The sequence below is a fragment of the Patiria miniata genome, unplaced genomic scaffold (genome assembly GCF_015706575.1).
Source record: "Patiria miniata isolate m_02_andy unplaced genomic scaffold, ASM1570657v1 HiC_scaffold_9, whole genome shotgun sequence".
Classification (NCBI taxonomy): domain Eukaryota; kingdom Metazoa; phylum Echinodermata; class Asteroidea; order Valvatida; family Asterinidae; genus Patiria; species Patiria miniata.
Genome location: NW_024037076.1, coordinates 25,833,697 through 25,977,875, shown reverse-complemented (window position 1 = coordinate 25,977,875; position 144,179 = coordinate 25,833,697). Strand labels below are relative to the sequence as shown.

At 41.0% G+C, this 144,179-nt stretch overlaps 5 protein-coding genes, 1 long non-coding RNA gene and 1 other non-coding gene across 10 annotated transcripts in view; 2 read left to right on the top strand and 5 right to left on the bottom strand.

Annotated features, from left to right (window-relative positions):
• LOC119719897 overlaps positions 1-5,876 on the bottom strand; it is a 6,825-nt gene extending 949 nt beyond the window's left edge. Inside the window, exons 1-2 of the long non-coding RNA XR_005270015.1 lie at positions 5,849-5,876; positions 4,437-4,496 (exon numbers count right to left, since the gene is read on the bottom strand). This is a non-coding gene — a long non-coding RNA (uncharacterized LOC119719897). The remainder of the gene's footprint in view (positions 1-4,436; positions 4,497-5,848) is intronic.
• Positions 5,877-37,836: 31,960 nt separating this feature from the next.
• On the bottom strand, positions 37,837-46,660 carry LOC119720526 (nuclear transcription factor Y subunit beta-like). 2 transcript variants are annotated; one of them, XM_038190226.1, is made up of 8 exons: positions 46,316-46,660; positions 43,560-43,863; positions 42,545-42,763; positions 41,869-42,065; positions 40,675-40,840; positions 39,942-40,106; positions 39,597-39,738; positions 37,837-39,361 (listed from the first exon to the last, which is right to left on the bottom strand). In XM_038190226.1, the coding sequence occupies exons 1-8, from the start codon at positions 46,552-46,554 to the stop codon at positions 39,132-39,134; spliced, it is 1,662 nt and encodes a 553-aa protein (XP_038046154.1). In that variant the 5' UTR covers positions 46,555-46,660; the 3' UTR covers positions 37,837-39,131. The 2 variants fall into 2 exon arrangements, with proteins under 2 accessions (XP_038046154.1, XP_038046153.1); XM_038190225.1 differs by having other exon boundaries at positions 41,869-42,068; positions 46,316-46,659.
• Positions 40,996-41,068, top strand: Trnai-gau. Its single transcript has one exon. It is a non-coding gene; the product is annotated as a tRNA-Ile (tRNA).
• Positions 46,661-48,882: 2,222 nt separating the features above from the next.
• Positions 48,883-58,525, bottom strand: LOC119721105 (UDP-glucuronosyltransferase 2B31-like). The gene is made up of 6 exons (XM_038191002.1): positions 58,158-58,525; positions 54,412-55,138; positions 53,418-53,730; positions 50,730-50,961; positions 49,793-50,012; positions 48,883-49,342 (listed from the first exon to the last, which is right to left on the bottom strand). Exons 2-6 carry the CDS (start codon positions 55,011-55,013, stop codon positions 49,060-49,062), a joined length of 1,650 nt encoding a protein of 549 aa, XP_038046930.1. The 5' UTR covers positions 55,014-55,138; positions 58,158-58,525; the 3' UTR covers positions 48,883-49,059.
• A 323-nt stretch (positions 58,526-58,848) lies between these two features.
• LOC119720426 (protein Skeletor, isoforms B/C-like) lies at positions 58,849-72,559 on the bottom strand. Its single transcript, XM_038190091.1, has 16 exons — positions 72,390-72,559; positions 72,081-72,217; positions 68,375-68,518; positions 68,181-68,256; positions 67,572-67,680; positions 67,182-67,347; positions 66,387-66,456; positions 65,736-65,931; positions 65,068-65,313; positions 64,285-64,420; positions 63,337-63,447; positions 62,799-62,972; positions 61,998-62,191; positions 60,845-60,872; positions 60,415-60,587; positions 58,849-59,750 (listed from the first exon to the last, which is right to left on the bottom strand). The coding sequence occupies exons 2-16, from the start codon at positions 72,127-72,129 to the stop codon at positions 59,484-59,486; spliced, it is 2,139 nt and encodes a 712-aa protein (XP_038046019.1). The 5' UTR covers positions 72,130-72,217; positions 72,390-72,559; the 3' UTR covers positions 58,849-59,483.
• Positions 72,560-76,857: 4,298 nt separating this feature from the next.
• Positions 76,858-102,312, bottom strand: LOC119720568 (protein Skeletor, isoforms B/C-like). Of its 2 annotated transcripts, none has more exons than XM_038190283.1 (21): positions 102,176-102,312; positions 100,581-100,722; positions 99,334-99,471; positions 98,382-98,451; positions 94,342-94,450; positions 93,103-93,268; positions 91,347-91,416; positions 90,287-90,597; positions 89,774-89,843; positions 88,182-88,290; positions 87,044-87,209; positions 86,878-86,947; positions 85,894-86,086; positions 84,690-84,929; positions 83,435-83,570; positions 82,359-82,469; positions 81,528-81,701; positions 80,436-80,629; positions 79,548-79,575; positions 79,251-79,423; positions 76,858-78,063 (listed from the first exon to the last, which is right to left on the bottom strand). In XM_038190283.1, the coding sequence occupies exons 1-21, from the start codon at positions 102,239-102,241 to the stop codon at positions 77,869-77,871; spliced, it is 2,931 nt and encodes a 976-aa protein (XP_038046211.1). In that variant the 5' UTR covers positions 102,242-102,312; the 3' UTR covers positions 76,858-77,868. The 2 variants fall into 2 exon arrangements, with proteins under 2 accessions (XP_038046211.1, XP_038046212.1); XM_038190284.1 differs by lacking the exon at positions 102,176-102,312 and adding an exon at positions 102,085-102,117.
• Positions 102,313-105,813: 3,501 nt separating this feature from the next.
• Positions 105,814-128,142, top strand: LOC119720676 (pentatricopeptide repeat domain-containing protein 3, mitochondrial-like). 2 transcript variants are annotated; one of them, XM_038190469.1, is made up of 24 exons: positions 105,814-105,970; positions 106,999-107,088; positions 107,417-107,462; positions 107,855-107,923; positions 108,628-108,735; positions 109,642-109,765; positions 110,472-110,587; positions 110,774-110,871; positions 111,004-111,091; positions 111,812-111,955; positions 113,430-113,574; positions 114,128-114,178; positions 115,401-115,481; positions 115,722-115,750; positions 116,341-116,447; positions 117,071-117,149; positions 118,021-118,111; positions 118,546-118,634; positions 119,761-119,840; positions 120,339-120,407; positions 121,572-121,613; positions 122,349-122,412; positions 125,247-125,341; positions 127,055-128,142. In XM_038190469.1, the coding sequence occupies exons 1-24, from the start codon at positions 105,897-105,899 to the stop codon at positions 127,110-127,112; spliced, it is 2,037 nt and encodes a 678-aa protein (XP_038046397.1). In that variant the 5' UTR covers positions 105,814-105,896; the 3' UTR covers positions 127,113-128,142. The 2 variants fall into 2 exon arrangements, with proteins under 2 accessions (XP_038046397.1, XP_038046398.1); XM_038190470.1 differs by having other exon boundaries at positions 125,247-125,345; positions 127,059-128,142.
• The last annotated feature ends 16,037 nt before the right edge of the window (positions 128,143-144,179 follow it).

Sequence of the window (144,179 nt, the reverse complement as noted above, 5' to 3'; positions counted from 1 at the left end):
CCTTCAAGGTTCACCTTAGAACAAAAGAATTCACCACCCCTTCGAAAACAGCAATTTCCAACTTTATGCTGAAATTTCTGGCGACCTACTATAGGTACATTCGGGAATTTTGAACGACATGCACATTTGTCAGATCTCTTTCTTTGCTAGGCCAATTACGATCATGTGTATTTGCGCTCAGCGCTTCTCGACGAAAATGGCCAGTGGGCCCAATTTCATGCTGATGCCCAGCGGTCAGTTTGACCACACAATTCCAAGTCCTTGATGAGATTGCTTTTTTGGATGGAGTAGAAAAAAAGGAGGGAGTAAAAAAAAAAGGATGGAGTAGAAAAAAAAAAGGAGAAAGAAAAACACGATGAAAAATGACAACAAAAGTGAAGCTTTCATTTGGAAATGGGTTGGCAATTCTGTTGGAATGGCACCGGTCGGAGACACATGGATAAACGCTATTCCATTGTGAAAATTTGATGGTGCAAAAGTAATTTGATATGAAATGAAAAAAAATACTGCTGTTTTGAAAGGATGCATTTGCTTACAATTCATCACTTTTTTTTGGCTTTTATAGTTGGCTTATTTCCAGGAGGGGTCTTTCATATGAAAATTCGCTGGAAACATTAAAAACGAAGTCTGTTGCAGCCACATCATTGCAATTTTTCAAATGAAAGCATTCCAAATTTGCCATCACTGCATTCTTCATTTTGTTTCTTTGTGGCTTTTTTTTGGAGGGGAGGGGGGGTCGGAAAGGTAGCTTCTTATTAAAGAAATGATCTAATACTTCAGATATTTTCTGAAATTATCTAAAACAAGATTTTACAATTTTAAGTAAAATCCATATAATAATATTGGTGGTGGGATTCACAAAATATTGCTGCAGGGAAAAAGAAAACTCTAGAATTTGCGATTCTGTGTACTTTTCTGCTTAACAAAGCAACATGACAGTCAACAGCTAGAACCACGTCGAGGCCTAGATACTCAACCTATTCAACAGAGGCAACGTTTAACTTCTCTTTCGAAAACACCCACTGACCACTCCACATTTCAGCCTGATTAAAACGGATCCAGCAGAATTATCAGAGCTTGGCCGCAAGCCAATGTACATTAAGGCATAGTGCCTCTAACAAAGAAGGTCCAAAGGTGTCGCAATCGCTTTATTAACATGCTGACATGCTGCCTGAAGAACTCAGCCTGATGAACAGTGAGCCAGCACACTATGCATAATGTGCGAAGAAAAAGAAAAAAGGAAAAGAAAAAAAAAAAAAATCCAAACAAATTTGAAGGCAATTCGGTTTTAGGTCAAGGCTGTGGTTCACCGTTGATAGAAGTCACGAGCACAGAACTGAAAGACGCTCTCATTCTGCGTAGATGGGCATTCTTTTTTTCTCATTCCATATTCACTCCCTTCCTTTTTTCTTCTCATAATTCGGGGTTGCACATACAATGGAAACAGACGCTTCCTATACTAATTCAGCGGTCTCTCTGTGATTGATCAACGGTGGAAGTGGAGCGAAGGCGAAAGGCCAGTGAGTGTGAATGGTCAGTGGCGGTTCGTTATTAAGCCAACCAATTACAGGGACGGCTTTATGTACGGGATGCGACCCGTGAAGGAACATGCGAATGTTCCTTTGTCCGGCCGGAGAAAAGGTTCCTTTTCTTCCTGTCAGATTTTCAATTATTTTCTTCCTTTTTTAAATCAAGTGAACTGGGGACTGCACAAAAGGACGGAACGAAGAAAGCATAAAGATTACTATTTCATATTTTTTTTTATAAATGTAACACTATAAAAATTAAAGAATCTGTGAACAATGGAAACCACTTTTTTTTTATGAGGAGGAACTGTAGAGGAAGGACTTTTTATGAAGACTTTAAAAATGTTCTATCAAATAGAACTGAGGAGAAAAAATAAGTGAACGTGCATGACTTTTTAACATGTAACTCAAAAATATAACTCCTTGACTTTATCAAAATAGCGTCCACATTTTACAAAATGTTCACAGTCCACCCCCCTTCACAAAATATCACATACCCTCTTCGTTCTAATTACACAAACAATGTCAACTTGATATGTCATTTCTAACTTGCCCGACATTTAATTGGCACGCTTGCCCAAGAATATGCCAAAATTTTATTTGTTTCCACTGATCGTTGACATGTTGCATAATATCTATCAAACAAGTGCAGCTATAACTCAAACAAATACATTGTACAGGGTGCGTAATTAAAAAAAACGAAACCCAAATGTCGAGACTACTGTTTTACTGAAGTTCTGCATGTAGCACTTTCAAAATCTAGGATATGAAAGCCCATTCATAAGCTTTCTTTTAGTACAAAAATCATTCAAATCACTCAAGTACTTTTCAAGTTACGGAATTTTAAACACAACCACCGCTTTAAGGTTCTGTCCATGGATCACAAAAAAAGGTGTGCGTTCTTTCAGCAAAACAAAAACAGTTCACACACATCCCTATGTGATTTCTTTTCCTTGTGTTAAAAGAACACTGATCTTTTTTGTGATCCGTGGACAGAACCTTAAAACGGTGGTTGTGTTTAAAATACTGTAACTTGAAAAGTACATAAGTGATTTGAATGATTCTTGTACTAAAAGAAAGCTTAAGAATTGGGCTTTCATATCCTACATTTTGACAATGCTACATGCAGAAGTTCCCTAAAACAATGTCCCAACAGTTGGGTTTCGGTTTTTTTTTTATTCACCCTGTATACATTGTATATATTTCAGCTTCTTCAAGCCCCCACCAATCTTTCCCGCACACCCCTGACTTCAGTTTGAAAGTGTATTTTTATCGGAGTGGGTAGTTTAATCAAGACAGATATCTCTAGTTTTCTGGATTATTTTCATAGCTGAAAAAAAAAATGGTTGTTGGAATTCATTCCAGTGCAACCTGAACACCATTGCTGCCTCAACAGTCTAACAAATTGGACATGTCGTTGGTCACTTCCCGTCCGCAGCCCAACATGACCTGAGCACTGGAATAGCAATCAAAAAAGCTCCATCATGCCATCAATTTGTTTCCTTCTCCCTTCTGTTTCTTTTTGCATTTTTCGTTTGTGGATTGGCCCGGGCAATAATGAGCGGCCAAGCAACCTGACCATGGCAAAACATTCAAGTAAATGACTGTTCAGGGCCAAGGTTAGCTAATGGTTGCAAGGACTGTCAAGTAAGTTGTTGAAGGAATGCAGTCAAGCACATGCAGTATTAAAAATACCTGCATCGACTGTTGTTGGGTGTTTTTTCTTTCCCCTGAAGAACAAGGCATGAGATTTTTTTCAGCCTATTAAATCTGAGAGAAGACATTACATCAGAACAGGGTGACCCAAAACATGTAACCTTAAAACATTTGCTTTTGAAAACAAAAGGGGTCGGTGGATTTTTATGTTTTGGATATCAGATTAAAGCTGAGAGCTTTTTCTTTCAAATACTGAACAAAATCGTGAAAATACCACTTTGGGTTGCTGAGAAAATGTCAATTATGTAAAAGTAGTCATTTTTCATCCTGTACACAAGTCACTTTAAACAATGAAACATTTTTTCACTTGTTTGATGGCTTGAATTTTTTTTGGGGGGGGGGGGGGGGGTGGGGGGGGTGGGGGGGGGGGTGGGGGGGGGGGGGTGGGGGGGGGGGGGGGGGGGGGGGGGGGCTGACAGGAGGAGTAGACAAGTACCCCAAAAAAGCCACAATATTTTATGTGTAAACTTTTGGCAATCACATTTTCCCTCCTATTTCATTTTTTTTTTTTTTCATGCAATGTACGGATTTTAACATTATTCATATTCAGGACTTCCTTCATCGCAGCGGATTTTGGCCCAACAATTTAAAACATCATCATTTGAATTGACGGCAAACGATACGCGTGGAAAAAACATCTGCCCAGCAGGGGAACGACCAAATTTCACTGCTAAAACGGAATGAACGTCTGTGAAACTTGAGATGACTAAAAATTATGGATAATAACACATGATCCGATACAAGCTATACATGTATGATATATCCGGTCATCTTGATCATATTTCTGTTTTTAGAAAGTATTGTTATTAAAGCAATGCATATTTGGCCAACCATTCAGATTTTATTACATCTTTTCAAACATCATTTTGTGGAAAGAAAACATTGTCTTTATACCGACTATTGATTATCCAATTTCTACATCTAAAAGGTTTTATGAAAAAAAATGGCAAAAATATTTTTTTCAGATATCCTTTTTTCAAGTAAAGCTTTAGTTACAAGTCCGGGAATTTTTATGAGTTATGAATACATGTAGTTGTTTCTTGCGTCTAACTCTCTACAATCTTTGAAAAGGGTATGAAAACATTTTTCCTTTTCTGAAAATGCCAGATGAATTATGCTGCGTTGTGCAGTACCAAAACATTGTTATGCTTTGTCCTTTCTGGGATTTCAAGTAATTTAATCGATTAAACTTACATTATGGTGCCGACTAAAGTAACACGATTATTTAAGATGAATAATCCTGAATGGAGGTTGCTGTAGATGAAAATAAAAAAGATAAAATGAAAAGAAAATCATGCGTCTTAATTCATCTTTCTTATTAAACTTATCTGTCAGTTGATATCACAATTCGTTGGAATGGGAATGAATGCCTCCTTGAAGCGAATCACACTGAATTGAATTGAATATCAAATATTCCACTTCATCTGAAACTAAGGAGAAAAAAAAGTGGCCAAACTTCATGTATTAAAAAAAACCCTGGCCTCTGCTTAAAATAACAAACTGAAGCGGGTCCACACTGTTATTGACTTAAGGCTCTTTTCAAAAGCCTGCAGGCCGCATTCGCAGCGAATGATATAAAGGGGTTTGGCAATGTGACCTGGGACATATTTCAAAGTCCGAGTGTCCAGTGCTTCGTGGGCCGCGGCCGGTCAAAAAACAAAAATTTGAGCGTTGGCCATTTATCACTGTGTCACAAAGGATAGAAAGGTCGGGCGATAAAAAGGAAGAAAAAAACAAGTGACCTCAGTGTAGGGTTGTGTGTTAAATGAGTTCCATGTGGGGCAACTGGTCAGAGCTGCACGATCATTTCCTATAGATGACATTTTGCATTTTCCCAGACGGGTCTGACCGGAGTAGCCTAGCAGATAGGGACCGACCCTTGGGATGGGGGGGGGGGGGGGAGGGAGGCTGGGGGAGGGGATTGTACAATTTATAGGGCCACGACCTTTGAACTTATGCCATCATTCTTTGGGGTCCCACTGGCCAAGTGCATGACAGGCACATCCTATATTGGAATGACTGTTCACTGTTGTTCAATGTCCATACTCCGGTTTTGTTTTTTTTGTTTTTTTTTAAAGGGGCTCGATCAGCAGCGTTTGTCAAAACCTCGATTCTAGAACTTCACCAGAAATTGGTCTCAGTCTTTTCCGGAGTGAGACTTGCTCCACAGATACGCAGACAAAGTTGCAGAAGTTGTTTTTACGCAAAAGGACATGTACGGGATTTTGAGATATGGGACTGACCGTTGGGGTTTTTGAGATTTTCTGAATCAGAAACTATAAATTTGCAATTTCCCAAAATATAATTCTAAATCCATCAAGCAGAAGTGTTCTTTGGTCATTTCAGTGAAACCAAAATGTACAGAAATTTATAAAAAAAAAAAATTAATTGTGTGTTTAGCTCATAATTGGGTCGTCATGTGTCTGTCACTTAATTCCTTAAGGGTTGATAGGGTCGCGGTACCTATGAAAGTCATATATCATTTTGAAGCTGGAAACCTCAGGAATTTGAAAATGCCGAAACCTGAACAACAACATTTGTCAACTTTGTCCAGGTTTGGTAGTGATTTTATCTACCAGGGTCACATCCAAAATGGTAAACAATACTGTTATCTTGGCAAAACCCCGTCTACATATGTTGTTCTTCAATAGCAATTCATCCTTACTGTACAAACACAGAAAGCGAAAAGAAACAACATCAATCTCCTGCCAAATCTCTTTGATATTGTCATGCCTATGGCCAAAAAAAAAAGTCTCCGGTTTCTGTTATGCGCGCGCGTCGCCGTAGCCATGCGCGTCGGCAAAATGAAAAAGTTTTTTTTCAATGAAAGATGATGTCTCAAAACCGCCAAACTCACTGGTTTGACTGGAATCCTGCTGCTGCACAATTTTAACGTGTTTTTAGATGGGGTTATGATCGAGAATAAGCTTTATGTGGCCTCTCTGGTCTCCCATAATATTTGCACTAAGTTTAGTCGGGCACCATTTGCAGTCATCAGCCGACATTTGAAGCCAAAAAAAACAGGTAAAAAAAAAAAATGCCGCGTCGCCGCACCACTTTTTGGGCAAGCTCCATATACCAGAAACCGGAGACTTTTTTTTTTTGCCTATACATTTAGAACACTAATTTTGTGTAATACCCAGATACATGTATAGTTCATCGGCATATGATTTGACTCATCACCATATTACGTTTGGGTGACTCCTCCTCAAATCAAACAAAATCAAAATCAGATTGGATTTGGAATCATTAAGTCACTTGGGGGGATCAACATCCTGTAGGAACTGGGAGAATAAATTAAAAACATTTTGAAAGACATGTCTTAAATGATCACGTTTCAGAGAGGGATATTACATCTGACCTTGTACAGGGCAAGTCAATAAAAGCGGAACCCAAACCCCAAAAATTATATTTCATATTTAAAAAAATATGTAGCACCAAAAATAATGATGACTGGAAAGCCAATTTCATAAGCTACTTTTGGATGAAAATATTACTAAAATTGGTCAATCCGTTCAAAAAATATCACCATTTAAACACAATGACCCTAAAACCTGTCTCGTCCAAAAAATGCGATTTCAAGAATCGTCGTCACAATTGTCTTCAAACATCACCAGCGATGAAATCTTGCTTTAAATGTTAACAATATGCAACAAAGTCCTTTTGAAGGCCTGCCTTTTAAAAAAGTAGATTTTATAAATCATATCGTTTGCCTAACCAGGGTTGTTAATCAAAATATTGTGTGCTACAGTTGGTGACAGTTGTTGAAACAAGTATTTTCTGTGTCATTTTCTTTGTTGTTCCAAACAGTCAAAACACACAATATATTGATTTTTTTGGACGAGACAGGTTTTACGCGGGGATACGGTCATTGCATTTAAATGGTGATATTCTTTTAACGGATAAAGCAATTTCAGTAATTTTTTCATCTAAAAGTAGCTTTTGAAATTGGCTTTCCAGTCATTATTATTTTTGGTGCTCCATATTTTTAAAAAATGAAATACATTTTTTGGGGTTTGGGTTCCGCTTTTTTTGACTCACCCTGTATATAAGTGATTCACTTCAAAATACTGAAATTATGGAAATGTTTCCTTTTTATTCGGCAGTGGATAGATTTGAAAGTCTTGGGGAAGAATTAATTTCAAAAAATGCTGGAGTTGCCCAAGCCGTGTTAGATTTGTCAAGGTTTTCTTTAACTTGAGAAAAAAGTATTGAATTGTACATAGTCATATGTACCACCCTTCCCTGGCACGGCTAATTACCAGAAGCTACATGTATGTTGCAGACCAGTAAACAGACTGCCATACTAGAACCTCCGTGATAATTGCACGCACTTCCGAAACTTATTTAAAATACTCACAACTCTCCAAGGTGTTTGAAACACACATCAAATTAAAGCTTAATATTTCATCATCTTTCATTTTCCGTTCAATTTTTGCGAGTTTAACCAATGACTTTTGGGAGAAATTCCATCCAAAGATGATCACCCCTAAAAGCAGGCCTGAAGCCCATCGCCATTTTGAAAAACGGATGCCTACGCTCCATTGCAAAATGCAGCCATTTTAGGGCCTAATTTCATCCAAATTTCACACTAATGGGAGCTCACAGTCCTCTGCATGGCTTCCATCCTTCTTTTTTTTTTACAAATCCTCCAGTTCGCGGCCCTCAAAATGCTCTAATACCGGAGAATTTGAGGGCATGCAAATCGTGATTTGGTCGGCGTAGGCAATTTCAGGCCTACTTACTGGTCTGCACCCAGAAAAGACAATTGGTATTATTGGTTGTTGACTCCGTGCACAAGCACCCCCTCAAGAGTTTACAAAGGGAGAGTTGGGGGAGACCACCGGGGCGGGGCACTCCAATGACGACACCTGATGCCCACGCGAAGCGACGAGTTTGCGCATCTTCAGAATAAAGCAGGAGTGAGATTTGGAGAAAAAAAGAGGAAGAATCCACAAATAATCAGCAGATTATTGTCCAAGCACAGCGTCTGTTTTCATAAAATTTGGCGGGAAATCTTTTTGCTAAGCACTGTCGATAGCAGAATTTTCAATAATCGATTTATCGGAAATCTAATATCGAGAACATTCGATATATCGATTATCCCATGTAAAAGTTAAAGACCATAAAGATGACACTTTGATAACAAAAAAATTCAATTTTTTTTTTTTAATTTTAAGTCCCAGTTTTCCACGGCTTTCTCTGGAGCATATTGCTCAAACTTTAAAACAAATCTCAGCACTGACATTTTGTCCACAATGAGCGTTTTTTGTATAGTTTTAAATTGGGGGAGACCGCGAATTCCAGCGAACGCAGAGCACAAAGCGACGCCGCTTGGCCTTTCGCAATGTTTTTATTTTGAGTCACAAGCACAAGTTGCCGCCAACTTTTATTTCATTATACAGCAAACGTTAAACACAAAGTAAAAGCACAACGGGAGATTTATTGTGACAATAATCTGACGCATTTTCAATATTTTCGAGATATAATTCCTCCATATCGTTACGATTAAAAAATTGCTATTGGCGATATCAATATCAAAATATTATTGAATGATCGAGTAATATCGACATATCGACGGTGCTTATCCTTTAGCCTCTAGCAACAAGTTCGAGAGTTGATTCAGGACACACACTGGGAAGAGATTCAGCCGCACCAACTTGTGAACTAGAAAAAACCTGGCTTTTCCCTCCTTTGTTTACTTTGTATCCCACGCTGAAATGTTTCCCCTGGGAATAAAGTGACTTGTCATCCACTCATATGTCACAAAGAATTACTATTCTTACTTTTTTTAAGCCTTGATTTCTTAGAATGTAATGCATATATATTAGCGTGTATCAATATCTTGCTGCAAGCAGTGAATAGGGATAATGACAACATTTCCAAACGAGTTTTTAAAAAAAATGGAAAATACTCGCTGCAAGCACTGAAACTCAAATGTCACTTCACAAATAACAAAAAAAAAAGGTTCGAGTGTATTGCTCGAATAATCATCTACATTTGCAAGAACAACTTCAAGAACAAGAGTGTTCTTTAAATAACTCAATTTAAATGTAAATTTGGCCTTTTCATCAAACCCTTTTAAAAAAAAATGCACAATGAACCTTTGAAGCCAGGCATCTATTACAATGCTCCCGAGTGAAGCGGATTAAATGCTAAATGGCCGTCTTACATGGAAATGGAACAAAGTATCGGGAATTTTAGACCAGATAATGTCTAGTTGAATAGCGAAGAGGCCCCTGAAAAAATTTTTGTTGGGGGGGGGGGGGGCGGGCTTAGTACCGGTACTTAACCCTCCTGCTATTTAAACAGTCACAGACAGTCAAAATTTAGTTCCACTTCCCCTGCTATACTTTTAACACAGGCTAGTCACCAGCAGTCAGATCATGTGTCAAGCAAGCACCGTGATTAGTCAAACTCAGTCAACAGACCATGAACAGACAAAGCAGGCAAGTTGTAGGCACAGCTGTTTTACCACTCACCCTGAGTCAAAGCATCTAGCTGTGTCAAATACTCAAACAGTCCCAGCCACTCAATCCGCCCCCAATAACTTTGGATCATCTTTGGATCAATACACAGTGGCTGGACGGGGAACCAGTCTAGGTCTCCCCCAATTTTCTGGCCGTTGTGCACGGAGCCCGTACAGTACAGGGGCATATATAAAAAATAATCATCTGTACATAATAGGTTGGCATGTGAAATTAATGAACTTGTAAACTGTCAAATTGGTTTCACTTTCTCTTGAAATTCATGGTGCCTGCATGGTCATCTGTAACCGCAGAGATGCAAATATGGTAGGAATGGAAAGCTGATGAACCACCTATTACATGTAAGATGTAATCACTTTTGACAGTGCTCATTCATATACTTTCACAAATGAACCAATTAGGCCTATAGTCTGATGCACCCTGTAAAATGCCATGCAACTGAACACAGTGTAATTTGTACCTTAAAGAGGTTGTGGAATGCTGGAAGACATTTCCGTCATTTTTCGGGTATATGTAGCCTAAGGTGTGATGAAATAAAAACGACTATTGTTTCTGTCATGAAATGACTACAAAAGGTACTTTTGAGAGCTGCTTTTCAGGTCCTGTTTCGACCCGAATGTGCAATTTGTGTAAAAGTCGTCATTGGGGGCAGCAAACAAAACATAGTAAATCGTGACGTAATAAACAGGACTCCCGATGCAGCGCAGTATACACGAGTCCTGTTTATTACGTCACGATTTACTATGTTTTGTTTGCTGCCCCCAACGACGACTTTTACACAAATTGCACGTTCGGGTCGAAACAGGACCTGAAAAACAGCTCTCAAAAGAACCTTTTGTACTCATTTCATGACAGACACAACAGTCGTTTTTATTTCATCACACCGTAGGCTACATATACCCGAAAAAATGACGGAAATGTCTTCGAGCATTCCACCTCCTCTTTAATTGGCTGTGCATCTCTGGGAATATGACAAGATTGGCCAGAGCGCATACCTATGTTCCCCAATACCTATGTTCCCCAACTGTAACCCTAATCCTAACCGGGAGTAACACAATGTTAGGTGTGGGTTGTTGTCACATAGGGGTGTCGGAACATAAGTGTAATCATTTCTGATGGCCATTATCATCCCCACTCCTCTATCCAACTAACTGTATGTTAAAACATTGTTTCCTTATTTTTTGGGCGCATTTTAAAAGGGGTTTATTTATTTATTTATTTATTATTTTAACTGGTAGCCCATTCAGTGGAATCCACTGATCTCCCATGGGGCCCAATAAGAGAATACAATGTGAAGAAATTACAGTTTTAGAGGTGGGAGAAAAAACCCAGAAGAGTATTCTGAGGGAAACCCATGGAATCAGGCAGGGACTGAAAACCCAATCCACATATTGGCCCAGGCGGGATTCGAACCCGGGTCACAGCGGTGGAAGGCGAGGAAAGTACCGCTACGCCAACCTGACTCCCCGGACTCAAACGTGAGGTTCACTGCACAAAAAATTGAAAATTGCCCCACTAAAAAAATTGTCTCTGCTGAAGTTTGTAACGGGCGGGTGAACTCAGAGTTTACAAACGGGAATATAATAAATTTTCAATTACTGTAAAATTTGAGGCAAACGTTTGCTCTAGCAAGGCACTAGAGGCAAAAAATCAAAGTGCGCGCCACGCTAGGGGGACGCGCCATGTTAGGGGGCATCAACATACTTTTCCAAAGGGGTAATGCAGATGCTGAACAACTGGTGGCTGAACACATGATAGTTTTTTATTAAAAAAAAAAAAAAGTCTCTCTTTCAAATAATTTAACGTGTCTCAAATTTGAAATGGACGAACTCGTTTTAAGTCAGGCATTCAAACTGTAAGTGCATGCCTCCTTTTTTCACGGCTCCTCAAATGACAATGGAATGAAATCTTCCCCAATTCGGTTCAAGGACCTTTATGTTCTGTACAATATTGTCGTACGAATGCTAACCGGGTGAAGGACCTATATTTCCATGTTATCAAATACAGGGTATGCGGATGTCAAATCTCGAATACAATCATTTCCCCCGAGCCAAAGATACAGCATGTCATTTGATCGGACGATATTGAAATGCCTCATGCATTAAAGATGTGCATGTACACTGTCCAATTTTCTTCGACAAATTCGATTCCCCCCCCCCCCCCCCCCCCCCCCCCCCCCCCCGGTGAGATTTCCCGCCTGTATGTTTTATTTTAATGAAACAGCTGGTTGATTCTATTTCGGGTAACCGCAACCCTCAGAAAAAGATTTTTTATTTTGGATTGCCATTAATTGCGCACTAACTGATCTGCCTTCCGAGTAGACTGGTTCCCGGTCCCTACATTTTCGATGATGATAGGGGGTGGGAACCAGTCTACCCTGCACGAACTGACATATGGTTGGGCCGCAATAAATTTTTAAATCTGTAGAGTAAAAAGTCCCGAAATAAACGTGGGCAGATTTTGTTTATGTTGATGTCTCATTCGGACTCGAAGCGAATAACTTATCCTGAGCAAAATACAGGGTGATGCATAAAGAAGGAAACCGACTTTTGACAGCAATTTTCAAAAACTTGTTGAGCATTTTTCACAAATTCAATTTGATGGTATTAAAATATTGATCTTTATACATAAGTGACGAAAAAATGGTTGCAAATGCATATATATTTCGTCTCTGAGATATGTTGAAATATTTCATGTGTCAAACCTGTTTGTCCACAGACGGCTTTATTATTCCATCCGTTTGACTGAGCTCCGAAGCTTGATTTGACTACAAAAAAAACACTACACTAGACTTACACGTGGACAACAGTGATTTTGCTGACTTGTATTCAAATTTGCATAATAACACTATTCTTGCGATTTTGTTAAAGATGTTTTCACCACGTATGGTTGAAGGGCTATACATCAATACATTATAAAAAAAAAATAGTTCAAATAAGTTAAGTAAGTAGGTTAAAATTCCTGTCAAAAGTGGGTGTCCTTCTTTTTGTAAGTAATTTCAAAATAAAACTATTTCTTTCAGGGTAAAACCCCCAAAAGCAAAGACGGTGCAACTTTAACATTGTCAACGAGACATGCATCATCTTTGACGGGATCTGAACTCATCAGGTTACTTCTCCAGGAACATAAACTAACACAACTAGAGCACGCGTCAGAGACGAGAGAGAGATGGAAAGTCAAAGCCCTTTCGATGGTCAAGACCCGTGAGGAAGGATCAGCGAGGGATTTCCACAATCGCCTGAACTGGGCCCGGGCAAAGAAAAACAATTATGTTGAATGTGTGCATGCATAAAGACCGGCACCGGAAATGCGGAAACTCGGAAATGCGGGTTGAGATATTCAAATCGCGGGGGTTTGCGAAGAGAGAATCGTAGATGCTTGGGAAATTGGAAGATCACTAAAGCTCTCCGCATTTTACAGGACGGTGAGGGATCAGAATAAAAAAAAATTGTCCTGGTTTTCTCAACAAAAAGGGAGGACATTACAAATTGGTTGTTATATTACTGGAAGAAGTAGTACGGCAGATAGGTGATGGGATTGTGCCTTTTTATGATACAAGCATGGCATTTGGCACACAGCTATAGTCGGCGTATGTCATGAGAAAGATATTTGGCTATAGGGCCATTGCAGATTTGTCCTTTGAAAAAATATAGGTAGAATACCAATGAGCAATGGCAGCCATTTTGAAAATTTTGAAAATTGCTTGTTATTCTACCTATGTTTTTTTTCAAAGGACAAATCTGTGATGTCCCTATAGCCAAATATCTTTCTTAATTAAGACATGCTCTGACTGTGTGCCAAATGCCATGCTTGTATCTTCAAAGGCACAATTCCCCCAAATACTTCCCCTGTCTGCCCCAGCAGTTTATGACTTCAATTCTTGACACAAACACTGAAAACAGTCTTTTAAAAAACAACCGTTTAAAGTCACATTCACCAGTCATATTTTGGCTGAATGGCTCGTGACTTTACTTGGGGCTGGATGGACTTGTGATGGCCTTGTGATGGATTAACGGACTTTTGGGAATTGTGATTAACTCAACTTTAAAACTGCCACATTACATTACTAAATTGTGTCATCTTTAAAAAAAAAAAAAAAGCTTCTTTTCCCCCGTTGATGATTATTTTTTATTTTTTTCATATTTGAAAGGGCCTTGAACTCCTTTTTTTTTTTTTTAAGCTTCTAGCTTCTATCCGTAGGGATCAACAGATACAAGAAAAGTCCTCAACTTGGATTGGATGACTTGTGACCGACTTACGATGGACTCGTCTACAAAACTGTCAAATTACAGCACGTCCCAAAACACCTCCAACATTATTTTTGCGAGGCTCTAGCATCGCCGCTGACACACGTACCGCTGTTATTTTAATTTTTTTTTTTTTCATTTTAAAGCTTGGAATCTTAACTTCATCCCCGGCAAGTATTGGTTTGATTTTCAAAATGGTTTTTGAAACGATTTGTGTTCAAATAAAGGCCGCATGTCAAAAACTCCACGGATTTCGAGCTAAAATCAATCATGCGCATTTTTGTCCTAATGTGGAAATGCTTCATCATGTTCATGATGTGACGATCTCTTTGCCTTTTACTTTCTGTGTTTCCTTTTCTTTTCGATCATACGTATACCTAAGATTTTGAGGAATTTTGTTGCTTCAAACGGCGAAAAAAAAAACCACAAAAAAACTGCTTCTGAATAACTTCAGTAAAACACTCAATCTATAAACAGTGGAATCAGAGCTCTGTTTCCATAGTGCATGTGTTATTGCCAGTCATAGCTGAGTAATTCCAACGAGGCTTTATTTTTTGGAGACAAAATCCCAGGATTCCAATGCAATCACCATGCAATAGCGAGAAGATCAAGGCGATTGCGGAATTTTTTTTTTTTACTTTTCAAAGATGAAGCTCCGCATGAGACTTTTTAAGCAACATTTAAATCTTCAATCCTAATTCGTCACACGTTGGTAATCTCCTGCATAAATGGGGAGAATTTTTTTTACATTAAAAAAAGAATCAAGAATGTTTGTAAAGATCTCAATGCTAACAACATATGTGCGGAGCACAGCGCTCTGTAATGATTGTCGTTAATCACTTACACTACATGTACAGTCTACCGATGAAGCCACTTTTGCCAAGTTATTTTCAAATCTTTTTCAAGGTATGAATTTACATCCCCTGAACCACGTTTGAAACTTTGACATTTCATTTTTCAAGAAATTACTTTGGCAGGTTTTTTGGGTTTTTTTTTCCCCGTTTTAATATCAGTAGTAACAATGATTGTAGCAAGTCGTCATGGCCCTTTTTTTTTCTTTTCTTTTTTCCCACTGACAACTTTTGAAAACCTGCAAACAATACAAACTTTACAACTCCACCCAGGGGAGTCAATTGCTTCTCAAAAGTGGGGGGGGGGGGGGGGGATACCTTGATCAGAACTAGTGCAGAGCGTATGGTTCGGGGCCCGTTTAAGGGCCCAAAGAAAAATTTGATTCTAGACACTCTCTGTAGTGCGATCTGAGGCAATTTCTGATCACTTTAACCAATATTTTCTTAGCAAAAGATAACAATTTAAACATCACTTTCAAGGTTGAAGTCATTGAATCAGCTATGAATTCTGAGCTAAAGGTGTGGGGTTCTTGAAAATGTTTGATTCTAGATGCTCTGTGGTGCGATCTGAGGCAATTTCCGATCACTTTAACCAATATTTTCTTAGCAAAAGATAACAATTTAAACATCACTTTCAAGGTTGAAGTCATCGAATCAGCTATGAATTCTGAGCTAAAGGCGTGGGGTTCTTGAAAAATTGTGATTCTAAATGCTCTGTGGTGCGCTCTGAGACAATTTCTGACCACTTTTAACCAATATTTGTTTAGCAAAAGATACCTTGTACATAATAGGGCCCTGTAAATGAGACACACGAGTTCAAAAATCTTGGGGGGGGGGGGGGACATTTGATGTTGTGTCCCCCATCCTTCAAAAAGTGGGGGGGGGGGGGGGGGGGGAACATGTCCCCCTGTCCCCACCAGGATTGACGCCCATGACTCCACCCAGCTAGTGGGTGCCGTGCGAACCGCCGCATCCCACTAGTAAGTAATACAAAGACTGTAAAATAACTGGTATACATGGGTCGATCATTCTAAGCATTTGGGTTCCACTTTTTTCCTGTCCCTGTTTAGCATCTGACATCTATGATTGAGTGATTCTGATGCATTCCTTAAACCCAGTCGTCCTCCAAGAGTGATTATGATATAAATCATTTAAAGTAGTCCTTCCTAATTGTTATAGATCTGTCTTGAATACTGTATTTTCATTAGCCTAGAACGATCAAGTGTTAAGTTTAATTAAAAGTCATGGCACACTCCCCTGTGGGATATCACGTACGTGATACCCCGGGAGTGTGCTATGACTTTGTATGTACGGTACGTACGGTGTGAAACGCTTGTATCGGTTGTACCCACGCTATTTTCACTACGCTTTTACGCATGAGTGGGAACAGCAAACTAGCAGACAATCAGCTGTTTCACTCAAGCACGCATGCATGTGAGTTGACGTCCGATTGGCATGATTGTTGTGTTTACTGCTGTTTGTTTTTTGTGATTTTTACATCAAAATCCAAAGAATCCAAGACAGGGATAGATAACAAACAATTGTTGACTGCTGTAATGTGGGATATGTTTTGAACACCCGAGGGGCACATAGCACCCTCGGCTTCACCTTGGGTGTTCTGCGCCCCTCGGGTGTTCAAAACATCATATCCCACATCACAGCAGTCAACAATTGTCAATTACACTTTAATGGCAAAGTACAAAGTCCAGGTGTAACTGGGACAGGGGAAAAATGTCACACTTTGAAAACCACATTCATACAGAAAAAAATTGTGTTTATGAGTACCTTTCCAGGAAAATCTCTGCTACTGATTATAAGTACATTTATTGGTTGAAGGGTGGGGGGGGGGGGAACAATCAGAATGAAGTGACCTGTGGGATCAGTATTATCATCACAGCTTTACGCTCTGCTACTTTTCCATGGATTCCTGACAAAGGAAAACTTGTACATTTGCTTTGTTGATTATAATGCAAAATATAGCGTACATGGTTTGAGGGTATAGATTCCACAGGTCTCTGTCCCTTGGGGTTTAGCGGTCTAACTTCCCCAGGCCAACTCACGGCGAGGAGAATTAAATCGACGCTCGTCTTTCGGAGTCTGAGAGAAAACTTACTGAAACTGCTACTGAAAAGAAAACCTGATATATTTTGTTTTGTCTTTTTAGCATCGGGGGGGGGGGGGGGGGGGGGGGGGGGGGGGGATGGGGGGGGGGGATGGGGGGGGGGAGGAAGGAATACAAAACATGCACAAAGTCTCCACTCTGCGGACGGGTCTTTCTAGTGGTGTGCATTTATGGATAGTTCGAGAACCAGATTGGCCTACCCTATTCAAGTAAAACACGGGTACCATGGATACAAAACATGCACAGAGCTAGACCCCCCTATGTTGACAGGTCTTGCTGTGTCCATTTAAAAAGGTAGTTCGGGAACCGGCCTACCCTATTGGAGTAAGACACGGGTACCAAGATACAAAAACATGCACGGAGACCCCTTCTGTTGACGACTCATTCTAGTGGTGTGCATTTACGGGTAGTTTGGGAACCGGGGACCCTATTGAAATGAAACCTGGATACCCGTAAAATGGTTGAATGGTGCAATTTCAATTCTTTAGAAAAGTATTTTTATGGTTGCTGGTCGGGTTGCAAGTTTCTCTGCCAAAAGAAACTCAAAATGTTTCGCCCCGATGACTAACAAAGCGCAGGGCGTGACTTTTCATTACTCTGGCTTGTTTTTTTGGGTTTTTTTATTACTACCAGACTAAACACATTAAATAAATTTCAATGACCATTATTATTGCTTGAAATCAATAAAAAATGAAAAAAATACAAGATATCAATCCCATCTGTTAGCTGAATTTAGAAATTGTTTACATGTACCGGCACTGGCACAGCCCCAAAATAGCCGACTATAAAAAAAATTACAACACATGGGGCAAGCTGTAGGCTTTGATAAACTTGTAAAAAAAATTAATTGCCCTTGGAAATCCATACTTTTAGAAATTCAGTCATGTACATCCCATCGTCTGTTGCTCTGTTTAAATTTTGAAACATCTGGTAACAAAAGTTTCCAATATTGTTTTGTAGCAACAACAACAAAAAGCGGCGTAATCAATGCGCGGAGCATGATGTTTGCTTTGGGAGGCACAGTGGGATTGTAGTGTCTTCAGTAATTTGTTAAACTAAACCAAAACTTAGGAAAACTACCAAGGTGCATAAAATCATTATAAAAATGAACAAAGACATTGACTGGCACCGGGTTTGAACCTGCGCCCTCCGGGTTACCGTTCCGGTGCTCTACCAACCAAGCTATCCAGCCCTATGTTGGCGGATCCCCATTTTGACCAAAGACAGGTAAATGAAGTATATGAACATATGAGACCCATTATGTAGCACCTTTTTGCTAGGTGCTGCGGCGCATAATTGCTGCCACTGCCAGAAACACCGGGGCAAACCCCCTCCTCTTAGCGACAAGTGTTACTGGGTTCTTTAACGTGCATTACACAACACACGGGACCTAAGGCTTTAATGGCAATAATGGTAAAGTGCCTTGCTTAAGAGCACAAGCACCATGTTCCCACGGTCAGGATTCGAACCCATGTACCACGGCACACGAGTCGAACACCGTAACCATTGGACCACAGCGCCCCACAATACTTTTAGAAAAGTATTTTTATGCTTGCTGGTGAGGTTGAATTTCTCTGCCAAAAGAAACTCAAAATGTTTCCCCCCGATGAGAAAAAAAGTGCAGGGCATGACTTTTCATTGATCTGGCTTGTTTTTTCGGTTTTTGTATTACTACCAGACTAGACACAATTGCTTGAAATCAATAAAAAATGAAAAAAATACAAGATATCTATCCCATCTGTTTGCTGAATTTAGAAATTGTTAACATGTACCGGCACTGGCACAGCCCCAAAATAGTCGACTATAAAAAAATTACAACACATGGGGCAGGCTCTAGGCTTTGATAAACTTGCAAAGAAATTAATTGCCCTTGGAAATCCATACTTTAGAAATTCAGTCATGTACATCCCATCGTCTGTTGCGCAGTTTAAATTTTGAAACATCTGGTAACAAAAGTTTCAAATATTGTTTTGTAGCAACAACAACAAAAAGTTGTGTAACTAATGCACGGAGCATGATGTTTGCTTTGGGAGGCACGGTGGGATTGTAGTGTCTTCAGTAATTGTTAACTAAACCAAAACTTAGGAAAACTGACAAGGTGCATAAAATCATTATAAAAGTGAACAAAGACATTGACTGGCACCGGGTTTGAACCTGTGCCCTCCGGGTTACCGTTCCGGTGCTCTACCAACCAAGCTATCCAGCCCTATGTTGGCGGATCCCCATTTTGACAATGGCTTTGTTCAAGGCATGGGCGTCAATCAGTGGGGGACGGGGGGAGCAAGTCCCCCCACTTTAAGAAGTGGGGGGGGGGGGGGGGAAATTATCATATCGTTTGTCCCCTCCCCCACTTTTTTGTCCCCATATATATGATTCTATAGCTCAGAATAGCTGATTCAATTACTGGTGCAATTTCAATTCTTTAGAAAAGTATTTTTATGCTTGCTGGTGAGGTTGAAAGTTTCTCTGCCAAAAGAAACTCAAAATGCTTCCCCCGATGAGAAAAAAAGTGCAGGGCGTGACTTTTCATTAATCTGGCTTGTTTTTTGGTTTTTCATTACTACCAGACTAGACACATGTGAAAATTTTAATGATCATTATTATTGCTTGAAATCAATGAAAAAAAAGAAAAAGATATCTATCCCATCTGTTTGCTGAATTTAGAAACGTTTAACATGTACTGGCATTGGCACAGCCCCAAAATAGTCGACTATGAAAAAAATTACAACACATGGGGCAAGCTGTAGGCTTTGATAAACTTGCAAAGAAATTAATTGCCCTTGGAAATCCATGCTCTTGGAAATTCAGTCACGTACATCCCATCATCTGTTGCTCAGTTTAAATTGTGAAACATCTGGTAACAAAAGTTTCAAATATTGTTTTGTAGCAACAACAAAAGAAAGGGGCGTATTCAATGCACGGAGCATGATGTTTGCTTTGGAGGCACGGTGGGATTGTAGTGTCTTCAGTAATTTGGTAAACTAAACCAGTACTTAGGAAAACTGACAAGGTGCATAAAATCATTATAAAAATGAACAAAGACATTGACTGGCACCGGGTTTGAACCTGCGCCCTCCGGGTTACCGTTCTGGTGCTCTACCAACCAAGCTATCCAGCCCTATGTTGGCGGATCCCCATTTTAACAATAGCTTTGTTCAAGGCATGGGCGTCAATCAGTGGGGGACTGGGGAGCAAGTCCCCCACTTTAAGAAGTGGGGGGGGGGGGGGAATTATCATATCGTTTGTCCCCTCCCCCACTTTTTTGTCCCCATATATATGATTCTATAGCTCAGAATAGCTGATTCAATTACTGGTGCAATTTCAATTCTTTAGAAAAGTATTTTTATGCTTGCTTGTGAGGATGAAAGTTTCTCTGCCAAAAGAAACTCAAAATGTTTCCCCCCGATGAGAAAAAAAGTGCAGGGCATGACTTTTCATTGATCTGGCTTGTTTTGTTTTTTTACTACCAGACTAGACACATGTGTAAGTTTTAATGATCATTATTATTGCTTGAAATCAATAATAAAAAAAAAATACAAGCTATCTATCCCATCTGTTTGCTGAATTTAGAAACGTTTAATATGTACTGGCATTGGCACAGCCCCAAAATAGTCGACTATAAAAAAAAATTACAACACATGGGGCAAGCTGTAGGCTTTGATCAACTTGTAAAAAAAATTAATTTGTCTGTTAAGCAAACATCTGGGCCATTAATGCCAGACTCCATGCCCTTGGAAAATCAGTCATGTACATCCCATCATCTGTTGCGCAGTTTAAATTTTGAAACATCTATTAACGGAAGTTTCAAATATCGTTTTGCAGCAACAACAACAAAAGCGGCGTCATCAATGCGAGGAGCATGATGTTTGCTTTGGGAGGCACGGTGGGATTGTACTGTCTTCCGTAATTTGTTAATTAAACCAAAACTTAGGAAAACTGACAAGGTGCATAAAATCATTATAAAAATGAACAAGGACACTGACTGGCACCGGGTTTGAACCTGCGCCCTCCGGGTTACCGTTCCGGTGCTCTACCAAGCAAGCTATCCAGCCCTATGTTGGCGGATCCCCGTTTTGACAATGGCTTTGTTCAAGGCATGGGCTTCAATCAGTGGGGGACGGGGGGAGCAAGTCCCCCACTTTTTAAAGGTGGGGAGATTATCATATCGTTTGTCCCCCCTCCCACACACTTTTTTGTCTCCCTCCAAAAAAATGTAGCCTACATATGATTCTGTAGCTCAGAATAGCTGATTCAATTACTCTGAACTCAAAATGATGTTTAAAATGTAAGATCTCTTGCTCAAAAAAATTGGTTAAAGTGGTCAGAAATTGGGTTTGACGTTTGTGATACTTTGTGTGAAACTTCTGAAATGAAATGAAGTATTTTAGGAGCAATTGATCATTTGATGTGCAAAAGGATTTTCAGTGTTCCACAAGCGGCAGTGGGTGACAAATTTGTCTTGAAGCAAACTTGAAGCACAGTAAAGATTATGAATAACAGCAATAATAATATTATGGTGGTGCTCATTATTATAGCGCTTTATAACTAAAGCGCTTCACAATTATTATCCCTGTTCATTTTTCTGCAGCAGCTCAAGATCCTGGGTGGAGAGAGGCAATCGTAGTAAAGTGTCTTGCCCAAGAACACAAGCACCATTTTCCCCTTCAGGGTTCGAACCCACGTACCATGGCACGTGAGTCGAAAGTGATGCATTGGACCACAGCGCCTCACATGGAACACGCATCCTGTAACTAACTTTCCAGCAGTTATCCTATATGCATGCAGCAAGAATAGAGTGCACATCTCAGAATAGTATGATCCCTGGCCAATTGCTTTTCAAAAGTGTGGGGGGGGGGGAGGGAATATTCGTTGATTGGAACTATTGCGAGTGCGAAGCGCGAAACCCTAACGGCGTGGGGTTCGGAAAATTTTGGAAAATGTTGGATTCTAGATGCTCTAATGGTGCGATCAGAGGCAATTTCTGACCACTTTAACAAATTTTTTTGCACAAGAGATCATAATTTAAACATCATTTTGAGTTCAGAGTAATTGAATCAGCTATTCTGAGGTATAGAATCATATATACATATGGGGACAAAAAAAGTGGGGGAGGGAGAAACGATATGATAATTCCCCCCCCCCCCCCCTCCACTTTAAAAAGTGGGGGGACTTGCTCCCCCCGTCCCCCACTGATTGACGCCCATGCCTTGAACAAAGCCATTGTCAAATGGGGATCCGCCAACATAGAGCTGGATAGCTTGGTTGGTAGAGCACCGGAACGGTAACCCGGAGGGCACAGGTTCAAACCCGGTGCCAGTCAATGTCTTTGTTCATTTTTAGAATGATTTTATGCACCTTGTCAGTTTTCCTAAGTTTTTCCTAAGTTTTGGTTTAATTAACAAATTACTGAAGACACTATAATCCCACCATGCCTCCCAAAGCGAACATCATGCTCGACGCATTGATTATGCCGCTTTTTTGTTGTTGTTGCAACAAAACGATATTTGAAACTTCCGTTACCAGATGTTTCAAAATTTGAACTGCGCAACAGACGATGGGATGTACATGACTGATTTTCCAAGGGCATGGATTTTTCAAGGGCAATTAATTTTTTTACAATTTATCAAAGCCTTCCGCTTGCCCCATGTGTTGTAAATTTTTTTGTAGTCGACTATTTTGGGGCTGTGCCAGTGCCAGTACATGTTAACAGTTTCTGAATTCAGCAAACAGATGTGATAGATATCTTGTATTTTTTTCATTTTTTATTGATTTCAAGCAATGATAATGATCATTAAAATTTACACATGTGTCTAGTCTGGTAGTAATAGAAAAAAAAACCCCCAAAAACAAGCCAGATTAATGAAAAGTCATGCCCTGCACTTTGTTAGTCATCGGAGCGAAACATTTTGAGTTTCTTTTGGCAGAGAAACTTGCAACCTCACCAGCAATTAAGCATAAATACTTTTCTAAAGAAATGAAATTGCACCATTCAACCATTTTACGGGTATCCAGGTTTCATTTCAATAGGGTCCCCGGTTCCCAAACTACCCGTAAATGCACACCACTAGAATGAGTCGTCAACACAGGGGGTCTCCGTGCATGTTTTCTATCCAGGTACCAGGCCCGTTGCCAAGGGGAGCCTGGTGGGGCCGGGCCGCCATTGGCGAGCAATTGGCCCAACGGCAAAAGCCATGCATGTGTCTTTGTGTATTTTTATGGTAGTGGGCCCCCCTAGTTGGTACTATGGCCCCCTGATGGTCAGGGCTGGCAACGGGACTGCCAGGTACCCGTGTCTTACTTCAATAGGGTAGGCAGAACCGGTTCCCGACCTACCCTTAAATGGACACCACAGCAAGACCCGTCAGCATAGGGGGTCTAGCTCTGTGCTTGTTTTGTTCCCAGGTACCGGTGTTTTACTTGAATAGGGTAGGCCAACCTGGTTCTCGAACTATCCCTAAATGCACACCACTAGAGAAGACCCGTTCGCAGAGCGGGGACTCTGTGCATGTTTTGTATTCCTTCCTCCCCCCACCCCATCCCCCCCTCCCCCACCCCCTCCTCCCCCCCCCCCCCAAAAAAGACATTTTGGGGGATTTCAGGACCTACCGTGTAGTGCCCCTTTAATACTGTCGTCCTCCAAGAGTGATCAATTGTGAATAGCAAACTCCTACCCAACAAACAGAACATCGTTTGAAGTCATTCTTAATGGTCAGTTTTTATTGAAAGAGACATAACTTGGGAACAGAATATGCAAATGACGTGAAATGTTCACAGTTACAAGTCAATGATGTACTTCATCTATGTTTTGTCTTATGAAATGGAAAAAGCCAAATATTTTAAGATTATTTTTCAAATTGTCACTTTCTTTTTGACTCACACTGTAGCTGTTTTCTGAAATGTACTAGTGCATATGGTCGTTCTATAAGGATTCAAATTATAACATTTTAACTGACCATTCAAGTATCAATAAGAATGACTTCAAATAATTTTTTATTTGTTGGCTAGGTAGCTGCTATTCATGACAATCACTCTTGGAGGACGACAGTATTGGAGGACGACTGTATTAAAGTTGCACCTGGTATAGGTCCTGAAATCCCCAAAATGTTATGTTTTGGATTGTTTACTTAGCCTATTTCAAACATCTGGTTGAAAGGAAACCAACCTAATGTCGTACCGTTCTCGATAAAAGACGAAAGAAAAAACCTGGTGTGTACATCGGACCAACAGAGATGAATATGTTTTTCCTGTCGTTCTCAGTCAATGTACGATATCACGTTGTGTTGTCTATACAGCAAGCACCGTGCTTGCGAACAGTGGTGACCAACCACCAATGCACAAAATGTGGGTTCTTACACGTCCGCAAAAGGCGAACACTTTACGGATGAAATCAAACCTATCACCAAAACAGCTTGACTTTCTGGGGTCGCAAAAGAGGACCCCGAAATTCGTTCTCGCACGCATAATACAGGAATAACACAAAAACGCCCAGTTTTGAAAGGATAGTTGTGTGGATGTTTATATCCAACTTTTAAATGTTCCTCTCGATTAACATCATTTCGTTCAAAGCCTGTTTTGTAGCCCAATTGGGCTGTTCCAGGACGCAGTGTCCTTTTAAGGCGTGCATCAGAATTATAGAAAAATAGATGTCAGATGTAACAGGGACAGAAGAAAAAAAAATGTGGACCCCAAACTTATAGAATGACCCATCAACGTGCACATCAATGTACTCTCCCAAAACATCACTTTTCATTCTATGACAATTGAGTGTTTTCAGCAAATGACCTCGACAAGCTTCATCCAGGACTCAAACCCAGACAGTCACCTTGGAACTATGGGACATTTAAACGGCCGCTAAAGAAACCAATTAACTTTCTCCTAAAAAGGGCAGCAATTATGATAATAATTATTTTACTGGATGTGTTACATTTCGGAGGCTACAATGCACTGAAAACTCTCACAGATGTCTGGTGGAAGCCGGTACAGCTTTTTTTAAGCATAAAGGACATGGCATGTGCGCTTTCTTTGAAAGCTAATTACAGCGACGAGGCCAGATGCAAATAAAGCTTGGGGTTTCGTTTGTTGTCTGTAAACAAGGTTAAGCGGGTCGTTATTTATGTGGTCAATCTATCCAATTTTTTTTTATGCACATGTGCATTCAGGCACACATGAAAAAAAAATGAAAGATGGTTTTTGTCCTGATCTTTGCGGCCTGGACACATACATATATTACGTGAATTAAAATTGTCACTCCGAGTGACCTTGCGTTCGGCGCCCGAATGGCTGAGGTGGTATAATGAGAAAGTCATTCAAATTTATCCAATTGAAAATTAATGATCTCTCTGTCGGCTTTGCTCTGCTGACACCCCCCTACCCCCCCCCTTTCCATTCCCAATGTTGGTTAGACTTGTTAAGGGGGATTTTATAAATGATTTATGATATGTAATGTATAAGGTTTTGAACAACGCAGCATGCACCGACAAAGAGCAGTTGTTGTTGGATAGGCATGAGTGCATTTGCAGACAGCATTACATAAAGCCAAAAAAAAAAAGTCTCCGGTTTCTGGTATGGAGCTTGCCCCAAAAGTGGTGCGGCGACGCGGCTTTTTTTTTTTTTTTTTACCTGTTTTTTTTTGGGGGGGGGGGCTTCAAATGTCGGCTGATGACTGCAAATGGTGCCCGACTAAACTTAGTGCAAATATATGGGAGTCCAGAGAGGCCACATAAATCTTATTCTCGATCATAACCCCTTCTAAAAACACGTTAAAATTGTGCAGCAGCAGAATTCCAGTCAAACCAGTGAGTTTGGCGGTTTTGAAACATCATCTTGTATTTTCATTTTGCCGACGCGCATGGCTACGGCGACGCGCGCGCATACCAGAAACCGGAGACTTTTTTTTTTTGGCCGAAGCACCAGAGTGGCCTTTATTAGACCATTTGAATGCTGGGAATGGATTCAAACAGACGCTCGTAAATTATTTGCATGATACACACAAAAATGATTTGCATGCCAGATTAATTGGAGACAGACAATAATGGCTGTTGCGGAGACGCTCCATCATAATTTTCATTTTTTTGTTTTGTTTTTTGTGTTGATTTGAGGTGGTCATGCAATTAACGATTCGGTGATAAAAAATGACCATATGAACAATCAATGCCTGCGGTACTTGTAAGTAATTTACAATTATGCAACTTGCAAATTATCTTAATCTACCTAGTTATATATACGCTGTAAAATATGAATCACTTTTTCCTCAATAAAAAAAACCCAATGAATACAAATGGATGAATAGTCATTTTTATCAATTGGAAACAGCTCTTACAACGGTCACAGCTTTTGGGGCAAAATACAGTGCGAGTCAAAAACGCGGAACCCAAACCCCCAAAAATATATTTCATTTAAAAAAAAATATGCACCAAGTACAATAATGACTGAAAAGCCAATTTCATAAACTACTTTTAGATGAAAAAGTTACTGAAATTGCTCAATCCGTTCAAAGAATATCACCATTTAAACACAATGACACTAAAACCTCTTTCGTCCAAAAATGCGATTTCAAGAATTATCACCACAATTGTCTTCAAACATCACCAGCGATAAAACCTTGGTTTTAAAAGTTCAACATATTCCACAAAGTCCTTTTGAAGGCCCATCTTTAAAAAAAAAAAGGTGATTTTATAAATCATATTGTTTGCCTGAGCAGGGTTGTTAATAAAGATATAAATATACTACAGTTGTTGAAACAAGTCTTCTGTGTCATTTTCTTTTTTGTTCCAAAACTCAGAACACACAACAAATTGCTTTTTTTTTTTTTTGACGAAACAGGTTTTAGGGCCATTGCATTTAATTAGTGATATTCTTTGAACCGATTGAGCAATTTCAGTATTTTTTAATCTAGAAGTAGTTTATAAAATAAGCTTTCCAGTCATTATTTTTGGTGCTACATAAGTTTTTAAATATGACATATATTTTTGGGGGTTTTAAGTTGGGTTCCGCTTTTTTTGGACTCACCCTGTAGGTACTTTCTTGACTTTAGTCCGGTTCCCAGACCAACTAAGTTTTCTTAGGTTATAGGTAGGCACCACGGCACGTGACCAAAAGCGGGCAGGATCCTGCCCGTTTCTGAAAATGGCTGAAGTTTACTCAATATATACCTTCCTTAGGCCAAAAAAAAAAGTCTCCGGTTTCTGGTATGGAGCTTGCCCAAAAAGTGGTGCGGCGACGCGGCTTCTTTTTTTTTTTCCCTGATTTTTTTGCTTCAAATGTCGGCTGATGACTGCAAATGGTGCCCGACTAAACTTAGTGCAAATATATGGGAGTCCAGAGAGGCCACATAAAGCTTATTCGCAACCATAACCCAATCTAAAAACACGTTAAAATTGTGCAGCAGCAGGATTCCAGTCAAACCAGTGAGTTTGGCGGTTTTGAGACATCATCTTTCATTGAAATTTTTTTTTTTTCATTTTGCCGACGCGCATGGCTACGGCGACGCGCGCGCATACCAGAAACAGGAGACTTTTTTTTTTGGCCTTAGACACTTGGATGTATGTTTGCAATAGCTCAGGGATTAGCAGGTGTAAAACGAGTTTCATTTTCATTTACCAACAAAACACCTGCCTTGCTTGTTTTGAACATGTTGAGTTTATACAAGGCTTCCATTAGGAATTTTAATGCAAAGAGTATACAGGGTGAGTCAAAAAAAGCGGAACCCAAACCCCAAAAAATGTATTTCATATTTAAAAAAATATGTAGCACCAAAAATAATAATGACTGGAAAGCCAATTTCAAAAGCTACTTTTAGATGAAAAAATTACTGAAATTGCTCAACCAGTTCAAAGAATACCACCATTTAAACGCAATGACCCTAAAACCTGTCTCGTCCAAAAAATCAATTTAGTGTGTGTTTTGACTGTTTGGAACAACAAAGAAAATGACACAGAATACTTGTTTCGACAACTGTCACCAACTGTAGCACACAATATTTTGATTAACAACCCTGGTTAGGCAAACAATATGATTTCTAAAATCTACTACTTTAAAAGACGGGCCTTCAAAAGGACTTTGTTGCATATTGTTAACGTTTAAACTAAGATTTCATCGCTGGCGATGTTTGAAGAGAATTGTGCGACGATTGTTGAAATCGCATTTTTTGGACGAGACGGGTTTTAGGGTCATTGTGTTTAAATGGTGATTATTTTTTGAACGGATTGATCAATTGCAGTAATTTTTTCAACCAAAAGAAGCTTATGAAATTGGCTTTCCAGTCATTATTATTTTTGGTGCTACATATTTTTTTAAATATGAAATATAATTTTTGGGGTTTGGGTTCCGCTTTGTTTTACTCACCCTGTATTTACCAAGTACCTATTTTAAACGTCTAATGCAGATGTTGTTCACAGAGGCAGCAAAATGAGAGAGAAAAAAAACTGAATTTGTTTTATTATTAAAATTTATTTCTGGTAACGAAACCAAGGCGCCCGAGGCACTGAACCGGTAAGCTCGCATGTCTTAAGAAACCTTTAGAGGGGAAGACAATGAGAAGAAATTACAGTTTTAGAGGTGGGAGGAAAACCCCAGAAGAATATTCTGGGGAAACCCACGGAATCAGGTTGGGACTGAAAACCCCACAGACATGTGAACCAGGACAGGAATCGAAACCCGTACCACAGCGGTGGAAGGCAAGGACAGTAACCACTGCGCCAACCTGACTCCCCATTTTGTGAAATCACAGCTTTACATGCATGGAAATTACAAGATATATTCCAATTTGTTTACACAAAACGTTGAGATAGCTTAACATTAATTGAAAAAGTTTTTTTCTTTATTTCTCTGTCCTTTTTTTTTTTTTGGTAGGAAACCTTGCAGTCATATCATGGCGAGGAGTAAATTTAGAAAACAAAGATATATTTCTTCTTTTTCCCGTGGACGGCTTCGGCTGAACAAACCTGGGGGGGGGGGGCCCTAAGTTATCTTCGCTCTTTCCAATCAACATGTACCTCTACACGGTGCATCCATCACATTGGAAACAACTTGTCCTTCGAATGGAAATTGATGCTGGCTGCGCTGTTGTGCCAAATGGCAAGACCAGCCGACCAAAACTGACCATTCGACCATGAGAGCGTTGGACCGTAACTTGAAGCAATCGGACACCGGTCAAACGCCGCTGGAAATGCGTTACAATGAGAAGAGAAAAAAACAAAGGTTTGAACAGTTCCCCACGCAACCCCCCCCCCCCCCCTTTCTATCTTCTAAAAACTAAGTAATGTAATTTCAAGATGCGTTGATGACTCAGTGGTCAGTTGGTCGGTTGCCACGGCAAAGTGACGGCCATTTTGATGTTTGATTGGCAGGCTGGACTTTCGTTGCGGGTATCTGTTGCACCAGGAATCAGGATGGATTATGTTGAGACGACAATTGTGGCTCCGACCTTGTGCGTGAATTAATTTCATTTTTCAGATGGAGTGTATTCTGTGAATATTATAATTGGATATTTAAATGGTTTGTTCGCAGCCAAAAAAAAAAATTCAGGTACTTTTTGAGGGATCTCGTATGATATTCATGAATTCATAATGGGAATTTAATGGACTTGAGATACGAAATTTTAATGCTATAAAGCAAAATTCGCATTGGAAAATTTGGAATAAGAATTTGCATTTAGTTCCTTTATTCTTGTTGTTTTGTACATAACTACAAAGTAAATTCGATTGGAATACTTTACATCTTATGTTTGAGTGAAATTTTGAAATCTTTTTGAAAAAAATAGTTTATTTAAAAAGTGTTTATTTGTTCAATTGCAGTATGATTAAAGACATTTAAATCATTTTTTTACATCACGATAGCTTTAGGTTTAAACTTTACATTAATTTTGAAGCACAAGTACATCTGCTTAAGCATTTAACAGTCAAAAGCAAGTTGTTCTACCGGTACCAGAGGTCATGTCACATCTGCAATTAAGGCTGTTAATTTGAATGCTAATTGCATTTATCCAGCTAAGTTCTCAGGTGCGTGTAGGGTCAAACATACGGGTAGTACATGTACATTAAAGGGAATGTACAACATTTGCTTTTGCTGCAATTTTCAGAAATAAATAGATTTGGAGGATTAGTATGTTATAGCAAATATTGTTTCACTGACTTGCTTCACGTTTTGGGCTTGTAGACGCTGGAAAAAAACCAGTTGTCCTTATAGTCTGGTTCCCTGACCACACTTAAGGTGAAACGGAACAATTTATAGACTTCGGGGAATTCTAAGGTCAGAGAATCAGTCTAGCAGGCTTGTACCCCTTCACAAGTGTGTAGTCAATTGCAAAGAAATTGCGGAATAACTAAATATGAAAAATTAGGGGGCAGTTTTTGAAGAAAAAAAACAGTTTTCTCCAACGCTGGTCGGCCGACCAGCGTTGGAAAAATACAACTTTTTTTGAAAATGTCAGCATACCAGGAGCCACGATTTTACAGGATGCTTTAGACTGTCATTCCCTAACAATCCAGTAAGGTATTTCGTGGTAATTTGATCGTTTCATTTTTTGATGTTTGCAAATTATGTTGAATAGATCTTCCCTTTAAACCCAAACACTCCTGAATTCTGCAATTTGAGATTTAGGCCGCGTGTTTGGATTCCATGATCAACATAATTACAGAATGGTATACTATTAATGCCACATAATTCATTCATTTATTACTTAGTTATTTTAACTATGGGGACTCCTGTTTTCCATTTGTAATTTGTTTTCATTTACATATCTCATTGGATTGTTTTTTTTGTGAATTAAGGAGATCGATATTAAATCCCACAGATAGGATTTAAATTTGTGCCGAAAGCAATCTCAAACCTACAGAATTCACTTGACTGCACGAGAAATAATTTACCAACGGAACAAACAATACAAATGAAAACTTAACATGTCTGGAAAGCCGTTTCCGTTTGTTTTTTTTTAGTGTAATTTTTCTTGGGTCTATTGGGAATGGAACCAAAACTATTTTGTACTGATAAAAAGAAAGACATCAATCGCTTCTCAAAAGTGGGGAGGGTGGGACATAGGTACCAGTGGCGCACCCCCCCCCCCCCCCAAGAGGTTGTCAATTTTTTTTTGGTAATTTTTTTTTAGTCCCACGATTTTACCTTGGTGATATGTACGGTATGTGGCCTATTTTCAAGTAGTTTAATAGGGGTGTAAGTGGCACAAACGTCAAAATAGTCCGCCCCCCCCCCAAAAAAAATCTGCGGCCAAAAATTTTGGGCAAGATTTTTGAAAACAAAATTGAGCTGCCCCCCCCCCCCCCAAACCAAATTATGGGTGCGCCACTGCGACATACCTTGATCAGCACTTATACAAGCCAAGCACGAAGCCGTAATGGCATGGGGTTCGGGGCCCGCTTAAGGGCCTGAAAATTTTGGAATCTAGACGCTCTGTGGTGCGATCTGAGGCAATTTCTGACCACTAAACAAATTTGTTTGAGCAAAAGATCATCTTTTAAACATCATTTTCGAGTTTGGAGTCATTGAATAAGTTTTTCTGAGCTACTCTTGGCTACAATTTTCATTTGGGGACGAAAAAAGTGGGGGAGGGGAGACAATTATATATCCCCCCCACTTTAAAGGGGGGGGGGGGGGTTCCCCAACCGTCCCCCACAGATTGACACCCCTGGATACAAAAAAGAATAACAATTCAAAGGCTTTTATTTTGAAGAATGAAAAACATATTTTCCCCAAAGGCATACATGTACACTACCGGTATGTACATACCAACAACCATGACCATTTACACATTTTCAACAACATGTTGGGGAAAAAAAACCTAATATTTTTGTGCAACTGGCGATGTGGCCAACGAACTGTGACAAACAACAAACGAAAGATTCTATTGGAAGAATAACACGGAAAGTTCAGAGGAATAAAATGCTTTAGGCGGAAAAAAGTGCGCATCAACTTTTGACTGTATTCAGAGATATAAAAGTTCGCAAAAGACAACAACAAAAAATCCTGACCAATCCGAGCGAAAGATTTTTTATTAACTTTAGAATGAGACATCGAACACACAATCCGCCCACATTTAGTTATGGAATATTTACCCTATAAATTTAGATTTGCAAGCTGACCATGGGCGCGAGGGGGGGGGGTACTTGCCTCCCCCAGGAACCCCCACCCCCCAAAAAAGAGGGGGGAAAAAGGAAAAAGAGGTGCAAAGCCACATTGCTGTTTATTTGATGGGGGGGGGGGGGGTAGGGCAAATGCTCCCCTGCTCAAGGGATTTTGGGGGAAAATTTGCTTTGCCCCCCCCCCCTCCTGAAAAAAATCCTGGCAACGCCCATGAAGCTGACAATGATTTAGGGTATCTTTGGTGTGTTATTGGAACAAGAGCAACCTAGCATAATAGAAGGTTTTCCGGGGTTGAGCCATGGCCGTCAATCTTGGGGGAGGGGGGCAGGGGGACATGTCCCCCCCCCAACTTTTTGAAGGATGGGAGACACCATATCAAATGTCCCCCCCCCCCATTTTTGAACCTGTGTGTCTCATTTACAGGGCCCTATTACTACAATGTATCTTTTGCAAACACAATATTGGTTAAATTAAGTGGTCCGAACCGTACATAGCTGATTCAATGACTCCAACCTCGAAAATGATGTTCAAATTATTATCTTTTGCTAAGAAAATATTGGTTAAAGAGCAGAAGTTGCCTCAGATCGCATGACAGAGAGGGTCTAGAATCAATTTTTTTTTGGGGGGGGGGGTCTTTTTGAGAAGGGATTGACGCCCCTGGGTTGGGCACTTGCAAATTGGGAAAAAAAGTAGGTTTTTGTTCTGTTTTAATAAAACATATGTACAAAAAGAAAATTGGATATGTTGTAGAGCACAGGTAGAGTACAGAGTGAGTAAAAAAAAACGAAACCCAAATGTCGGGACCATTGTTTTAGAGAAGTTCTGCATGTAGCACTTTCAAAATCTAGGATATGAAAGCCCAATTCATAAGCTTTCTTTCAGTACAAGAAGCATTCAAATCACTCATGTACTTTTCAAGTTACGGAATTTTAAACACAACCACCATTTTAAGGTTCTGTCCACGGATCAACAAAAAGGTAAGCGTTCTTTCAGCAAAATGAAAACAATTCACACACATCCCTATGTGATTTGTTTTAGTTTGGCTGAAAGATCACTGAACTATTTTTGCGATCCGTGGACAGAACCTTAAAGCGGTGGTTGTGTTTAAAATTCCGTAACTTGAAAAGTACATGAGTGATTTGAATGATTCTTGTACTAAAAGAAAGCTCATGAATTGGGCTTTCATATCCTAGATTTTGAAAATGCAACATGTAGAACTTCCCTAAAACAATGGTCCCAACATTTGTTTTTTTGTTGGTTTTTTATACTCACCCTGTATACATGTAGGTAGGGACAATGAGATAAATTTTACTTGGGAACATATTTGATTCAACTTTCTACTCCTCTTAAATGTAGGGAAACTATTTGACATCCCCTTTTGGTTAATTTTATTCAAAACTGGCTTTCTTTAAACATAAAAAATTGTCCATGCTTTTCTAGACAACTGAGAGCGCTGTTTTACTGTGATGTCATTTCAGGCAGACACTGTTCAGTTCAGGGGTTTCCTGTTCGAATTGTGAACCCAAAATGTGCTCACTTGAAAACTTTTGTGAGAAAAAGTTTCTTATTGGCTACACTGCCATGAACTGAAAAAACAACACATCACCAAAGAAAAGCAAATTTATGACGGCAAAATATCCAAAATTCTGGCAACTTCTGGTGCTGAAATAGCTGTTAATATCCAGGTTTCTACCTGGAGTGACATCACACTTTTGCTCATGAACATGGAAATTTTTCTTAGCATTAAAAAAACACAAAGGCACCAAAATGCCCTTGAAATTGGCAAAACGAAAATTGAAGATAAGGTTAAATGGGACACAAAGGTGTTTTTTTAAAGATTGCATCGAAACAATTACATTACATGGCCCTTTTAGGGGGCTGAACATGTCTAAAAATAATCAAAAAAGTACCCTTTTCCGTTTGAATAAAACACACTTGTAAAAAAGGAAATTTGAATACGCTGAAGAGAACAAACTTACAGCAACTTTAAACCACTGAAATATCACAGCCGTTGTATTTTTACTAATCTCGAAGGGATACAAGTAATCAATGCAATTCAAAAACGCCCACAAATTATGACTGCAAAACAGGCATCGCTGTTAGAATTCTCATTCAGATTTTAATCCCTCATTTGTACTGGCTACTTCTTCAATCATGCAGTAAACTAAACAACAACAAACAAACGTTTAACCAAACGTTAATAAATTTCTGAGCACATGTTTGCGTCGACGCTGTCTAATTGCAGTGACCTTTTGTTTGTTAAACGCACCAGAACTAGGCAGTGTAAATGTACAGACAGAGCGACAAACGCAATGTTTTGCTTCATTTGATGCAAAAATGACTTTGACCTTATAGTCACGCTGTAGCCAAGGTATCGGGCATAGGATTCGACTTCACATCACGGCTCAAGAGAGGGCGCTCAACAGTCTTTCTGTTCGCATTCTTTTCAATGTCAATAAACCATGGGCCAGCTGGCAAAAAGATCTTGTTACGCACCAAACGCGACTACCAGGTACATTCCATATACAGTTTCCAATTAAATGGGGTTTCTTTAAAACATTTTTTTTTTAAGTTTTAATTAAAGTTGCTCATTTGGCAGACTTTTGATCGTAAATATGTTTTAAAAAATGACTGCTGATAATTTTGTAGTCTGGTGCTGATGGGAATACTGACGGGGAGGTGGAGCACGGTAAAGCACTATAAAGCGCTAGTAAAGCATAGTCCAAAAATTTGGGACTCTCAATACTGTGTATGAGAGTGCCAAAACTTAAGGTACTGAAAACATGCAATACAAGAAAATAGACTGGCATCTGAAACAACCAGTCCAACAACTCTTCAGTCCTGCATCCATCAACTGTCAGCTGACTGTGCCAAAAGAAATATCGAGGATGTCGGGTACTAGGTCACTATTTCTACACATTTCTCCATAGTCAGGTACCAGACTAATGACAATGAAAGAAGAAGTCAGTCTTGTCAAACAGTTGGACCATGGATGGACATGTACAAGTCTAGCTTTAGCCTCATTTTAAAAATCACTTGACTTCCCTCTCATATGCAAGCCACTGCCAAATATTGAAGAAAAGTTTCCTTTAAAAATTGAATTGAGTCTTCAAACTTGGTTGGTGAAATACTGAGGCCCTTTTCTTTGCCCCTTGAAAGTTTTGAAGAAATTTGCTGGCTAAAGGGTGAGTAAAGTTGGCCTGATCTTCTTTTGCATCATTATGAGCACTTAAGGTCCCAGTCTATATAAAGCGGTATAAAGCACTATATAAGCACATTAGTACTCATTTATTTGTGTGTAGCCTTGGGGTAACTTCCAGGAACCAATCGCAGTCTCCACGCAACGAATTTGTTTACATTAATTCAGGGGTTTGAGAATACGAGCGTACACAAAATGTTCACTTTGAGGCCAACACAACCCGGTGATTAGGCCAAGTAAACAAATAAACCAGTTTCTCATCCCCACCTGCTTCCTTTTCTTCCGCCCGCATCTTTTTTTTTATTCTTTTTTTTTAGATTCATACATTTGCAACATATTTAGCAAATACATGTAAATCGCCCATATATTGTCTTTTTATTTGTTTCCAACAAAATTGACGCTATAAATAAAGGGCTACAGGTCCTTTGGTCACCATTTTGTATCAGAAAAGTGTCGAGAAAATGGAAGAAGCAATCTGCCGTCTTGAGTAAAAAAAAAAAGGAGAAAAAAGTGCCCGCCTCCATCGTTCTTTCAAAAAGCCCCGACGAGAAACTATTTTTTTTTTTTACTCAGCCTTATAATGGCTGTGGGTTTTCAGGGCGTTATACTATTTCTTAGTGCCCGACTGTAGCTCAAGTTAAAAAAAATGGCAAAATAAAAACTGAAGGTACTCACTGTCGACTCCGTCACCTTCTGTTGTCAGTTTAAAAGGATGCCTTATGCCACAACGCGTCCTCATTGCAAAGGTCCTGTCATCATCAAACCCTGGAGATAAACAATAAAAAAGGGGGGGGGTTGTTAGAAAGACTCAAAGTTGAACTTGTAGTTCAGTCCCTGACAATTGACAAGTCAAAATCATACAAAATATGCTGTCCAAGTCATGATGCACTCAGAGGTCAACAACAGCCAGGCGCATTATCACGTAACATGATACAGAGCGCGTGACACAGGTTTTTTTTATCCATTGTCTATGACGCACAACGGGTGAATGACCGAAGACCTGATATAAAAAGCACCCACTGATTGGTCAAAATCTAGAGGTCAAGAGGTGGTTGTCTTGCCTAATTAATCATCGAATCTGCTCACATTACATAGACTACTATTCACCATGGAAGCTATACTTTCCTAGGTATGTATGGTTAATTACCAGAGAAAATCAAAAGGTCATGCTTGTCCATGACCTCAAGGAAAAATCCTGAAGTTATTTTGGAATATTTTGTCAAAATTTTCTCTGAAAATGGCAGGATAGGCCTATAACTGAATGCTGAGAGATGTGGAATTAATTTTTTCCTGGCTATTTACCAAGCAAGATGCTTCCATAGCAATAGCAGTCTATATTTCAAATTAAAATAAGGCAGTGGATATTTAGCCGAACTTTTTGTACATAGACATTTTCCGGTGACAAATTTTAGTCTGGTTCCATGCCAACATTATCGTTGCAACTTCGTATTCACAAGATGGGGATCAGACCATTTTACAATTTCGGACTTTATTTCCCTATAGAAAAAAATCCTCCAGAGCCACAAATCTGAAAAAGAAAATATAATACTCTGCAATAAAATGTTTGAGACATGTTAAAGTAATAAAGAAGAATATTCTTATTTTTTGGGGATGGGGAAAAAAACCTTAGAGTTAGAATTGTCACCAGCGGGGATCGGGATCGAACCCGGGTCTTCCCGCTCATGAGATCCGTTGCTTATCCACTAGACCAAGTGTGCTACACAACCATTGGTGGGAATTTAATACTTCTTATAATTCAGCCCTATCTTTAAGAGTACAGCACCCTCTGTTGATAGGGATTGTTGCCGGCAATATATCCACTATCAATAATAATAATATATAGTCCAAGAAGAACCCTTCGGTTGATGGTCTGGTTCCCGAGGCCAAAAGATCCGGACATCGAATATTGTCAGGTCAACGAACCAGACGGTCGACTGCCATAACTATAGCCACAGCGTTTTATGTAGCCTACAGAAATATTAATAATAAATTTTTTCTCCAAAAAAAACACCGGGAGTTACTATAAAATACTGCATTCTACCACACTGAAATAAACACCGGCAACCAAAAGTTCTTTGTTTTCTTTATTTAAAACCAACCTCGCTAACTTGTTAGTCTGTGCTTTCTTCCAGACACGTGCACCTGTCAAAGTAGTTGCAGTTGACGCGCGCTGTTTATGAAAGAGCGCCCTCTATTGGCAACTGCAACATGTGTCTTGCGAGAGGGCGCTATGTAGATTTCTTGGGGGAAAGAGTGTGCGAGAAAACTTGTGTCGACGCCCCTTTCTCGCGTGCCCCTCCCACCCATTTTCTTAAAATGTAACATCATGATGTAAATCCAAAATTATATTGAATCATTATTTTTTAAGCTAAACAATCCATTTACTTTTTAGTTTATTTTCTTATTTTAATAGCCTTCATGATTTTTGGAAAAATAATTTAATTATTTTCAAGCCTTGGTGATTTCCTCAATTTGTCTTACGCCGTAAAAGCTGCTCGACCCCCCCCCCCCACCCCAATTTCTCTTTCTAATTCATCATAAATGCACAACCTCCAACTCTGTACAAATTTATCAAACAAGCAACACGAACATTATATTCAATATTGCAAAAGTTTTATTGATAAAAAACTACATGTATCAAACTTCAGAATATTCTACAGTATTAAAGTAAATGCTCTTCAGTGTAACTTTTCTTTACAACATAAATTACAGTATTGCAATGGTAATATAACTATCTTTGTTAAGCGCATTGAAATGTTAATGTTATGTGCTCTATAAGTGTAAATTGTTATTATTATGATTATGGGTAAAACAAACAATCTTCGGTTAAATACACAATGCATACATTTTTGCAACTTTAAAGCCCATGAAAGCATTGTTGAGTTATTCTGTACAATTCATCGCATGCTTTCAATTAAGTGAAATTTGAATAAAAACCGACAACTTAATTTTGTAATCTTTGTTTTAGTCTGCCGTTGAATTTCACAGTGGGTCCTGCAAGCGAGCGTCTTACAACAGCTTTCTGAAAAGTCTGAAACAAGTTAATAATGTGGCTATAAGGCTGCCTGTAACACACGTGTCTATGTGAAGTGGATTCAGCCGCTTACATAGACGTATGTGTAATGAAAGCCGCAGCCAAGTAGTCCGAGGACCGGGAAAATTCTGAGCCTACTTCATGTACATGCATTAAGCTTGAATACAGCACGTCTGAATTAACCTATCGCCGGAAAATCTCGTCAACGCAGCTTGTGAAATACTGTCTAATTACATGATATGCAAATGGACGCGGAACGTGCAAAATCTGAGACAAAACTTAATGTACAAAAATTCCATAGGGTTGTCTAAGGGGCGTGGCTAACTCGCAAAAGGCGATAGGTCAATTCAACAAGGTCAGAGCGCAACAGTTCTCAAGAATGGCTTTGATTTTTTCATCTTGATGTGTGGAGTGACGTGGCCTCATGGTCTGGAGTGTTGAATTTGTGGTCTGCGGGTAATTCTGCAGGTTGTTGGTTTGAGTCCAGCCTGGGGTCATGGTGCGTGTGCCCTTGGGCAAGGCACTTTGTCACTCATTGCTTCTCTCCACCCGGGAGTAAATGGGTACCTGTAAGGGTAGAGATGGCCATGGTTCTAGCTGCTCTGTGCCAAAAATGACTGCATCAAGCTGGATACTTCCCAGGGAGCTGAGATTGTATTTGGAATGTTTCATTGGCCAAATAAGCAAGATAATAATGATGCAGCGCCTTAATTGAGCACAAATATTGGTGGATATCTGCACTTTATAAATTCACATTATTAAGTGGCATCTGTACCCCAGCAGCTTGCTAGGGATTAGGACCCGCTGCAATGGGGGAACATAATCCATATCCAGACTAGGGTTAATCCCTTCTTAATCCCTCTGGCATCTGTAGGCCCGGATGACGTCGCGGATCGGGGCCCGGCACATCGGACAGTGGGAACCCATTCCTTTCAGTCGCAGACCGCAGGACAGGCAGCAGCACATGTGGCCGCACTGGTACAACACCGCGTCCACGGACTTCTCCAAACAGATGACGCACTGGCCCTCACTGGCCGGCTGGCTGGGCGGGATTGGAGCAGCGACGGCTTGACTGTTGGAATCTGAAGAAAGACACGATCACAAGTGAAATTAACAACTTGCAGCGCAAACGATAAAACTATGAACAAAGCAGAACCACTTTTAAAATTTTGGCTTCAGTTTTGGCTTTGCCTTTGCTATGTTGAGTTTCTACCATTCCTGCAAAAAGTCTGGAAACGTTTCAAATAATTCTTTAATGAAAAAGCTTTTACAAACAAACCAAAATTGGTCACTGGTTAAGCTACGTAATTTGCTCACCTGGCCGATGCTGGCCATTGAGGGCAGCAGCCACCTCCTGTCTGATGGATCTCTGCATGTCAAGCTGGAGTTCAAAGGTCAGCCGCATCATGGTCTGCATCTCCTCCATCTGCCGACGCATGGTGTCCAGCTCGGAACCAGCCTAAAACAAAACAATACAATTTAAACCTATAGAGAACGTGCAGTTGATGTCCTTAGACTGTTGGAACAATTATGTGTTGAATGGCAATGCGCATGTACAGTGTTTGTCGTCCTATATCCATTATTAGCAACATTGACTTGGTCTCAAAACAAATGAGCAATGTGATGATCGTTGCAAAGATTGAACCGCGCCATGCAACTTACCCATGTTGCGGGGCCACCAGCAGAAACCGGTGCAGATTGCTGTCTGGCTGGAGCATGGATACCGAGGTGGCTGAAGTCGTTGCGCTGGTGACGGTGGCTCTGCTGCAGTGACTGGACAAAGTTCTGCACACTCAGGCCGTCAGCCTCGGTCTGCTGTAGACGACCCTGTTGTTCAAATCATGAATTTTATTTTCAGAAAAAAAATACTACCAAGGAATAAAAGTTAGAATCAATGGCCGATCAAACCAGATCTCTTAAAAAATCTGAAGTGTACTGCAAAAATATGCACTAAGATTTGATAATTTCACATTTTTTAAAAATTTATATCTTTAATTTTTTAAGGCTTGTGACTGATGGTCCTTGCTGCTTTTTGCTTAGTACGAATTTTTTGCTTACCAGCTTGGAACTGTAGTCGAGTCCATACAATACAAATCAAGTCAATGTACTTGTGAGGACTTTTGTTGACCTGTAAGGTTTTGTGTGGACTTGTGAGGACTTATGAGGGCTAAAATACCTGTAAGGACTTGTGAGGACTTACAAAAAAGGGCTTTTGAGGACTTGTGTTGACCTGTAAGGTCCTGTATTGAATATGAGGACTTGTGAGGACTAAAAAGTCCTTGATGATAAGGATGTGTATTGACCTCTGAGGTCTTGTATTGACTTATGAGGACTTGTGAGAACTGATGAGAACTTGCGAGGACTAGTGAGGACTGTTTTAAAAAAGTAAGCATACCATCATGGTGTTTTCTAGGGTCCCCCTGAAGTTGCTGTTGAGCATCGATGAAACCACCTGGCGTTGGACCAGGTCGCTGATTTCAAAGACCGTCTCCTCCCTCTGTACATGTTGCAGGAGGGCTACCATGTTTATGCCGCCGTTGTTATTTGGCCGCGGTGCAGGGCTGCAAGATGTTACATTGTGTAATACAACATAATTTATTTTTAAGAAATTGAGACTTTGGGCGTGATCCCTGCTACATGGTATTTATGGGTTTATGGTTTCTGACTAGCACCCCTTGAACAAAGACAGTGACAAAATGGGGTACCACCAACATAGGGCTGGATAGCTCAGTTGGTAGAGCACTGGAATGATGATCTGGAAGTCGCAGGTTCAAACCCTGCTCCAGTCAATTTCTTTTTTCAAATTTTAAAAACTTTTTTTTCATAGAGAAATTTTTTCAACAGAAATTTTGTGGGTATGGTTACTGTTTGAGAACAAATCCCCCAAAATTGTGGATCCTTGCATAATACAGCGCGTCCCAAGCAACCTGCAACATTTTTTTGCGAGGCTCTAGCGTCGCCGCGGAAACACGTACCGCCACTATTTTTATATCATTTTAAAGCTTGGAATCTTAACTTTATCCCTGGGAAGTATTGGTATGATTTTTAAAAGGGTTTTGAAATGATTTGTGCTTAAATAAAGACATGTCAAAAACAAACTCAACCGATTTCAAGGAAAATCAATCATGCACATTTTTTTCTAATGTGGAAATGGTTCATCATGTTCATGATGTGACGATATGTTGCCTTTTAAGTTATGTGTTTCCCATTCTTTCCGATCCACGTTGACAACACCTAAAATCCATTCACAATATTGTTCTTCCTTTCAAGTTCAATTTTGAAATTCACGTGCAAGTATATACCTATTCAAAAAGTGCGCTCAAAGTGTGACTCGAGTTTGCATCTGATGTACCACATCATCGATTTACCTTGAAATCGGTTGAGTTTGTTTCCTTTATTTGAACAGAAATAATGTTAACTCTTTTTTAAATATCAAACCAATACTCTCCAGGGATGAAGTTCAGATTCCAAGCTTTAAAATGGTATAAAAATAATAGCGGTACGTGTTTCCGCGCCGACGCCAGAGCCTCGCAAATAAAAAAGTTGCGGGTATTTTGGGACGCGCTGTACACTTGCATATCTACAGTACCTATTCTGCATAAGCCAAGGTTGTTGCGGTTGGACTGGGGGCTGCCACTGCTGTTGTTGTTGTTGCCACTGTTGCTGCTGCTGTTGTTGCTGCTGCCACTGTGCGTATTGCTGCTGCTGCCAGGGTTGTTGGTGGTACATGTTGGGCTGCCATTGCGGCTGCTGCGGTCGCCACTGCATGCCAGGTTGCTGCTGAAACTGCTGCGTTTAACAAAACAACAGAAAGCTAGAATCAGACAACAATGTCCAAATAAACAAGCCACACAACATGTACAAATATCTGTTAATATCTTTTGGAAAAAAGTCACAAGATGTGCCTTTGAACGATATTTTTGGAGCATACACATATTGCACACTGAGAACAGATTTTTGGCAATGGAAAAAATTAAAAACAACAACGTTCAAGGTTGAATCAAAGAAAGGGTGGATAGGATGGCTAGTCCCCCCCCCCCCCAGCCAGACTAACGTTTAGTGTGTCTTTAAGTTCCCTGACTTACATCAATATCTCAAATCTTGAATCACTGCTTAAGTTTTTTAGTCTTTCAATGCATTGACTGCAACATGCCTCACCACCTCCTCCCCCCCCCCCTCAAAATCTTAGACTTCAACTCCCCCCCCCCCAGAAATCCCAGCATTTGGCAAGTCCCAGATCCGCCACTAACAATTAAACTAACTACCTGCAGTTGTGGCTGTTGAGGCATCATGGGTTGCACCGGTGGGGGTGGCGGGGGTGGAAAGACCGACATATCGCCCAGGCCCGATGGGTGTGAACTTGAAGACGAATGGCTGAGCTGGCTCAAGTTCTCCATGTGCTGCTGGAGCGTGTCCGCGTTCGACCCGGTGGACGGGGCTCTAGAATTCCCCACATCAAAGCCGGCTGCCCGCAGACGTATGGCCTATTGTATCGATAAGGATGTAATGTTCGCGAGTTATTACGTTCCAATGAAAAAAAATTGAAATCCATTCACATAGTTTTCCAAATTTTTCAACGGAACCCAAATGTGAAAATGCCACCTGATATTTATGCTACAGGTCAAAGATGTGTTTTTTTCCAAAGAAGTAAGGATCCTTTCAATCGAGGTAGTATCGAAAGCAAAGACCCCTAAAACGAAGACTGAAGACCCACTCAAAACAAAGACTCACTCGAAAACGAAGACCCACTTGAAAACAGGGCCCAATTTCATAGAGCTGCTTAAGCAGAAAATTTGCTTAAGCACGAAAAAACATTGCTTAGTAAAATTAGGTTACCGGCCAAAACTCCATGTGATGTACATTGCTTGTGACTGGTATTTAGCTGTTGTTTACTTAGCATAACAATCGCATGGAGTTTTGGCCGGTAACCTGATTTTATTAAGCAAGTTTTTTGTGCTTAAGCAAATTTTGTGCTTAAGCAGCTCTATGAAATTGGCCCCTGGTCTTCGTTTTCGGGGTCTTCGTTTTTGAAACTACCTTCAACGGATTTACTTTGCAAAGAATTACAATCACCTTATTCCTTCATCATATCTTAGTTAGTTTAACAGAATGTCCCTTTATGGTGATTATCTATTAGGTGAACCAGATTTGGTGTAAACAATTTACTGGGACAGGCAACAGCTTTTTTTAAGCTGTTGGCAGAATGTTTAAATATTTAAACGGCGAGTGAAAGTTTCGCTGAACGTTTACTTAAAGTTAAACTTGGATGCCCATCCGTACCTGTTGAAGTTCTCGATCTTGTCGGACCAGAGTCCCGCGGATGACATCCTCAAGGTTACGGCGGAACGACTCGCTGCCGAGCACGGATGATACGGGGCGGCGCTCAGACAGTCCCTGGACTTCAGACACAACGCTCTCTGGCCGGCTGGCTTGCCGTCTCGCTGGGACACCACCCTCCGGTTGACCTGGGGTTGACGACTGACCGAGGGCATCGGAGAAGAACTCCTCCAGTGTTTCGCGTCTGTCTGTGTTTGTCACCGGTCGTTGGCCGTGCTGGAGTTTCCTCAGCTCAAACAGCAAATCACTGTCATAGAAGTACAAAAAGATGAAATGAAAGGATTTTTATCACCTGTTTGGGGACAGCCAAGGCCCCTACATAAGTCCGAAAATTTGGGACTCACAATACTGAACATGAGAGTCATAAAATTTAAGATGTGAAAACTTGCATGTGAAAACTTGCAATACTAGAAAATAGACTGGAAAATGAAACAATTATGTGCCTATCAAAGTACAAAAAGACATTGACCCTTCAGTATTTTGTCACTTCAAAAGTGACAATCCCCACGTCTTGGGTGGGGCAGCCCGGGGGGAGGGGGGGGGGGGCATTACCAGTCCCACACCCCTTTAGAGCTGCATCACTCAACTGTGTCAGAAGAAACCTCTGGTTCCTAGTCTTTATTTCCACACATTCTCCATAGTCACGCCACCAGACTACTGAAGTGTCAATCTTTTCAAAAAGTTGGACATGTACCAGTCTAGTTTTAAGGCCGGTTCGTTGTTCATGCGAGTGTGATACGAATTTGACGTACGAAGCATAAGCTGCGAAATTCGCCGCATTTGAATTGTGTTCAACTTTTGCGAGTTTGCAGCGCGAAAACTTGTCTGCGATGTCACAAATTTGCGTTCACTTTCGCGCTGAGTATATGAACCGGTCTTTGGCTTCAAATTAAAATCACTTGACGTCACTCTGAAAATGTTGAAGAAAATCTCCTTTAAAAATTTAACAATTTGGTACCTCAAAATTGGCTGGTGAAATACTCAGGATCTTGTCGTTACCTCATGAAAATTTTGGTAAATTTTGTTTAGCTAAACATCGCGAGTAAAGTTGGCCTATTTTGTTTTGCATGTTTTTCTGCACTCATGGTCCCGGTCTTCACCACACTTAATTACTGCAAGAAAAACGTGACAAACACATGGAAGTGCAAACCCTTAAAACTGCCGCAAACGAGGTCACAGGAATATGTACACAGGAAATGGGTAACCCAACGACAACCTACGCAAACCTGTCGGTACGGTTTCTGACATTTCAAAACAATTCAAAACACTGCTATGTAGCCTAATACAGGCCAAAACACTTCCTTTTTCCTTAATGCATCAATTGGCCACATCCTTTAAAGCTATAGTCCATCATTTGCAGCCATCCGAAAAAGTAACTGGCGTATTATTGTTGAAAAACATACTTGGTTGAAAGATAGTAAGTGGACTAAACTCCCTGTGAAATTAATCTTTCTGGCAAGCTATTATTTTGAAGTAATCAACAAAAGAAGGCATTTCCAACGGTGCGTCTTAAGACGCACCGTAGGAAAATTTAAATTAGTAGTTTGTTTTGTTATTCAGCGCAGCGCGCGCAAGCATTGTCACGATGCACAGGCGCGCGCGGTTGCTATAATTCGTCGGATCAGTGCGCGACATCGCGTATAGCTGCAATTCAAAACAATTCAAAACATGATTCAGCAACTTTTGATTTGAAATTGAGATCCTAGAATGCCGTTTTTTCTCGGAATATACAGCTGAAGCTGAGCTGAGTGAAACTTCATCAGGTTAGTTGTTCAGTATCCTTCATTAGATTTTGATCACTTTTGTTGCTTCAAACGAACAAAATGCACAAATTACAAATGATGGACTATATCTTTAAGAGTTTAATCGAACCGGACCGCCGCAGGTTTATGTTCCGACATGAATATTAGGCCAAAAAAAAAAGTCTCCGGTTTCTGGTATACGCGCGTGTCGCCGTAGCCATGCGCGTCGGCAAAATTAAAAAGGTTTTTTTCAATGTAAGATGATGTCTCAAAACCGCCAAACTCACTGGTTTGACTGGAATCCTGCTGTTGCACAATTTTAACGTGTTGTTACATGGGGTTACGATCGAGTATAAGCTTTAGGTGGCATCTCTGGGCTCCAATACATTTTGCACTAAATTTAGTCGGGCACCCTTTGCAGTCATCAGCCGACATTTGAAGGGAAAAAAAGTTTAAAAAAAGAAAAGAAAAGCCGCCCCACTTTTGGGGCAAGCTCCCTACCAGAAACGGGAGACTTTTTTTTGGCCTAAGTATGTAAAGTTTCAACAGGTGGTAAAAAAAATGTGTAGTTGATTGTTTATATGGGTGAATTTATAATGGCTCTGAAGGTAAACTTTTATATTTTAAAATTTCAACAGTCATCCCAAGTTTCATTTATATGGCTAATTACGTTAATCAATTTAATTAAATATGCCATTCGCAAATTACTATAAATGAAGTATTCTGACGCCATGTCTGACCAGGCAAAATCACAAAAAAAATTTGCTTGTAAATATCAGAATGTATACTTGCATTTGAACAATGAAAAGTTGTGGCGGTAGAATACCATGGTAAAGTGTATAGGAATGTCCTGGCCCGTTTCTTTTAAGGGAGAAAGCCGGATCCGGCAATATATCCACTATTTTTATGTTATGCTTGTAAATTGGTAAAAACACCGAACTTGTCAAGATAATATACCTGCGTTGTTTCTGCAGCAGCTTGTCCAGACCCTCCGCTAGACCGAGGGAATTTGCCGTGTTTCCGGACGGCGACCCACCCGGCGAAACGCCGCCAGCAGCCCCATCGGCTTGTGTCTTCGAGTCCGCCACCTTGCATGCCGGAGTTTCTCCGTCCAGTTTCAGCGCGGACAGCACGCACGATTCTTCTGAATCAGACGAGTTAGAGCTATCGCTCCGGGTGGAATTTTCGTTAGACATGTTACTCAAGTGTGACCCAACTAGGTTGTGAAGTTGATGTTAGGAAAACACGGCAATTTTATGGTGTTTTTCGTGTGCAAGTGTTATCGCGCGAGCTAGATGAGTCATCGATGTCATGTCAGATTAGCAGCGCAAAATTGATTGTCAACACAATAAACGATTACGTAATCCCGCCAGCTCGTCACCTAACCGCGATGCCATTGGTCAAAATGTTGAAAGCGCGTGTGAGTCATGGGTTGAAAATAGAAAATGACAAAAGAATACTTCAGTTAGACTCCATGTCCACAGGTGAGTCAAAGGTACAGCAGTTCAAACCCTGATTAAAACCAAGGTGGCGCTCCGGACCTAGCTCGAATAAAAAAATTATTAATTAGCCTGATCGTGTAAAAAGTCCGATTTTTAAAAATTATTTTTGGTACATTGATTTCTGAAGAAAATTAACCTCGGAAAAGGCCTCTGTAAATTTTTCACTAGCATCTCAATATTTATGGAAAATGAAAAATCGCATGACATTAAAGAGAAATATCGTGCCAAAAAACTGACCTCTCACTTCCGAAAATACATGTGGACTGGTGGAACTCGCACGTGCAAAGATGAAAAACTATGAAATTATTTTTTGGTGGTCATTGGGTAAAAACTGAAACTTAAATAGGAGACTAAAATGTCTTTCGGGACACACTATTTATAAACTTGAAGGATTAATTCTCATTTAGACAAACAAAAATTCTAAAATGGCTGTTGATAAGAACTCATGTATTCAAGCAATAGAATCCATCGGGATATATAGATAGGTAAAGCTTGGCGTCGTAATCATTTTCGTTCTCACAGAAGTACGCGATGTCAAAACAAACGTGATCGAACGACTTAGTTAGGTACGAAACTGATGTCAAAAGAAATAAAATTCGTTTTTACCCATCTCCAACTGATTTTCTCATCATTTTTTCTTGTGAAGTACCAAGATTATGGTTATAGAGATCATTCTGACAAAACTTATAGCAAGAGAAAATTCAGCGCAGAGCTAGCTGCACGCTTTGTTCACTACGCCAGACAGAGTATATGTTATCGTCTCTTGGGATGGGAGAAGTTAATAACTGACAGAAGGGAAACCCACCAGATGATTAAACTCTACAAGATCATCACTCACACCGTTGACATCAATGCTTCAGACTATCTTCAACCAAAAATACAGAGATCCAGGAGGGGGAACAACAACCAATTCAACATTAGTGCAAACATCCTCAACTGCATTTTTTTCCAAGGACAATTAAATTATAGAATGACCTGCCTCGTCAACACATCACTGACTCTTTGACGCACGAGACCTTTAGGGACAACTATTATAGCCACATCGTGACCGAGACCTAGGTGCCGACACCTCCCCGTGACCTCCTAGTCAAGATCCCTAGAGGATGTTTCAGGAGGAAACTAGTACCAAGTACCAAGTAGAAGGGCAACCACGCGTGCAAAATGCCAGGGTCGCGGAGGGATCCGGAAGTTTAAAGACAAAATTGCTTACTTTCAGTCTCGATTCCAGAATTTCAATGTTGGTGTGGGCAGTCAGCCGTCTCGCGGGAATCATCGGAGAGGTATGTGATGGGCGGGGAAGGGGAGCAGACGGGATGCCCAGCATTAGAGAGTTTGGATTTTACCCTTGGGGCAATATAATTAAGCCTCTGTACTAATGACGTCACACTTTGTTTACATGTGCACTTTTCTATGGAGCCAGTGGGGGTCCACGGTCCACTGAGCAACATAGGAAAGCACACACGTAAACAAAGTGTGACGTCATAAGTACAGAGGCTTTTTGTCGGTACTATCATCACCCCCGAAAAGAACAGGAACACGTTTTTAAATTTTCCCCCGAATTGTTTCCCTTCATGTATTTTATTCCCTTTGACTTTCAGAAAATCGCATTTAACTTCTATTCACTGTTTACGAATATTAACTGATAATATAATTATTGTCCGTATATTAAAAATGGCAGTTTTAATTCAATAACTAAAATTGAGGTAAATTTGACAAAATGTAAACCGAAAAGATATGCTTTAAGCTGGATTGTGGACATCGTAAAGTTATCTATTGAAAAACTAAAGGTAACAATAACGATCATCCATGAACCCAGGTATTGGGAAATTAACTTGAAAATTGCAGCGGAAAAACCAGACATTAATATTTGTAAGCTTTAATGTTGCATTATATTAATATCATAGTTTGTTACATACCAAAATTACAAAAGTTATCGCCATTGTTGTCATGATAATCCTCATAATTTTTAAGACTGGAGATTTTGTAATTCATTGGAGTGACCGTAGAAGACTAATTGTCTCCAAAGCTTCTCAATTACAACCTTCATCTTAAAATAAATCCAAAATTGGTCAACTGAAACTTACAGATGCATTGCAATTGCCCCTTTTGTTTCATTAAATAATTGACTGAGTTCAATAATGAACAACATTTTGAAAATTTTCAATTTTCATAACGCCCAACTATCCCTACAACACAACTTTACTCCATTTTAGGGTGGCTTTTCTTTGCAAACAAATATTTGCAACAACAGAAGCAGAGGTAAGCGTTTGCTCCCAAAATAACGGCCAATATCGCAAAAAGGAACACGTAGACGTCCAGAAGATTCCTTTGGATGTAATTCAGGTCTTGGACGGCCGGTCGCAGGTGTTCACCGCCGAACTTGGTGACGTGAAGGATCCAGTGAGCTGCCGTCTCCAACGGGGGAGAGGAGGTCTGAAGGTCCCGTAGAATCAGAGAGACGCGCCGGGCATTGCTCTGGAATCTAAACAAGTCGATAACAGACACAAAACAAGATTATTCATTCCCTTACCTTGCCCCTGGATGTCCACAAGATCGCATAGGCCAGCTCTAAGGTAACACCATAGGTGTCAATCGGTGGGGGACAGTTGGAAGAAGTCCCCCCCCCCCCCACACTTTTTAAAGTGGGGGATATCTATCGTTTGCCCACCCCCCAACTTTTTTCGTCCCCGAATAAATATTGTAGCCTACATTTTGATTCTATAGCTCAGAATAGCTGATTCAATTACTCTTATTTCCAAAACGATGTTTAAATGTTGATCTTTTGCTAAAAAAAAAATTGGTTTGAGTGGTCAGAAATTGCCTCGGATCGCACCACGGAGCGTCAGGAATTCAAAATTTTTACAACCCATTGAAGGCAGCCTTCCTGGTTGTAATATCGACAGTGTGCCCGAATTGGTCCTTAAGAACTCACTTAGGACCCGTAATAACTTTGCTGACGGTTTCAGCGAGGATGTCTGATGTCAGCGAAGCGAAGTCAAGCGACAACCCTGCACCTCGGTCCACCACGCGGAGTATGTTATCGGCCTGGTCTTCAAAGAATGGTATCCCTACTATGGGGAGTCCAGCCCACATGGCCTCATAGGTAGAGGGCGCCCCGCCCTGGCTGACGTAAACCATGACGTTAGGATGTTCTGTAAGTAGAAAAAAGGGCATCACAGCTTTACGGGTTCAGGACCAGCAGCGTATCCAGCTTTTGATGTCAGGGGGCAACCGCACATCCACGCCGAAATGTTTTTTCTCCTGCCCCCCCCCCCCCCCCCCCCTCTGGATACGCCACTGTTCAGGATGAGATTCACTGTAGTCGTTATATCAAAGACTGTTTCCGATGGTGTTAATAGGGTAACAGCATCGGCTTCCAAGACGTTTTTATCGAAAGCTGCAAGCTTCGCCCTGGAGGAAACGAAGTATCTTCAAAGCATTCGCTCATTTCACACTCCGCCATTGGGCATGCAGAGCCTCGATCTGGCAACCTTACACAATAAAAATAGCCGGTTCAGTGATCTGAACCCCGACACGGGAATCACTGAACCGGCTATATTTATTGTGTAAAGTTGCCAGATCGCGGCTCTGCATGCCCATGGCGGAAGTGAGAAAAGAGCGAATTCTGGTAAGGGTATAGCTCACCTTCAAGTTTAATGCATGTACTGTTTGTACATTCTATATGCGCACATATTGTGCGCACGCGGAAGTACTGACCCCGGTCACTGGTTGAACAAAAACTGTCCAATGAAAGTTCAAGGAAAACAGAGATTACCCTCTCTAAGCCAACTAAGGCTTGGTATAGCCTCGTTCCCATCGTTGTGTACTGCAATGTCTGATGAAAAAAGGCGCGGGGATGGTTGACTCACCCATGATTGTTGGTAGCGGTAACCACTTGACGATTTTAATGTTCTTGCTGAGCTCGACCCCCGAGGGCAGATCCCTTTTCGCCTGCCAGAGCACTCGGTGCGGTAGCTTAGCGAAACCATCCACGAACAGTTGGGCCCGTTCACGCTCCCGAAAGTAGACATAGGTGCCCAACGAGAAGAGGACCACACCATTCGGGGCTGTGTCTAGGAAGTCGGCAACGTCGGCTTCGATCTTATTTGAGAATGGATCAAAGTATACTTCATTAAATTCGCTCTTACGTAATGTAGGCATATGGTATGAAACGCAGCTGGTTGAACTGGCCCTTCTCATAGCGACACCAAGGCGGACCTAGGTTTACTGGTTTGGATGAATGAACTGGCTTTTACCATAGAGAAAGGACACACCTTTCTCTGTGCTTTCACGGCTTTGCGCACGAAATTTGAAGTGTATGATATAAGGTAGGCCTATGTGTAACCTTGTTACCTACCTTTTGGTTTGAACCTAGCCCAACTGAATGCAGAACATAGACTGTGTTGGGCTGCATGGGCCGGGCGAACTCCAAGCCAAAGCTTCCGAGGAACAGAAAGAGACTGGCTTGTTTTTTGGACTCGTAGGTGCTGAGCTCCGGCCTGATGTTGTGCTTGATCTTCAACTTGTCATAATCGTGAAACGATAGAGAGTGTATGAAATCGTTGTAACGGTACGCCATGTAATTTTGGACTCGCTGAAAGAACGTCATTCTGTCAGTGAAGCCGAGGAGACGCTCCGGCACGTACGACGGATCGATTGGAATCCCAGAGCTACCATCAGGAGACAGAAGAGAGAATTTCCAAGTTGGGCCGCGTCAGATTTACTTGACTATGGCTTGCAATGATCCGACTATGGCTTGCAATGATCCGTTTATATTATATGTAGTTAGCCTTTCAAACGGGGCTGTCAATGGCTCTGTTAATTAACATGGGTCTTATTACTGTCGCCAGATTACAAAAGAAAACATGTTAAAAGAGAGCCATACACAGCCCTGGTTGTAGGGCTAATGCAAACTTAGACGTGTTCCTGGAAATGATATATTTTTTTCCCTGCGCGCGAAAAAGCACACACCTGTTTGCGTTATTATCAGGATAAAACTCTCTGGGGCGTACTGCAATATTGAGTTCCACCATGGAGAAGGAAAGCTTTAATTTGCGTAACCATGATGATCCGATGTGCATTCTAATTTTTTTACAAGTTTAATGTTCGTCCAGTCGACGAACGTAGAGAGCCTCCCTCCGACAAACTTAAAAGGGCGCATATATACGTACACGTATCCATCTTGGGAAGGCCCGCCAAAGAAAGTTGAAATTAAGATGAAAGGAACGTCCAAGGCCTGAGATATGAGCGGGCAGCAGTGATCAAAGGCATCCCCGACAACCATGTCGAATCTCTCCGCACGAAGTCGCTTCATGGTCACGGAATCTCCCAACAGGTAGTCGCACTCGTAGGCGAACGATCCAAACAGGCTGAACTTGCTGGTCAAATTTCCATCGAGTCCCGCCACCAAAGGGTCGAAGAAGTGCACCATGGGTCTTTTCATGACGGCGTTGGTCAGGTCCCGGTACATATCGATTCGGTTCTGTCTCGAGTAGGACGAGTTGAAGACCACGAACGAGAAGAATTCACTGTCTGTGGTTTCACCTGTTGAGCCTGACTCGCTCATCAGATACACCACCTTGTGGCCCCGTTGTACCAGCACCTTGGCAGATTTGCACATGGTATTGTAATGACTACCATTCACCGTGGGACTGTAGTATAAAAACTTGTACTGCCTTTCGATTTTGGCGCCAACTGCCGGCACTAGCAGGCAGCCTATCATGAATAGGCGAACTGTAGTGAGTAATGAACACATCGTGCGATCACAAACTAATAAAGTGTTTGCGAATATTATCTAGAGCTAATGCCCAAGTTATCGACTATTACAACCATGCATGCATGGCGGCTCTGTCATGACCAAAGGGTGTAACTTGAATTTTGGACTTTTGGAGATAAAGTCACTTTGGGGGTTTTGAGGGCGTTGTTTCCATTTAACATCCGGGCTTCCGTTTCAAAGTATAGCAGAGCGTTTGTTGTACAAAATACGTGTCAGTATTCAGTTTGTTTGTCAAAAGTGCGTGTAAATTTAGAGATCATTCTGTTTTATGTGACGAGGCAAAAGGGCGCATATAGAAAGTATCACTTCGCCATCTTAAATGTTTGTGTTCAACATCAAGGTGTCATAATATGGCATGTGGAGGCGTTATACATCCTTTTATCGAAACTATCTTTTTTATTATGTTTTTGACATTTTATGGTAAAATGATGAAAGTGGTTAAGAAGTCATTTTCTCAATTTAAACATTCATAGATGAAGTAATAAGCGGTAAATCAGAGTGACTAAAATAAGTGTTTTTTTTATAGCATAGTCACATTTACGTTTAAGGATCATGGATTTTGTAATTCAGTGCACCAACCGTAGATCACTTTTTTTTCGAAGATTGTCCCTTTTAAACGATAGTCCTAAAGCTATGGCCATAATTTTCCAAAGTCGGTCAACTGAAATATACAGATGCATTGCCGTTCACTTTTATTTGGTTTATAAAATTAGCTAACTTCAAATCTGATGCACGAAATATGCAGTGTATGATGTCAGGTATGTGTAACCTTGTTACCTACCGTTTGGTTTGAACCTAGCCCAGCTGAATGCAGAACATAGACTGTGTTGGGTTGCATGGGCCGGGCGAACTCCAAGCCAAAGCTTCCGAGGAACAGAAAGAGACTGGCTTGTTTTTTGGACTCGTAGGTGCTGAGCTCCGGCCTGATATTGTGTTTGATCTTCAACTTGTCATAATCGTGAAACGATAGAGAGAATATGAAGTCGTCGTAATGGTACGCCAGGTAATTTTGGACTCGCTGAAGGAACGTCATTCTGTCAGTGAAGCCGAGGAGACGCTCCGGCATGTACGACGGATCGATTGGAAGCCCGGAGCTACCAGGAGACAAAGAGAGAGATTCCAAGTTGGGCGGCGTCCAATTTGCTCGGCTATGGCTTGCAATTATACATGGTATACAGGCTATCGGATGAAGCTACCATAAATACGCCTGTTAACTATATCGTAGCCAAGCAATTTGGATGCAAATGTATAGCCCTACAGATAGGGCTGTATAATGGCTCTCTTTTAAACTGCAAACATACCCATGTTAAAAAGAGAGCCCATTTACAGTCCTGTTATAGTAGCGCTCATGCAAAATTGCACGTGTTCTTGGAAATACTTTTTGCCCTGTGCGAAATTGCCTGTTTGCGTTATTATCAGGATAAACTTGGCCTCCCCGTTGGCACGCTGCAATATTTATATTGATGTTTACGTCTGTTGGGGAAGGAAAGCTTTTAAATGTCCGAGTAACAATGTTGATCCGATGTGCACTCTAATTGTGTGCAAGTTTAAATGTTTGTTTTAGTTTACGAACGTAGAGAGGACCCTCTAGCCTATACCCCCACACTTTGTACTTAAACTTTTTAACAACAGCTCTCATTGGTTTTGTACACGAAGTTCAATCGTGGACTGTCGGTCAATCGTGGACATATCGTTTGTGCCCTAACCCTTTTGTATAGGTCCACGATTGCCGGTGTTTTACATACTCACTAGCACCCAGACTGCGGCATACGTACATGTGTCCATGTTTTGTAGGAACGGCAAAGAAAGATGAAAATGAGACGAACGGAACGTCCAAGGCCTGGGATATGAGCGGGGTACAGTGATCAAAGGCATCCCCGACAACCATGTCGAATCTCTCCGCACGGAGTCGCTTCATGGTCACGGAATCTCCCAACAGGTAGTCGCACTCGTAGGCGTACGATCCAAACAGGCTGAACTCGCCGGTCAAGTTCCCCTCGATCCCGACGATGAGAGGGTCGAAGAAGTGGACCATGGGTCTTTTCATGACGGCGTTGGTCAGGTCCCGGTACATATCGATTCGGTTCTGTCTCGAGTAGGACGAGTTGAAGACCACGAACGAGAAGAATTCACTGTCTGTGGTTTCACCTGTTGAGCCCGACTCGCTCATCAGATACACTACTTTGTGGCCCCGTTGTACCAGCACCTTGGCAGACGCTCGCATGTTACTGTAGTGACTACCGTTCACCATGGGGCCGTAGTACAAAAACTTGTACCGTCTCGAGGTGGACTCGTCACCTTCGATTTTGGCGCCAACTGCTGGCACTAGCAGGCAGCCTATCAGGACTAGGCGAACTGTAGCGATCGTGGAAGACATCTTGCGATCACAAATTAATAAGGTGTGTGCGAATATTGACTGGAGCTTTTATAGCTGTTCGACTTTACTATACATGGGATCGGGAACATTCCGACTCTAGACGTAGACGTAGCCGCACACACAGCCTAAAAAAGAGAAAGGGAAAATAACGTACAGGAGTTGTGAACGCTTGGTGGCAGCAACAATGGCGACAGGCAATTAGCACAAAGACTATCGTTAACAATAATTTATACAGTTCGACTACTTCGCTCGAACGCAGTATGGTTGGACTGTTATAATTTAGTCGACTACGGGACCAAATGGCACGGTTGCATCCCCATAGCCGTGCGCATCATTATGCACAGCAGGGAGCAAGGATCATGCAAGGAGTTTTGTGATGACGTTTTGACCAGTGACTCGACTAAAGGGGTGCGTTCGAGCGTGTTACTCTTGCTACTCCCGAGTAAAGGAAAATGTTGCATGTGCATTACTCTCGGTGCAAGAGTATGCTTCCATTCTGACCGAGAGTATACTCTTGCTAACCCGCGGGTCGTACTCCTGCCGTCCGTGCGCTCAGGAGTCACTCGTGTTAAAACGAGTAGCACGCTCGAACGCACCCAACGCGTTCGCACGTTGCCATTAGTGCGCAGGCGTAAGTTTACAGATTAACCACTAGTCGACTAATGGTCCTCGCCCGAACTTGCTTCTCGATGCAGTTCATGCGTTGCCTATTAATATTGTTGAGTTTTTCTATTTAATAAAGGCCTTTAAAGGGAAAATACAACATTTGCAAACATCAAAAAATAAAACTACCAAATCGTTTTGAAATACCTTGCTGGACTGTTAGTGAATGACAGTGTAAAGCATCCTGTAAAATCATGGCACCTGGTATACTGTCATTTTCAAGAAAAGTGGTATTTTTGTGTCAATTTCCAACGCTGATCGGCCGATCAGCGTTGGAAAAAAACTGGCTTTTTTTCTCAAATACTGGCCCCAGTTGACCATCGCACTTGTTTGCAATCGATTACACACCTATGAACGGGTACAAGCCAGCTAGACTGGTTCCCTGATCTTAAAATTCCCCAATATATGTAAACTGCTCTGTTTCTTCTTAAATGGAGTCAGGGAACCAGACTACAGGAAAATGACTGTTTTTCTTGGTTTTATAGCATTTTCGAACCCAAAACCTCAAAAAAGTCAGTGTAACTATATTTGCTATAATTATATTTCCAACCCCCCAATTCCATCCATTTCTGAAAATTACAGCAAAAGCAAATGATGTATATTCCCTTTAATCTATCAATTTACACAAATCAATGTACACAATCATAATCTCCATCTATTAGATTTAAAACAATTCCCGAGGGCCTACTTTCAATTATTTTAACTGAAAAACTTAAGGAGGGTGATGTTTTCAGTTGTATATAAATCAAAGTCAATCACTGTCAATGCATTGCGTCGTCTGACTGCATCCAAACGATTTCGCTTACTTTTATAATGAACCGATATGTTAAACTGACCTGCAATGATATCAAGGCCCTTTCATTTAGGGTTTGTAGTGACCTTTAGTAATTCAAAAATTACAAATTACACCCTTGTTTGAACAGTACCATCAGTACAGAGGTCACATCTAACCGCCTAAGTTTGTCAATATTCCGCCATTTGCAAATACTTTGGTGGCACTAAACGTGTGCTCGAAGCGGCATACCATAAAATGCCCACGCGTACACTTGACCCGTACTAGTATAGATTTCGTTTTGACCACGCGTGTAGTGATTTAACGAAAACCATTTTGATACCAACGATGAATTTAGGCTGTATAAACAGAATTATACGTCGTATTCATAAGTAGGCCTCCACAGAAAGAAGATATATTTGGTTCTTTCCAAATTAAACTTTTGAAAACATTCCCACACATTTCTACTGGATGAAATATGGGGTAAATCGGAGCAACTCATTTTTTTTTTTTTTTAAGAATGTTGCATATTGAGCATTGTCGTTTCAGTGGACATTGGCATCGCGCCATTTCCCCTGAATTTGGTTTATATTTCAAGTTTAATTTGCGGCAGTTTCACCCAAATTAATAGCTGAACAATACAGATACATTCATATGTCTGATATATTATAAGTGAATAACATGTAGATTTTTTGTGTGGAAAAGTAAAGACTTTTCTATAAAAAAATATATAGTACATGACTTGTAGTCGCCTCGGAATCATAGTTAATGCGGGGTCCGCTCATAAGTCCGACGCCTCATAGCTCCGACGCCTGAGGTCCGACGCCTCGCACGCTTCGTTTTTCCAGACACATTGCCGTAAAAGTTGGTACCCTAATAATAATTCTACACAAAACCCCTATACTATAGCGCCGGGGTTTTTGTGAACAAACCTCATCAGACGGCCTATCACGCTCAATTAACTTCGGCAAAAACCGCAAGCCTCATCATAAAGAATAAGTTCAGACAGAAGTACCGGACCAACTTTTATACGAGAATGTGTTCGTAAATTAAAACAATTTTTTGGCCATGATGAGGCTTAAAGGGAATGTACAACATTTGCTTTTGCTGCAATTTTCAGAAACAACGGATTTGGAGGATTAGCTTGACATAGCAAATATTGTTAAACTGACTTATTTCATGTTTTGGGCTTGTAGATGCTGGAAAAACCAAGAAAACCAATCATGTTCTTGTAGTCTGGTTCCCTGACCCCACTTAAGATGAAACGGATCAATTTATAGACTTTTGGGAATTGTTAGGTCAAAGAATCAGTCTTGCAGGCTTGTACCCCTTCACTGGTGTGTAATCAATTGCAAAGAAAATGCGATATGAAAAATTAGGTACAGTTTCTGAAAACAGCCAGTTTTTTCCAACGCTGGTCGGCCGACCAGCGTTGGAAAAATACACTTTTTCTTGAAAATGTCAGCACACCAGGAGCCACGATTTTACAGGATGCTTTAGACTGTCATTCTCTAACAATTCAGTAAGGTATTTCGTGATAATTTCATTTCGTGTTTTTTATGTTTGCAAATGTTGTATCTTCCCTTTAAACAAGAAGTCAGATTTAATAACAGTGAGTGACTCAGTTACTCATTGGGATACAATGGGCCAGAAAACTGAAAAACAAAACACACGATACCCCCAATTCCAAATCTACACCAAATACTTACTCCGACTGAGTCCAGGTATCGTTGCCAAATAAAACAAAACGGCGAGTGAAGTCTCTTTTACGGCAACAGTATGGTTATCTGTGACGGCCCCGCGAAACACCTCGGTGTAATATCACTTGTGGACTTTGTGAATTGCTATCAAAAACGGTGACCGCTCAAGGCCAATTCGAATGACTTTCAGATAATATCTGGGGAAACGGTTCGCTTAAAAGTGCAGTGACAGAAGGCGGGGCAAATAAGGTCACAGATAGTACTGAACTTATGATGGTCAAAAGGGGGCGTTCTGTTGTACTCCAACGCCGAAACCGGTATCCAAATAATAGGCCATATCCAGGGTCAAGACAAAGAAGTAGAATCCATTCCAAAGGGCGGATCGGGGGGGGGGGGCAAACGGGGGCCACGCCTCCCCCCCAAAAAAACCCCAACCCAATTATTTTTTTTTGGTGACGTCGCAATAAATGGAGGCACTGCGTACACTACCATCTTTTCCTCAACAAAATGTACTTAAAGTGGTCAGAAATTGCCTCAGGCCGCACCACAGAGCATCTAGAATTCAAAAACCCCACGCCGTATTTTTTGGACCCATATGAGACCAACTTTTTTTTGGCACCCCCCCCCTCAACAAAAACGTGTTCTGGATCCGCCCTTGTCCACCCCTTGCGTTTTATTTCACTTTAAAAACTAGAGTTTATCACTTGTTCTCTGTTTCATTTATTCACAGTTTCGACCGAAACCTGACTGGAAAAATGAAATTTTCAGAATCTGTTTTTGTTAGTACTGCTCTCCTTCGTTGTTCTTAAATCAGGCGCCATTGAGTTTATGTATTATCCCGAGACTTATTGTATAAGAGATCACATTTGGCAGTAATTTTAAGTAGGCTAGTATTATTAGCTCCGCTTATAGGCCGTATTTAAAAAAAAAATTAACAACTAAAACCTACTAGGCTAAGTGATTGTTTTTACATTCATCACTTATAAAATGAAATTGTTACTGTTCAATTTGTTTTAAGTCAATTAATACTATACATTGGTAAAATGTTTTAATAATGTAAACATTAAGTACTATTGACCTCTTGCACGTATTAATGAAAAAAAAAATTAAAATTAAGAAAACTTTGCAAGACAATCAGAAACACTTATATGAAATTTCTTTACTTTTTTTTGAAAAGCTACATGTACATAAACTCGTCTTTATGGTACACTTTATAGACTCTAGTTCCATCCATTGTGCGTAATATTCATACAAGTTTTGCGTTTAAGAAGTTTAAAAAAGTTGCAATTAGGCCTATTGCTTAATTTTAAAAGGTGATTAAACTTTGTTCCATGCTCAGAACAACATGGCGGCGAGTAGGGCAGAGATCATGAGCGCGACGGACGTGGTGACAGATGCCGTGGCACCACCCGTGCCGGGAACCGTGGTGGATGGATTGGCCCCGAGTTCTGTGGACCGAGTTTCTGGTGGCTGCGTGCCGTCGTCTGCGGTGGCTGGCGGTCCAGTTGGTGGGGCTCCCGTTCCTTCCCAGCTTGGCATGGTGCCTGTCACCGGCTCGTCAACTACACGAATCTTCCATCCTAAGAACCTATGTGTGTAACACTGACATCAAAAAATGGAAAACCGATAAAAGACCTGACGACACTTATTACACTATTCAGGCCAACTATTAAAAGAAACTCATGGTATAGGAGAAGATATCGAGTTATACATTTGGGAACATTCTCAACTTGACAACTATATCAGTCAGGTTGGCGTGGCGGTCTTTCCTCGCCTTCCACTGCTGTGACCCGGGTTTGAATCCCGCCTGGGCCAATATGTGGATTGGGTTTTCAGTCCCTGCCTGATGCCTGATTCCGTGGGTTTTCCACCAGAATATTATTCTGGGGTTTCCTACCACCTCTACAACTGCAATTTCTTCTCATTGTCTCCTCTCTACAGGTTTCTTCAGGCTTGCGAGCTACAGTGCAATAATAATTGTGTGCTTCAAATTTACTGAAAAACCTCGTGTGTGTTTTTCCACATGGTACCTACAAATGAACAATATACATGTACATGTTGGTAGTCCAGAAGCATAAAGTATTGTAGCTGGAATATAATGAGTTGGTAAATTATAACTTTTCGGTCTTTCCGATTGAAGAAAAAGGAATGGTTTTGTCACAGTTAATCTAAAATTGTGAGTTGACTTGGGACTGCAAGACTTGTGATTGATTTGTGAGTATTTTTGTTTGTTTGGACTCGACAATAACTAAATTGTTAATCGTACTTGGTAGTAGACCAGGTCCGGCGTGCTCCCATCGGGGGTCCAGGTCAGTCGGCCTGGCGTGGGCACAGCGTCCACGCAGTTCCGTTCCAGGTAGTACCGGTAACTCAGGAAATTATCGTAATCATCCGGGGACGTGCCTGGTGTCCTGACTTCCCATTCACAATATGCTCCCTCTGTACATGCCAACCAGACACAAACATGTGAATGTAAATGTAATCGATAATGCGGTACATCAGATGTAAACTCGAGTCAACTCTTGAAATAACGATACAAAAAACCAGTTGATTTATATTAAATATAATATTTTGTTCCTCATTTCGGAACAGAAGGGAAACTGTAGCTGAGTTAAAGTCGTTCATACAAGAATTTTTTTCCCAAAATTTTGAAAACTGATCTCATTTTATCACATCTTTCAAGTCATTTTTCTCACCTGTTGGTCCAGCATAAATCGTCACATCCTGCAGTGAAAAAGGGAAAATTTAAAGTGACATTTTTATTCACTGTAACACATAGGTGGATTTAACAAAGAGCCTCCAAAATGGACCGATCCAGTAAGCACCGCCCCATGATGGTCGGACCAATCACAGCCGTGATTTATGTCCGACGTGCGTGCACAAAAGTCCGACATGCGTGCACGCGCGTATGATGCGCGCGGCAGGAAAATGCAGTGTGACATCGGAGAGGAGCACGTGTTGATTTGCCAAGTGCGCAGTGGGCGGGGCTTACTGGACCGGTCCATTGTCTTGGATGGATTTCAATAATTCAGAACCAAATCTAAAAGTCAGTTATAGTCACCTTTTGGCACGGACATCTGTTAGTTACATTGGTCAAATGTTTAAAAAGGTGCCGCAAGGCCACACGGAATCGCTGCAATATAATTAAATGAGACCAATCGGGCCCAAAACTAAAAACAAGTGCGAGTGCACGTCTTGGCCATCTTGCATGAAAATCTTGCATGAAATGAATCTATCAAAATGATCGCTGCCAGAGCTGAAAAATGCGACGCCCAAAATTGCGACGCCGATGGCGCATATGGAACACTATACTTTAGATGTGATAAATAACAGGTGTGATAAATACCACGTGACTATAAGTCTATATAACATTACTGCACATATTATTTTTGCCTCCATTTACAAACTTGTCATGAACACCTTTCCGAACTGTTTCAAACAATTTCTGTTAGGTATTTAATGTATTGGCTTTGCTTTTTGGCAATGGAAATGTGGTAGTTAATTTATATTCAGTCCTTCTGATTTGAGGCGTGTGATCGCACCCCCTCGCCACTGCACACCTAAAAGCTTCCTGAGAAGTGTGAATAATTGCACGCCTGAATTTCCCTGGACCACAGATCACACACCTAGAAAATCACACACCTAGAAAAACCACAGGCCTAAAAAAAATCCAGGTGTGCCTTTTTCCACACGCCTGTGATTTTCAAATCAGGACTGTATATTTTATGGGAAACTTAAGTGGGCTTATTTTTGTCAATTTTCTTGGGAGACAGACTATAGAAGCTCCTTCCAGAGCTTAAAAATCATAGAGGAATGGACAATTACAAGTATTATAGTTGCAAAACTGACCATTTTCTCATCTTCTGTCTTCTGCGCGAATCCACCTTCCGAGTCGTCGGTAATGTAGAAAGGGTGGTAGCGGGCCGCCAGGGCCGGGTCGTTCCCCCCGTGGACCTCGAACGTGTAGGTCATGCCTCGTTGCACCGTAATCTCAGGGATCAGAAGGTCGTTGACGTACCACGCAATGCCCCAGCCAACCTTACCTGTGGCATGGGTGGAAAAAAAGGGAACAAAATTGTTTAAAACCGAAATCAAAAACAGTTTTGCGTTTCAAGTAATGTAATTTAAGTTTGGGATTAGGAGAAACAATGGGCATTCATTTTAATCATGCAGCAGTCAGAAAGCTTCATTACAAAAAAATGACGATCTCTTTTTTTTCCGGTTTCAAAGAAATGGTCTCTGTCCGTTTGCTTGCAAAGAAATTACTTTCATTATTTAAACTTGAAGTGGGCAAAAACCTTTACGTAAAACTTTTTTAGGTGGAAAATTGTATATGTCTGATGAAAATATCCCATATCTGTGACATTTTTGTTAATTGAAAGCCTACTGTTTTTAAAATCCCCACGAAACTTGCTATCCTGGAAATTTGACTTGTCAATTTCATTTGTTGCATTAAACAAAGTATTGAAATTATACTGACATAATTTAAAAAAAACCATTCGTATAGAAAATTGATTTCTTTTCGCCTGTAATTAATACTTCTTATCTGTGTCTGATATCTTTTTCATATAGAAATGTGTTTGGCTGAGTGTTTATTACGGGAAAAGTGTGCCAGGGGCAAAACTCTCATATAGTGAGCAAGGATCGTACCGGTGATGCCCGTGTAACCTCGTTCCCCTCCGGACTGACCGATGTCCACCGTGAAGGTTGTCTCGTTACTGATGCTAGAGGGCGGCCAAGGCTCCAGTGGATTGCCGCTGTCGATTGCCGTGAACTCGGGACAGGTGGTGGTTCCCTGACGTCCGAAATTTATTGCAGGGTTACCTAAGCAAAAAAAGGATGGTCCAATCAGAGAACAGGTTATATGACGAAAAGCTCAATCCCACACACATGACATGTTGTGATTGGTTGATGGGAGAAGTAAAATGGTGCCGGCTATACCAATCAGAGAACAGGTAACATGACGAAAAGTTTGATACGATCCAGGAAATTGCTTGTGATTGGTTAAAGGACATCAACGGTCTAGTCCAATCAGATAACAGGTAACAAGACGAAAGGCTTGATTTCATCCACAACACTGCCTGTTATTGGTGAAAGGGGAAACGACCTCGCTCCACAGTTATTCATTATTCATGATTCCAATGTAAGGAATTATTTTTGAATTAGAAACAGGTGACTCATTTTGTACCGAGAGGAACTTTGACGTGCTTAGCGACTCGTCCATCGGGGTTGATGGGGCCGATAGCCCAGGAGATGAACACCGATGCATCGGTGGGAATCACCTTGTCCGTAGAATCACCTACAAAACAAAAAGAGAAAACTCTTTCGTTCAAAACTTTCGTGTTAATGATTAAAAAAAACCGATAGGATTATTGACCGAAGTAATGTACTATTCACTGTATATTTTGTTGCAGGACAATTCTGTGTGTGTTTTTATTTTATTTTATTATTATTATTATTTTTTTTATATAGAATAGATACATTTATTTCAATGCTGCCATAAAGGATGATACATACTCTCTAAATTCCAAAGAGTGAAATTAGGGACTAGACGTTTTAGAGTGAAAATCACTCTCATTTTCGATTGACATAGTCTGAAAAATGAACCACTTCAGTCGAAGCTCGAGAGAAACCTCGATCTTTACGATTGAAGAAATTTCACTCTAAAACGTCTAGTCCCTAGTTTCCGACTGTGGGAGTGAATCTTCACTCGAATGAAGTGAATTTTCACTTTTTGGAATTTAGAGAGTAATGTTACGTTATCACTTGACAATACATGTGCATAGATATATTTACAATTGATATAAAATAAACATTAACTAAATGTTATCTTTAATGTCTTTACATTGTGGAAATACGTAACAAAATAAGAACTTCAACTTCAATTTTAGTTTCTGCATTATACAGAGATTCATCTTGAATCTTAAGAAATAAACAAATTTGAAATATAGATTATTAACACACTATAGTAAACGTACAAACATATACATGTAGGCCTACACACAGAATCAGTATTAAAATCAAAACAAAACGTTTCTGACTCGGTTTATGATTTTCCAGGGATTACAAAAATAACTCAATGACCGAAAAGTTGAGAAAATTATATCGGCTTTTTTTTTTACAAGGCTTGTGTTACCCGTGTTTAGAGGTCTGGAGTAGGTGAACATCGTGATGCCATCGGCCGACAAGAGCTCCTCAAACACGGCGTTGTTTGTTCCCCCCACGCTAGCAATATCGTCAGGGCAGGCACCAAGGCCGTTGTTAGTGGAACACTGCAGAAACACATAATATCAAAGAATGCTGGTTTGCGATACTTCTTGCAGATATTACAGTTTGTGACTTTGTGTACCTGCAATTCTTGTCCCAACGTTGATAAATGTGTATACAAGTAATTAGCCTTGATTTGGCGGCCCAAAGACCCTTTTTTTAAACATGGAGCGTAGGCCATTTTCTCTGAGCGTCAACTTCCGTACGTTACATTAGTGGTTGGCAAAATGATTTACCAAAAATGGCACTTCTACGCACTCGGTGTGTAAGAGAATGTAATTTCCTTAGGTTTTGGTAAGTTTTAGCACGTGTGTTTATCCTCGGATTTTCAGTGCGTTTAACAATGAAATGCACTCTTTTAAAACCTAAAAATTAGATTCTTTGAAATCTAAAAATTCCTTAATCTAAAAATGGTAAATATATTCATTCATTTTGCAATTATGAATGCCTTCAGTTTATGAGCCAGGCATGGTCGGCAAAAACTGTATGGCTTTGACGTAGCAAAAGAAAAACATAAAACAAGAAAGTAGAAGTCGGGGAAATTGTTCACAGAGAATTTTGCATGTACATGTACGTTGATTCGTGTCACTTGGTTTTTATTTAAACATCTTCCTGTATCCTGTATCGTGAATTAAAGCTAAGAGCCACTCACTTGCGCCTTGGATTGGAGTCTATAGTCCACCACCATCGGGCTCATTGTCGATTGGTCCATCCAGGCTACCGTCACGTCTGACCCGTCCATCAGAGTCCGTGTCTCCGATCCGCTCAGACCGAACGCCAGGTAGTTCCCCGGGTCGACGCGGCCGGCCAACTCCACCTTGATGTTAGCGCCCTCTACCTTCCAACGGACGTGGAACTCATTGTCGGAGAGCACTTCGCAGTGATCGAAGGGTGGACTCTGGAGAAAAAAAAGATACGATGTGATCGACAAATATACAGGGTGAGTAAAAAAAACCACCGCAACCCAAATGGCAGGACCAATTTGTGAATGAAGTTTTGCCTGTAGCACTTGACAGCCCATTTAATGAGCTTTCTTTTGGTATAAGAATCGTTCAAATCACTTATGTACTTTTCAAGTTACGGAATTTTGAACACAAACACCGGTTTAAAGTTATGTCCACGGATCACAAAAAAGGTAAGTGTTCTTTCAGCAAAACGAAAACATTTCACATGCATCCCTATATATGAATGTGAACGTTTCCTGAGCTTTTGTTTTTAAAGATATGCCATAGAATGTGGTTTCAAATGAGTTTTAACACCAAAAATGATCACAAAGCGAGGATAAGAATCTACACAAACTGTTGAACAGTTAATACCCACCATTTCTTCGACTACAGCCGGGACATTTAGCTCGTTTGGGTTGATAGACACGTGACCGAAGTTTTGCGTGAACAGGACACACCAGAGGCTGGCGTATGTGATGTCATACACTGTCATCGCATCGGGCATGGTTACCACGATGGTGTCACCGTTGAAACTGCGATCCAGGCGTTGGTTGGTACCCGTGGCTGGTGAACTAGAGAAGACAAGATGGACGGAAACTTGAGGTCATCAGATCGAGTGCTAAAATGTCACAACTGTCATCGTCATCAGTATTCTAATCACTAACATGATCACGTTATCACTGTTACTGTCACAATTGTCACCGATGTCATTGTGATCTAATTGGCAATACGACAGCTGAGATGTCATCATTGATTGACTGATCTTCGTGATCCCAAACATTATGTGTGCAGAATGCAAACCTGTCTAAGGACGTCACTTCCAGTATGTCAATTACTGTCAGCGTGAATGGGATCGACCCAACAATTCTAATCGTCGTCGCTGTTGTCACCGTGGTAAAATTGTCGCTACTGTGGTCCGAGGCGTCATTGTAATCAAACATATATTACCAGCATCACTGTCACTCCTTTACTTGGCATAATGAATGATTATTGTTTCCTCCACAAACAACTGAGAATTAATACTCACTCTGGCTTCCAAATGAGTTTAATCCCGTTCGATGTTGGCGCCGATGTGGTTCCCGCCCAGAAGTATGCATCTGGCGAAAAAACGTAGACGCTAAGTTTAAGGAAGAATTTCACAGCCCACAAAAACTACAACAACCAATTAGCATTGTGGTAAGACAAATTGAATGTGCAACAACCAATAAGCACTGCTGTTAGACGAATCTAAATATGCAACGACCAATCAGCACTGATGCTAGACATATCAAATATGAAACAACCAATCAGTCCTGCTGTTAGACAAATCAAAATATGTAACAACCAATCAGCACTGCGGTAATACAAATCAAACATGCAATCAGGACTGTGGTAAGACAAACTATATGTGCAACAACCAATAAGCACTGCTGCTAGACAAATCAAATATGAAACGACCAATCAGCCCTGCTGTTAGACAGATCAAAATATGCAACAACCAATAAGCTGTGGTTAAACAAATCGAATATGCAACAACCAATCAGCCCTGCTGTTAGACAAATCGAAATATGCAACGACCAATCAGCTGTGGTTAGACAAATCAAATATGCAACAATCTTTCGGCACTGCGGTTAGACAAATCAAGTATGCAACAAGTTACAACAAATCAGCACTGTGGTAAGACAAATCAAATATGCAACAACCGATCAGCCCTGCTATTAGGCAAATAAAATGTGCAACAACCAATCAGCTGTGGTAAGACAAATCAAAATATGCAACAACCAATCAGCACTGCGGTAAGACAATATGCAACACCCAATCAGCACTGCGATTAGTTGCCTACCTGGACCATTGCCATCGTAGAAGAGGTTTTCGAACCTCAACGTTTTAGCATCCAGAACTTTCACGCTGTCTGCACGGACCCGGTGAGCGAACGTGGGTAAGGCGCCAAGGTCATGGATGGCCGGAGCCTCAAAATTGGCGGGAAAAATCAAATTCCCAAAATCGGCCTGTAGAGATGTATAACAAAAAGTGGCATGGCGTTATTTTCTTGACTAAAAATGATTAAATTATTTTCATATAGATCTGAACAGCTACTAGCTTTAAAATTCTTTGTATTATTCACATGGCCTTTTCATGTAGCTACAAAGTAGAAATTGAAGAGGAGAAAGAATGAAGAAATTTTAGAAGGGAATTTAGTTTAATATGCGCAGAATTAGACGCCAAAACTTACGGAAAATTCACGGCACCACACAGACAGCCACCTGTAGTCGGATATAGTAGTCCCGTCAGGGAGGTCCACAATTACTTCGACATCTTGGAATCGGCCCAGTTTCTGATCCCTGCATGGTGGACAACAGACGTTGTTGTTGCAGTTTAAAAAAATCCTATCGTTTTGTCTATGGGGGGGGGGGGGGGAATATTTACCATCTCCCAAAATGTGTAAAAAGTGCCTTTTTACAAGTGCCTTTTAAAAAAACATTAAGTGCCCTAATTTTTGTTTTTAAAACTGGTGCCCTTTTTACCAGTGTCCTTTTTAGTGTGCATAATCGTCCGGTTTGAACAGCGACCCATTGGAAGATGGTATCCCCTCCCAATATTTGAATTTACGGAGGCCAAGTAAAAACCCTGTCTACATTTCAGCACGAATGTGCGAGTGCCATTTTACTTTTACCCCCCCCCCATAAAAATGACCTTGCTGCCTATGATTTGGCATTAAGGCACAAATGAAATGTTGGATATACAGTCATGTATTGTCCGGTAAACTGTAAAGTGGTACATATTTTTTTACCGTATAGTCGGTAACCACATTTTTACCCCGGTTTAAACAAAACTAACTTACGGATAACGAGGGTCAATGGGAAGAATGGTTCCCGTTGAATCAGGCGAGGACGTACTGCCAATCCAAAAAAAGGCATCTGCAACAAGAGAAAATAACAATTCGTGAATTTGACAACACAGACATGTGACAATTATGACCTTCTTTTCTTAGATTTTCAACAAGAAATTGTCAGGAAAAAAGTAACAAGTGCATACCTGGTGCGGTTCCGTCGTACGAGAACCCGCGGATGACCAGCGTGTTGTCGTCGGCAGCGTACACTGTGCCTGCGACGTCGTGGAATATCGTGGACAGGTCGCCGACCCGCGCTCCGTAATACGGGGCGGCTACTGACAAACTCACTGAAAGAAAATCACAGAGAGAGAGAAGTCAACTATAAAAAATTAAAAGAATTTCGCATGATTATTAATTTTTTTGAAGGGCTAGACCATGTACAGTAGGGCCTGAAAGTTCACCCTGGTGGCGCGCTTCCGGTACCCTTCCAAGAATAGGAAAATGAACGTGAAAAAATTAAAATTAAATTGCAATTTTCTGTTTTGTAAAAGAATGTACATGTACATGGATTTCTTAAGAACGTCATCCTCGAATAAAGGCCTTTGTAAAATTGTTACTAGCATCTCAAGTTATGGAAATTGAAAAAAATGCCTGATGTGAAAGAGAAATATCGCGCCAAAAATTGACCTTTCACTTCCCAAAATCTAAAATGCATGTGGATTAGTATAGGTGGAACTGTGTGTACACGATCTCGTATATCCTATACGTAAAAATGAAAATGTTTGAAATAATGTTGTGGCGGTCCTTGGGTGATAACTGAAATTTAAATAGGAAACTAAGATGTCTTAATTCAGGATATATTTTTCCTTAAATACATGTACACTATATCAAATACAATATTGTTTTGTTGCCAAAAAATTCAATCACGAATACTGAAAAGGCCTGTTCTCCGCAAAATCTTTCGGCAAGGAATACAGGGTGAGTAAAAAAAAAAGCGAAACCCAAATGTTGGGACCATTGTTTTAGTGAAGTTCTGCATGTGTAGCACTTTAAAAAATCTAGGATATGAAAGCCCAATTCATAAGCTTTCTTTTAGTACAAGAATCATTCGAATCACAAATGAACTTTTCAAGTTACAGAATTTTAAACACAACCACCGTTTTAAAGTTCTGTCCACGGATCACATGAAGGTAAGTGTTCTTTCAACAAAACGAAAAAACAAATCACGTAGGGATGTGTGTATGTGTGTAAAATAAATTTTAAAAGTTTATTCTACTAGATATGTTTCTGCAATGAACAGCGCCTTCATGTAATAAGACGATATCTACAGTTGATAAAGCCTTGAAATCTCATACCTAGAAATGTCGCCCCCCCCCCAAAAAAAAATTCCTGGAACAATCTCTTTTAAAACGTTTAGAAATTCCCCGCATTCATCTCAGCCTCCACTTCGGTTGCCATGGAATTGCGACCTCGAGGCTCGACGATGCGTTGCCAAGGTAACCGTATACTCAAGAGCTCATTGAAAATGCAGCCCTTGGTTGCTATGCGCGCTGCAGGGTCAACCAAAACAATGCGTCCTTGCTCCATTGAAAGAGCAACAGGCAAAAGAAGATACATGTACATGTACAGTGAAATCTCGATAACTCAAAACCTTCTAACTCGAAAACCTTCTAACTCAAAGTAAGTAAGAACATATTCCCGTCAATTGTTGCTGAAAAGAAAACCCATTTGCTAACTCAAAACTCTGCTTAACTCAAAATTTTAGCCCATTCGCCTGATGAGGTTTGACTTATCGAGATTTCGATATTTTATGTGAGTTCATCTCTATATACATGTAATGTGAAGATGCTGCGCCATTTGAGAACTGGCGCATTTTATTATTTCAATATTTCCACATTGTGTATCTATATACACACTGTATACATAATTCCAAACACGACTTGGCGACTTTTAATTGAAATCGAGATCCTAGAATATTGTTCTTCTCGGCAAAACCTCCCCTGAGGTTTGAATTATCGAGATTTCACTATTTTATGTGCGTGTATCTCTATATATAATGTGAAGATGCTGCGCCATTTTGTGAGCACTGGCGCATTTTTTTATCTACCTATTTCCACATTGTGTATCTATATACACACTGTATATATAATTCCCCTGATAAAGGTTCATCGCACCCAAAGCCCGATCGGGTACAGATCCGGTGACTCCATTTCACTTTTGCTATTCCCATTTTGCATGCAGATGGTGTACGTATGAACCGTCACTCCGGATATTCCAAGGTCCTTTCCCACGAAAAAAAATTGTTAAAAGCTTCGAAGTGAAACAAGATATAGGGCTAACTTGAACTTAAGGAAAGACGTCCAGAGGCCAGTGCTTCCGCTTCCGCGTTCACTTTGTCAGGCAGAGAGACATTTCCAAACTAGATAAGGCATTGCGAAACGAACATAACAGCTTTCAAAAGACTAGCCTATATTATTGCTTAGATCCTCGTTTTTTAAGGCATCATAAAAGATCTCGGGAAAAAAATGCTTTCGTGAGACAAAAATACTGAACCAAATTAGCCATGAATTTGTGAATTCGAAACTTAAAGACCAGAAAAAAAGTATGAGAGAATGGGTTTTAGCTCCCCGACCTATGTTCTTGAATCTCAATGGCTCTTGGGTCTGGAGTGCTGAATGGTAACACATTGCAACTGATGAAAAGCTGGTATGCAAATGAACAGATTTTTTTTCATTGGATGACGTGCGGTCCGCCCCCACATAGGTTAAGCTATGGGGATTCCGTTCTCCATGTTCCAGGCGAATACAAATGTATTATTTAGGGTAAATGTCACGCTGACGAATTGGGGAGTCGGGTTACTTTCCTCGCTTTGCGACCGCTGTGACCCGGGTTCGATTCCTGCCTGGGCCAACATGTGGATTGGGTTTTCAGTCCCTGCCTGATGATTCCGTAGTCTGAGTATCACCCGTTATCCACGGGGCCCAGTGTCCTGTCTAACGCCATATAGACTAATGATTCCGTGGGTTTTCCCCAGAATATTCTTCTGGGGCTTTTCTCCCACCTCTAAAACTGTAATTTTTTTCTCCTTGTCTCCTCTCCAACTGTTTCTTCAGGCTAGCAGCGAGCTACAATGCCTAGGAAGCTTTTGAGGAATCCTTGGTTTTTACCAGAAATAAATAAATCATAATAATTTTTGTCTTAGAATTTTAGGCTGTTCCCCCATCATGCCCATTACATAATCGAGTTAAATATAGGTTTTCCGGCTATTTAAAACTTTTTTGTCGTTCGAATTCACCGATTCTTATATTCAAATTCGTCCAGCAACATCGATTTAGTGCACTTTTAATGTTTCATTTCGTCTTTTGTCAGACAATTTCAAATTCAGTTCAAGCAAATTCAAACAATGAACATACGTTTTCGTCCCGGAGTATTCGATTTCGGCTTGTCTACGCCAAACCTTGCTATTCAGAAATCAAATTCGTCTAAATTCTAAATGATTTATATAAGACGAATTCGATCATTGAATGCTGCCACTCAGCAAAAGCTTAGACGAATTTGATTTGTAATGACAAATATTCTCGACCGATGACTAAAGAGGGTGACCAAACTTTAGAATTGAATGGTAAATGACCAAATTGGTTTTGGTGAAATCGTGTGATTTTTTGCGTGGACGAAATTGAATGTTTAAGTTGGTAAATTTGAATGAAAACTTTTTGAAAATAGCCGGGAAAACCTACATTTCCTACTGTAAATGGAAGAATGACAACTAAAGAAAATGCGCAACCACTTTGAGGAGTGTAGGCCTACATGGTGATCTAGCACAGCAGTGTCAGTAATGTTTTACGGCCTTTACGGGTAAATAAAAAAGCTCACTGCCTACTCACATGGAAAAATAAAAGCGAATCCTACCTTGTAACACGGCCACAAGAAGCGCACATAGCCCTCGAGGTACGGCCATGCTTTCACACGAAACTCTCCGGTTTACTATCGAAGTCCCGAGGAAATATTATACAGGTCCAGCCCACTTCCCGTAAGTCTGATATGTACTGTCAATAAAAACACAATCACAAGGTTACGAATGAGTAAACTGCCATTTGATTGTATGCTAGCCCAAAGTACATTTTACATGAGGAAACATTAAACGATGTTCGACTTCGAGTTATGATTCAACCCATATTCCTTATTAAATTCTACCTCCATGGTTGTACCGACACTTACCTGAAGGTTTGGCGGTAGAAACACACTGGTATGGTAAGCTGGTCAACTTGAAAGTGTCCACCAGTCCTAGCTGAAGGAAAATACTCGAGATTTCTGGGAAATGACGTAAATCACACCACATAAACATGTCCTCGTTTCATGGCCTACCTTCTACCACTATGACATGCAGAAGCCTATATGTGTCTCAACAATAGGTATTGATTGTCATTCACTACCCGCCACACGACCTGCATAATTAGCACAGGAAAGTGACGCGAACCGTCCATTCAAAAGCACGTTGCGCTTGGATGAATTTAAAGGGCAAGCCAACTCGGATTAAATGGGTCGAAATTTGTGACAAATTTCACGGTTGTCTTCCCTTGGAACAGACGACCATGCATGCTCCTTTTTTTGTCAAAGGCGGGTTTACTTTTGGGCGTGGTTTGATTAGCTATCCTCCCAAGTTTGATCCATCTGACCTGTGTTAATTGTTGGTATAAAATAGTTTAATAAATTACTGGAAAAACTACCCAAATGCCCTCACCTGGAATACATGTAACGGTACACATTACTGCAAATCTCACTTCACTGCATGCTATGTTTTGTCTTTGTGGGGTATGTATTGTTGCAAGAAAGTTCTGAGCCCCTTTGAAAAAAATGACTCCAACATCTCTGCCCGCCCCTTTAAGAATTAATGCTACCGCATGTTTGCGGTGAGGATTAAGAAAAGAAAAGTTTTCCCGGTGTCATAGTACATTCCTCCATGATCATACAATGCCTTAAAAAATCATGTACATATGTATATAGCTAGTACCGCCTATTCATAAGTTTCATTCATTGCATGTTCGGTAAGCAGTATATTCAATCTTTTTCCTACCCATTGGGCGATTTGATCTCTTCTTTTGTTAATAACATGTAAATAACAAGTGCTTGTTTTTCGCCATTGATCAGGTGATGTAAAGAGTGAAATGAATGCGAGCCAACGAAGCCAACGATGACGTCAAGACAGTCGTGGGTTTTTGGGGGAAATCCATCAAGGTCGTAAAACCGCAAAGTTTCGATAAAAGCCATGAGTACGACAGCTAAAACTCTTCCACATTTACAGTTACTGAATCAAAAGATATTCTGAATGGTAAAGGTTTTCCCGGCCAATTTCCTAAAATGTTCATTAATTCACATCTGAAAATCGGTCATTCATTTTCGTCTGAATTTGAGAATCGCTCTGAACACGCCGTTCATTATCGCTACCAGAGCATTCGATTCCATTTCAGTTCCATCAATTAAGTGATTGAGCGGCACCTCTCGTTTATGTCCATTCAGATTCGTTTACAAGACTTCTTTTTCGCTTTTAGGGGCGATTTCAACCATTCACTGTTCTATTTCACTTTTAGTTTAATGTCATCGGCACCAGATACAATTAGGGGTTTCTTTTTCATTAACCGTCAGTCAAATTAGCTGTACCTGCAACCAATATGATTGCGTAAATGAATGCACAGGTAACGTAATTGGCCGTCTGTTTCCCAAAACCGAATTCACGGACAATGAAAACGATTGAATTTTCGTTGAATTGCAATGGGATTAAAGACGTGCATTCAAATTCAGACGAATATGAATGGCCGATTTTCAGAACTGAATGGACATTTCGGGAAATTGGCTGGGAAAACCTATAGTTACATTCAATCTTACCCATTGCCCATTTAAACTCTTCTTCACGGTAAAAAAAAAAACCCATGTAAACAACAATAGCTTGTTTGTAAATTGTTTGTAGATAATATTTTTTTTTGTAAATAACTTTTTGCTATTGATCAGGTGATGGAATGTGAGTCAACAAAGCCAACGATGACGTCACGACCGTCGTGGTTGGCCTCCGTCAAGGTCTTAAAACCGCAAAGTTTCGAGAAAAACCCGGTGAGTAAGCCCTCACTCTTGCGCATTCATTGTTACCGAATCCAAAGACGTCATAGGTCTTTAGTGAATGGTATTATAAAAGTTAAGAAAGTGAAAGCAACAACTTAAGATGTAGCCGTCACTGAGCTGCTGGCCATCTAAAGCAACAGTGCCCTCTCGTGATAAAAAAAGGTTTCTTTACATAACTGTAGCAAAATTCATGGGCGGACCCAGAGAGGTTACTGCCGGGAGCGGAGGGTGTGCATGTGCGGTGTGCCGAAGGCCCAAGAGCGGATCCAAGGGGGGAAACGTGGCCATGCCTCATTCCCCCCCCCCCCAATAACGAACTTAGATTTTGTTTTAGTGACTAAAAAAACAACCATCTTTTCCTGTTAAAAAAAACAAAAAATTGGTTAAAGTGGTCAGAAATTGCCTCAGATCGCACCGCAGAGCCCTTAAGCGGGCCCCGAACCCCACGACGTGAATTCGTGGACCTAATTTTTTGGGGACCAAAGTTCTGCCCCCCCCCCCGTGTTCTGGTTCCGCCGTTACGAAGGCCAAAGGGCTCTCACTTTCACACCGACGGATAAAGTGCCCCTCTTTTTGGGCAAGTGTACCTTTTTTTGGTGTTGCCTTCCCCCTCCAGTTTGAAAAGCGTTCCGCCGCCCCTGTGATTCACATTAGTGATAAAATACACACAAATTGTTGACTAGCATTTGAATGTATTTCTTTTTAATTATTTCAAGCATTACATCACATTTATACATCTCAAATTTAAGGCATATATATATATATATAAAACAAACCACACACTAATAAAGGGAATTTGTACAACATTTGCTTTTGCTGCAATTTTCAGAAATAAATGTGTTGGAGGATTAGTACATAATAGCAAATATTGTTACACTGACTTGTTTCACGTTTTGGGCTTGTAGATGCTTGAAAATCGGACGACCAGCGTTGGTAAATACAGTTTTTCTTGAAAATGTCAGCAACTTTACAGGATGCTTAAGACTGTCATTCCCCAACAATCCAGTAAGATATTTCGTGATAATTTGATCATTTTTTTTTTGATGTTTACAAATGTTGTATCTTCCCTTTAAAAAAAAAATTAAAGACCACCATACATAATTATTAAACAGATTAGTCAATTGCTTAATAAAATATACATCAATGGATGATCTCTTGTTTATCCACCCCTCCTTTGATGACAAAGACACGCCTACCCTCCTTTAGCTCTTAAAATCAAATTCGAGTCTAACAAAAATACAACAAACAAAAATATTTGTCCCACTTATGCGTGCTGGTAAGTGCTTAGTACTTTTGTACTATTCCGTATCTGAAACCATTCTGTGAATCAATTTTTTTGTTAAATTTACTGGTAAAATGCACTCATTGTTTAAAAGCTAAATTTTCAGTTGAAAACAAAACTACCTTGTATAAATATTGTGCGTTGTGCGTAAAATACAGGCTTTCAAGTGAAAAAGAATTAAATAATATTGTGCCTCATTATCATGTTAATACAAAAATACCTTAAAACGAGTTGTGTGTAAAGTTACAGCAACCTAATGCAGAGTTGTATTTAAAAGTACACAAATTACCTTAAAAAAGGAGTTAAATTTACAAATCAAAGATATTATATCTAGACAGAATCTATATAGTGACAATCAGTGCATGTGATGGCAACTTTCAAAATTGTTTTCTTTATACAGTACTAATCACCTCAATCAAAACAGAACTACTACCAAAAATTACAATACACCCCAATAAACCAAAACGAATCAAATACCAAAAGACGAGTTTGCAGTATTAATCTAGGAAGCCAATACAGTGATTACAAACATGCACTATCTAGTGCGGCAGATAGGGGAAATATTTTGGGGAATCAGTGTGCGTGCCTTTGATGATACAAGCACAAGGGCGTCAATCGCTTTTCAAAAGTGGGGAGGGGGGAACATTGTTGATCGGAACTATATAACGGAGTGGGGTTGGGGCCCGCTTAAGGCCCCGAAAAAATTTGGAATCTACACACTCTGTGGTGCGATCTGAGGCAATTTCTGACCCATTTAACCACTTGTTGAGCAAAAGATCATAATTTAAAAAATGTTGAGTTCGGAGTAGTCGAATCAGCTATTTTGGGCTTCAGGATCATATGCAGGCTGTATTTTTTGGAGGGGGACGAAAAAGTGGGTGGGGGGGGGGGGGGCAAACGATATGATATCCCCCCTCTTTACAAAGTGGGAGGGGACTTGCCCCCACCCCCTCGTCCCACACCGATTGACGCCCATGTATAGGCATGGCATTTGGCAAACAGAGTATGGCTTGAAGAAAGATATTTGGCATGGTGACCGTTTTAGCCGATATTCGGCTAACTTTGACATTCAGATTTTTGGTTACAAAAACCAAGTTTGACAGAAAGTTTGACAGAATGGATATTTTTGGCAGATTTCGGGCAGAATTCTGCAAAAATGGTTATTTGACAGAAAAACATAGCAAATTTGAAAAAAAAAAATGGTATATTTGTTGAAAAAAAGCTTGCTATTCTACTAATTTTTTTTTCAAAGGACAAGTCTGCGATTGGCCCTACAGCCAAATATTTTTTTATTCATGACATAATTGCGCGCCAAATTCCACGCATGTATCATCAAAGGCACAATCCCATCACCTATCTGCGTTACTATTGTACAAACAACACTTTTAAATCCTTTTTAAATCAGGCAATATTTAACGAGTGGTTCACCTAAATCAAAACAATCACACACTATGAATATTATTGGTTCATACAAATGATTTAGAAATAGCCCGCTACCAATCTCACTTAGACTCATCAATATATCAACATCGATTTTTTTTTTTTTTTTTTACATTTTTGTAACTCTTTTTTCTAAGCTTGATTTTTTTGAAACAATGGTTTGTATTTGTGGATTCTGAATGTGTTTTATTTTCTCTTGAATTGTGTTTATTTTATATTTAATTTACCTTTTATTGTAAATCACAGTGCAATTCCACTTTTGTGCTGCAAAATAGTGACAATAAAAGGGATCGGGGCTGGTTTCTTATATAATTTGAACTTCTTTGAAATCTGGTCTCCATGGGGGGGGGGGAGCAAAAGCAAAAAAAAATTAAAAAAAAAAAAAATGGGGAGTCATACTGCTATTAATTCAATAATTGGGGGGGGGGGGAATGTCTCTGCCCCCCTCAAAAATGGTAATCGAAAATTTGCTGGAAAAGCACAGGGATTTTGGGGGAAAGTGTGTTTTGCCCCCCTCTAGTAAAAACCCTGGCGACGCCCATGCTGGTCTCTGTATGGATTCTACCCCTCACAACTTCTGTTTACAACCTGAAGGTGAGATTCGTAGGGGGATGGGGGTGGGTCAACAAAATCAGTTTTTGTTTTTGGCAATTTTTTTTTTTTTTTTAAATTTCTGAGCGTTCGAACCCCCAACGTACGGGCCTCGACATTGGACTTGTCGCTGTTCTAATTATCTTCATTTAGTCATGCGCAATACATGCAAGTCGGTATTACGTACAGTCCAAATTTCACTCTACAGGCTGAATCACGAGGACAAAAATGCAAATTCAGTCTCGTACCAAGACTTCTCCTTCGTGATGACTATTGACATGTCAGGGAGGCGAGGAGCGCGGTAAGAAGCACCATCAGAGACACGGCCACAGTGGAGTCGGCCCCAGCTTTGGTTGTCATCATCGGAGGCTGAGTTTCTTCGACCCGCGGCAGGGTAGTGGGCTGCAGGGTTACTGCTTCGTCTGTCACAAAGATCTTCCAGCCCAGAAACCGATGGGTGTAACACTGAAACAGTTCAGAAGAAAGGGGAGTAGACAAAAACATATCATATTATTATAATAATAATTTGGGAGGCTAATCATCCTTACTGGCAGCTGGGATGCCGAATTGCGAAGGACGCGGCTACAACGTGGTCGGGCCGCTGGCACGTAAAGGCGCCGATGGCCGCCGGCCACATCGCCCCATATATGACCACGGAGCACAGCATGAGATCGAAAGAGTTTGATTTTTCCGGAGGGAGGAAAACCGGAGGGCCCGGAAAAAAACCCTCGTGGCACAGGAGAGAACCAACGCACAACTCTACTCACATGTGATCCGCGGCCAGGATTCGAACCGTGGTCACCTTGGTGAGAGGCGAGCGCTTTATACGCACAAGCCACCCATATTGAGGGTTAAGTAAGATTTGAGGCTTTGCATGGTGGAGAAACTAATGAATGAAAGGTTTGCGTAAACACCATGTGCGAATAATATCTCAACTAAGAGAATAGTTCTGAAAAGAACCAGAGGTATAAACTCGACGTTCTGGTCAGTATGCTCTGACCGTCTTCAGGCTTCTGACCGTCTTCAGGAGAGATTGAGGGTTCCTGCACCATCAGGACAATAAAATTCCACAAGCAAATTACTAAACTCCACGACCGAAGTTCATCAAAATGCCGGTCAAAACTGTAAAACTTGTTCAGCGTAAAGTGCTTAGAGGGATTATACAACATTTGCTGTTGCTGTAATTTTCAAAATGTATGAATTTCGGGGGTTAGTATTTTGTAGCAAATATTGTTACACTGACTTTTTTCAAGTTTTGTGTTCGGAGATGCTGGACAAACCAAGAAAAACAATCATGTTGTTGTAGTCTGGCTCCCTGACCCCGGCAGGCTGTACGTTGGTTTGATTCCTGCCTGGGGTTATGGTGCGTGTGCCCTTGGGCACGGGGCTTTGTCACTCATTGCTAAAATCTCTCCACCCAGGAGTAAATGGGTACCTGTGAGGGCAGAGTTGGTTACTGTGAAAGGTTGATTACGGCCAAGAGTGCCAAAATAGCTGCCTTAACCGGCCTTGCATGCTCCCAGGGAGTTGAGGTTTCAGGAGTGTTTGCTCGTTGAACAGGGGTAATTTTGAAGCGCTTTGATACCACATTTAAAAGCGCTAGATAAAAATGCCTGTTATTATTATGATTGATTGTTTCGGGTGTAGCTTACTTGATAGTAGACAACGTCCGGTGTATTGGCATCTGGCATCCAAGAGAACGTCGTGCCCGCTGCGTTTGGGTCGTCGCAAGCCAGAACAAGACTCGCCTTGTACTCGGCGAAGTTGTTGTATTGATCTGGAGAGGTGCCGGGTACCCTGACCTTCCACTCACAGTAAGGCCCAGCTGGAAGACAGGACACCATGCAAATGCAAACTCATATTAAGTATCATGTTTATACGACTTATTGAAATAATACAATAACAACACAACCAAGCTTGATTTTAAAAAAGGAAAAGAAAATACTTACTGTGTGGTCCAGAGTAGATCGCAACATACTGCAATCAAAAAGAAAATCGTTTCAAGAGGATTTAGTATGATACAATTGTTGGAGAATATTAAGCTCTTTTTGAAAATCGCAAACAGAAATTTGCAAGGCTTGAGAGCTTTCTCTTGGGCGGCTTTTAATTGAGAGCTTTCTCAAGGGAGGCTTCAGAGGAGGTCTGAGGCTCTGGGGAGTCTGAGACTTTCTCGGGGGAGAAATGAGACTTTCTCGGGGGAGGTCCGAGACGCTCTAGGGGGAGGTCTGAGACTTTCTCTTGGGGAGGTCCAGGACCTTATCGGGGGAGGTCCAGGACTTTCTCAGGGGAGGTTCAGGACTTTCTCTGGGGAGGTCTTGGACTTTCTCGGGGGAGGTCCGGGACTTTCTCGGTGGAGGTCCAGGACTTTCTCGGGGGAGGTCCGGGACTTTCTCGGTGGAGGTCCAGGACTTTCTTGGGGGAGGTCTTGGACTTTCTCAGGGGATGTCCGGGATATTCTCAGGGGACATCCTGGACTTTCTCGGGGGTTGTCTGGGACTTTCTTGGGGGACGTCTGAGACTTTCTCGGGGGAGGTCCGGGACTTTCTCGGGGGACGCCTGGGACTTTCTAGGGGGAGGTGAGGTCTGAAACTTTCTCAATGGAGGTCTGGGCCTTTCTTAATGGAAGTCTGAGACATTCTCATGGGAGCTGTGAGAGCTTTCTCAAGGAAGGCTTGAGAACTTTCTCAAGGGACTTTTAGGAACTCTCCCCACTTTGCAAAAGTGCATAATAACAGAGATTTCTAGATTGTTCTGTGGAATATAAAGACGCTTTCATTATAAGCATTTTCTCTTTCAAGGCCGAGTTAACTTTCAAATTTTTCTGAGTTATTCTTTACCCGTTTCTCGTCTTCAGTCTGCTGTGCGTACCCTCCCACTGTGTCGTTGGTGAGGTAGAAGGGATGATATCTGGCCGACTGGTCCGGATCGTCGCCCCCGAAGACAGTGAAAGTATAATTGACGCCGCGCACGACGTGGATCTCTGGGATCAGACGACCGTTGACGTACCAGGCAATACCCCAGCCGACTTTACCTGGATAAGGAACGGCATTATAACAATCAAGAATAAAAGCGTTTAAGTTGACTTTATATCAGCCGGCAGATTATATTTGAATGCAGTACTTGTGGACACATCAAGTTGCGGATCTCAGATTTTCCAGGAATTGGGGAGGGTGGGTTGGGTGGGGTGGGATATGGGAGAGGGGTGGCTGGGGCAACGAAGTCCATGATTTTTTCAAGGGGGGGGGGGTGGATGAGGCAATGCGTTATAAGCTAAAGTCCATCATTTGCAGCTATCCAAAAAGTAACTGACGTAATTACTGTTGTTGTATTACAAGACACTGCACTCGAATGGACCAATCAAACCATTTAGTCCTGATTCGGGAATGATGAAATGACGTCACGATTTAGTAACGTCGACTTTGATTGGCTGGCGCACGGCTTGCATGATATCTGCATGTCTAGACATATCAGACGTTATACAGGAGACTTGCTCCGTGGATAACGGGTGATACTCAGACTTCCGTCATCTCCCCCCCCCCCCCCCCCCGGCCCCATTCCCATCTCCCTTGTATCTGGGGTGGGGTGCTGTGGTCCAATGGTTACGGTGTTCGACTCGTGTGCCGTGGTACACGGGTTCGAATCCTGGCCGTGGGAACATAGTGCTTGTGCTCTTGAGCAAGGTACTTTACCACTATTGCTTCGTCCTTCGGATGGGACGTCAAGCCGTAGGTCCCGTGTGTTGTGTAATGCACGTTAAAGAACCCAGTAATACACTTGTCGCTAAGAGAAGGGGTTTGCCCCGGTGTTTCTGGCAGTGGCCGCAGCACCTTATAAACCCTGGTGCCACACCTCCAGTTTTAATTCCCTAGATGGAATATTTCGGAGGACCACCAACCAAGTACTAAGTATCTGCCCTTGACCAATCATACCTGTGACGGACTCGTAGCCCCTTTTCCCGCCGTTCTGCCCGATCTCAACGCGGAGCTCCTCTTCCAGGTTGATGCGTTGCTTGGGCCAGCCCGGCCGATCCGGTGGCGGCGTCAGTGTCAACTTGAACGGTGGACAGGAGGACGAGGCACTGCCAAAGTTCAGCTTCACGTCCCCTGAACAATAAAAAAATAACCCAACAATTAAATTGTTTTCCATCAAAAGTTAGGAAATTTATGCCAATTTTGGTCACTTCAGGCAGAAGGCAGAGTACTAGTGCATCAGCCGGACGGTCAAAAAGCATTAAAATGCAGGAATTGCGGCCGGTATCTGTGCAGCAACCCGTCTGCTTTATAAGCTTTAGGAAGGAAATTGCAGTAAACTATCTTGCCCGGGGACAACACCTCACTTCAACTGATGACTTTACGACCATAACCGAGCGATTGCCCACCACTAATCAGGCTGACTCCACTAACTTTTTCAGAAAGCTTTTAAAAAAATTCAGCGGGGAGTGTGGCCTAGTGGTATAGGTTCAGGGGCTCGAATCCAGTGCTGGCCATAATGTTGTGTCCTTGGGCAAGCCACTTCACCCCACTTGCCTCTCTCCACTCAAGAGTGTATAAATGGGTACCGGCATTAGCTGGGGAGTATACCCCATCCAGGGGGGAATAGAAATATTCTCAGTTGTTTCATGCTACTGAAGTCAGAGACAAACACCGGCCTGATGGGTCACATTGGCCTCGCGACAGGCTTTATGGGGAAAATGATCCACGATTGCAGACAAACTTGTCCGCGGTTAATCCCTGATATGTAACGAGATGACGCCTAATTACCAAGAGGTGCCTTGATGTGCTTGGCTACCCTGCCGTCCGGGTTAATTGATCCCAAGGCCCACGAGATGTACATCTCTTGGTCTGTCAAAATAACCTTGTCGATGGAATCTCCTGTAAAAATCCAAACAAATTCAACAGAGGACTCAGAGTAAATGTTATGTACAAATATGAACTGAACAAATCTTAAGAATAATGATGTCATTTATATGATATGCCAATTGCACACATGCGCTTTGCAAATACACGTAACATCAAAACCTTCAGATAAAAATCAACTTCAAATATAGGTTTTCCCAGCCAATTTCCTGAAATGTTCGTTCACTTCTGAAAATCGGTCATTCGTTTTCGTCTGAATTTGAATGCATATCTTTAATCCCAATTCAATTCAACAAAAGTTCAATCGTTTTCATTGTCCGTGCATTCGGTTTTGAGAAACAGACGGCCAATTACGTTACCTGTGCATTCATTTACGCAAGCATACCTTTTCGCGCAGAGTTCTGGAAAACCATTTCATGAATGTGCAATCGAGTACGTTTTTCTCATTGAAAATAGCAGATTACATTACAGAATTCCAAACCTGATACCAATAGTGAAATAGAATGGCGAATGTTTGAAATGGCCCTCTAAAAGTGAAAAAGAAGTCTCGTTAACGAATGTGAACGGATATATAACGAAAGGTGCTGCTCAATCACTTAATTGATTGAACTGAAATGCAATCAAATGCTCTGGTAGCAAAAACAAAACACGTGTACAGAGCGATTCTCAAATTCAGACAAAAATGAATAACTGATTTTCAGAAGTGAATGAACATTTAAGAAATTGACCGGGAAAAGCTATATTAAGGAAAAAACTAATCAACTTGAAAATTAAAAACAAAAATAGAGACCTACAGGTACTAAAAAATGTAAATTAATTTATTTAATTTAATTTTATTCTTATATCAGAATAACAACTTCGGGTCCTTTGTAACTTAACAAGCCCCGAACCTGTAGTTGTTTTTAGGTTAAGCCACCTCAACCGGCCTATTAAATAAAATTTAAAAAGGGAATACTGATCGGTGGCAGTATGCAGATTACCTGTGTCAAGCAGACGAGTGTACGTGAAGTGTTTGATACCGTCGACATCCGAGTAAGCGACAAAGTCGACATTTTCCGTCCCGCCGAAAGCCGTGTCTTCACAGGCACCGACTCGCTCGTCACCTCTCAAGGTGCACTACAAAGCAAACAGTTTATTACCAAAGCTTTAATAAAAGTTGATGTCAAAGCTTATGTGGAATGTACCCAATTTTTGAAAGTGGCGCACGCAATGGGTGCGTTCGTTTAGCTCACCCGGGTCGACACAGTCAGCCCCGTGCTGTTCGATTAACTCTGACGTCATTCTCGGGCTCACCCGGGTCAGCCACCACAGACCCTGCTCATGGAGCAGAGTCACTGGTGGAAGTACGTCACACGTGGGTTATCCATTCCCTAGAAACGAACAAATATGGCGGCCGGACAGCGGCAGTCTGAAGTGGACTTAAAAGTTGATTTTATTTGAAGTCTAAAGGTAATCAGTTTATTCAGTTCATTGCGACTTTTCAGGCAATAATTTCAGCCCAACTTTTTTGAGTTTTGCCATCGACTAAAAAGCAGTAAATCTCAAACTAAGACCCAATCCTAAACGGCCGTTTTGTCAGTGGCTACGGCCACAGCTAAGGGCATCACGTGAGGATTGTGATGGCCTGCGGTTGAACGTTCGATTAGCCTGGCTGTCGTGGCTGACCCGTCTGCCTTTACCTGTGTCGACCCAAGTGAGCTAAACGAACACACCCAATCGTGCCTCTTTCAAGTTTTCAATTTGTAAATTCTATTTCTACAAAAAGAACTCCTTTTTTGGACAAATTTTGGGCATTTACAACCTTCTGAAAGAAAAGGCTGTTATTTTGGTTGTTTTGGTTTGGGTTGCAAACACACAAAAAGCTCCACCTGAGTTACTTTTGAGCCACAACAATACAAAAGTTGTATAATTATTTAAGAAATAAAGTAATGATTTCATGCTAATTCTTTTCATTTAATTTCCAATACAAAAGTAAATAACTTTTGTATATTGCTGAAGAAAAAGCAATGAAAAAAAAAAATCTATTTTTGGGGGTGAAACCTCAAAATAAACATGAGGAGCGCAAGCTTAACCCAATTGTCCCAGTATCAGCCTAAACCGCACTGCCTGAGACTCCCTGCACCGCCCAAAACCGCCCAAGCGCTCCGTGATTTTATGGACTCATCAGGGAATAAATACAATGTAATACAATGTAGTACAATTGGGTTAACCAGTGCAAATTCAATCAACAGGTACCTGCTGTTTGGAATGAAGATTGTAGTCCACCACGCCGGTGCTTCCGTCTTCTTTCTCCCAGACCACGGCCACGTCCGAGCCGTCCATCAGGGTCCGCGTGGTGGAGCCGCTGATCCCGAAGGCCAGGTACTGACCCTTGGCGACCCGGCCGCTCAGCCGGACCGTGATGCTTGACCCACTGACCATCCAGCTGGCCTGGAATTCGTCGTCGATCATCACCGCGCAGTTGGGCAACTCCGACTGATGAGAGAAAAGAAAAACACGGTAAATGCTTGACCGACAAACGTTCAGGGCCCGATTTCAAGAACCTGATAAGCAGATTGCTCAGCAAATTTACATGCTAAGCAACAGTGCTGTAGTCGAGTACTTTTTTCCGAGTACCGAGTAGTGCCGAGTACTTAGGTTGCTGAGTATGAGTACTTGTACCTCCAAGTACAAGTACAGGTCTCCGAGTACGAGTACTTGTACTTCCGAGTACAAGTACTTTTACTTCCAAGTACGAATATACTTGTATTTCCGAATACAGCCATTCAGCAAATGGTTCATTGTGCGTAATTGGCCCAGGCCCAGTCAGACCGATATACAGACCCACTCAAGGCTAGCTGTTAAATGTGTTTGTCCAGACACGCACAGAGGAAACTCAGGAAACTTTGATTTCTCTACAAGCAATTTAACCATTTCAAACTGCAAGTATCGATAAAATAAGGCCATGGTAGTACGAGTACTTTGATGATCGAGTACAATTTCGACATGTCGAGTATGAGTACTTTGCTGACCGAGTAGGAGTACTTTGCTGCCCGAGTACGAGTACCGTCATTTCGAGTAAGAGTACTTTGACATTCCAGTATGAATACTCCAAAAAAAGTACTCGAGTAGTACTCGAGTACGAGTACCTAGTACGAGTAGTACAATCATTGCCTATGATTACTTACGGTTGCCGTTTTGCATGTTGAAAGTCAAAGCATTCAGAGGCTTTGCTCATTATGTTGCTACATATGAGTCTCATCTGTTCATATACTTCATTTACCTGTCTTAATTTGGTTGCATTCTTCCCCAGCACTTTGTATCCTCTGGCAAAAGGCGCTATATAAATACAGTTATTATTATTATTATTATTCACGCTGGACTTAAATCAAATCTGATGTTCAATGTATTTGTGAGAGGTCTCGAGAAAAAGCCTTGCCTGCGCTAATAAGCGACTTACCATTTCGTCCCTGCCCAAGAACGGTGGAATGTTCAGGACGTCAGGGTTGAACTTGATGGAGCCAAAGTCCGCCTTGGCCTGCTGACACCATACACTGACGTAGGTGATGTCAAACACCGTCATATCGGGGGGCATGCGGACCGTAACGTTCTCCCCACTGAACACCGTGCCACTTGGAATTATCTGGTTGTCACTGAAAACAAGATCCATTGAGATCAAAAATATTACGCCAGGGAATTGAAAGAAGGAATGTTGAAAAAGAAAGTCAATTGAACAGGTCAGATAAAAGCGCCCTCTATGATTTCACATGAAATGGCAACAACTTTCACTGAGATGTACCACAAATGAAGATATGTGATATACAGCTACATTTAGTCGTTTGTCGGGAATTTTCATTTGGAGATACAAGCCAAAATAGGGCCACTTCATCTCATCACGCCATCACATCTCTTGGTGTTCCGACTTCCATAATTTTTTAACTAAAGATGGTATTAGCATGCGGGTTTCACAGCAGTAATGCTGAGATTGTGCTCTTTTCAAATCTGTAATAATTTTTTTTTTTACCGGGGTCGACAAACGACTCATTTAGCTTGATTGCATCACATATGTGGGTGTAAAATTAGTCTTACAGAATCAGATTTAGCTTGTTGCTATGGAATTGATCAATGAGTATTCAGGATTCAGATTTGTTTTGAGATTAGCTGAGAATGCAAAACTAAACAGGCTTCTGAGGTGTGACAAGTTTTTCTTCCAGTCCTTCTGATTTGAGGCGTGTGATCGCACCCCCACGCCATCCCACGCCTAAAAGCTTCCCGAGAAGTGTGAATAATTGCACGCCTGGATTTCTCTAGACCACAGAATCACCCACCTAGAAAATCACACAACTAGAAAAACCACACGCCTGGAAAAATCCAGGTGTGCCTTTTTCCACACCTCCAAAACTTTCAGAAATGAATTCCTTCTCCAAGAAAGGCATGTACCTACCCGGTTTTCCATATAAGCGGGAAGCCATTTGCATCCGGATCCACTGTTTTTCCAGCCCAAAAATAAGTATCTGAAAGCAAGAAAACAAGTGGTTACTCGCCATGAAGAACTACCACCTTGCAAAAAATAAGGAAAATTTTTCATTTTTTGTAAAAAAAGTGTTCACCTGGTCCAGCGCCATCGTAGAAGAAATTGACAAAGAAGAAGGTCTTGGCGTCCAGAATGTAGACGGCGTCAGCTTTGACATCATGGGCCTTGGTGGGCAAGGCACCCAGGTTATACTTGTCCGGTAGAGAGAGGCTGGCTGAGATGTTCAGGTAACCAAAGTTGACCTATTTGGGAGGGGAATATAAAAAAAAGTAAAAAATAAAAAAGGTAAAAAGTGGATGATCAAACTGTTAAAGTTCTATTCAAAATATTAATGTGGGAGATTTGGCCCATTCTTTTTTGTTTTTCATTCAGTAAAAGCCAATTTTAGCTCGGTGAACTTACATTTTATTTGAAAGAGGAAGGTTCATGAGTGAAGTGGGCGTGGCCAGAAGGGGAAGTGGGCAGGTCCTCAGGAAGGATGGTGTGGATAGGCCATATGATGATGTGGGCAGGGCCATGGGATGATGTGGGTGGGGCTATAGAATGATGTGGGCGGGGCCATAGGATGATGCGGGCGGGACCATGGAATGATGCGGGTGGTACCATAGGATGATGCGAGTGGGACCATAGGATGATGTGGGCGGGGCCATAGGATGTGGGCGGGGCCATAGGATAATGTGGGCGAGACCATAGGATGATGCGGGTGGGACCATAGGATGATGCGGGCAGGACCATAGGATGATGTGGGCAGGACCTAAGGATGATGTGGGCGGGACCTTAGGATGTGGGCAGGGCCATAGGGTGAAGCGGGCAGGACCATAGGATGATACGGGCGGGACCATAGGATGATGTGGGCGGGACATAGAATGATGTGTGCAGGACCATAGGATGGGTTATAGAATGACGTGTGCAGGGCAAAAGGATGGCGGGGCCATGGGGAGTGTTGGTAGGGTTAAGGGGTGATGAGTCATCAGGGTGGGGATAATGTCGGGGAGGGAGGGGTCAATAAGGTTATGTGGTTGGGGCTGTGGGGTAAAGTCGGTGCAGCTACAGGGTGATGAGGGTGTGGCCATTGAGTGTATAGTGGGTGGGGCCATTGGGTGAAGAGGGTGTTACGGGGTCATGGGTGGGACTATTGTGTGAAGTGGGTGGGGCCATTGGCTGAAGTGGGTGGGGTCATGGGGTGTGGCCAGCGAGTCCTACCTCCTTCTTACCTGGAAGGTCCGGCACCAGACGGACAGCCATTTGTAGTCGGTGATCTTGGTCCCCTCCTCCAATTCAACAACGAGGACGCTGTCCCCATACGCTCCTAACGGCTCGCGACTGTTAACGAAGAACCACAACCATTACAGCATATACAATTCAAATTTCAAAACTTATTGTTCAGTGACATTAAAGGCATGACAACTAGCTATGAAAACCAGAACGACTAATGTTGCGTGAAAAGTCAGATTTTGGAAAATTGACAAACATTTAATATATTAAAAAATCCCTCTCATCATCAACTAAAGATGGCATCAGCATGCGGTTTTCACAGCAGTAATGCTGAGATTGTGCTCTTTTCAAATCTGTAATAAAAAAAATTTGACCAGGGTCGACAAATGACTCATTTAGCTTGATCGCATCACAACATTGCTATTCAGTTTCGAGCCCCTGTTCTGACATTGACTGGCCTGCAGTTTTGCCATTCAAAACATTTTATCCAGGGCTTTCTGACTGTGTTTTTTTGCATTAAGATACATCAAATTCTGTGCAATATTGCTCTGGTTGTGAGAAAACACCCGATGACTGTTCGTCAATAATTGACAGAACACAAAAGGACAACACTTCTGCGTTGCTATTTGAATTTCGATTATCGCTCAGCAAACAGCACTCGAAAAATGATAGCAGCGGCCATCAAAGCTTAACTGTCAAACGCCACTTCATCAACAAGCGAACTACTTGATTAATGTAAAAGGTTGGTATAGTCGTACTCTGACCTACAGTAAATTGGTTTACGATTGACATAATTATAAAGTTTCGTTAACTTCACAGAGGCCAAAAAGGGACTTGACCTACATTGGTCTTTGCCTTAGAGCCAGAGTCCACCATTTGCAGCTATCCAAAATGTAACTGGCGTAATTATTGTTGAAAAACATACTTGGTTGAAAGATAGTAAGGGGACTAAACTCCCTGCGAAATTATTCTTTCTGGCAAGCTGTCATTTTGAAGAAATCAACGAAAGAAGGCCTTTCCAACGGTGGTGCGTCTTAAGAAATTCTCATTAGTAGTTCGTTTTTTTTTATTTGGCGAAGCGCGCCCAAGCGTTGACACGACGCACGCACGCGCGTGGTTGCTAAAATTCATCAGATCAGTGCGCCACATCGCGTAGCTGCAATCAACTCAGTAAGAACGTGTCCCGGACGCTGAATTCAGGCCCAATTCAAAACATGATTCAGCAACTTTTGATTTGAAATCGAGATCCTAGAATGTTGTTTTTCTCAAAATACACAGCTGAAGCTGAGCTGAAACTTCATCAGGTTAGTTGTTCAGCACCCTTCTTTAGATTTTGAGCACTTTTGTTGCTTCAAACGAACAAAATGCACAAATTACAAATGATGGACTGTGTATACCTTTAATACACTTAAACTTTTTTCTGAAAAAAAGTGCCATTGCCAAAGGAAAAATGACCTTGTCCCTCAAAAAGTACGGTTACTTTCTGCATTTTCATTGACCTTTGAGGCTGTTTTTGTGAGTGTGTAAACACCAGCAATCGTGGACCTAGGACAAAGGGGTCAGGGAACAAACGATACTTTCTCCTAATTACCTGTTATCAAGGTACAACGGCGTTCCAATTACACTGGGTAAATCACTGACACCCGCCCACAAAAAGGCATCTGAAAAAAATCCCAAGAAACAGAGTCATCACTCAGACGGAGCGTCAATTTGCAATCATACACGGCTGTTTTCACACACTGTTGTTTTACCATACTCCCGAGGACAATGCTTTGTGTTTTCCTTTGTCCCTGTAATATAACATACTCCCATAGATTAAGCACACAAACTTACTACAGAGGACCGTTTTGAACAAAAGACCCAACTCCCGAGGACTGAAAGGATCTGTTGTTCTCCCTTTGTGTGTCGGTCCTCGGGGTATGTAGAACAAGTACACAACTGCACACTTTCAAGTGCCGACATTTGAAGAAAACAAAACGGCCAAAAAAAAAAAAAAAAAAAAAAAAGCTGCGTCGCCGCACCACTTTTTGGGCAAGCTCCATATCAGAAACCGGAGACATTTATTAAAGAGTTGAAAGGTTTATTCGAAAAAAAAAAGAAATACCTGGAGCTGATCCATCGTAGCTGAAGTCTCGCAGCATGATTCGTCTCTGGTCCACGGCATACACCGTGCCCTCCACCCCGTGGTCCAGCGTGACGAACTCGCCAATCAGCTGGCCGTGGTAGTCCATGCCCTGCGTGCCCAGGGACGCCGGCACGTTCAGCTCCGAGCCGTTGATCTTGATGTGGCCAAAGTCCGCTTTCGCTAGGTGACACCACAGCCCCACGTACGATATGTCGTAGACGGTACGGGGCGGGGGGATTTTGACGATGAACGTCTCGTTGGCGAACGCCCGGGGGATGACTTGGTTGTTGCTGGAGGATGGGATATATAATTACAATGAATGGTAAAATGTCTGCAATTTGGTCAGACTCCGTGGACGAAGAATAGATGCAAGAGGAGTGAAGTTAGCGCAATGGTTCTTTTCTCTTTTCCTTACGTGATGCGATTAAGCTAAATGAGTCATTTGTCGACCCTGGTCAAATTTTTTTTATCACAGATTGGAAAAGAGCATAATCTCAGCATTACTGCTTCGAAAACCGCATGCTGATACCATCTTTAGTTAAACAATTATGAAAGTCGGAACACCAAGAGATGTGATGAAGTGATGCAATGAAGTGGCCCTATTTTGGCCTGAATCTCCAAAAGAAAGTTCCTGACAAATGACTCATCTAGCTTAATTGCATCACAGGGTGACCAAAACAAATTGCAACCCAAAAACATATATGCTTAAAAAAAAAGAAAAAAAAAAATCGGTGAATTTTTATGTTTTGGGTATCAGATTAAAGCTGAGAGCTTTTTCGTTAAAATACTGAAAAAAAAATCCTGAAAATAGCACTTTGGGTTGCGGAGAAAATGCCAGTTATGTAAAAGTAGTAATTTTTCATCCTGTACACAATGCACACATAGGTACACGTAGTGAAAATCCCTTACTGGGGTTGTTTTTTGAGGAATCCTTGGTTTCATTACCAGAAATAAATAATAATAATAATAAGAAGAAGAAGATCCTTAGACTCAAACAGCCTCCCAAAAAGAGGTTACGTACGAACAATAATTTACCTACCCCTCTCTCCATGTCAGTGCAAAACCATTCTCATCCGGTATTTCGGTTACCCCGGCCCAGAAGTAGGCATCTAAACATTGACCCAAAAAAAAAGGGAAAAAAAGAGGAAAGGACGAAAAAACCAGCATTAATTTATCAACTTAGTGATGAGGATCCTTACAGCAGTTAAAGGGCCATGTGCAACTTTGTTCTCCTCATAAATGGAAGAAAATTATTTGGCATCCCTTTGGGGTTAATTTTATTGAAAAGTACACTTCTTTAAACATTTAAAATTGTATAGATAATGATACTCGGAGGCAACAAATAGTTCTTCCTGAAATTTTGCAGAATCCTGCAAAACTCCCTGACAGTTTTGAAGGATTTTGGTGACAAATTCTGAAATGCTATTTCCCCCCAAAAAGCATTTTGCAAAATCATGGCCTGTATTTCATTCATCTTCCACACCCAACAAACTAATATGACTGTGCTAAATGGTTATAAATGACCTGCTTATAAATGAATGGGCGTGCAGTGAAAGGAATAACCTCAAATTTCACAGAATTAGCCTTCGTCAGATTTCCCACAAAACCCCGTGGAAAAAGGGTTTCTAAAGCTATTTTACTTAATGGACATATCTACCATTGCTTTCCAAGGATTATACTGGTATTAGTTGCTATTTTAATGGCCTCATGCCAAACAGTTTTGAAGGAAAAAAGAGCAATTCCGCGTCAGGTCATTATTCTTTTCGAAGGCCACATTGGATGCCCTTCGGCATAATACATTGTGAAGCCGCTGGGATGTGATTTTGCAAAAACCATTCAGCCGGGAAAGGGGACTGGGGGGATCAATTCCAGCACAAAACCGCAAGCGTACCCCAAACATGCCAAAGAAGAAAGTTGAAAAGAGGCCTATCGCTACGCTCAAAAGTATAGAGGTCAGTAGGCTTGTTGCTCAGAAAATGCAACGTGAGTGGCATAACTAATAATTTGGGGGGAAAAACCCCAAAATACCCGCAATTTTTAAACCATGAATGCGACATGAATAATCGTTCTTTGACTGTTTTTTCCAGTTTAGCTTTACTACAGAAGATTGGAAAGAAAGCTATTGATTCTCGGAAGGAAACTGCACTTATTGTTACTGAAGTTTTGAACTTAAAAATGAATAACAACTTTCTGACCAAAAATAAATTGACTCTAAAGAAAATCAATTTCTTTCACAATGTTTTTTAAAGTTATAAAATCTAAATTTGTTTCCTTTTTTTAATCCTATTATTTTCTGTTTGCTCCGGTCCAGTTTGAAAGTTACCTGTTTGACAAAGTACTTTTCCCTCTAACTAACTGAAATTTGAAATTAGTCCTTCTTTTTGGGTGGCAAACTCAATAAAAAAAAGCATTCTTTTTACCTTTTAAAGAAAAGTTCAGTGTTTGAATCTAGTAAAATTCAACTTGCTAGATTTCTTTGTTACATGTGATTTTTGGTCATTTTTTCCTGTCCCTATACCTTGGTTCTCTGTAATTCACAATTCCAGTATCATTAAGAATGACAAACAAATTTGTATTTGTTGGTTGTTTGTTATTCATTATCACTCTTGGAGGATGACTGCATTAAAGAGTGCATAAGAATTTTAAAAATCATACTGCAGATGTTAAACAAGGACATGAAAAAAATTCAACCCCAAATTTTCAGAATGACCCTGATGGACTTTGATTTGGGACTCCATTTAAAGAGAAGAAAAATCTCTATTTCTTCCTTACATCTAAACATAAATTGAACATACCCGGACCGTTGCCGTCGTAAACCAGTTTCTCAAAGCGCAGGGTGCGAGAGTCAAGGATGACGACCTTTTTGGCACTGACCTCATGCTGCGTGCCTACCAGCGGACCCAAGTCATGGGCGGCCGGCAACACAAAGCCAGGCGGGATGATCACTTCTCCAAAATTGGCCTGACGAAAGGTTGGAATACAGAGAATGAAAGTTCATCAGTTAAATACTGTACAGCGCGTCCCAAAATACCCGCAACACTTTTTTGCGAGGCTCTAGCATGGCCGCGGAAACATACCACCATTATTTTTATATCACTTTAAAGCTTGGAATCTTAACTTTGTCCCTGGTATTAGGCCATCAGCCTCGGTCCAAAATTTTGGCCACCGGTATCAATGAGGGGAATAATCGTCATGGCGATTTTTGGCAAGGTATACACCTCCAGAGTTGGAAAATATGGGATAGCATTGCAGCGGTGGCAGCTTTTTGGGTGTTATCACCCTTTTTTTTCAAAATGTCCATCAAAATGCTTGTTACCACTCTAGGGGCGGTATACCTTGCGCATGCGCACTATAATCATTTATGCCCTGATTTGAGACTGACCAAACCCCCAGGCTGATGGCCTATACGTATTGGTTTGATTTTCAAAAGGGTTTTGATATTATTCCTGTTCAAATAATGGCATGTCAAAAACAAAAATAATACATGTGATGCGATCAAGCTAAATGAGTCGTTTGTCGACCCTGGTCAATTTTTTTTTTTTTCATTACAGATTTGAAAAGAGCACAATCTCAGCATTACTGCTGTGAAAACAGCATGCTGATACCATCTTTAGTTCACAAATTATGGACTCGGAACACCAAGAGATGTGATGAAGTGATGTGATGAAGTGGCCTTCTTTTTAGCCTGAATCTCCGAATAAAAATTCCCAACAAACGACTCGCTTAGCTTGATTGCATCACATATGTTCAGACAGCTAGACCACGTCACAAGTGTTCAAATGAGAAAAAAAGTCTGACTGTTGAAACCAATGCACTAAGTTGTGAGACTCTTTCGAATGTCTCAAAGTGCCTAAATATGTATCGAAAGTTATCATGAACTTGAAATTGTCCTTCAACGTAACGAAGTTATTACTGAGGAAATGTTAACAAGCACATTTCATTTTTGTCGTGTCAGTTTCAAGAGTATTATGAGTTATAGGGGACAACGCCAGCTACACGTTGCATCTACCGACATCAACTACATGTTCACTTACGGCGGCCATCCTACACCACACCGACAGCCATTTGAAATCGGTGATCTTCTGGCCCGTTGGCATGGAAATCACCACCTCTGCATTACTGTATGCTCCCAGTTTGCTTTGACTGAAAAAAAAAAAAGTTTACATTTTTTTAATGCTGGACTCAGTATTTTTATGCATCTTTTTTACATGCATGGGTTTGGTGTTTTGACTTAGTAATGCCCCTATCGATTGCAAGGGCAGATCCATAACACAATTTGGGGGGGGGGGGGGCGAAATCAATTTGGTTCCCAGAAAGTGGGTAAAAAAAATTACGGCGTGGAGTTCCGGGCCCGCTTAAGGGGCCCAAATTTTTTTGGGATTCTAGATGCTCTGTGGTGCGATCTGAGGCAATTTCTGACCACTTTAGCCAATGTTTTTTTGAGGAAAAGATGGTGGTGTACTCATTGCCTGCCTTTATTGCAACGGCCCCCCCCCCCTGGATCCACCCTTGATCGATTGTTCACAGGTGTGTAATCAATTGCAAAGAAAATGCGGGCTAACTAAATATGGTAAATTGGGGACAGTATTTGAAGAAAACCAGTTTTTTTTTCCAATGCTGGTTGGCCGATTTTTTTCAGTGCTGGTCGGCCGATACAAAAATACCACTTTTCTTGAAAATGTTAGCACACCAGGTGCCAGGATTCTACAGGATGCTTTAGACTGTCATTCACTAACAGTCCTGTAAGGTATTTTGTGATAATTTTGGTAGTTTTGTTTTTGTGATGTTTGCAAATGTTGTATATTCCCTTTAAAGCACCGTGGGAAAGCTAAGAGAATAATTCTCTGTCTATTCCAACCCTGGCACTTTTTGTACATGCTAAATCACCCAACCAGGATGAGTGAAAAGGCCTGTGACAAACTAGGACAGGTCTGTGTCCCTGTGCATCAGAGCAAAGTATACAACAGTCCGGGCGGCCGTCAATTCTATTATGATCTCCCCCCCCCCTGTCAATGGTGAAATCATTCTGCTAGCTATGGCCAAAAAAAAGTCTCCGGTTTCTGGTATGGAGCTTGCCCCAAAAGTGGTGCGGCAATGCAGCTTTTTTTTTTTAACTTTTTTTCCCTTCAAATGTCGGCTGATGACTGCAAATGGTGCCAGACTAAATTTAGTGCAAAATATATGGGAGTCCAGAGAGGCCACCTAAAGCTTATACTCGATCGTAACCCCATCTAAAAACACGTTAAAATTGTGCAGCAGTAGGATTCCAGTCAAACCAGTGAGTTGGCAGTTTCGAGACATCCTCTTACATTGAAAACAAAATTTTTCATTTTGCCGACGCGCATGGCTACGGCGACGCACGCACATACCAGAAACCGGAGACTTTCTTTTTTTTGCCTATTGTTAAGATAATCAATCATAATGGGCAGTCAGGGTCCCGTGCAGGATCACGTACTCGGCTTCGTCTATTGAAAAGGATGTTAAAGTACAATACGCTGTATGTTTCTTTGATAACTGTTTTCTTTCTAACAGTTTAGATATTTCAAATGCGTCATCACTTTTTAAAAGTTTCGTCAAGTCACGGTGAACTTTTGAGTTTTTCTCTCTGAAGTCCAACTAGTGAACAATTACCCAGTAATTCTTGTACCCGGTGGTGGGTGGAACAAATTCAAAGCGTTCTGTTTATTGACGCAAGACTTCACTGACATGCACCCCTTTTGATTCCGGGGGCACAAAAGGCAGAACACGAACCTTGACAAACACGAGGGTTGGGCCATTATTGACCCGACCCACAACAATCCCACTTTTGTTTGGTCAAAAACCAAAAATCAACAGCATATCGTATTTAAATATTTCTATTAGTCAACAGAGATAACAGATGAGAAGTGTGGATCTTGTATAGGCCTACCCGTAAAATGATTTAAATAATTAAAGTTACAATGTACCTTTGAAGGTTAAGTCATCAATTTCATCAGCTGTCATAGATTAACCATTGTTTTTTTTCAATGCACAAACCATGGGCGTCGCCAGGATTTTTTCTAGAGGGGGCAAAACATATTTTTGCCCCCCCCCCTCGCGACGCCCATGGCACAAACACAAAACAAAAATCAGAACAAAGGACAAGGGCAAGTTCGCTCACTTATGACACATTTTGTTTGCTATTTAACAGTTTTGTGTGTGCGGTTTTAATTTTGTTTTACTTTTACTTCAAACCTTGGGCAATATGCCAGCTTGTACCAGGAGCCTTTTCTTGTTGAATACAATGTTTCGGTCCGATGAACTTGTCAACTTCAACAAGTAGTAGTGAGTAATGAAGTTCTCTTTTGTGACCCCATCCAACAAGAGCAGTCACAGAATGCTAGAGCTTCTTTTGAGTAAATTTAGGTCTTTAAAGGGCACGTGTGATGTAATGTTTTAATACAGTCCTCGTAAATGCACCATTGTGTCCCATTTAAAGTTCTCTTTTTTTCGTCATTTTGTCATTTTTACGGGCATTTTGGTAACTTTGTGGTTTTTATAATAATGAAAAATGTGTATATTCATGAGCAAAAGAGTGGTGTCATTTCAGGCAGAAACCTTAGTTAATGTTAATCAAATTAGGTTTTGCCCTTAGCCGACATATACACACTGTATATAGTTCGGTGGTTAGGTCGGTGAAGGGCAAAACCTTATTTGATTTACATCGCCCCGACGCAAAAATCCCATCTTATGATTTAATCAATGTTACAAATATTTCAGCATCAACATTTGCCAGAATTCTGGATATTTTGCTGTCGTAAATTTTCTTTTCTTTGGGGATTCTTTGTTGTTTCAGTAAAAGAAAGTAGGCCATGGAGCAAAGTTTGGGTTCAACATTTGAACAGAAAACACCTTAACTGAACAGTGTCTTCCTGAAATGACATCACAGCAACAGCGCTCTCATTTCCCAGGAAAAGCTTGGAATTTTTTTAAAAATGTTTAAAGAAGTGCACTTTTCAATAAGATTAACCAAAACGGGATGTCAAATTGTTTTCATGCATTAAAGAGGAGTAGAAAGTTGCACAAAATATGTTCCCAAGTACAACTCATGTCATTGGCCCTTCAAACGATTCTTACACAATAAAAATCGAAAGTAACGGCCAACAATATCTGCGTTATATTTAAGATGTCAAAATTAACTAGTGATTCACCAAAAGAAAGGGCAAAAGGAAGTTTTTATTGCATTTTCAAAATGAATTTCGTCACACAAATACAATTTTTCAAAATACTTTCCAAAAAAAAAAGTTTATTTTTCAAAATCTTGTTACTTTAACATCAATTGGGTTCTTCAGGAAAAAAGTACCCTGTTAAATTTTTTTTTCTCAAAATAAATTGAACAACTTTCAGTTTAAATGATTTGGAAGAATTTTAGAAATGCATTTCTAAAAATTACCAGTAGTCCACTAACACTAGTCACATCCTGGTAAATGTACTTCTTAAGTGAAACAAACAATAACCTAAACAAAAACATGATTCCTTGTAAAAAAATAAAAGAAATCTTCTAAATTGTAAACAATCCTACAGCTGTGAGCTTGGGAAGTCTACAGTGAACTAGCCTAGGCGGGGCAATAAACACGGTTACACCTCTATGTTCCGACACCCCTATGTTCCAACTGCACATATTTCTATTCCTAACCCTAACCCTAACCCTAATCCTAACCGGGAGTAACACAATCTAGGTTGTCGGAACATAGGGGTGTTGGAACATAGAGCAGTCACCATAAACACAACGTCAGTACACCACAGGCATGCAACTGGGAAGTCACAAAAAAGAGGAAATTCAAATTTTTCCAAGACTTTGTACAGTGTTTTTCTATTTTCAATGGCACACATTGGAAGTGAAAAAAGAGGAAATCAGCTGATCCGAGGAAAAGTTGCATGCCTGACACCAAAAGACATTTTCACTCTTTTAAATCTTGCAACTATCAAGTTCCAGAGAAAATCCGATTTGGTTCATGAAAAATAACCAGTTTAAGAACCAGCTAAAACTGGTTTAAACTGGTTGAAAAGTACTCACTGGATTAACACTAAGATAAATGATGCATTATAGTCTTACCTGGAATCGAGATAGATTGGTTGTCCAGTGGAACTTGGAGAGTCAGTGGTTCCGACCCAGAAAAAGGCATCTGAATGCAAAGATAGAAAGAGATAGAAATGTGCAGTGGTAATGCATGTGGTTTGAACCTTGCTGAGGAGTATGGCGCTGTTGTCCATTGGCAAGGCACTTTACTCCAATTGCCTCTCTTAGTCCACATCTAGTCTGAGTATCACCCATTATCCATGCAGCCAAGTCGCCTGTATAACGTCTGATACGTCAAAGCATGCAGATTTATGCAAGCTGCGCACAAGCCAATCGGAGTCGACTTTACTAAATCGTGACATCATTCCAATCCCAAATCAGGACTAAACGTATGATTGGTCAATTTGAATGCAGCGTTTGGTAATACAACAGCTGGGCGCGTATCACATAACATAATACAGAGCGCGTGACTACAGCCTTTGTCGCTGTGTCTAGATTTTTGTTCATCCATGTCTATGACCCGACAACAGTGAATGACCGAAGACGCGATATATACAGCGCCCGCTGACTGGTCAAAATCTAGAGGTCAAGATGCAGTTGTCTTGCATAATTAATCAGCGAATCTGCTCAAATGTTATAGACTATATGGCATTGGCCATGGTCTGTTACTATGGTTACATAGACTACATCCAGGAGTATAAAGGGGTAACTGTGGCGATAGAGACTAGTTTGCAGTCTCATAGCCTGATGAACAGGGGTAATAATTGTAAAGCGCTTTGTGACTTTTGTTCAGGGTTGGCTGATATAAATCACGTTGGTTTAAATCACTGATTTAAATATCGATTTATACTCAAATAAATTAAAAAAAAAAAAATCACTGATAACGTGCTTCACACTCTATAAACTCCAGATTCTAATTATAAACTCAGCCAATCGGAATGCAAAGTGAATCATCCTTCAACCAATCAGGGATGAGATTATATCTTACCAGGGCCAAGGCCATCGTAGTTGAATCCTCGAATCATGACGGTTGTTTCATCCACAGCATACACGGTCCCTGACACCAGGTGGAATCTGGTGCTGAACTGGCCGATCTCTTTGCCATAATACGGCGCGGATGCCACAGCTGTTGAAAATCCGAGAGACGGTGTCATTAAACAGTGTAATATTGATGTTAATTCACTATGAGGCGATTATCCAAAACAGGGTTACGTGGAGTGCCGTGGCCTCGTGGTCTGGGGCACTGAATTCGTGGTCTGCGGGGAATTCTGCGGGTTGTGGGTTCGAGTCCAGCCTGGGGTTGTGGTGCATGTGCCCTTGGGCAAGGCACTTTGTCACTCATTGCTTCTCTCCACCCAGGAGTAAATGGGTGCTGTGAGGGCAGAGATGGTTATTGTGATTGGTTCTAGCTTCCTTGTGCCGAACAGGCAGCTGTATACTCCCCAGAGAGCTGACATTGTATTTGGAATGTTTAAATGGCCCAATAAGCAGGGGTAATAATGATGTAAAGTGCTTTAATCTTTAATAATGATCTTTAACAACCCGTTATTGTTTTTATTATTATAAATGGCTTTTGAAAGAAAATGAGAAATTCAGAGACACAGGACGACAAGAAATTTGAGGTGAGCAGAAAAAGAACGGCCAAATGTTCTCCGTTTTTTTGTAATGCTGGTTTGAGTTTGGGAATCAGCGTTTGGTTTTAAATGTGTTCATCTTTCTTATTATTTTTTTAGGGTTGGGGTTCTGTGTTGTGTAAAAGATTAACAACTCTTAACTCTTCTTCACTTGATTCTGATAAATATTTGCAGTATTAAAAATTTGAATCTTTTTCCTTCATTTATTTCCGAATATTTGAATAGTTATGGTAAAATAAAGTAAAGAAAAGTGTCACATGACATAAAATGTTGAGTAGTCATCAGCCGACAATTGAAGGGAAAAAAATAGAAAAAAAAAAAAAACCGCGTCGCCGCACCACTTTTTGGGCAAAGCTCCATACCGGAACCCGGATACTTTTTTTTTTGGCCTGAGAGCAGGAAGTTATTTTTGAGGATGAAACTTGAAAAGATTGCGAGGAAAACAACTTGAACTTCTTTCATGCATTTTTAGAAATTTAGGAACTTTTTCACTCTTTCTTCTTTTCATGAAATGAAACTGAATAAAAACCAACATAAAATAAAAATAAAAGAAACCAAGATGGAGAAGTGCTTTTCAAAGTCCAAGGAAAACAAGCATTACCTTGTAATGTGAGCAGAAAGACGACAATCCTTGCAGCCGAAGAAGCGTCCATGCTGGTTAGCTTCCGCGTTTGGTTCACAAGACAAATTCCTCTCAAGTTTTGGCCGATTTGGGGGTAAGTTGTCTCAAGCTGATTCTCCGTCTACAGGGGAAAAATGAATAAAAATTATTCTAATATTTTTCTCAGAAATTGTGACAGGGTTGCAGAACCTAGCCGCGCCATCACAACTTGCCATGTACCAGTATAATAATCAAAAAGCAATTATGAAAATACTATTTTTATAACTGCAGTACTTGTTGGTTTTCAGGCCTCTAATAAAATATAAATTGCTTCCAAAGCATACCGGTAGTAGCCTAAATAAATAAAATATAACATAATTAGCCTAAATTCATAAACTATTGCTTCGAAAGCATATTAGCCTAAATACATAAAATATTGCTTCCAAAGAATATTTGCCTAAATTCTTAAAATATAAATTGCTTCCTAAGAATATAACTAGCCTAAATACATAAAATATAAATTGCTTCCAAAGAATATTCACATAAATACATAAAATATTGCTTCCAAAGCATGTTCACCTAAATACATAAAATATAAATTGCTTTCAAAGCACATTAGCCTTAAAACATGATATATAAATTGATTCCTAAGAATATTCTCCTATATACATAAAATAAAAATTGCTTCCAATGCATATTCGCCTACATACATAAAATATAAATTGCTTCCAATGCATATTCGCCTAAATACATAAAATATAAATTGCTTTCAAAGCATATTCGCCTAAATACATAAAATATAAATTGCTTCCAATGCATATTCGCCTAAATACATAAAATATAAATTGCTTTCAAAGCATATTAGCCTAAATACATAAAATATAAATTGCTTCCAAAGAATATAACTAGCCTAAATACATAAAATATAAATTGCTTCCAAAGAATATTCACATAAATACATAAAATATTGCTTCCAAAGCATATTCACCTAAATACATAAAATGTAAATTGCTTTCAAAGCACATTAGCCTTAAAACATGATACATGGATTCCTAAGAGTATTCTCCTGAATACATAAAATAAAAAATGCTTCCAATGCATATTCACCTAAATACATAAAATATAAATGGTTACACCTCTATGTTCCGACACCCCTATGTTCCGACTGCACATATTCCTATTCCTAACCCTAACCCTAACCGGGAGTAACACAATCTATGTTGTCGGAACATAGGGGTGTCGGAACATAGAGCAGTCACCATATAAATTGCAAGTTCCAATGCATATTTGCTTAAATACACAAAATATAAATTGCTTCCAACAGTAAAACTTTGGTACACAATGCAAGTCGGTGTTTTATCCGTATGAGTAGAAAAACAAAAATCACTCAATTGTCAAAACTGTTACAATTGCCAGAGCTTTCTTCTTCAAAATTCACTGATAACTTCGCAAATCGTATTTCTGCAAAAACTTCAACAGAGTTTGATGAATTAATATAAATTACCAAGTTTTTTCGACTCATAATCTGCATCAACAATTGCAGAGACTATTCTACTTTTTAGGCCAGTCCATAAAACGTCGACCGCCCCACTTACCTGTTCAGCTAGAAATGCCGGGGAGGCTGAAACTTCCCAGTCACGATTCGCCGCTCCAGCTAGCATCAACAATTATGAGCTTTTTTCCCCCCTGTGTACGTGTTTGCGTCACAGATTAAAGTTGGCCATAAAGTAAGTACGGGTCACGGAACGAAACTTTACAATTTATCTGGCCTTTCTGTTTGGCGTTTCCACGGCAGCGCTGACAAGTCAGAGGGTAAGGATTTGTGATAGGCGGACACTGGTACACAACAATGCATCCGAGGTCAGTTCATAATATCTCTGGAATGGATGTAGTTTGACAATAGTTCTCTTACTTAGAAATACCTCAAGCAATGGGTTCCTATTCAGAATGAATTGGCAATTTTTGTTTTTTTTATTATAACAGTAACATGATATTGCAAAAAAAACCCCTGAGAATATTTGTTCTGTGTGTGGTAAAATCTAATTTCACACCTAACTTCAGTTGTACCTAGGATCTGTTTGTCAGACAACGTTCCAAGGACAGCATTTTTTGTGTCTGGTAAAATACAAAGGAAACCAAAACATTTTCTTTCATGTTTTTAATCTGGGAAACATGCCAAATGGAAAAAAGCGGACTCTCTTGGAATTTTATTTTATTTGCTCAGTGGACCAATTTTCCACTTGTTCCGTGGGAAAGGAATATTGCAACCTGACGCCACTTCAGCGGTTGTGTACAAAGTCTATGGAGAGTCAAGAAAAGTATTTGCCTAACAAAATTGGAAATGTTTCTCAGTCCCAGATTCACGTCTTATTATGTTTGCAATGACTGACCTTCATTGAGATGATAAATGAAAGAAAAAAACAGCGTCAGGTTGCAACATTCTTTCTGTTTCTTGAATTTGAATCCCTAACTTTTTTAAAATAGGCCTTTTATTTTGTGCAATAGGTCAAAATCAGAATTGTTCTCGAATTGAAGGCGGACTGATCAGTATTTAAAAAAAAATAACCCCTGAAATTGTTTCTACATCAGTCCCTTAAGGCCAAATAAAAAAAATGTTTAGCGTCCTGCCTTTTTGAAAAAAAGAAGTGGGAGGCCCTTTTTCCCCCTCCTAACTTGCTGCCCGATGCTATTTTTGAAGATGGCCGCCAATTTTTTTTTTTAAATTGCGGCCATTGACTCAGAAAATGACATACCAGTTATATAGGCTAGATGCAACAAACAAAGAGGCCAAAATGATGTCACTGTTTAAAATTTATTATTTTTTCGGTTTACAAAAAAAAGAAAAAAAAGGAGGCGGCCTCCATTAAGGAAGCGGGGACGCTAAACGTGATTTTTTTTTAGTTAGCCTTCATACACTTTTGAGACTTCCAAACAATCATTATATTCCATGTCAGTGCTGTGGGTTGAATCAAGTTTTCATTTGGTGGGGATTTTTTGTTCTTTTCGCTCAAAGAACTCTTACTAAAGTCAGTTTTAGTCACATTGTACAATTGTTTGTTGTACAAGTAGCTGCAATACAACAAATACACTAGGCCAAGTAAAAAAAAAAAAAGAGTAGTTTCTCGTGAAATGGAAAAGTCCAGATTTACCTTGCGATAATATTTCTCCCATTTCACTGGAGCCACTCAATATTTGTATCAAGGCCTAGTCGAGGAACAATGATATTGTTTTTGGGACGTAACATACATGTACAAACACACCGGTTCTTGTATGTGGTAATGAATTTGGAGGAGAACCATTCATTAAACATGTTAAAGGGAAAATACAACATTTGCAAACATCGAAAAATAAAACTACCAAGTTGTTACGAAATACCTTACTATGATATTGGAAAATGACAGTCTAAAGCATCATGTAAAATTAGGACACCTGGTGTGAAGTCATTTTCAAGAAAATTGTATTTTTGTATACATTTCCAACGGTGGTCGGCCGACCACCGTTGGAAAAACCTAACTATTTTTCAACTTCTGCTTTTTTTTCAGTCCAAATTTTGTTTACTATTGGTTCCATGTTCATGAACGGGTGCAGGCAGGCCAGCTAGACTGGTTCCCTAGCTTACAATTTTCCCGCATTTTTGATTCATTTCATCTTTAGTGGAGTCAGGGAACCAGACTACTTGAACATTTTTGTTTTTCATGGTTTTTCCAGCATTTTCGAACACGAAGTTTTGTGTCACAAAACCTCAAGTATCTTTGTCAGTGTAACAATCTATTATGCTAACCCCCCAAATAGTTCATTTCTGAAAATTACAGCAAAAGCCGATGATGTACATTCCCTTTAGAGTGAGATCCAGAAAATATGTTGCCAGAAATTTCAGTATAAAGTCCACATAATAATTATTCTTCATTTTAAACTTCAACCAAGCCTTACTTTTCAAAGTCTTGCTTGTGTGTGTTGGCCACATCTGTTTCTTTTAACATCATCCCAGTGTTGGGGTAGGGTGTGGACTGGGCCCGGGGGGGGGGGGGGGGGGGGGGGAGGGGGGGTATAACGTCCCCATCCATGTTTTCCCTGGGGCTGCAAATGTCTTAAGATGTCGATCCCCAAATAATTTAGACATATCTCTCATCATCCAACCCTGAAAAGAAATGAAACTGGCAAAATGAGAAGTTGAGAACCAACACTCCCCATTGATCATTAAATGTGTCTCAAGTATTAGACTTCCTCTGTATGTAGCTACGCAGCGATTCAAGCTACATTTTTCCCCAAATGATTTGCATGGCATCACTGAATTGAACTGTAGGAAAGATTTGCCATATCTGGCCATCACTAATTTTTCCTGGCAGTGACCTATAGACAGCCATCAGAAAGTGATTAATATGTCCTAAAAAAGTCAAATTTAGCAGGGAAAATATTGAAGTATTTACTGGGGAAAAACACTTAGAAAGTGTCAGACCAGTCTCATGGGGTTTGTGCAAGGGGTGACAAGTGATTGCCAGATATTGGAATCTTTTCTCCCAAATATTAAAAAGGGCCATCCATAAGTCATGTAAGTTGTGTCCAACTCCAAGTTACTTGGGCTATAGATACTGCAATTCGACTAAAAGATAGGGCCTACTGTCCAAAATTACATTTTTTTTGTCAATAGAGTTAAGAGAAGTCTGTTTTAGGTTGCAGAATTCACTTTGGAATGATAAAAACACTTTGACTCTAACTTTACCAAACAATAACAAGTTTGACCTGATATGACATCACTGTCATGACTGTAGTGCCGGTGTCACATGAAAATTGGACTCGTATGAAAATCGGACTCTTTTTCCCTTTTAGTTTTATTGGTTAAACCCTCTCACGCGTGACCGGTCCCTCTCCTAATTATCAATGCATGAGTATGCGCAATACCACAATGAGTCCGTATTTCATAAAACCTAAATTCATGCTATGCTACACCTGTCCTGTCATGCCGGTGGGGGCGGTGGACCACTCAACCATGGACCAACTCTCATAAATGTCAATTTAAATTCAACTCTTTTTCGGGTAACATGAACAGTACATCTTTAAACTGATACTAAAAACAGCCATTTTAAAATGAATAGTACTCACCTGATAGGGATACCATTTTTTTTGGGGGGGGGGGGATTGAAATCAATTCGACATGTGGCGATTTAATATTCGCGCGACTCGATGAGTGCACGTGAAACCAGTAGAGCGCCCTCAATAAAAAAAATGGTAAACTGGTATAGTCGGGTGCCCTGCTTAATTTTCATAACTTATTACATGTGGTTGATGACGTCTGGTGACTAGACGCCAAGTTTCACAATGGCGGCGCCCAGGAGAATTTTCACACTTTGCAAGTTGCCTTCAAAACCAGTCCTGAATTCATGTCTACGCAGGTCAGTACATTTTGGCATATGAATTTTGTGATTGAAGAATGCACGATGTATCTACCAAGATAGTTGTGGTAATTAACTGCGCAAATTCGGCACGTTTACTTAATATTCTTTTTACGACTAAGTTTTTTTTTCTCCTTGTGTCGTGAAGTTGTCAGTGGTGCACCGGTGGTTAACAGAACACATAAACTAAATCGGTGACATCCGATAGAGGGCGCTGCAACACCGCTCTGTCTGCATTCATTACTTCGCTCGTACCCCCCGCCCTGCAAACAGGACGCTGGGATACTCTGATGAATTCACGCTCTGATTGGTTGGATTTTGCGTGACCAGTGACCTGCGCGTCATCTAGCTTGAGTAACTCCAGCTGACATGCTCCATATTCATTCACATGTAACGCTGGAGGCAAAACCTGTTCGTTAGAATGTGGTAGCAAGAGACCCTAAAAAAATGGCCTCTCAAAAATTGTTCATTTTCACCTCTAAGTTCTAACATGTCTAATATCCCACCTCAGAGTTCATTTACATACCTCATACATTCAGCAGTCATTTACGAAGCCTAATGATCGACATTTCCAATGAAACAGACCACACAAAAAAATGTGAAAAATCTTGACGATTTCGATGGCTTGTCCGTAAAAATACGCCAGTTCCAACGGCTGTCTTCCATTTTGTTTTGCTAAATTATTTAAATGTATGCATCACGTGATGACATAAAAAAAAATCTGCGCGCGCGATGTATGTGGGTACCACACCGCTTTCAGGTGCCGCAAGTGAGTTCAATTTTCGTCTGGTGCATTGCCGTGGAGAGCATTCTCGTTGTCTTGCTTTCCGCAGGATTGAGGTTGTACATGTATGCAATTTTTACATGGAGGCAGTAGGAGGATTTTGCAGGATTCAGGTTGCATCCTAGTAAAATTCCCAGGGAGGGTTAAAGAATCTGTTGTTTTGTCTTTCTGTCCTCAGGATCATGTACGTTCACGTGTGCATGTTCACATTTGCAAACTTTTCTTATCAATGTTTGAAATATAGGTGGCTCAATATAAGCAGATGCTATGGACAAGAGGCAGCGGCTGTCCAAAAACCACAGACGGAAATTCAGATTCCCAAAAAGAAGAAAAGGTACGAAAGAACACCTGCATCAGTCTCACAACGTTCTTTTTTTCCCCAAAGTGGACATAAAAAAAACAACTTTCCCACAGTGAAATAAAAAAAATTCTGAATTTACTCTGGGACTAAATTTTTGAAAAGTCAACAATTAGTTGTAGAATTTCAGACTCTGAAAATAATTGGGACAAATGAGCAAATTTCAGACATTTTGAGATTTCAGACTTTTAGGCTTTATTGTTGTCAACAGCTGCTTCTGCATCCAATTGTTCAAAATCCATTTTATTTTACAGACTTTCTTAAATTCTTTTATCTGACTTTCTGTTTCCATTATTGCTTGCAGAGATCCAACGAGCGTACTTCAAGCTTTGAGCAATACAGTCAAAAAAGTGAGTTTGTTTTCTATGCGCATGGCATTATGTTTGAGTCTGTCCAAAACTAGCCGTTGCATGCTTCACGAGAATGCAAATGTGAAGCGAATATGATGTTAGAAAACATTCGCTGCAAATTCATCTTTTGCGAAGTGTGCTCATCTTTTGCGAATGCGCAGCGCAAAAAAATTGCCCCGGCATCATAAATACGCGTTCGCGTTTGCATTCGCGCCGAATATTACCCAGCCTTAAGGTAATGAATTCCATACTCGAGGGTTAAATCTTTTAAGTAATGTAACTCGTTCCAGCTGGGAAAATGTCACGTCTCAAAAGGGCACTTGAGGATGAAACAAGTACGCAAAGAGTTTAGCACGCTCCTTAAACACGCCTTGTTTTTGTTTTTTTTGCAGGATCCTTCAGCATCGCCGTACATGTTCCACGACGATCCCTTTTTGCTACCCAGAAATGGTGGCGAGCGGGTAAGGCCAATTTATTACAGATATTCAGTGCTAGTGTAATCCATTATTTGGTCATCAGCTTCAAAATAAGAATTGAAACTGTCAATTTATATTTGACCAAACTGCAGCCTAATACACCGACTCTGCGCACAAGTTACAATGGATGAGTTGCGGGAGACCAATGTTTTCCGTGCACAAGTACCCCCTCAACGGTGAGAAAGGGAGAGTTGGGAGAGACTAACGGGAGAGACATTGGAACGCATTGCATGCCGGCAACGCTTGATGCTTACGCGAAGAGTCTATGGCTTTGTGCACATTTAGAATAAAATAAGTCGTGCATACTTCACGCGATATCCGCTCCGTTCACAAGAACCCCCTCACCGGCAAAGAAAGTACAGTTGGGGGTGTCAGACCGACGCCATCTTGCCTGACTGCAATTTTGCCGCGACGCGCTGCCGTACCACTTCATGTATATAGTACAGATCCCCTGTTGCACGTGTGCCACACACAAGGAACGGTGCGCGTCAACCAGCTGAATGTTCTGCCCATGGGACGTCGTTGCTAGGAAGAAGGGCGCCCTCTTTCATTGGCGCACTGAGCCCATTTGCGCACAAACCAGTATGCTCACAAGAGAATACAATAAACACACCTAATAAAACAGATAAAATTGCTCATAAATGTGCTAAACCAGAGCGGGTTGTCTTCTGTTTTTTTTTCCTTCTCAGAGACGATATGCACTAGCAACGGAATCAGGCAAACAGGCTGCTCAGTACGTCATCAAGAAATGGCCGGAGCACTTCCTGGCCATACAGAGGGATGCTCCTAAAGTTGAGGTAACAGCAGACAATTTATTGCCCAGTGAACTAAATGATATTACTGACCAGTAGCCGTTGCAGTGGCCAGAACAATATTGGGCCCCAGCCACCATTGCCGCTGACAGTCAAAATATTTGCCCAGAACATCAATATATTTGCATCTGGTTACCAAAATATTGGGTTGTGGCCACCAAAATATTGACTGCTCACCACTGAAATATAGTGGCTTCTGGCCACCCAAAATATCCGCCCAGTCGCCTGAATGTTTTGCCTGGTGACCAAACTATCAGCCCAAGGCCAGGCACCAAAATATCAGCTGGCCCTGGCCCCTGTGCAAAAACACTGGCCCCTGGCCTCCAAAATATCCCACAGCCACCAAAATATCAGTCGCTAGTCACCAAAGTATCTGCCCCCGCCATCAAAATATTTTACCCTAACAACCAAAACATCAGCACCTAGTCACCAAACCAACCACTACTTCATCTTTTTATGAAGGCACTAATATACACATATAGACTGGCAATGAGGTCACTAGTGCACATCTATGCCGGAAGTGGGTCCTATTTCCTGAGGCCGAAGGCTGAGGTAAATAAGACCCTCTTCTGGTTACTCACAGGCCCGAGGGGTGCATAGACGTGCACTGGGGACCAAATTATGTCAGTCCATATGTGTTTTAGAACTCACCTCTGTCCAAAAAAAAAAAAAAACAACTTTTCAGAGTTTTATAACTCAACTGTTTTAATTCAATAATTAACCCATAAGCGATTCAACTATGAGCATTTCAACAAGGAACGGTTTTAGTTTCCCTAGATTCAGTTGTTGAGTTTGAGTTTATTTAGAGGGCACTGTATGTAACCAGTCAACAATTTTGAGTATAGTGCCCGATTTCTATTGAGCTGACATGACCTTGATTGTTTCCCTCAGGCATTCTACCCTCCTCAGCAGCAATATCTGTTTGATGAGCCCAGTGAGGAAGCCGTCTTGGAAAGGGTGGAGAACGCCGATATGAAAGAGGCTCTTGACATGTTCTACAAACTCCTAGAAACAGGTGAGAATGGCATCATCCCAACTACAGTTGGGACTATAGTTGGGATCACATTAGTTGGGACGTGTCCAAACTATAGTTGGGACGGTCCCATCTATAGTTGGGGCCATTGCTGTAGTTGGGATGTAATAGTTCAAAAAGGAACATGTCGTCACCGACACAACGAATGACACTCAACGGGCTAGTGGATGTCAGTTCGTGAAAACCGCGTAATCAACAATTTCGACTTCAGGAACTGACACCCGGGTGTACGCGCGCACATCGGACACTGAAGCATAATAGATCATGTTCGTTTTCACGAACTAACACGCAATCATGCTGCTGCAATACAATTCGGAAAAAAACACTTTGAAAGGTTTGACATGATTTTAATCCATCCGTTTACTTGTGGGACTATACAAAAATGTGAATAAAAAACTTTCTCACTGGTGAAATTAAGATCAGTGTCGGTTTTATGAACACGAAAATGTACGGAGTGCGCTCTAGAAGTGCTGCACTGTGACGGTTGACAGTTTGTGAAAACGAAAATAACGCGGTTCTGTAAAATAGGCGTGGTGTCAGTCACGATAAGACATCAGATAATGGGATTTCATGTTTTACTCGTGTGTGCCTGATAACGTGTTTTGTGATTTTCATGCGATATATTAAAATATCAAACCAGAACCAAAGTCTTGTTTACGCTGTGATGCATTTGGTTTGATTTTATCAGGGTCTTTGGTCTCCATGGCAACGAGCAATGCATTGTTGGACCTGCTGTGTTACCATGGCTACAGTCCCGACACTGCAGCTGAAGCACAGGAGACAACAGGGGAAGAAAAAGAACAAGTCAGTAGCAAAATTTATCCTTAAGTACGAGGGGGAAAAAGTTAATTTTTTTTTAAATGCAATAAAAGTTTTATCTGTCTCTGTCGATGTAACAGTATAAAAAGACAGATTTACGTCAAAAAATGTAGTCATGTAATTTTTGTAATGCATTATTTCAATTTGTTGGTTTGAAATTTCTCCCCGCAGGAAAACTCAGATTCTGTGGAAGTAACCGAGCAATCAGAGGCTGAGAACAGAGGTCGGAGGTCAAGGAGAAAAAAGACCGGCAGTGAAGCCAGATGGAAGTAAGTTTCATCGAAAAAAAAATACAGACTTAAGTTTTTCTATAATTGCATCATGAGAATGCAAAGAGACTGTGATGTCACAAAAATACTCACGGCAAAAATTAATTAATTTTGTTGTTGTTGTATTTTCAGAGAAAACAATGATATTGAGAAGTTGTTCGATGCATTACCGGAGAGAAATGCTCACAGTTACTGCTCCATGGTTCGAGGCATGATTAAGGTAGAAAACGGAATCGTCCAGAAACTTTGTAGCGTCATGGTTAAAATGTTGTGTTATTCCGTAGATACGGCTGTGCCTCTAATGGGTATTGATGTCTGTTCAATGTTCTGCACAGTGACTAAAATCGAAGCCATGGTCTAAAAATAGCTGATTCATACATGGCGTATATCTGGTACAGTGTTGCTGAAAAGAACTTGTCCTGCTTATTATCAACTTTCGCTTAGTAGGTTTTGTTCTGATAAGAACAGTCCTGCTTTAAGTTCTAAAAGAACTTGTCTTTGGTCCCAACGTTTGGACTAGCCTGCTCTAGTCATCGTCAGGGACTGTTCTTATCAGAACAAAAACTACTCAGCGAAAGTTGATAATAAGCAGAACAAGTTCTTTTCAGAACTAAATATCTTCTAAGCAGTAGTTATTACCACATGGTGATACTGCAAACTGAAACGATACCAGTTATTGTAGTTTCAAATTGGGAAAGGCACTATGTTTTCATAAAGTTGTTTCTATTTGTAGTTGTGTTTATGTAATCAATCCATTATAACTACAGCACTCATAAGTCATTGGTACTGTAAAATGTTGGCAAACCCGACCTGCAATCGTTAAACCAAGTATGCTTTTCAACAATAATTTCGTCAGTTACTTTTTGGATAGCTGCAAATGATGTACTCTACCGTTTTAGACATGCTGTGAAATCTTGGCACTTGTTGTTGTTCAATCTAGCACGGGGCAGCCACCAAAGCCTTCATCCTGTACAATGAGATGCAAGAAAAAGGAATTCAGGCCGACGTGCGTACCTACAACGCCCTCATCCAGGGTGCTGTCTTCATCAGGGAGGATTATGCAGAACGGTGGAAGGTTATATATGTGAGTAGCCCCTCTCTCGCAATCTCCAAATTTAAGAATAGGCTTATCTAGCTCCCATGACATAACTTTAATGATAATAATAATAATAACAAGCATTTATCCGCTCCGTTCACAAGCACCCCCTCACCGGCAAAGAGAGTACAGTTGGGGGTGACTGACCGATGCCATCTTACCTGAGTGCAATTCATTTGCTGCGAAGCGCGGCCACTGCGTGTACATAGTACAAATCCCCTGGTGTACGTGCGTCACACACAAGGAACGGTGCACGTCAACCAGCGAAATGTCCCGCCCATGGGACGTCGTAGCTAGGTAAAAGGGCGCCCTCTTTCATCGGCGCACGGAGCCCATAGAGCGCTCTTACACAAAAGGTATCACAGCGCTTAACAGCAAAGTAACTTACAGAAACTGAGACTCTAAATTAATGAAAAAAGTAAAAGCAGTTAACAATTGAACAGATAAGTCTTGAGACAGCTCTTGAACCCTTGAAGTGTTTGTGCTGAGCGGATTTCCCTTGAAAAACTGTTCCAAAGACGTAGGGCATGTGCATAGAACCACGTTCCCCTATCGGAGAATGTACTTTAGGAAGTGCAGGCAGTGTGTTGTCTGAACCAGACCGAAGGCCAGGTCGTCTGGGGTGGTACACGTCAATGAGACTAGTGAGATATGAAGGGGCGTTGTGATGGAAACATTTGTAGACTGTGGTGAGGATCTTGAAGACAATTCGGTGGTGAACCGGGAGCCAGTGCAGTGCATGGATGAGAGGCGTCACGTGTTCATACTTCCTAATAATGGAAGGCAATACCCTCACATCTTCTGGGATTGCATTGGTTGCTATACGCCGTGCTTCACATAAAATCTGATGTTATTTCCCATAGCTCTTCAAATAACACAAGAGCCAAGTTGCCTGAATTTGTTTTTTCCCCTTCATTGGTTAATTTGTTTTATAGTTCCAGTAGCAAATGATTTTGTGATCACATTATCACTCTATTGGGACTGCTGCCTGACGGTCTTGGGTTCGAATCCCTGGTTAATAATAATAATAATAATAATAATAACTGTATTTATATAGCGCTTTTTGCCAGAGGATACAAAGCGCTGGGGGAGAATGCAACCAAAGCCAGGTAAATGAAGTATATGAACATATGAGACCCATTATGTAGCACCTTTTTGCTAGGTGCTGTGGCGCATAATTGCTGGCACTGCCAGAAACACCGGGGCAAACCTTTCCTCCTAGCGACAAGTGTTACTGGGTTCTTTAACGTGCATTACACAACACGGGACCTACGGCTTTACGTCCCATCCGAAGGACAAAGCAATAATGGTAAAGTGCCTTGCTCAAGAGCACAAGCACCATGTTCCCACGGTCAGGATTCGAACCCGTGTACCACGGCACACGAGTCGAACACCGTAACCATTGGACCACAGCGCCCCACAAAATACTCACTTTACAGTTATTCTTCTTGAACCCCGGCAGCAACTGATGAATCAGATGCAGCTGGAGGGCGTGTGGCCCAACCTCCACAGCTTCAACACCATGCTGGATGCGCTGAGGATCATGGGTATCGTCGGACGCAAGAAGGCCCTGCAGACCGTCGCTGAGATGAAAGCCGTCGGCATAGGTCTGTACCCACAATGCCCCTCAAGACGCTACTCTGTCCTGATTGGCCGAGGTTGTGTCACATGATCCCGGCTATTCGTAGTCCGTGTCCGAATTACTTGCTTAAATTACACATGAGTCTATGGGACGTGGCTGCAGCCAATTCTCATAGACCCGTGTGCAATACTGATAAATCTGCTAAGCATGAAGAATATTTGCTCACCAAAAACAGGTAACCAGCTAAATTCCCATCCAATACGCACAGTTTGTGACTGGTTCCCAGTCTGCTTAGCTTATACATATGCTAAGCAATTTTATTCTGCTTAGATAGATTTAGATAAACCTGCTAAGCATGAAGAATATTTGCTTACCAAAAACAGGAAACCAGCTCAAAACACATCCAGTACGCACAGTTTGTGACTGGTTGCCAGCTGATTTCTGCTTAGCACATACATTTTCCAAGCAGTATTATTCTGCTTATTGACTACATGACATGTTTTAAAGCTATGTGTGAATTCTTACCACGTAGTGTTAACTCTTCTGTATATTTTTTCCCCCAAAATTCTGTTTTGCAGAGCCAAGTTTAGGCACCTACAATCTTCTTCTGATGATCTTCTACAAAGATTGTAAGTGTATTTTAATATTTTTCAATCCGTCTTATGTTCGAGCTCTTAAAAGGATCTTGACATGAATTTTAATTGGAAACATATTTTTTGCATTTTTCTATTGGTCTTAAATGAATGAAAACTATTTGATATCCATTTTAGTCATTTGTTTTTTGTAAAGTGCACTTCTTTAAACATTTCAAATGTTCCATACTTTTCCTGACAACTGAGGGCGCTGTTGCTGTGATGTCATTTCAGGAAGACACTGTTCAGTTTAGAGATTTTCTTTTCAAATTGTGAACCCAAACATTTGCAAATTAAAAATCACTTTTGTAAATTTTTTGTAAAGCGTCGGTATCCGCCTAAAAAGGCGCTCATGGCGCTTGAGGAGAAAGTCAAGTTAGGATTTTGTTGTGAGAGTAAGCTTGTTTGTACAGGTGAGATTTTATATTTGTCTTAAGTTTTGTGATGGATGGAGATGATTTGATAGCCAGAGGGAGTTGGTTCCACACTCGGGCTGACGCTGCAGTAAAGGATCTGTCACCCCACAGAGTGGAGGTCCTGGGCTCGTGAAGCATCATGAGCTAACCGGAGCGGAGTCCGAATGAGGCCCATGAGATACTCTGGGGCATTGTTGTGGAGGATTTTGTAAACAAATTTTTGTTAAAGGGAAAATACAACATTTGCTTTTGCTGTAAATTTTCAGAAATGGATGGATTTGGGGGTTGGTATTTTATAGCAAATATTATCACACTGACTTGTTTGAAGTTTTGGGCTCGTAGATGCTTGAAAAAACCAAGAAAAGCAATCATGTTCATGTAGTCTAGTGTTCATGTTCATATAGACGTCGGGGAATTGTAAGGTCAGGGAACCAGTCTAGCTGGTGTGTTACCGTTCACAGGTGTGTAATCGAATGCAAACAAAATACGGACTAACTAAATATGGTTAATTTGGGGCAGTATTCCAGAAAAAGCAAGTTTTTTCCAACGGTGGTCAGCCGACCAGTTTTGGAAATTGATACAAAATACCACTTTTCTTGAAAATGACAGCACACCAGGTGCCACGATTTTACAGGATACTTTAGACTGTCATTCACTAACAGTCCAGTAAAATATTTCATAATAATTTGGTAGTTTTGTTTTTTGATGTTTGCAAATGTTGTATATTCCCTTTAAACGTTAATGTCAGAAATTTGGCTTTGATATTTCTCTCGTTTCCGTTGACGTCATATTTTATATTTCAGCTCTTCCTCCTAGCGACGTTCTGTACGACATCATGGACACCGTAGAAGGCATGAGCTTTTCGTTACGACACGAGCAAGACAGTAAGTTTCATCCAGCTAGCAATTAAAACCAGTTGTATAGTTAACGAAAAATCCTTAGTGTGTATTTATTGTACTCCGAATTCCCAAAAGTTGAATGCATTTGAATTTTGACGAATTTGACTGTGGATTAACCTTGTGAAATCTTTTTCGCTTTTATATTTGTGTGATATGTAAACAGGATTGTTAAATTTGGAATCTGTGAAATTCTAAATGTATTTCTTATTCAATTCTTGTTCACAGTTTACTTCTTCAAGAATGCAATGAATATTGTGAGTAACATTCAGCTTCTTTACTTTAAATGTTTTTTTTTTTTTAGGGGGGGTTAGGGGCGTGACTATGCTCAATAAACTTGTTAATTGTTGTCTGGGTGATGTTAAGTCTTCATTGGAAAATTCTAGCAAAGGGCTTTATTCTCAAAATAAATTCTTGTAATATACCATCAATATATTGCTAGAGTTTGTTTACTTAAGAAAAATCAAGATCTTAGCCAAAAATAGAGAAGTTAAGTTGCGTGTTTGTCAAATTTTTACGGCAACGTGTTTTGAAGCTTCGTGCTCCCATTGGCATGAACGAATTTAAGTAGGCATTTTTATCTGTGTACGCAAATCTTTTTTCAAACGTCGAAAAATAGTTGTGTCTAATGGGACAGTCTTCTCAAGCCAGCAGTTGTACATGTGTCGCCAAGGCATATTTTGGTGACGTTCACACACTTAGACATGATGCAACGCAGGACCTAGGAGTACACGTTCTTGCAAAAACTCGCAACTTAACCTCTGCAATAGTTTGCCAGAGACTGGCATTGGATTATTTGCCGCAATTCACATAGGACCAGATTTTTCCCCTTTGTTTTCTTTTTCAGTGTTTATCCTTGAAAGACATTGAGCTTGCCTACAGGGTGGATCTGCTGCTCAACACAGCTGAGAATTACAAACTCGCTGGTGACTACTTCGGCCAGAACATCTACTAGTGAGTATACATTTGGAAACACATGCGGTAGAACGTCGCTGTAACAAACACCACTGTAACTCACATTTAACTATAATGACCATCCCAATTTGCCTCCAAGTTTTACAAACAAAAACACAGAGCATTGGCGGTCGAAGTTGCCAGAGAACAATATTGGAATTTTATTGAACTCCCCATTTTTGTATCAGTCCAGTCCATACTCGTTTTGGTATGTTGAGTTTCTAGTATATTTGCAGGAGATTTTTGGGTGGCATGGGTGTCTAGTGCGTAAAAGTGTTGCCTGTCACGGCTGTGCCTGGGTTCGATTTCTGGCTCGGACCATATGTGAGTAGAGTTGTGTGTTGGTTCTCTCCTGTGCCATGGCGGTTTTTCTCCGGGTTCTCCGGTTTTCCTCCCTCCGCAAAAAATCAACACTTGCAATCTCTGGCTGTGCTCTGGGGTAAGACATGGGTCGAAAGGCGGCTGCCTAAGGCGCCTTTACATGCCTTCGGCTCGACCATGTTGTAGCCGCGTCCTTCGCAATTCAGCTTCTCAGCTGTGAGTGAGGATGAATAGCCCCCAAATTATTTATTATTAATCTTACACGGCCTGAAAACTTTATTTGTAATTTTTTCTTTTTTCAGTGGTAAATTCTTCCATCTAATCTGTCTCATGGACAGCGTGGACGCCATGATGGAATATTATGAGAAGCTGGTACCCTCGGTAAGTTCCCTACTTTGGTGTTGTTTTGCAATAAAGGGAAGTCTGGGTGATAATCACTTGGAAACGTGAAATTATTTTGACTTGATTTCTGTGTGAATCACAATTTGCTTCAATACAAGTTGAAATAGCATGAATTTCATAAGGCTTTTAACCCTCCTATGCAAACATACATTCTGTGCCAAGTAGTCCTTTCAGTCAAAATCAATCAAGTGACTCTTTTCAACAGTTAAGAATTCCCAGCATAAAGCAGGATTGACTGGCCGTGACTGTTTATGTAACTCGATAAGCTTTGCTTTGACTGTGGGTAATTGATAAGCCAGCTGTGCCCACAACTTGCCTGCTTTGTCTGTTCATGGTCTGTTGACTGAGTGTGACTAGTCACAGTGCTTGCTCGACATATGATCTGACTGCTGGTGACTAGCCTGTGTTAAAAGTATAGCAGGGGAAGTGGATGGACATTTTGACTGTCTGTGACTGCTTAAATAGCAGGAGGGTTACTGTTGATTTTGCCTCTCATCAATGTTATTCCACAAGCACAACTTTCGTAAGTACTGCATGCTCGATGCTGTCCGATAACCTTTTGATTTACTGTGGTGGGAATCGAACCCACGACCTTCCTACTGACTAGTGTAGATGTCCTCACCACTCGACCAACGAACTTGTAAAGTTTTGACCGGCTGCGTGATACCTGATATACGTCAGTGGCTATTGCAATGAGTGACTTTGTAGTGATGTCCCAGAATTTTTATCTGGTTAAGGACAAAATCCGATATCGTGCTTTTTGGGGGAAATTTAAATATACTACCCAAGGAGTAAATTTATTCTATCAAATCTTGACAAACTGATCATTTTTATACTTTTCAAACGGCAGGCATTGATTCCTAGTGTCCAGGTATTCATCGACATGCTGAGGTCCATGGATACGGCCGGCGTTTACGACAAAGTCGACATCATTTGGAGAGGTTCGACAATTTTTAGTTAATTCTTATTTTGTTGGATAGTTTCACCTTGTGTTCTCTCCAATTCTAGGTATTGTGTTTGCAAAGTAGTTTTGTGTATAAAAACACGGGTTTACAAATCTGAAACACCAGAAAGAATGTAGTATCCAGACGCCACTTCAGCGGTTGTGTGCAAAGTCTGTGGAGAGTCAAGAAAATTGTATTTCTTAACAAAATTGTAAATGTTTCTCAGTCCCAGATTCATGTCTTGTCAATAGTTTTGCAATGACTGACCTTCATTGAGATGATATATGAAGAAAAAAGTAGCGTCAGGTTGCAACATTCTTGCCGAAACACGGAGCGTACAGTGTTTATAATTATCACCCCAAGTTCAAAATGTGTGCAATTTAAGTTGTCATTCATTTTGTGATGAGCAAGTTGATTTTTTTTTTCATCAGATGTTTGTCACTTTAGTCATCTTTACCAGCAACAACTTCTTGAAACCCTGCTGTCTGTGATGTCTCAAGCAACGGATATAGATGACAAGGTAAGATCCGTTGAAACAAAAGGGGAAATAAAACTTGTTGCGTTTATTCTATACAAACTTAGAGATTATATGTAAAGCCCTGGTCCAATGGTTGTGACCTATGAGCGATGGTAGGTGGTTCGAACCCTGATGGGGAACATGTTGCTTAATTAGTAATTAATAATTGTGCTTATATAGCGCTTTCCATCGTATCAACAATCTCAAAGCGCTTTACAATTATTACCCCGTTCATCAGGCCATGGGACCACGCGGCAGCCAATATCAGCGCTCAATCGGTCCCCGACCCTCACAGGTACCCATTCATACTCCTGGGTGGAGAGAGGCAATTGTAGTCAAGTGTCTTGCCCAAGGGCACAAACACCATGTTCCTGGCCGGGTTCGAACCCACGGACCTTCGTACATGAGTCAAACACCGTAACCACTAGACCATGGCGTTCTACAGGTGTGTTCTTGGGCAAGACACTTTACTACAATAGCCTCTCAACCAGTGAGCATAGATGGGTACTGATCCAGCTCTGAAAATATAAATTCCTCCCTCATCTGCTACCATGGGACCTGACAAGAAACAAGTCAAAAAACAGTTTTATGGTTCTCCCGGCCAAAGGCTAAGTAATCAGTGACAAATAATAAAGATCCAAAGTTACATGGTTTTATAATCACCATATTATATGAAGCTAAAAATCGAACCTGTCTGAACTTTTTGTTCCATTCTTTGCGCCCTGAATAAGTAGATTTTAATCTGCTAGTACCCCAAATACATCAGTGCATTAATTTATTCACTCATAGTTTTAGCACTGGTTTAGTTGATACAGTCTTGTTTGAAGTTCTTGTCAACTTATCAGAAGCTCTTATTCTTATTTTAGATCAGTCTTTTGTTTTGATAAAGAAGAGTTTTTGGTTTTAGAGAGTTTGGGTCCCCTCCCGTCTTGAATAAGACGGTTTATTGCACGTTGGTCGTAGTCATGCTTCTTGCTCGTACCGCATTGCGATTTTGTTACGTTTTTTCGGATCCAGAGCCTTGGAGCAAAATTTGTCCATGGTCATATTTGTTTCCTGCTCTGGCACAGTCATAGATACACCTGTGTGTAAAGTGACTAAAATTGGATTCGTCTTTCTCCCGACACAGCTAACCTCGGAGTTCTTCGATATCGCCATGGAAATCAAGTCCGTCGTAGCGAAGTCAAAATCAAGGCGGGATCCCGTTAAGTAAGTCCCCATTCACTTTGTATTTGAGTCACTTCTGAACAATCGCGTTTAAACTTCTTTTAAATTGAAATCTTTTGTTCAATTCACATTTGTATTTGATTGTTTGAATATGTATTTGTATTTTTGCCCGTACCGTTTTGTCAGCATAATCAACCGTAACCCTGCTAAATGCAACAGAAAGCAACAGTGGTAGAAAGTTGTGTTGCATTTAAAGCAGTCAAGTCCCATGAGTGTTGCATCTTGTTGCATTTAGCAGGGTAACTGCCCATAGTGCCAATATACAACAGAATCCGTTGTAGCAGTTTGTTGCAGTTCGCATGGTATTCACTCCATATAGTACCAAGGCTTCATTCAGAGATTTTTTATACATGAAAACTTCATGTTTTGTTGAGTTGCTCTCTTTCTTTGGAGGTAGGTAACAATTTTTTTGAAGACACTTCATCTTTGTAGTTTCCAAATTTAAACAAAGAAATGATTCAAGTTTCTTTTTTTCTACAGCTGGAGGGCAAGCAGCCTAACACATCTAGCTCTGATTTGCCTGAAGGCCAAACATCTTGATAAAGCATGGTGAGAACAGATAACATGTTTTAATGGTTGTGGTGACTCCTGGGTTTAAAAGCCAAGATCTCTGTGTTCTTTGTCCGACCTTTCAGTTCTTGTGCCATTGTAAACATGCAAGTTTTCGCATTTGACACTTTCACTTCCAGTGGCAAATGGCATCTAACCAGTGTTGTAGTCGAGTCTATCACAAGTCCCTGCAAGTTCATATTTCAAATGTCCTTGCTAGAGCTTCCAGAATTTCTGTATTCATTAGACGTACTGTAGGGGTGGATCCAGGAATTTTTGCAGGGGGGTGAAAAAAAAAAAAAAAATTCTGAAATGTTTTTTTCTTCAGACACTTGGCCTTAGAAAATCAATGGGTGGGGGTGGGGTGGGGGGGGGGGGTGTCTCGTACCATACTTTCAATGGGGGCGCTGTTCAAATCCGACAATTATTAATACAAAATTACAGAATAGTGTACAAATACCCTCGAACCAAGCTGGCTCTGTCCGTATTTTGTGCACAGGCGGACATTATTACCTGTATAATTTTTTTGGGTGTCAGAGAAGGGGGGGGGGAATTATTTTTCATGAATTTCTATAAAAAAAATACATTTATGACAGCTGTTTTTTTTTTTTTATCCCCCCACCCCTGGATCCGCGCCTGTACTGTTCGTTCCAAAGATCCTGTTTTACTCATCTTGCTTTTTAAGTCCCCCTGTAGATTCATTCTGTTACCAAAGCATTCCTTTGTCATTGTTCGTCCAGTTACTTGAGACTGGTTTTATGAAAGGACTTGTGAAAGGATTTGTGATGGACTTGAATCTAACACTGATTCTAATTTATTTTTGTGTTGCAAAGATGACTTTCAATTGAAATCACATTCAATTAGAGTTTTAAACCATAATAAACTTCCGAAGGCATCATATGTTTGTTCATTCTATCCTTACTTTGTTGCAAAGCATCATATTGACTCAATTTTTGGCAAATAAACTTCAGTGTCCCTCTTAAAAACCTCAGATTGCCTTGGGAGTAAATTTGACTCAGTTCCCTTGATCGAAAAACTTTCAGTCACTAGAGACGTGGCATTGTGCAATATTGTTTACTTCTTTTGTTCACAGATCTTAAAAATGTCGTATTTCTTGTTGTTTCTTCTTAAAAAACCTCTTCTTCTATAATTAAAACTCTACAGGGATGTTCTGGAGCTTTTCAAGAAAGAAAACAAAGTGCCGAGGTAAATTGAAAAAAAAAAATACCAGCAGTTTTAACCCTACTCCTCCTCAATATATTAATCCGCCAAAAGCGTCCTGCCCGGTTTTGGGTGATTTTAGAGGATTGAGAATGAATGGCAAAGATGTATCGCTTTTTTGTGGAGGATGCATTATGTCAAGCCAGTAGGCCATATCCTGCATTGGTTATGTTCAGCCATGCATAAATCAGCCCTGTGTGTTTCTCGTATTTCATCCGCACTGCTTCTAAACGCCATTCGCACTGCCTCAAAGCATAGCAGTAATAGGCAGAGGATTTTGGAGGATTGAGGCAGTGGTCACCCTCCACAGACTAAATTCAAGAAAATAGCGTATGATTTTGTAGGGTTTAGGCTGAATTCAATTTTTTCCTTGGTGGCAATTGGAGGATTTTGCAGGATTGAAGTTGCATCCAAGCCAGAGGGCCTAGGGGTTAGGCTAAATGGAGTTTTGAGATTTCTGGAATCCCACTCTCATTATCTTTATTTTTAGGAAAAACAACAATAAATTCAAATCACTTTTTTATCATCCTATATTTTTTTTTACCAAAATTTCTTTCTTTGTAGAATTTTTAGGCGGAAATTTAGAAGCTTGGTTATTTCTTGTGATGAATTATCATGCTTTTTAATGTTTTGTAATAAATGTATGTGTTTTTTACTGCGCTTGTTTAATTTATGTATGCTTATACGTTTGAATAATAGTTATATTTCGTCTCCTTTTAGCAATGTTCTATTAGAGGAGTATCTTGAGGCCTGCATCACTGCCACAGACAAACAGAGAGCAATTGTAAGTAGATTCATCTAAACGATCAGTAACAGCTTCCTAGTTTGCGCTGTAGCTCCAGAAAATGGGGGAGTGGGGCCCAGTGGTTGGGGTTCGTGACTCCTGATCAGAGGGTCAGGGGTTCGAATCCAGCTGCTGGCCATATGTTGTGTCCTTGGGCAAGCCACTTCACCCCAACCTGCCTCTCTCTCCACCCAGGAGTATAAATGGGTACCGGCATTAGCTGGGGAGTAACCTGCGATGGACTAGCATCCCATCCAGGGGGAGTAGAAATGTTCTCAGTCGTTTCATGCTACTGAAACCGGAGATAAACGCCGGCTTGTTGAGCCACATTGGCTCGTGACAGACTTTACTTTTTTTTACTCCAGAAATTGGTAAAAAAGTGTCATTTACTGCTCATGCACTGAGTCAATACGGGGAAAGCTTACGGTTCAAACAGAATACTTTGCTTGAAGTTTCTTAGGACCTTATTTTTGGAAACCATTTCTGATTTTGTTTTGCCAGAAAGTTTATGATCACTCAGGTAATGTCACTATCAATACTCTTGGTAAATTGTCAATTTGCATTATGATATGCCTTGTTCATCTCAACAAATTAAAGGTGTAAATTTTTTTTTATATTAACCCTAACTCCTTAGCGTCTTTTACTACAAACTGGACCAAGTCCATCAAAATCCATCAATCACTGTGCGTCCAATACAAAACTGTACATGACATAATGGAATCCACCACTGATGCACTGGTTGACATTCATGGACTTGCTACACACGGCTTTTATCACAATTGCAGTACAGGAAGCTAGGCAAAATCAATCGGATACCCCTAGCACTGCTTCAGGCCATTAGGCCCAAGTCCATCATACTCCATCAATATTTAGTCACGCCAGGCCTTCTGGACCAAGTCCCCCAAATCCACCAAAATGGGGGATGGATTTTGATGGAGTTGGGGTGGTTAGGGTTAATATTCAGATTTGTGAAGGTCACAACTTAGTCAGTATTCCTACTTTTTTTTTTTAAACAAAGGTCTAGTGTCCCAACTACCGGGCAAAGATATAAAACAGATATAAGAAAGTGCACTGACCAATGGTCTGTTTGTTTAGGTTTGGGTTGTTTACTCTGGTCATTGTACTGACCAAGGGATATTGCCACAACTGGCCTATCTGAAGGTTATCTCTGAAATTATTGGCGATAGAATAAATATAAATTGCAACAAAAATCTGTCAAAAAGTATGCACTTTTATGTCTTGGACAAAGGGCAAGGATTGTTTGTCCAGTATTTAAAAACACTCTGTCAGAAAAATTGCACAACGAACTCAAGCTACGGTGGGGGCACTTTTATAGAGTAAAAACCGGAAATTACAGAATATATTTGCTTGGTATAGAATATAATGTGATAAGCAAAACAGGTTACCAGCCAAAATGCCATGTGACGTATATTACACGTGACTGGTCCTCTGCTGATTTTTGCATAGCATATATATTTGTTGAGAAACATTTGCTTAGTATAGAATATAATGCGATAAGCAAAACCGGTTACCAGCCAAAATGCCATGTGATGTATATTACACATGACTGGTACTCTGCTGATTTTTGCTTAGCATATATATTTGTTGAGCAATATGTTTGCTTAGTATAGAAAATAATGCGATAAGCAAAACAGGTTACCAGCCAAAATGCCATGTCATGTATATTACGTTTTTCATCATATATCATCCAAATGAAGGTCAGTCATTGCAAAAATGTTGAAAAGACATGAATCTGGGACTGAGAAACATTGTTAGGAAATACTTTGAAAATGTTCTCGACTCTCCATAGACTTTGTACACAACTGCTGAAGTGGCGTCTGGATACTACATTCTTTTCATCCTTGCTTTGTTACACTTTCCAAAACACTTCAATGTTGCTTGTAAAGTCAATGGCAGATAAGAGTGCAAGGGTTTTAAAGAAAAGGAAACTGTTTAGTAAATTTACTGACCGTACCCGGGGAAGATATCAATATATTGTGGAAATAAGTCGATTCGATTGTAAGCCACAATAATCATCAAGCTAAAAAAAAAATTAAAAAAAGAGAGAAAAACAAATAAACAATAAAAAAAACCCCAAAAGCAGAGTTTAAAAACACAGAAAAACACTGCAGAGTCCAGAAGTGTGGGAAAAACACGTCCTTTGTATATCAGCGCGTATCTCCTCCTTTTCAAAGGGTGCACTATCGGCGACCCATAAAATACCCATTTTGACCTACAATTTTGCGGGGGCTGGGCATCGATTCATCTCGTTAAATAACAGTCTTATGTAATTTGGCCGCTTGCCCATCAGTTTAAGGTTGATAAGTTGTTCATATTCTATCACAAATCTGACAATTTGACAGTGGGCCAGCCTCAAAAATAATCTTGTTTTGCAGTGTCGCTGTGGAGCAACATGCTGTTGCTCAAAGCAATATTCTGGTTTTTTTCTGTACGTTCTGACGTACTGTTTTTGCCTTTTCTTCAGTTGAGCGCCGTACGTAAGGTTCTTGCAGAAGCAGAAATGTGCATTACGTCCTCCCCTACACGAAGCAGGATTTTTGAGGGTCTCTTTTTTAGAAATTTGCAGACTGTTTGCCTTACATATCTATTTTGTGCGTTGGTGTTTATGTTTACATGTGTAAATTGCTTGAAACTAGTCAAGAAATTGCAAAGGCACAAACGGTCAGTGTTCAGTCAATCGTTTACATTCACAATGATACGCACTACTACATCTGAAATTTAGAACAACATGAAATAATCCCCACAAATTAGTGGAAAGTAATTTTTTTCCTGCCTTTATCTAACATGTTCTTTATTTTATTTTTTTCCCCCAGAGTTGTTTACAGCTTGTTTCAAATGTTAGCCCAACCTTAGTACCCCAGTTCATCGACAGGGTCAAAGGTCACATGACCCTTACTTCGCAGGAAAGGTAGGCACTTACACCATGTTGGAAAAAAAAGAAAAAAAAAGCATGATTAAAAACCTGCAATTTGCGCTTTGGTCTCAAAACTTTAGCAATAACGAAGCGGCAGTCGCTGCGAAAACACGATCCCTGTGATAGCGGTGTTCGTTTGAATCGCATTTCGCGATAAACAGTAATTGCATTTTTATCGCATGTTTTTGATTTGACGCCACACTCTGGCAGATGTGTTGTACTTCTGCTTGGCACAGTGGGGGTAAAAAGTTGGACTCGCAAAACAAAACCTGACAGTTGTGCCGGCCCCCTTTGGCTTCAAAAGCCACATTACCTTGTCGATACTTGACCTGCATTTTGGACCGATATCGGATTCGCTATAAACAACAACAACTCAGTTACATAAAAACACATCTTTTATAAATCACTAATCGTTATCACTGGGACAAAAAACCTGGATATGATCCAAGAAACCTTTCCTAAGAACTTTTTTTAGGGGGCAAGAGGCTTGAATTGCAAATTCTGGGTCACAGTTTGTAATTGATTTGCTGCAAAAGGAAATGATTGATTGTTCAAAATGACATTTCAAAATTGTAACATTGTAAAATGTATCTTCAGAAAAACTACGTATGTTCTTCGCCCGCATCTCCATTTTCAAGGACATTTACTCCCATTCCAAAATATGGGACAGCTCTATTTTAAAAAACCAAACATAATCCAAACCAACTGTTTTTCTTCAATAATTACAGTTTTTCTGTGAATTGGTAAACCTGGCTTTTGTAAGGTGTACGATTCTTAAATTTCAGTTGAGATTTCATTGATATGCACGGTGTATTGAACCCTGCTTTGAATGGAATCAAGGCCTGGCCATTTTAACAAAGTGGCTATATTTTTTAAGATGACGGTTGCTTAATAACTGCTTATCGTTACCACTTGATCTGCTCATCTAATGTCCATTGATTATATATTTACAAATACCTAATACAGTTTACCCATTCCTATTGGTCGAGGATGTGTCACGTGGCCAGTCTTAAACGGATGATGAAGACATGGCTGGCTGGTCTTAAACACTTTTCCAGTGTCACATGAAATTTAGACTCCCATGAAATCCAGTGCCTTTTAACGTTTCATTTGTTGAACGTTCACATTCCTCACGTAGGCATGCGCAATACTACCAGTGAATCAGTATTTCAAGGTCCGAAATTCACACTACACCAGCCCAGCTGCATTTTGCGCGACATCGCGCAGTACGCGCGACGTGCACGCCAATCTCCTTATAAGACAAGGAGTTGTAGAGAGACATTCCATACTAAAGTCAGAGAGGTGTTTCATAAAACATGAAGTAAAATTGTTAAACAAAATGGTTGGCAACGTCTAGCTTTTGACTTGTTTTGATTTTTGGACCGAAAAGATTTGTTTTTTTGACCGAATAGGTATTTATGAATGGGATTCTCCTCTGGTAATAATCACCCATCTAGACTCCAACCGGTCTTAAACAGAGTTTTTTAAATACCTTGCAAACAAATATTTATTCCCTTATTTAAAGTGTAGCACCACAGCCCTACTTTTTAGTTTCCTTCACATCCACGCAGGTGAAATGTCTGCATATCTTTAGCAATAGTTTTGTTTTCTCTCAAAAATTACAGCTTTCCCCCTCTCAATATCAGAATGAGAATCGTTTGTCATTAAAATACATTTGAAATGATCAGTTTTACATTTGTATTTCAGAAAGAAGATTGACGCCATTTTGACAGAGGAGGATTCGGATGCAAGAGGGACGCAGTGATTTTCTTGTACTTGTTCACAGCTGCACCGTGATTACCAGCAGACCATCCCACCAATGCAGTGTTGCACCCAATTTTATACTATCTCTGTATTCTTGATGAAAACCAGTGGAGATTTTCCTGTGGTGTTTAATGGCTAAAAGTGGTTTGAAAAAAATGCAAAAAAAAGAGAACTTCGACAAGTTGAATGGCCCTGTTGTACTGCCTGGCTGGTCAAATGCGTCGATATGACACATTTACCTGTACAGACCGAGCGTTAAAACTAGGTTCATTGGTGTTAGTGGCTAAGACAATTTGCCTGTCGATGGACCAGAAGAAATTTATTTGCAACACAATGCAGTGGTGCAGCTTGTGCAAAAAAAAAATGTTTGATCTGATGTCCTTTAGCAAGGTATTTTACTCCAATTTGCCATTGAGGGAATGGCCACCATTAGTGAGGGTAGGTGTCACTTGTCATGTGAAATTGTCGACACCAAGAGCAAGCGGTGCTTAGACTATTGCAGCAAGTGATAAGCATTGTAAGACGGAATTATTTGTTCAGTTACCCTGTACATCAATATTATTGGCACTATAGACCTTTTGCAAAGAGCGCCCTCATTGGGAAATAGTTTATTTAATTTAAATTCAGCGACAATGGATGTACAAAGCAATGAAAGTACAAAGACCAATCCTCAATGTTTATGGTTTATAACTCTTTGCAAGGGGTCGATGTAAAGTGGTCAGATATTGTTTCTTTGAGAGATTGAAGGCAAGTCATAGTCAGTTTAGTTATTTTTATTCACAATGTCCATTTGCCCCCTTTTCGCCCATTTAAAAAATATTCACAGGTATTACATTCTAACAAATACCTGTATACAATGTTATACAAATTCCTCAGGTGTAAACATGCTCCTCATGCCAAAAATGCCGTATTTTTTATTCTCGAGCGTTTGAACCATCAACAACTTTAACTATTCACAATTGGCCAAAAAGATGTAAAATAACAACTGTCACAAAAATCAAGTAGACATTAAAATGTATTACTTTAACCTATGTGTTGTATACAAATGTATGAATAGCTTTCCAATATGTGTGTTCAAGAATGGGTGTGTAGTCAAGAAGGTGGAGAGAATGGGTGGGTCGGGAGGGGGGGGGGGGTCCAGGTGGGGTAATTGAGAAGGGTGGGGGGGGGGAGGTGGTGGTGTAAGATAGTTGCAGGTGTCATGGAGGGCAGTGGCGTCGCCAAGGGGGGGCCAGGGGGGGCACGTGCCCCCCCTGGAAAACCTAGTGCCCCCCCGAGTGCCCCCCCATCTGAGATTTGGGTTGGTAAAAAAAAATTCTGCGCGTTGTTAAAATCATTACCTCGAAAATAGCAATTTCTGGAGATATCTTCAGATCGAATTTAGCATCAAATGTGGCACCATTTTGCATCTAGCCCATCCTCCGTATGCGAAAATTTTCCGAAGGGGAGGGGGGCACCCCCTCCCCTTAGACCCCTCCCCCAGGACGGCGATCCGTATCCACCTAAGTGCCCCCCATCAATTGCTGGTGCCCCCCTGTGCCCCCCCAGACTGAAAGGTCTGGTGACGCCACTGATGGAGGGTAGTAGTTCGGACTAAAGGGGACTGAGAAGGATGAAGAAGTTGACAGTCGGTTTGCCAAGGAAGGTGGTATTAAAGGGTAATGGATGAGGGTAAGATGGATGAGAAGGGGCAGTGACAACTCGGTCACAATATTGAGTGGTTTTTCCTAGTCATTGAAAATTGACTAGGAATTTAATTAAACATGCAAAGTTTCATACTATGACTAGAAAAAAGTAGCTGGATTTGACTCCAGTTTTAGTTATTTGGCGTTTAGAGGGAGGGGGAAGAGGCCATTGGGGATGACGAAGTTTATGGTGGTTTCAAATGGTGGAGTTGAGAGGGAGGGGGTTGAGAAGGGTTTTGATGGGTGGCATTGGAGGATGGGGGCTGGAGGGTTGAGGTTCAGGATGGCATCGAGATGACAAAGGTTGGGATAGTTTAAGAAGGTAATGGAGTTTTGGGATGAGTTTTCTGGTTTGAGGCGGGTTGGAGTTGAGAAGGGTTGGAAAATAAAGTGAGAGGTGGTGTTGGAGGAGGGGGTAAGCAGGTTTAGGTTTGAGGATGGCGTAAGGGGTGTTCAGGACCAGGGTGGTTGAGTTGAGGGCATGGCTTTTGAGAAGGGCCAATATGTAGGTGGAAGGGGGTGTTGGAGGACATGCATGGTTAACACTCACGTGTAATGCCAGTACCGTTCTGAGCCCCTTCCCCACACTTCACGTCTCCATTACCTCAAACAGATATCGGCAATTGCAGTCCATCCAGGGGGTGGTATGTAATTGGCATTCAAACCTTGTATGAAGAATTCACTTCCCGGGGACCGGAAAGCAATGTTTACGTGTACACCTGGTAATGGACTTTGCATGTTAAAGAGTAAACAGTGGAGAATTTGACCTTCATAATAATGTGACACACTTTTCTGCTCAGTGTGAGCCCATTACAGCGTTATTACCGACCAATTGAAAATTAACCTCCCAGTTTAATCGAAAGCCATATTTCATCTGTGTTCTTTTGATATGACGGAGCCATTGATAGGGCAGGAATGGGTAGTATGAACATTGATCATACATTTCACGTGGGCATGCATAGCCACGGTTGCTCGTCTGATATATCGTAGCATGTAAATTTTATGTGATCCCCCCGCCGCGCACAGCCAATCAGAGTGCATGGTCCTTAGAGAATATGACGTCATTTCGATCAGAAATGTGGAAGCTGTGGATTGGTCAATTTGGATGCCGTGTTTTTGTAATACAACAACGGGTGAACGGAAGACCCGATAGAAGACGCCCGCTGAATGGTCAGAATCTCAGAGGTCAAGACGCAGTCTTGTTTTGCATAATTAATCGCCGAATCTGTTCGCATATCATAGACCCTTGCCATGCATGGGTATATTAATGTGAACACAGTCTCAAATTTAAAAACCCCCTCACGCGGCGGATTTCGAGTCCGATATCGACCACCGGTGACGTAGTGGTCAACTTATTTCGCGAACGAAAAGGGGCACTGCGCGTTCTGCGTTGCATGAGCGTGCTGGAAAGTAGGCCAATCACATAACAGGAGTCGACATCGTCAAGGCACATATAAACCAATCAGATCTCAGAAGAATTAGGGGCGTTACCTGCGATAAATACTTGTCATATAATGTACGTCGTCGTCGTCGTCGTCGTCGTCGTCGTCGTCGTCGTCGTCGTCGTCGTCGTCGTCGTCGTCGTCGTCGTCGTCGTCGTCGTCGTCGTCGTCGTCGTCGTCGTCGTCGTCGTCGTCGTCGTCGTCGTCGTCGTCGTCGTCGTCGTCGTCGTCGTCGTCGTCGTCGTCGTCGTCGTCGTCGTCGTCGTCGTCGTCGTCGTCGTCGTCGTCGTCGTCGTCGTCGTCGTCGTCGTCGTCGTCGTCGTCGTCGTCGTCGTCGTCGTCGTCGTCGTCGTCGTCGTCGTCGTCGTCGTCGTCGTCGTCGTCGTCGTCGTCGTCGTCGTCGTCGTCGTCGTCGTCGTCGTCGTCGTCGTCGTCGTCGTCGTCGTCGTCGTCGTCGTCGTCGTCGTCGTCGTCGTCGTCAGCAGCAGCAGCAGCAGCAGCAGCAGCAGCAGCAGCAGCAGCAGCAGCAGCAGCAGCAGCAGCAGCAGCAGCAGCAGCAGCAGCAGCAGCAGCAGCAGCAGCAGCAGCAGCAGCAGCAGCAGCAGGTCTCCAGTTTTGGGGAGGGGTGTTGACGTTTTTGACATTTTTTTTCAATGGGTGGCCATTTCAGGGCTGTTGAAGTCCACCAATTTTAAAGGGGGTCGTTGGCTGAGGTTCAACAGGTATACAGAGGGCAAATCAAGATTCGAGATATTGTTTGGCATTATTTCGGGAAAGAAAATATGAGAGTTTTCTCACTCGATAGGCCCTATTACTCAGATTGGGGCACTCACACTTTAATCTGCTATAAAACCTTATTCTGATATAAACCGTTTATAGAATGGTACAGCAAACCAGACGTACAGTATTAAAGGAGACAAAGGTTTTTTTGTGCGTCTTCGTTTAATATATCGTTTCTTGCCTAGTATAGGCTACACTTTGACAAACGGGTAAGCATAATAGGTACTAGCATGGGCGTAAATCCTGGGTGGGGATGGGGTGGGTGTGATATATCCTTCCCCTCCACATACACTTTTTGACCAGGGGGTGGGCCATTGATGTATTTAAATTTCCGACAATCCAAATTTATACAGTGCCGAAAAAGAAGAACAAACAACGTGAAAGCTTAAAATGCACCGTTTTGAGGTAAGGCTACTACATTTGAATCATGAACAGCGCCCCCTATTGTAATATGGTGTCGTTTTCTCTCCCCCCCCCCAACCCCTCTCCGCATTTAGAATTAACACGGCTAGACACTTCTGGGATTTTTGGTCATCTGGTCAACCAACCCCCCCCCCCCCCTCGCCGACCCAGATTTACGCAACTGTGTATAGGTAGTTTGGAATTTCGTAGAATCAGAGATATAAAACACAATGTAAAAACGAAACGAGATTACTTCTCTTACATAATGTAACATTTAGTATCGATGATAAAAAGTGAGTCCTCCACACATGAAGTTTCATTTTGATCGAGAGAAACCGTTTATAAATAAACACCCAAAGTAGTCCGTTAATGACGGCCATTACTTTGAGTAAATAAAACCTGGATTTGGTCCTTTTAAATCAGTACCCGCCCCACTCAGGTTTCGTTCCGATTCGCGAACGCTCTGATTCCAGCAACCGAAAGACAGTGGTCCAGTCTCTTCTCAAGTGTACATGGCCCCTCGATTCGACAAATTAACTTCCGAAATACATAAAGGGAATTGTACTTTGTACCAAGATAGATGACATGTTTACCACTTATAGGCCTATCACGTGCGAACCCGGATTTTGTGTCAAACTCGTTTTGAAGTGGTTTGCGAAAAGCATAGAAACTGCTTTCCTTAATGGATTTATTAACGCAAATCTTCCACGGCAGATTAGAGTTGCAGGGGCTAACTTCGTTTTCAACCTTGTTCTCGTCGACACATTCGCGAGAGAGCAGCTAGTGGAAGCGTACTGCTTGATGCTATAGGGACGAGGTTGGAGACCGTCCAGCGCGTCGTTGGCCTGTAAAACCTTTGACGTTGGGGCCCAAATTACATATTCACCGCATCTGGACTGTACGAAATATAGGGACTCGTTGGTTGTATTCCGCATGCCATAGTTAATTTACATAATTGGGAAGAGGCAGTGTGACTAGCGACCGGCCACGTGTGAAGGTACAACTCCATATAAGGTAAAAGAGTCCAGATTTCGCAAGAGTCCACATTTCATGCAACCGATACGATTTCAGAATCACTGTGGGCGTGGCCAGTCCTTGGCCTGTCAATTAGAGATCGAATGTTCTGTTTCCCGCCAATACAACTACTTGATTACAAAGTGTTAAATAATCTCAGTGTACAACAGTAAATTTTAAGATTTGGTGAAATAGTTGCATTTCTTTTACTAAAATTTCCCATGGTTAGTACGTTATATTACACTATAAAATTATGCCATTATCCTCCATATCGCGAATAGATACACGGAATTTGGATTTTTTTTCCCGAAGGAATAAAATGTCCTGTAGCAAATAAATTTGCTTGTTTCTTTTGTACAGTTTTAAAAAGTGGTTTTAAATGGCGCCAGTTCTATAGTTCAGAAATTGCGTACACTGCTCAAAACGAATTAGGAGCGTCCTACCCTTAATTCAAAAGTTGAAATTAATCATTAGTTGTCGTGGGCCGATTTTTTCGTGTGACGTTTCATTGGAAAGCTCAAAACTAACGTAATGCTAGAAAAGTAACAGTTCAATATGAACATCTATTTTTCGGGGTGCCACACCCAGAAAGCACGTTTTACACCAACTTTAAAACATTTGCCTATATTGTATTTACAACATGATTAATAGTATTTTAGTAAACGAACTTGTGGCAGCATTTTACTTGCAGCATTTTTTCTTGAGTTCAGTAATCCGAAAGGGGATTTCCCATGTAACCACATGTAAAACAAGCCAAACACCGTTGAGCTGTCCCTAATGGTGTGCCTACATTGTGTACCTCCATAGCAGCCTAGTCTGGTTCCTAGACCTTCGTGATTTTAACTTTTCTTATTTTAAATCAGTCCACTATACTGTATTCGAGTCTGACGTGTTTGTTTTACTCGATTTCTAGCTATGGTGAAAATAGATTCCATATTTTTTCCCCGTTTCCAGAGTGAATTTAATCAGGAAAACAACGACCACTACATTGTGTTGTGGTGGCTAAACCAAAAATTGCCGCGTGTGGTTTACCCATAAGAAGATGAGGTACAGTTTTGCACATGTCATTGGAAGTTGCAGGACAACCTGAACAGATTTCAAAAATAAACGGAATGTTGATGAGGAGATCCTGAGTTTGTCGTGCGAATGTGTAGTCGTGCAGTGTTACTATAATGTTTACCTTAATGAACATACACTAATCCAATCAACATATATTTTTTGGTTATTTCAGCTGCGAGATTGTTTTTAAAACAATGCAGGGTAGTCGTGTGAAATGAACGGGTGCATACCTATGTTCCCCAATACCTATGTTCCCCAATGCCTATATGTTCCCAACCCTAGCCTTAACCCTTACCATCAAACCCTGACCCTAACCCTGACCCTAACCCTAACCCTAAGGATTTTGGGGAACATGGGTATTGAGGAACATATGTATCGGGGAACACCGGCTAGACCCTGTAATGAACCGCTGAAACCCACGTACTCGTACTGATGGAAATTTTAAGATCTCACTTTGAGACCGGCCGGTACCGGTCAAACGCCGTTCAGGCAGAGCTAGTCACTCGACGAAGTGCCGGTGTGTACTTGTTCGCGTGTGGAGAAAAACACCAGGACGCCCGTGGGGTTGCCCCGCCAACCTTGTTGCTCTCCTTCCCCGTCGCTGGCTGGAGGTGGCGCGGTCTGTGAGGTATTACTGTGGTTTGAGGCAGCGTTTGGTGTGACGGGTGAGGTAGCTGCGATGTTGCCCTGGCCGTCAGAATTTTGAGCGAATTCTTCGAAACAAATGAACACAAAAGAACAATAGTAAATTCTTGATTTTAAGTCAACAGAAGCACATCATAGTAACCACAAACTTTCATACTCACTTTTCTGTCTACACGGAGCGTACTTTCAAAAAGGTTTTGTGTTGGGGTTTGCCTAAATTCAGTTTTGTCCGAGGGTTTAAAAAAAAGAAAAAAACTTAGAAGCTTATTCGGGTGGGACTCGAACCCACGCGTCGTGATTGTTTTCTCGCATGCCCTATGGACAACACTGAGTGTACAGTGTTTATAAAATACGTCGGCGAATTGCAAAATTCAATTATACAATGCACATCTCCCGGCGACTCAAATTCCATCTTATAATTCCAAAAGGTTGATGCTAGGTACCTCTTTTGTTTGTGTCAGGTAGTGATTTTTTTTGTATTTACCGTAAATTTGCCAAACATAAGCAGATGATACAATGCATTGCAACATTAGTGTCGAACACTAACACCATAGGTAGTTCTACAAAACATGTACATCGTATAGACTTAAACTTTGTCTGCCACCACTGCATATAAGGCTCATTATCTGACGGTATGATGTGTGATTTACCAGCTTTAAGAGTCGGGTCAATATCATCAATATCTCCCTTCTTGACGCATCGTTTCCCGCATCCTGGGTGACAGCGGCACATCTCCCCGTGATCCGGACAGTCCGTGTGGCCGCGGCACGGCGTTAGGTCGGCACACGCCGCCCGCGCGGTGGTCGCGCGGTCTGTGGTTTCAGTGGACAACTTGGGCACTACTGGGTGGTGTGCGGAACAGTCTGCCGACTGGTTGTGGTCTGTCATATTCACCATAAAGGGAGGGATGTACAAATAGACGATTTGGTCAAAGATGGAAGGACCAGAATACAGAGTGAGTCAAAAAAAGCGAAACCCACATGTCGGGACCATTTTTTTAGTGAAGTTCTGCATGTAGCACTTTCAAAAAATAGGATATGAAAGCCCAATGCATAAGCTTTGTTTTATACAAGAATCATTCAAATCACTCATGTACTTTTTAAGTTATGGAATTTTAAACACAACTACCATTGTACAGTTCTGTCCAAGGATCACAAAAAAGGTGTTTATAGGTGTTCTTTCAGCAAATCGAAAACAGTTTACATTCATCCCTATGTGAATTGTTTTCGTTTTGCTGAAAGAACACTTACCTTTTTTTGTGACCCGTGGACAGAACTGTAAAACGTTGGTTGTGTTTAAAATTCCGTAACTTGAAAAGTACTTAAGTGATTTGAATGAATCTTGTACTAAAAGAAACCTTATAAATTGGGCTTTGAAAATGCTACAAGCAGAACTTCACTAAAAAATGGTCCCAACATTTGGGTTTCGTTTTTTTTCTCACCCTGTATAGTTCTGCATGGAAAAGTGGTAATTTCGGTATGCATGAACAGAAATGGGCCCGCTGATGTAAATATTTACTATCATAACTTTCCTCAATTTCTCCTTTTTGTTCATGATGTAATAATTAGAAAAAATAGGCCTATACCATCATTTTAAAATAATGGCCTTTTTCTCCTTTCGTTCACGATGTCATCTGTGGATTAGAAATAATAGGCCTATGTCTTTTTAAAACTGTTTTGATACCACCTTGGTGTTTGAATAAAGAGCAACACAAAAAAAAATGAGGATTTGAAAAGTCTGTCCAACTTGTGTTGTCATCGCATTCAGTAAAAGTTGCACTACTGAATTATTTGTACAAAAATTGTTTATGAACATAAAAGGGTCCACAGACATGATGCGCGTATGGGATATGACCGTTCAGCGGTTCAGAAAAATGTACTGATTTACATCGCATCTTGTATACCATGGCTATCTCATCTCACCAGACCTACCCAACCACATCTTGTGCAACAACTTATACGACTCAGTTCAAGTTCAACTCACCTGTATTATTGATTTCAACATTCTTAACGATCTGGTCTCCCCGCTGTAAGCTGCCGTTACACTTATCACCGTGTTTCTGGGAGACTTTGTGCCGGTGTTTGGCGTTACAAGGCCCGCGGTGGGCCACGCCAACCCCCGCTGCTCTGTGCTCTCGAAAGTGGCAGTGCGTCCGGTAAGTCAGGCCGTCCGTCCCGCACAGACGGCGGTGTTTGTAGCGGCCGCACAGGGACAACTTTAGACTCCCGTGGCAGTTCGGATTTCCCGTATCGTTAGTTTTACAGCCTGAGTCGGAACAGTTCGATAAGAAAACTTCTGCTGGAAAGAGACAGAAACAGACGACAAATGTTCCCTATTATAATCTTCACCTAATCAATAATTACCATTTTTGTATCGCAATCCCAGACGGAAATTTATAGACTTTTCCCACAATTTTGGCAAGCAGATAGCTGGAGTCTGTATTTCCTTAATTGTCCCTGTCAGATCGTAAAAGTGCCAATTTTGCCGGCATAGGACCGGTTTTGTGAACTTTTTTGAGGTCAAATTATCGTTTTTACTGGCCCAATACAAGCGTAATATTGTTCGTTGTTCCGGTTCCAGGCAAGGCAAGCTAACCGCCTTGATATCTGCTCGTGAACCTCTTTTGAATTTGAAAAGCCCCTCACAACATTTTTCCCTTTAAAAACCCAGATTTAAACGAAAAATAGTACCTGTTGTTGGACTGCTTGTGGTCAGCCTGTGGTTTCCGACCGTCTTGTTGAAGCACGCCAGTCCGCAAATGCTGTTACACTTGCAGTCTTGATGGCTTGGACAGTCACTGTTATTCCTGCATTGGGTCAGACCCTGGCACATGTCTTCCCGAGTCAGCGTCAGCCTTTTCAGGAGTTGGAACGTCCCGTCGTCGCCAGACGGTTCACACGGCTCTAAAAAAATCCGAGAGAAGGATATTGACTGGAACTTGAATTTGAACATGCCATTTCTGAAACAACTTACAAAGTAAGAAATTCGACCTACGAGGGATGAAGGAAAGACTGAAAATTATGCGGGCAAAGTGATGCGAAACCTGAAACAAATATGTAAAATAGGTTCGGCAGAATTCGGGAGACATTGGAATACCTTGAAATCAATTCTCAAAGACGTTAACACCAAAAAGTGTTCTGGCGTCCAAGATATTCCTCAATTGACTTATTTTGTAAACAGAGTCCAGATAAATATTAAAAGACATCTAGAAAACAATTTGACAGCAATTATTTTGAAATTAGTAAAATTAATTCAACGATTCTTATTTTTTAAGTATTAGTGAACGGCTTGTCAACATTTGACACTGAACTGTAAGAGTGCAATATAATTCTCGAAAACAATTTGTAAAAACAAAATCCACAAACTTGGTTTAATATCATTATTTTATTGTTTCTATCGATAAATTATATAAATAAAAACGTACTTTGCTTCGGTTGGGGGCTCGGAGGGTGTATATGGGGCGGTACAGGCAGACACCGGTACCCGCAACCGGCCACGCACCGGCAGACTTCGGTCTGGCGCAAGCACCGTTGGCCCCCGTTGCATCCTGGCTTGCTACACGGTCCCTTCACGTAGCCGATGAAGTGGAAATCCGGCTCCGACACGGGGCATAGCTGCTCTGAAATGTTGTCGATGGCCCAAAAAAGACGAAATATCAAGTCAGACATTTCGTGAACTTACCCTCTCTCAGATTGTTTTTTGGGAAATTAGAAGTTAACGCAGCCTTGAAGGAAATTGCAAAGTGCGTAACATCAATACTTTAAATAATTATACGCACCACAGCGTAGCCCACAGTCGGTGCATCGGCAAGCTTCGCCTTGTAGACAGTCGAAGATGGAACAGCTCGCTAATCTAGTACATTTGCTGTTCCCGAACAGGTTGAAAAACGAGTAGGATTTTGTCGGGCACGGTGGCTTTTCTCGATGGTTGCCTGGGGATATGGGGCGTCAGAAGAAACCAACATTGTAACATTATTATTTGGAATGGAAGGGTGGCTTTAACTTCTTTTCCAAGTTGAAGGATTTCCTGAAATACACGAAGAAAACTTCCAACAAAATCACATAATGGTTCGGTGTTGACGAGCTTCAAGAAAACCAAATGTACATGTAACAAGCCGTCATCGCATCCGCACATCAGTCACAGTACTTTCAGTTCAGATTTCCTGAACATCTTTTCAAGTTTCGATATTATCTTTGGTTTCTGGTGAAAAATGTCATGATGATCTCATTGAAAATATTCATAAATGGGAAACTTTGGAGCTGGCTGGGTTTTTGAGTGCGGCAGGGTAGGCATAGGCCTATAGTAAGATTTATTTTTACGGGCTTCTGTGGGATAAAAATTACATCCATTTGGTCCTTGTGAGTTTTGTATTTTCTATTAGTAGACTTTTACAACTTTCTTTTCTTAAAAGAAGAAACGGCGATTTTGCTCCTTGAGATGTTATTTTTGATGTTGCATCTCCTTTCAAGAACATTTTTCGGTCTTTCGATTTCATGTCGAACAACCTGGACAGCCCTGGGTTCTGACTTTTGCTGCTAACAACAGAACAAACCGCAGAATGATACTTACCTATAACAACCGCTTGAAATCCCAACAAAACACTCCCAAATACCGCGAACTGGGGACAGGTAATTAACAAACGCATCGCAAGGGAAACATTGAGAACGTTTTGGACTTGCGCCAGAAAGCAACACCATGTCCAATTCGGCCGTACTTTGTTTTGTTTGGTACTGGCTTCGAGGGCCGGGTTTATTTCGTTTGATGTGAAGCAGATACGGACTCCTAATGGGTAGACACGCTTCTGATACGACATTTTGTTTTGGGGAACTTGTCCTCAAAAATTAGGGCAAATTCTTGTTACGGGCGGTGTACGATTTGTTTTTGTTACCAGCAGTGGACTTGCAGCAAGTCTAGAGAAGTGTTTACTATAAATATTATCTGTAAACTTTGTTACTTTTCTAGCACCCTGTGAAATGATTAAAACATCATTTGTGCTGCCATTTCTTTCGAGTTAAGGGGTTTAGGGGCAAGGAGCAAGCGCGTATGCTTCGCTTTTCAATTGGCGTTGGGATCGGGTATAACCAGCGCCGTACCACTTCCATCGTTACGATATATCGTCCCTGAATTTCACAGGTATACATGCAAATCCTGGCCAGAAAAGGTTATTGCATACGGGAATTCCTTGGTATAAAACAACGGATTACCGTGAAACGTCACAGCTGAAAGTTGCAGTGACGTGTAGAGATACACATTGCACAAGATCTGGGATGCGTTTTACTCACGCGACCGTACATAAGCTGAACGTTAACGTTTGCTAGCCGGGCCGGCCCTAGCGAACGTGCCGACCCCATGCTGGAACGGAAGTGTCGAAACACTGTTTTCAAAATGGCGGCGCCTAGTGCCTCAAATATCACTGTGTGGTTGTTAGAAGCTTTTCAAAGCTTCGACAAATATTTGGCTAGAAGTGCAATGTTGCCGGTGATATATGTTATTGGAAATTTTTGATGTAGTAAAAGGCAATTTTCAGTTTAAATCTTTGAAAATAGAGACCGATTCGGGGAGACGGTTTGCATTTTGTTGGTGACCTTGGTTGCAGTCGGCCAACCTTGACAAACGTTAGCATTGTTCGCGTAATAATGTGGAACGCACCCACGCATCGCTGTCAAATACGGGAAGCATTCCCGGCGTCAAAGTCGACAAAAAGTGGAAAAAGCTGACGTTGTCGTTTAAAAAAAATCCGAACTCTGGACCCCTTTTATCGCTAAAAGGCTATCTGCTTGTGATAATAAAGAAAAAATTATCACCTCCGTCGGAACTATTGTTTTCTTTGACTTCTGATACTTTCAATGTAAGATTATTTACTTCAGCCTGACGTGAAAACGGTATCTCTCCTCAAACATATGCTTAACAATATTGCTCGCAAGGTTTGCACTTGACCGCAAATCTACGCAATATTTAGCCGTTCGGTAATCTTTGTTTGCTGTTAACGACTTGACATGAGACAAGATAGCTAGCTGTCTTTATACAGTTATGGTCTGAGGGATTTCGTGCCCCTTAAAATAGGGTCAGGAAATCTAATGGCAAACAAAACTCGATCTGATATTGTTTTTAACGACTGTATAATTGCCGATAGCAACGTATTGTTGACCCTTGCGCAACCTCAACCGTTGCGATTACTATGGGCTTGCATTTTTATTTAGCCTACAATTTGTTGTGAAGAGAAATAAGTCACCCACAAACATAATTGGAGGCGCTCCCTGACTTTGATTTGTTTTCAGGCTTCATTGGCATATGCAGTACATGACATATAGGGCTTACATTGGTTCTATTATGTTGATTCTGATTGATAGTCTAGGTGGTAACTTCCCTGGCCCCCTGTTTGATCTCATTGCTAGCCTCGGTGGTAACCGTTTTTCTAGCCTTATCCATTGCATTGTAATAGATACATTGGTTAGCGCACCAGCCCATCGTCGCGTACAAAGAAGTGAAGTCCTAGGAGAGTGACTTAGTAGGCCTCCATTATATGACCGCAGTACTGTTGTGCGTTCTGCTCATACAGTACAGCGCACTGTTTAGTTTACGTACAGGTTTGTATACATTTGGCCCCTCAAGATGGCTCCCTAGTGACTTCAGCCTATGGTGTCGACGTGCTGTCCAGTCAGTATATGGCGTTTAGTGTCTCACCAGAAACCTCAAATTTAGTCCTCCTGACAGCATCTTTGCTTGCCACGTCGTAAAGCTCAGGCAGCCCAGCTGTCTCATGTTGACCTAATGGTATCTTCAACTGCACATAGTAACCTCGACCCAGTAGTCTCACTCTCTCACGGTAACCTCACGGTGGCCTCACTGTCACATGGTAACCTCATGGTAGCCTCACTGTCTCAGTCGAAATTTCTGTACAACAGTTTCATTCTATCAGGCATTATTTGCAGGATTCCAAACAATTTCCTCATAATCGTCCTGCAATTAAGTTGTAAGCATTTAACAATTCACGGGGAGAAGATTCGTAGGAAGCTACTGCAGAATACTCCAACCAATACCAATACAAGCAGCCACTTGCGGACAGTTATTGCCAACAACTCGCTCATGATATTTAATGAGATGACTCTAAAGTTGACGTGAACTACCGATTTCCTTTCGGTCTGCCTAGTTGTGTGTGCTTTAAGTCTCAGTTTATCGTGTACTAGATTCCTCGCCATCCCCCGTCAGAAACCCGGTGAGGCTTTATAGATTCTCCCGCCCCACTTCCAATCAACTCCCGATTAGTAACCGACGCATACCGTATATTACCGACCCATCGTGATGTGAAGATCAGATACCAAATGTTACGCCGTTTACGCTAATACCCACGTAATTGCCCAGCCTTGCCATGCCAAATATTAAAAAAAAAATCTGCCTTCGTGTTCCATGCCTCCGTTTGTGCGGCCTGGTTTCGCCAAGTTGGAAAACGAGGCACCGGATACCACGCAAATACCAAGGTAATTACAGAAGCGGTGGAAAAAATTGAAAGGTAGATCAATCGAATGAATTGAAAGATCATGTTTGCATGTCGGAAGAACATGGATTTGCAGTGATGTGTGCAGAGACTACGCGTGACGACATCGGGTTGCGGTGAAAGCACTTCTTCATAATGTCTTTCTAATACGCGCTCGGTGCAATGGGAAGGTGTGCTCTTAATAATTTGTGTTGGGTGGATGTGCGCGCGTCAACTTTTGGTTTGAGAAAACTCTGTACCATTTTTCTCCTTTCAAATTGGACTTGAAATTGTTTCAAATAGTGCAGTCATGTTTTCCTCCGTCACTCACTTGCATTGCCCGGACAACGGTGTCCAAAGTGAAACGGGACTATATCAAAACACAGACGCTGGTCATACACGATGTTGGACTGTTGGAGTAATGAGGTCAAGACGATGCACATGAGTAAGTGATTACTTTGTGTGAGGGCCGCTAGATAAGTTAGTAGAATCAAGATTCAGTTCAATCGTTCAACAGGGAGCACCCTTCGGTTTGGGTGAACTCTTTTTTAATTCACCTGAAATTAAAAAAAAAACCACTAGTACCTATCCAGGCTGTAGATAGGCAATGATCGTGAGCGTCATCAGGATTTTTTTTCCGGGGGGGGGGGGGCAAAACAAATTGTTCCCCAAATTCCTTAACTTGTTCATTATATTCTCAATTTATCATTTTTCCGAGCGTGAGCGGGGGAGCATTTTCCCTACCCTCCCCTCCAACATACTTTTAACAACAATTTGGCGTCGCACCTCTTTTTCCTTTTTTTGGTTGTTGTCCCCCCCCCCCCGGATCCAGGGGGCAGGCCCCCCCCCCCCAGTTTTTGATTTTACCGAGGCCAAGTTTCCGGAGAAAAAAACCTGTCTACATTTTCAGAATTGTTTGCTGATGAACCCCCCCCCCCCCCCCACCTGCAAACATTCCTGGATCCGCCCCTTGGTAACAATAGTATAGGGTAAAGGGAGATGGGGGGGGGGGTACCCCTCCGTCCAATATCGTGCTGCAGGGTATAGCTCATTCTGCTCCTCATTTGGACATAATATTAGCAAGATATGTGACAGAGGGACCCCCTCTTTTGTGTTGATCATTGTATTACCAGAATCTCAGGAATTATTTCAAGATATCGGGGGGGGGGGGGGGCTATTTAGAAATAGTCTAGGGTGTGTATTGGGTAACGGGACAATGGGGGGGGGGGGGGCACTCTGTCATCGTGCCGGGTATGCATCAGCTCCCCATATAGCTTTGCGGTCAGACCTTTTGATGCAGTGTATTGTATTTGTCATAAAAAAAGGCTTTCGGCCTGGAAATAGAAAAAAAAACCACTCTGATCTGATTGACTATTATGAATAATCCAAGACTTTTTGCTTGCAGGCTAAACAGAGTTTCTCTACAATACAAAAACCGCCTATATAACAGGAGAAACCATTTAGTATGCGCATTCCTGCGACAGCACACCTTTAAAAAAGCCTTCACCTCGCATTTTGTATCGCTTTGAATAATGACCGTATTCCATCACCGGATCTTTAACAGTGTTGTCACAGTATAATCGTCACCCCGTGAGAGTTCGATACACACCTGGGTGTCCATTTTCCGGACCGGTAGGTCCAGCCTGCACGTTATTGCATATAACTTTTATCTTATACACGACTTCAACCGAGGACGTGCTTTCAACCGAGGACACAGCTACTCAAGCGGGGGGCTGACTGACCCCCTTGCGGTATCAATTTGATTTAATTACCCTCGCCAAAGAAGCCCCTTTCCGTTGCCGTTTGCACGCCGCACTCATCATCGGGGTGCTTATAGACGTCGCTCTCTCCGTTTGGGTATTTTGCACGGAGCACGTGGACCACCTAGTCCGCAGCACGCGACAGCAATTTCGCGCCGGCGGGAAAACAAAACTAGCGGGGAATCTGGAGGCTACGGATAAAATGCTGTGTGTACTGCAACGGAGTAACTTGACGCTCCCTAGTTGGATAATTTTTCGTGCTGGAAGGCGGTTGCTCGTGCTAAGACAGTCGACAATTCGCCAAAGTTGCCGAAGGTAAGTGAATAATGAGTATTTGATTACCTTTCTGTATACTTTGAAGAAAATCTACGTAATGATAAAATAATTGAAGTGTAAATGGTACGTGTGTACAGAATTTTAGATAGACTTCGAAGGGGTGAGGCGAATGCAGAATTAAATGCTCGGTAGGCAAGCACCTTCATAAACCACAACCAACAAACTTGGTTTCTCAAATTAGGAGTAGTTGTATGCATTGTGTTTTCGAATTTCCATTACCGCCAATTTTCTCTCCATGTTATATTGATGACGTACCCATATTGGAATGATGTGAACTGTGGTATGTGTGATACTTAGAAAATCGTACGCAAATGAATAAAGTATTTAATGTGGATCAATGGAAATCACTTTTCGTTTTACAATTTGAGCTCAAGTATTTCCAAAATGAAACGATGTTTCACGAAAACGTGCCAAAAATTCCAGCATGTTCTATAGTTCTACGAATGACAAAAATTCTTAAGAAATCCGAGC

What these genes read in the sequence shown, in the direction of transcription:
- LOC119720526 (XM_038190225.1), bottom strand. Translation starts at nt 46,554, where the DNA reads ATGTCTAACGAAAATTCCACCCGGAGCGATAGCTCTAACTCGTCTGAT. An exon ending in AAGATCGAGAACTTCAACAG is followed by an intron (nt 42,764 to 43,559) that starts GTACGGATGGGC and finishes TCGATACAATAG; the next exon opens with GCCATACGTCTGCGGGCAGC. An exon ending in CCCTAGAAAACACCATGATG is followed by an intron (nt 40,107 to 40,674) that starts GTATGCTTACTT and finishes TTTGAACAACAG; the next exon opens with GGTCGTCTACAGCAGACCGA.
- LOC119721105 (XM_038191002.1), bottom strand. Translation starts at nt 55,013, where the DNA reads ATGTCTTCCACGATCGCTACAGTTCGCCTAGTCCTGATAGGCTGCCTG. An exon ending in GGCTAGGTTCAAACCAAACG is followed by an intron (nt 50,962 to 53,417) that starts GTAGGTAACAAG and finishes TTCTCAAATAAG; the next exon opens with ATCGAAGCCGACGTTGCCGA. An exon ending in AAAGTTATTACGGGTCCTAA is followed by an intron (nt 49,343 to 49,792) that starts GTGAGTTCTTAA and finishes CGACTTGTTTAG; the next exon opens with ATTCCAGAGCAATGCCCGGC.
- LOC119720426 (XM_038190091.1), bottom strand. Translation starts at nt 72,129, where the DNA reads ATGGCCGTACCTCGAGGGCTATGTGCGCTTCTTGTGGCCGTGTTACAA. An exon ending in CGGCTGTAGTCGAAGAAATG is followed by an intron (nt 65,314 to 65,735) that starts GTGGGTATTAAC and finishes TTTTTTCTCCAG; the next exon opens with AGTCCACCCTTCGATCACTG. An exon ending in GCACGTCAAAGTTCCTCTCG is followed by an intron (nt 62,973 to 63,336) that starts GTACAAAATGAG and finishes TTTTTTGCTTAG; the next exon opens with GTAACCCTGCAATAAATTTC.
- LOC119720568 (XM_038190283.1), bottom strand. Translation starts at nt 102,241, where the DNA reads ATGCTAGCTGGAGCGGCGAATCGTGACTGGGAAGTTTCAGCCTCCCCG. An exon ending in GGGCTACGAGTCCGTCACAG is followed by an intron (nt 80,630 to 81,527) that starts GTATGATTGGTC and finishes TTCCTTATCCAG; the next exon opens with GTAAAGTCGGCTGGGGTATT. An exon ending in CGGACGTTGTCTACTATCAA is followed by an intron (nt 78,064 to 79,250) that starts GTAAGCTACACC and finishes GAACTGTTTCAG; the next exon opens with TGTTACACCCATCGGTTTCT.
- LOC119720676 (XM_038190469.1), top strand. Translation starts at nt 105,897, where the DNA reads ATGGCGGCGCCCAGGAGAATTTTCACACTTTGCAAGTTGCCTTCAAAA. An exon ending in GATGAAAGCCGTCGGCATAG is followed by an intron (nt 113,575 to 114,127) that starts GTCTGTACCCAC and finishes TCTGTTTTGCAG; the next exon opens with AGCCAAGTTTAGGCACCTAC. An exon ending in ATGAGAAGCTGGTACCCTCG is followed by an intron (nt 117,150 to 118,020) that starts GTAAGTTCCCTA and finishes TTCAAACGGCAG; the next exon opens with GCATTGATTCCTAGTGTCCA.